The sequence below is a fragment of the Heloderma suspectum genome, chromosome 6 (genome assembly GCF_057233095.1).
Source record: "Heloderma suspectum isolate Gila_16-S chromosome 6, 16-S_ref, whole genome shotgun sequence".
Lineage (NCBI taxonomy): Eukaryota > Metazoa > Chordata > Lepidosauria > Squamata > Helodermatidae > Heloderma > Heloderma suspectum.
The window spans coordinates 97,859,556-97,984,215 of record NC_139463.1 but is presented as its reverse complement, the minus strand read 5'-3'; the positions used below and the strand labels follow the sequence as shown (position 1 = coordinate 97,984,215).

General features: G+C 46.1%; 4 protein-coding genes across 15 annotated transcripts; 2 read left to right on the top strand and 2 right to left on the bottom strand.

The window, feature by feature from the left end:
* Positions 1–17,377: 17,377 nt before the first annotated feature.
* Positions 17,378–56,820, top strand: FLT3LG (fms related receptor tyrosine kinase 3 ligand). 12 transcript variants are annotated; one of them, XM_084805460.1, is made up of 9 exons: positions 17,378–17,543; positions 31,725–31,822; positions 34,982–35,092; positions 41,917–41,970; positions 48,220–48,363; positions 51,512–51,665; positions 53,181–53,335; positions 55,584–55,652; positions 56,480–56,819. In XM_084805460.1, the coding sequence occupies exons 2-8, from the start codon at positions 31,787–31,789 to the stop codon at positions 55,632–55,634; spliced, it is 705 nt and encodes a 234-aa protein (XP_084661586.1). In that variant the 5' UTR covers positions 17,378–17,543; positions 31,725–31,786; the 3' UTR covers positions 55,635–55,652; positions 56,480–56,819. The 12 variants fall into 12 exon arrangements, with proteins under 12 accessions (XP_084661586.1, XP_084661592.1, XP_084661585.1 ...); XM_084805466.1 differs by having other exon boundaries at positions 41,917–42,184; positions 55,584–55,657; XM_084805459.1 differs by lacking the exon at positions 17,378–17,543 and adding an exon at positions 17,759–17,887 and having other exon boundaries at positions 56,480–56,820.
* A 7,927-nt stretch (positions 56,821–64,747) lies between these two features.
* On the top strand, positions 64,748–90,564 carry LOC146342005 (excitatory amino acid transporter 2-like). Its single transcript, XM_084808449.1, has 10 exons — positions 64,748–64,877; positions 76,067–76,219; positions 79,885–80,135; positions 80,256–80,433; positions 80,729–80,855; positions 82,203–82,436; positions 84,189–84,383; positions 84,653–84,787; positions 88,216–88,438; positions 90,460–90,564. The coding sequence occupies exons 1-10, from the start codon at positions 64,748–64,750 to the stop codon at positions 90,562–90,564; spliced, it is 1,731 nt and encodes a 576-aa protein (XP_084664575.1).
* Positions 90,565–101,984: 11,420 nt separating this feature from the next.
* Positions 101,985–106,349, bottom strand: GFY (golgi associated olfactory signaling regulator). The gene is made up of 3 exons (XM_084808448.1): positions 106,214–106,349; positions 105,207–105,383; positions 101,985–103,013 (listed from the first exon to the last, which is right to left on the bottom strand). Exons 2-3 carry the CDS (start codon positions 105,337–105,339, stop codon positions 102,748–102,750), a joined length of 399 nt encoding a protein of 132 aa, XP_084664574.1. The 5' UTR covers positions 105,340–105,383; positions 106,214–106,349; the 3' UTR covers positions 101,985–102,747.
* Positions 106,350–118,034: 11,685 nt separating this feature from the next.
* Positions 118,035–124,042, bottom strand: LOC146342003 (uncharacterized). The gene is made up of 5 exons (XM_084807758.1): positions 123,970–124,042; positions 122,732–122,890; positions 120,883–121,048; positions 119,319–119,428; positions 118,035–118,189 (listed from the first exon to the last, which is right to left on the bottom strand). The coding sequence occupies exons 1-5, from the start codon at positions 124,040–124,042 to the stop codon at positions 118,035–118,037; spliced, it is 663 nt and encodes a 220-aa protein (XP_084663884.1).
* Between the last annotated feature and the right edge of the window lie 618 nt (positions 124,043–124,660).

Below are 124,660 nucleotides of genomic sequence, written 5' to 3'. Positions count from 1 at the left end.
CTCCTTCCCAGTCATGCAGACTGAAAATGCGCACAAACCTCATTTTCCGCAATTATGCTTCCTGCATTTCTGGTGGTGGTGGTGAAATGCGCACAAACCTCATTTTCCGCAATTATGCTTCCTGCATTTCTGTCAGTGGTGGTGAAATGCGCACAAACCTCATTTTCTGCATATGCTTCCTGCATTTCTGTCAGTGGTGGTGAAATGCGCACAAACCTCATTTTCCGTATTTCTGCTTCTTGCATTTCTGTGTGTCTGTCGCAGTGTGGAAGCCATCAGAACCCCACCCACCCCCCAAAACAAGGGCTCTAATGTCTCATAGGAAATAGCTGGAAGACCTTTATAAGTAGGGAGAATTGCTGGGCATGGCTGGAGCTTCTTGTGGCCCACTGAATGTGCAGTGCATTTTTTAGAAGCTCTCCTTTTTTTCTCATTTTGTTGTTATGGTTTAACTGTAGCTGTACTTATCGGAGTACCGTTGTGTGAGGAATTTAACCAGCAACACATCCCAGTATTGATAGGAGAAGACAGAAATGTGCCTTTTCTGCACAGCAAGAATTACTCCACTCCAACCCTCCTACCTATATGTTCTGAAAAGTGTTCTCCTCGCCAATAACAAATACTCAGATTGCTGCTGGAATGTGTATTTGGGTACCATGGCATCTCACAAACATACAATGCACTCCTGAAAGAAGGAAGAGTATAGACTGTTGGAGAGAGGTTGCCAGATCACAGTGGCACATTTTCTGAGGTTTAGAAAGACCTGGGGGAATTAGCAAATGTAGCCTGAAGCCTGCCTACACACATACACACACAGAAGGAAAAGTAGGGGTGGAGAGGAAGCTACAATTTGTAAGAGCAGCATCCTCCAAACAAAAGCATAAAGCAATAAGCCCTCTTCTGCAGACAGAACAGGAGCTCCTAATCTGTGATGGCAGCACTGAAGTAACCAACCAGACCCCAGCATGTTCTCAGACAACAAAAGACTCAAGTGCCCAGCATTAGCAAAACAAAGGAGAGGAGAGTAGGAGCAGGCAGAATCAATGCGTGAGTCATCATGCTAATGGATTACAGAATGAAAAATGGTCGGATTCATTCACTACAGGGAAAATCATTGCTCAGTTGGGAAAGGGGGGGGGCTGCTCAACACACATCATCAGCTTACTCTTTTTGCTTGGGGGATGGGGTTTCTCTGTCAGCAGCAGGGCGGATCTCAATACTGTTATGTTGCGCAGATGTAGCTGAATGTGCGTATTTCAGAGATTTAAAAGTGCGCGAATTTGAGGCTCTGTGTGCGAACGTGCCCTTTTTTGCACAAAAGGGTTCCCAAGTTTTAAAAAAACAACCGGTGAAGCAGCAAACGGTTTGTGGGACGAGCTTTGTAGGGTGGCCAGCTGCCCTACTTTATAGAGGGCAGTCCTGTATTTTAAGGCATTCTTTATTTGATGGACTATCCAGTCCATGTCCGATTCAAAGATAAGAATCATAAGAAGGGAGAGGCAGGGGCCTTCAAGCTTCCCATCAAGAGTTCGCACCTGGACAGCAGACTAAGCAGGCACACAGGTCACCTGGTCAGTCTTCCTCACTATGGTGAGATGCACTGTATTTACATTATAGTTGTTATTTCTAGATTTGCATTTATACATACATTAGCATATGCAAACGTTATGAAAATTGGTGTCCTCTTTTGTTGTTGATGAATTTCCTCTTTTGTAGTGATGCGTAAGTGGCGACCCTGTGAGCTTGAAGTGTGGGCCTATGGCAGAAAGAAGGAGAGGGGGGGATGTTGCCAAGAATATAGCAAGAGCTCCCTTCAAATAGTTCCCATCACCATTTCTGCTCAGAGAGGAAGATCAGATACTCTAGATATGAATTTACAGGTGAAGGCAGGAGACATTACGGTGTCTGCAATAAAATTAAGGCAGTAAAGTTTAATATTAACAAGTTATTTCAATAACAAAATTCAATATTGACAATTTATTTCAGTATCAACATATTACACTGAAGTTATGCAGCTGAGTGGAAGGAGGGTGTTTGTCTGTGTGCATGCACGCACGTAAGCTAGTGGCTGTATCTTGTTTCCAATGCACATGTGTATATAAATGTGCCAGCACATGAACACTAAGCCACCATGCAGAGCACAACCTACCATTTTACACACTACAGCTACTGAGGTATAATTTGACTTGTTGACTATCTATTCTAGGACAAGTATGCTTTTCTAGTGTATCTTTAACCAAGAGAACCATCACTTCCTTGGTTTTTAAGGGTGCTTTCAGTTGAAGTTTTTATTGTGTGATTGCCCTGCGTCAAACATAAATGTCTCTTGTTTGTAACCCTCCTGTGTTTTCCCACCACTTCTTCTGTCTTTTTTCTTACCACAAAAACTCCATTGAGGAAGGAAAGATTGAATAGCTGCACAATGTATTTTGACTGCAAGGAGCTGTTTTTCTGGTTTTTCTGTTTTCTAAATCAGTGGAGGTCAGATTATTGCAGAGTAGACATATATGTCATACAACAGGGTTGAATAGAGCCCAGAATTTTTATTATTTATTTTATTTATTATTCATTTTACCGTTTTCCACGGAGTTATCGAAGTGGTTTACATACAATGTTATTACCATCAAATAACAATAAAACTACACAATAATAAATATATGCTAATCAACAGTAAAACTACACGCTCTACTGTGTGCTACAGCCCATAGCTGGCTGGGCCACACTTCAGGGAAAGCCTGTGTGAAGAGATGGGTCTTAAGAAGATGTCTGAACATCAGAACTGGGGTGAAGTTCGCAAAGTCATCGTGAGGCTGAAATTGGTGGCTGGTTCCCAATTCCTTATTCCCACAAAAGTTTGAAACAGAGCTGAACAAACCTCCTCAAAAAGGAAATGAAGTTTATATGCTCCTGCACCCCAAAATAAGCTTTGGGCTACCCCAAATCACTTATCTCCATGACTAGGGGGCTGACCCCACAAGAATTCTCGCCAATCAAACCCCAGGAAGGTTTGTGCAGCGCTCTTTAATGTTTGATGACCCTTGCAACTTCTTCTTTCGAACAACTTTAATGGGTTTAAGGAATAGAGAACTGGGAACTAGCAGCCAACTTTTTAATTATTATTATTACTCAAATTTATATACCACTTTCTATGGAGGAATCAAAGCAGTGAACATAAATAGCGCCCTGCAGCACCCTGTAGTGCAAGTGCCAGGGGGTCGAGGTGCACTCCCCCAACACCACTCTCTGAGACCGACCCCATATGTAGGAACGGAGCCACTGACGTACAGTACCCTCAATACCTATCCCATGGAGGCAGTCGATGATATCAAAAGCAACACAGAGATTTAGTAAGATGAGCGAAGTTGCACTCCCTCTATCCCTCTCAATAGAGGTAATCCAACAGGGCCGATTCGGTCCCAAAACTAGGCCTGAACCTAGACTGGAATGGGTCTAGATAATTGGTTTTATCCAAGAATGCCTGCAGTTGCCCCACCAAAACCCTCTCAATCACCTTCCCTAATTTCTGTCTCACAAGTAAGAGAGTAGGAAGGTATTACAAGGATGTCCACAGTTCATCGGTGAAATGTCAGAGAGTATGCTCTTCCTGGATTAGTGTCACCACCATCACCCCTGTCTGCGTGTATAAACAGTGGGGGTGGGATTAATAGCTGGCACAAGGGCTATCAAAGAACGTAAAGGGTCAATTACTTTCACCCACACAGGCAGGGATAGGCAGGTTACACCCATCTGATTCTAGGGGATTCCCCAGGCAAACCTTTTTCTCCCCATCCGGAAAACTTTTCCCTCTCTCCTGCCACCCACGCAGAGCAAATATTGGTGTTCCAGTTTCCCACGTTGCTGATGTCAGCCTAATCTTAACTTCCCATCTGCCCCCAAACTAGGCTTATATTACATAATTATCTGGCCAAACCCCACACACCTTCACATTATCTCGAGCATAATGGCTCAGAGGTACCAAACCTCATTAACCTATTATGCCACCACCCCAGGCCTGTAAGGGGCTGGGGCGGGGGCTGCCCCCTAGATTTTCTCTGTCCCCTAAATATTTTTACAAACAAATAATTTAAAAAACAGCTTACAATTTTGTCTTTAAAAGGCTTGCAGACCAGATGAACTGCCCCTCCTATTTTTTTGACAGCCACCCCAAAACTTTTAGGCTGGCTACAGGCCCACCCCACCCTCCAGCAGTCCACCTGAACTTCTGCTCACTCCTTCCACCTCAATTCCAAATAGCTGTGGGGGTCATTTTCTGTACAGGAAGTAAAGGACACATTGGGAAACGTGTGCGTGCACATGCACAATCTGTCCTAAAACATCCTCCTGACCCAGAAATCCTGTCCCTTAATCCCCATTGTGGGTGGGGGCTGATTATAGTTACTTTGTGGTGAGAGAAACATACTCCAATTGTCTCTATTTAACAGAAAGGGTCTTGATTTTGGGGGGTGGCTCTCCCTGGTAAACCTTTGTCCCTATTTTGTCCCAGTTTTTCCCTTCATTATTGATTTAATTTATTAGCTGCACCTTCAGCCCACAAGTCTTCCCAGAGCAGTTTTTAATGAAAAGAAAAAAGATTTAAAAAAAAATCCCAAATCACATAAAATCAATAAAACAGCAAAGTAAACAGAAGCTTAAACATAATAAATTAAGGCGCAGCAGACAGAAAATGTGTACACAGTGGCTTTAAAAGGTTTAGGGGGTTAGGTTATCTTGCTGCAGTCTTTACAACAATCCTGTAAGGTAGGTCAATATTGCAGAAAGAGGAGCAGAGGCTGAACGTGTGTGCCTTGCCTATGAGTTTATGGCAAATTCGAACTGGGGACTTCCTTTTAGGAATACCCCTTCAAACTTCATCAGTATGAATTATTAGAGTTGCTATTCTTCAGGACACAGACCCCTGCCAGGGTCCATACAAGTAAAAGCTCTGAGTGGTGAATGGATCCATCTTGGCTCCAGTGCACAACCATACATAAAGGAAAGGCTGCAATCCTATGCACACTTATTTGAGAGTAAGCCCCACTGAATACAACAGGGCTTGCTTCTGAATAAATACACATAAGGATCACCCTGCATGGCCACACGAAATGCACGGCTGCCAAAGTATGACTAAACATGGTAGGACAATTAGTTCTTGACAAATACATCTTTAAGCAAAATTTATTTATTTATTACATTTATATCCCGCCTTTTTTCCTCCAAGGAACTCAAGGCTGCGTACATCCTCCTCCTCCTCCTCCTCATCCATTTTATCCTCACAACAACAACCCTGTGAGGTGGGTTGGGCTGAGAGTCTGTGACTGGCCCAAAGTCACCCAGTGAGCTTCCATGGCCGAGTGGGGACTAGAACCCGGACCTCCTGACTCTCAGTCCAGCACTCTAGCCACTACACCACACTGGCTCTGTGTGGTGTACACAAAAACACCAACAAAACCCCAAGCACTTCCTTGGCCTTGAAATCTGTGGAAAACAGACGGAAGGAGAGCAAATGGAGATTGGCCTGGTTCGCCACAACAACCCGGGGGGGAGGGGGCCGGTAATTTACCCTCGAGGAGCTGTGGCATGTGCCACCCACCATTATGAATATGCAACCTGCCATGGCTTGACATGTCACCTGAACCCAGCCAGCGGGGGTTATTTGAGAGTTAAACAACTGTCGCATAACCCACAGTTTGTTTTAAGGTTACACGAGAGTTTTTTAAACCTCAAATATCCCTCACTGGCCGGGTTCACACAACACAACAAGCCACAGCAACCCCTGGCTGGGGGTTGCATATTCATAATGGTGGCCTGCATGCAGCCCTTGCAGGTAAATTGACCCACTATGGGCAGGCAGGCAGGTAGGCTGAGAACAGTTTTCAGGAATGCATAATGGGAGGGGACTCAGGACAGCAATCTTTGGTATGAGAATAGGGATGTCACAAGTAGGGTGCCCACTTATGAATCACCAAAGAAGAGGAAATACACCACCCAAAAAGAGGATAAAATAGGACAGTAATTTGCATAACATTTGCATGTGCTAATTCATACATATAGATACAAAATTAGAAATTATTATTATAATTTAAATAGAGATTTTGTATATCTCATCATAGTGTGGAAGATCAGTCTGCTCTCCAGAAGCCATTGATAGGCAACTTCAAGGCCTAGCTCTTCCTTCTCATGGTGTTTTATCTCTAAGCTGGACTTGGCCTGGACAGCCCTTCAGACAGAGCAATGCTATGTGCTGGACGTGGTAGAAGCCGTCCAATGTAACTTATATTATTTTCTGTAAACTACCTTGAGGAGCTTTCTCAGTCGGAAGATGGGATGGAGAAAAAATAAATACAATAAAATATTGTCATTTTACAGATAAAAGAACTGGGATTTGAGGTGATTCCAGCTGAGGCTTTTAGTGTGCAATTGCCCTGCTTCATTCACAGAATTTTAGTGGGGAAAGGGTTTCCAGGCGACATTGTCATTATTGTTGTTGTTGTTGTTGTTATTGTTATTAACATTTTTATATTGCTCCATAGCTGAAGCTCTCTGGGCAGTTTACAAAGATTAAAAACATTAAAAATACAATATGCAGAATTAAAAACATAAAAAAAATACAACAGACAGTATACATAGAGACAACATATATCTAAAAACAACTTTGAGCAATCAGCAATCAACCAAACCATAAAATGAATCCAGGATAGATTAAAAACTCATCACATGCTGCCAAATACCTGCAAAAAGATAAAAGTGGTGACTGGGCGCCAAAAAGATAGCAACATTAGTGCCAGGCAGCCCTTGTCCTGGAGGTCATTCCACACTTGGGGAGCCACCACTGAGAAGGCCCTCCCCCTTGTCGCTCTCTTGCCATCCATTTATAACCCTCTTGTGTTTTCTCACTGCCTTCTTCTGTCTTTTTCTTTCCACTGGAAATCTGTTATGGAGGGAAAGACATTCAATTGATAGTGCTAGGAGCCATCCATCTGGGGGGATCCCTGAAAAACAGGTAAGCTTTATCAATGCAAACTGCAGATTTGGGGGTGTGTGTTTTTGAGCCTCATGGCTGAGTGGGAGTTTGACCTTATTTATTTATTTATTTATTTATTTATTTATTTCATTTATATCCTGCCTTTTTTCCTCCTTAAGGAACCCAAGGCGGCTTACACAACGATCCTCCTCCTCCATTTTATCCTCACAACAACAACCCTGTGAGGTGGGTTGGGCTGAGAGTCTGTGACTGGCCCAAAGTCACCCAGTGGGCTTCCATGGCCGAGTGGGTCAAGGTTAGACCTTGGGTCTAAGGCTGCAGTCCTATATGCACATGTTCCTGAGAGTAAGCCCCAGTGAACATAGTGGGGCTAACCTCTGAGTAAACATGCATCGGATTGTGCTGTAAGTCTAATAATTAGACTTACTTCGAGGGTTCCCAACAGTCTTTGTGGAAGGGCTGTAAGCTCTGTTCATTTCTGGTACCTAAAACAAATTCCTGGTATCAGAATTATTTAATTCTAAGTATATGTCTTTTGCACCAGACTCAGATTTGTGGATCTTATTTATTTATTACATTCCCCACCTTTTCCTCCAATGAGCCCAAGGCAGCATACACGATCATCCTCCTCTCCATTTTATCCTCACAACAACCCTGTAGGGGGGGGGTTAGGCTGAGAGTCTGTGACTGGCCCAAAGTCACCCAGTGAGTTTCATCGCCAAGAGGGGACTTAAACCCGGATCTCCCAAGTCCCAGGCCAACATTCTAACCACTACACCACACTGGCTTTTGAGGTCCTAGTAAAAAACAAAGTAGATCCACCTCTGGCATGTGCCTATGGCCAGATATATTCAAAGGCAGTGAGAGCAGCAAGGAAAAAATATTTCACTGCCTCTATTCAATCGTCCATATGCCATCCAGCGGAGATTTTTAGGGTTGTCCAGGGCCTTTTACATTCTGGCCCTAGGGACACTATGGAACCATTTGAGGCCTGCTGTAATGCATTGGCTAGGCACTTCCAAGATAAAATCTCTTGCATCTGCCATAACTTAGACTCCAGTTTTACTGCTGGTGAATCAGGTGAGGTCTCCAGAGCACAGCCTGGTCCAGTTTTCTTGGATGAGTTTCAGTTGGTACAACTCAAGGACATGGACAAGGTGGTTAGACAGGTTCATGCAACCACTTCCATATTGGATCCTTGCCCCTCTTGGCTTATAAAAACCAGCAGGGAGGGAACAGCTGGCTGTGCCAGGGAGGTGATTAATACCTCCTTGCAAGAGGGAGTGGTCCTGGGATGCCTGAAAGAGGCAGTGGTGAGCCCACTCCTGAAGAAATCCTCCCTAGACCCAGAAAATCTTAATAATTATAGGCCAGATGCAAATGTTCCATTCCTGGGCAAGGTCCTTGATCAGGTGGTTGCCAACCAGCTCCAGACAATCTTGGATGAGACCAATTATCCAGATCCATTTCAGTTGGGGTTCAGGCCAGGTTTTGGCACAGAAACAGCCTTGGTTGCCCTGTATGATGACCTACGTTGGGAGAAAGATGGGGAATGTGACCTTGATCTCTCAGCAGCTCGATACCATCGACCATGGTATCCTTCTGGGACGGCTCTCTGAGTTGGGAGTGGGAGGCACTGTATTGCAGTGGTTCCGCTCCTAGTTGGAGGGTCGGCTCCAGAAGGTGGTGCTTGAGGAACATTGCTCAGCCCCGTCCCATAGATTCTCCAATATGGGGTTCCACAGGGGTCAGTTTTGTCCCCCATGCTATTCAACATCTACATGAAACGACTGAGTATGGTCATCTGGAGTTTTGGAGTGCGCTGTCATCAGTATGCTGATGACATGCATATCTATTTCTCCTTTTCACCTTCTTCAGGTGAGGCTGTGGATGTGCTGAATCAATGCCTGGCTGCGACAATGGACTGGATGAGGCCTAATAAACTGAAGCTCAATCCAGACAAGACTGAGATGCTGTTGGTGGGTGGTTCTGCTGAGCAGATGGAGGGTGTTCAAGCTGTTCAGGATGGGGTTGCACTCCCCATGAAGGAGCAGGCCCATAGCTTGGGAGTCCTCCTGGAACCATCTTTGTCACTTGAGGCTCAGGTGGCCTCAGTGGCATGGAGTGCCTTCTACCAACTTTGGTTGGTGGCACAGCTATGCCCTTATCTGGACAGGGATAACCTGGCTTCAGTTGTCTATGCTCTAGTAACCTCCAAGTTAGTTTACCACGATGCGTTCTACATGGGGCTGTCTTTGAAGACGGTTCGGAAGCTGCAGCTCGTGAAAAATGCAGTGGCCAGATTGATAACTGGGACTAGAAGGTCCGCACATATAAGATTGACTCTGGCCCGTTTGCACAGCTGCCTATTTGCTTCTGAGCTCAATTTAAGGTACTGGTTTTAACTTATATAGCCCTACACGGCTTGGGACTGCCATACCTGATGGCATGCCTCTCCCGAAATGAACCTACCCATACTCTATGTTCAGATCTAAGGTCCTCCTCCTAGTGCCTCCTCCAAGGGAAGACAGCAACAAGGGAGAGGGCCTTCCCAGTGGTGGCCCCCCATCTGTGGAACAAGCTCCCCAATGAGGTCTGCCTGGCGCCAACATTGTTATCTATACCTGTCTCTTTTCCCAGGCATTTGGCAGCACACGATGAGTTTTAATCAGTCCTGGATGTGTCTTTAGTTATGACTGTTCAAAGTTGTTTTTAGTTACATGTTGTTTGTGTATATTGTCTGTGTGCTTTTATGTAAATGGCTTTTAAACTTTTTATATTGTATTTTAATGTTTTAACTTCTATAAACTGCCCAGAGAGCTTCGGCTATGGGGTGGTATAGAAATATAATAATAATAATAATAACAACAACAACAACAACAACAGCAGCAGCAGCAGCAACGACAAGCCTGAGGTCTGTCCACCTCTGCTTGATCCTACACTAGCTCTCCAGTCAGCCAAAGCTTTAACTGCAGATTAATATTTCTGGAAGGGTAGAGAGCCAGTGTAGTGCAGTGGTGAGAGTGACGGACTGGGAGCTGGGAGATCCGGGTTCTAGTCCCCACTTGGCCATGGAAGCTCACTGGGTGACTTTGTGCCAGTCACAGACTTTCAGCCCAACCTACCTCACAGGGTTGTTGTTGTGAGGATACAACGGAGAGGAGGAGGATAATATAAGCTGCCTTGGGTTCCCTGCAAGAGGAAAAAAGGCAGGATATAAATGCAATAATAAATAAATAAATAAATAAATAGACATATTACTCTGCCTCAGCAAACACACATACACACATGCACAATCTTGTGGACCCTCAAAGACTAACAGATTTGTTGTGCTATAAGCTTTGATTTGTTGTGCTAGAGCAGGGCTGTTGAACCTCTTTCAGCCCGAGGGCTGAATACAATTTTAGAGGTGCTCTTGGGGGCTGCATTCCAGAGATGGGCCAGACTGTATTTCGCCCATGGGCCTGAGGTTCAACACCCCTACCTAGGGCCTGGTTCAACATACTGTGCCCAAGTCCATAAAAAGTTATGCTGCGATGTATCTGTGTTAGTCTTTAAACTGTCACAAGACCAGTTTGTTGTTAAATTAAAATCTGCCATTCATTTCATTATTTAACAACACAAGCAGAAGGCCACACATGCACACAGATGATCCATTTATATCCTCCCTGTACCAAATTCTCTGAGAAGTAAACTTGTAAATGGATTTCCTCTCAGTTCTTATCCAGAATTATTTGGCAGATTTTTTGCCTCTCAGGGTGCAACCAGTGTTGTGGCTTTTCTTGGAACAATGACAACCACAAGCAACGAAAGCAGATGGTGCCCAGCTGAATTTGATGTCGATGATTTTTGAACTTGTTCATTTTTGTTTAGGTCATTTGTGGCTCTGGCGTGCTACAGTAATAGAGAACATTCTGTATTTCAGATTTCTACTTGGATGACCAAAGAATATGTGAAAGATAGCCTTGCTTTCTAACAATGAGTGGAAGCGTTTGGTTATTCTTTCTCATACTTAAGATAAATTATGTCATTAATATCCTCAAAAAAGGTATACTCCTCATCCTGGGTTCATCATCTGCATGTGTGCAAGGACCAGTCACAAAAATAATATCCCAGATAGAACTTGCAGTTGATGTCAGACAGTCATCGAGTTTACAGCAATGTAAGCCCTTTTCACACCATGCCCACCGAACATTAAATACATAGAGAAAGAAAAGGCTTAGTTTCATGCTTAACACTTTCAAGGTGCAAAATATTTTTATTGTGGCACAAAAATTAAACAAAAACAAACTGGCATTTTTTGGTTGCATACATTTTCACCCCTCCGACTCAATAGAATCACCTTTGGCAGCAATTACAGCTGTGAGTCTTTGGTGGTAAGTCTCTACCAGCTTTGCACATCTGCTTCCTGCAGTGTTTGCCCATTCTTGGCAAAACTGCTCAAGCTCTGCTGATGAAAAGCATCCCCACAACATGATGCTGCCACCACCATGCTTCACCATGGGGATGGTGTTCTCAGGGTGATGAGCACTGTTGGCTTTGCACCACACATAGCACTTTGAGGTAAGGCCAAAAAGTTCAGTTTTGATCTCATCAGACCAGAGAACCTTTTCCATATGTTTGCTGTGTCTCCCACATGTGTTTTAGCGAAATCCAACCAGGATTTGATATGGTTTTTTTTCAACAATAGCTTTCTTCTTGCCACTCTTCCATAAAGCCTAGTTTTGTGGACAATCCGGGTGATAGTTTCCCATGGACAGTTTCTCCCACCTCAGCTGTGGATCTCTCCAGCTCCTTCAGAGTTACCATTGGCCTCTTGGTTGTTTCTCTGACTAATGCCCTCCTGACCCAGTCATTGAATTTTGGTGGGTCACGGTTGTGCCATACTCTTTCCATTTTGTAATAATGGATTTAATGGTGCTCCTGGTGATGTTTATTTTTTATAACTCAACCCTTCTTGGTGCTTCTACAGAACTTTATCCTGGACTTGTTTTGATAGCTCCTTAGTCTTCATGATGCTGTTTGTTTAGATATGCTCTCCAACAAACTCTGGGGCCTTCTACCAGAAACAGGTGTATTTAATCTGAGATCATGTGACACTTGTTGCACACAGGTGGAATCCATTTGACTAATTATGTGACTTCTGAAGGCAGTTGGTTACACCAGAGCTTATTTGGGAAGATGATATTGGAATAACAATAGAGCAAAAGGTGTGAGATAAAGTATGGGCAATACAATTAAAGAAAACTGTATCAACAATCCTCAGTGATAATGCCCTGAAATTGTTACATCGATGGTATATCACGCAAAAATAGCCAACACAAACAATACAAAATGTTGGAGAAACTGTAATCAATGTGGTTTATATATTCATATATGGTGGGTGTTATGTATCCGGGGGGAGGATAGCTTAGCACAGCACTAACCCTGTAAGAACCTCATCAGTAGTAAGGATTAGTGGGGTATTTTTCATCATAATGTACAAGCATAGAATTTGAACTCAACACGTGTTTGGCATTCTCATGCTGGCTGGTCCATTTCCATGGAACTCCTTTTCTCAGCAAGCAATGCGGTGGCTCAGCAATGGTAGCCTTTTGTGGAAGAAACACATGGTAGAAACTGAGAAGTCCCAAGAAGGCTTGAAGTTCCTGCTTTGTTGTTGGAGCAGGAGCATCGTGAATTGCACGTATTTTTTTGTCAGTGGGGTGAATGCCAGAAGCATCAATACAACAGCCCCAAAATGTTACACTGGAGGTTCCAATTTCACATTTCCCCTTTTTTACATGAATGCCAGATGTGTCAAAATGATGTAGGACTCCTTGAAGTCATTCAGCAAGCTCTTCCTCTGTTGATCCCTTGAGCAGGACATCAGCAAAATATAGTACAACACCTGGAATTCCAGAAGGTAGGGTTTCCATGAATTGTTGGAACAGTCTAGAGGCCGCAGAAATTTCAAATTGCAGACGCTTTACTCAGAATGCCTCTCAATGAGTGATTATTGTTTGGGCATCTGCTGTAGAATCATCGACAACCAACTGTTGATATGCTTGGGCCAGATCAAGTTTTGCAAAGACTTTCCCTCCACCAAGAACAGCAAGGAGTTGATTGACAGCAGGCACTGGGTATGGATGCTGCTTAAGTGCCTTATTCACAGTGCACTTGTAATCCCCACACAGTCTCACCTTCCCATTAGGCTTTAATACTGGCACAATGGGCGTAGCCCACTGGGTCTGTGTAACTGGTTCTAGCATACCTTTCTTGATGAGATGCTCAAACTGTTCTTCAATTTTTTCCTGCAATGCAAAAGGCACATTCTTGGCTTTTATGAAAATTGGTGCAATGGATGGATCCAGATGGAGTGACACTGGCTTCCCTTTGTATTCTCCCAGTTCTTCAGAAAATACCCTTAGAAATTTATTAATAATTTTTGCAAGCCAACCTGTAGTGAGGGCATGAATTCCTTGAACGTTAATCCCTATTGATGAGAACCAGTTTCTCCCCAAGAGGTTTTTCCTCTGCCCCTCCACAATTATAAGTGGAAGTTTCCCTTGGAAGGAGCCATACTGTACATTTACAGTACAGCATCCAATGATACCAACCTTCTTTGCATTGTAATCATGCAGAATGCATGATGGACTTGACAACTTTGGAGCAAGGGTCCTAGAAAATATATGCTTAAAGGTGTCTTTGTTAATTATGGATACCACAGACCCTGAATCTGCTTCCACTTTGCATTTCCGGCCATCGATTAATACCATTGAATACAACACAGAATCATGATGTTCCTTGCCACAGACCTTCTGAATGTGATAGACCTGTTGAGTTTCATCACCCTGTGGATAATCAACCCCATGACTGATTGGAGTGACTCTTGGAGTGGAGTGTTGTGGAGTGACTCTTTGTTATACTTCTTTGGTGGCCTTGTGCTGACAGATTTAGAATGGCAGACTTGCTCAAGGTGACCCTTCTTCCAAAACCTGCACTCAACATCACAGAGAGGGCTGAGCAAGAATAGGTAAGCCAGGGTCTATCTGCAGATTTTATGGAGGGTGCATTTCTTGTCTTATGTTGACCTTGCTGCTCAAAGTCCTCAGCCTGCTTGCTCCAGATGGCATTTACATCATCTGCATCTCTCTTGAGTTCTGTGACATATAGTGATGCAGTCTCACTGGCCAATGCCTTTTCTTGAGCCATTGCAAATGTCAAGCTTGGCTCAGACAGGAGGCACCGTTGTAATGCTTCATCATAAACCCCACAGACAAGGCGATCCTTCAACATATCCTCTAGAAAATCCCCAAGCTGCAGTGTTGAGAAAGATGACGCAGTTGTGTAATATAAGTGGCAATGCCCTCTCCAGGTTGCTGCATTCGTTTGTGAAATTTAAATCTCTGAACAATAACTGAAGGATTTGGCGAGAAATGTATCTTCATTAATCCTAGAAGTTCATCAAATGTCATAGTTTGGGGTGAGGCAGTAGCAGTGAGGGATCTTATTATGGCAAATGTCTGTGGCCCACAAACAGTTAAGAGCGCAGCTCAGTTTTGTTCCGCATTGGCTATCTTAATTGCTTCCAGATGGAATGAAAGCCCTTCCGCATAAGCATCCCTCCCACGAAGCAGGTTGACTAACATCAAACTCTTCAATATGTCCAAAAGCAGCCATTTTGATTTTAATTCTCTTTAAAAAACACACACACACACAGAGGAGTTGCTCAAGTTCTTAAGTGAGTCTAGCTGACTGCTTACCAGTTAGCTGTGTAAATGGATTCACAGTCCACAGTCCTTGCTGCCTGTATGGCTCTCAGGATCCCACCTTTGTCACCACAAAATGTTGTATAGGTGGAAGGAATGACTGCAGAATTAGCAGGCCACCAACACAACTGTTCTTTAATTCAGCACACACAGAAGTGACAACTTAGCAGAAGCTCCACCCGCTGTTGCTACTCCCAGCTCTACAGGAGCTGCTAAGGTGCAAAACAATTAACTCAGCCAAAGTACACACACGCCTGGCCCCCATACGTAACAGTGGGCATGTCCTGTTGTGTCACAGTTTTGGAACATCATATTCTCAAAAATGGCAAATATCACACATCAGACCATACATGCTACATCAGCACTGGCCCTATGAACAAGATGGGAAGAACAAAATGCAAAAGTGACATCTAAGGACTTAATTGCGTTTATGCGGATGGGAGCCTGAAGAGTCATAACTAAAAGCTGGAAAACTGCAGAACTCCTAACATTTAAGTCTTGGTATATGGAACTGTGGCAAGTAGCCATGGCAGAAAAATTGATGTACCAACTAAAATTAGTCAAGAGCAAATTCAAAACACCTGACTTCTATGAAATATGGCAGGATTTTATTTTATATCCTAGTCAGGGACATACACCGCAGTATTTGTCAAAGCCTTTCCTCAGACTATGAAAAAGAGACGAAGGGCACAATGCTATCCAGATAGGCGACCCCCTCCAAACTGAGAGACAACCGCCTATCCAAAGCAGGGCAGGAGAAGCACGGAGGGGATCATTCCCTCCACGCTTCTCCTGCCCTGCATTTTCTGCTAGACTCCTAATTGCAGCTGTCTAGCCACGGGAGGGTGGAGCGGGGGAGGAGGCTGCTGTACGACAGGTTGGATGTGTTATACCAGCATTTCCACCCGCCCTGGAATGCCCCCAGACTGGCCCCTTTTCAGCCACTCCGCGCTCCTCTTGCGAGCATGGAGGATGGGGCTGTTCTGCACTGCCTCCAAGGCAGCACGGAAGTGGGGGGAGGTCGGTTCCCAGAAAACAACATATCCTGTGGCTGTCTAGCCACTGTCTAGCGGCCATAGGATTGCTCCCTCAATATAATTTGTTATGGTGAAGAATTTTGAAGAAAACCTCCAAGCAGTGTAAGGATTCCACCTATTTCTTGATTTGTAAGGTAAATGAAATATATGTTAAATACATTACCCGCTGTCAATAATTATATTTAAATCCAATATGTATTTTGTGTGTTTAAATTTTTTTTTACTGTTGGTTTGTTTAATTTTGTTTTGGAAAATTAATAAAATCTTAAAAGAAAAAAAGTGCATGGAGAAAGTGGGAGTGAGCTTCTGGCCTTCCTCCTGACATTGCATGGAAGCATTAAAGTCCAGAGTCTAAAATTACCGAACTGGAAGTAATTAGGGCATGAGTGACTGAGGCCAGGTCCGATTTCAGAAGGAAAAGCCTTTCAGCAGGACTCTAGCTGAAGCTGCTAAGAAGAGCCTCTGGCCACCTCTTCCACCTGAGCATCCAGGAACAGCGCTGGGTTCAAAAGCACCACCAAGCTCCACCCTAATTCACCTTGAGGGAGAGTGCAACTCTGTCCAGAACAGGTTGCCCACCTATTCCCATATCAGCAGAACCCAGAGCTAATAGTACATCCACCTTGCCTGGATTATGTTTCTGCTTGTGCTGTCATTGCCTCCGTACACTGGAACCCATGTGTATGTGAACCAGGTCTGTGTTGAATGCTGGCCAGGCTAGACTGGCGCCAGTCCCCTGCAATCTCTCTACCACTCCCTTCTGCCAATATCGCTCCATCCCGACTGTATGGCCTCATCTTTCTCCCAGATGCCCTGACATTCCAGATGCCTTTCTTAAACCCAGATTCCATGGGGGCCCTGTGGTGAGACCAGAAAGGGGGGGGGGGTCAACTTTGCAACATTGTCTGCTGATGGCATCGAGTTAAATGATGTGTTGAAGTTGGTTGCTTTCTTGAAAAATGCAAAAAGTATGTGTTGTTGGGGTGGGAGGAGGAAATGAGGAGAGGTTTTAATGCTGTTGTAGAAGAGTGCCCTACATCCTGAATCTCTTGTGTCTTGGTAAATTCTTTGGTGTGTAGAGAAATAAAGGGAAGAGGCAGAGGGGCTGAGACCACTAGAGAGAAAATTGCTACACATGCCTGATGGGGAAGAGTTTGGAAATCTAGAGGGCTAAAAAGAGGGGCGGGGGAGAGAGAAATCATAGGTTATGTGAGGGGAGAAATCATAGGTTATGAGGGGATGTAGTTTGGAAGAGCCAGGACATCTGGGTCCCTTTTCCAAGGAGAATTGGATCAATGGGGTCAGAGCATAGGAGATGGAAAGAAAGGATACCTAAGTTAAGAGCATAGTAAATTTGGGTAGGTGTAAAAAAGAGTCAATGGAAGCTACTGAATTTCCTAGAATTTGGTGGTGGCAGGGAGTGGGGAGAGCTGGAAACCAGGATACCCCGGTTCCCTGGAATTTTGCGGGAGACGTGGGACAATTGGGAGCCAGGACTCTGGAGTTCCATGGGAGGGGAAAGTGGATGACAGCAGAGAAGATTGTAGTGCCTAATCTCTCTCTCTCTCTCTGTGTGTGTCTCTGTCTTCACACACTTTTTTTTAAAGTCCCTCCCGGGTATCAAGCCAGCCTGTGACCCGGCTTCCAGTCGTGCCCTCAAACCCAGATGCTCTGGAACTGGCTGAGAGGAGGGGGAGAGAGAATCACTCTCCCTGCACATGTTCAGCGGTACTCTTAAACTTTCCATGACATGATGACCCAGGAGCGGAGCAGGTACTTGTGGGGGGGGGGGCAGGGGAGTGGAGTTGAGATGTGCGTAAAGGACGATAGCGCGCAAATGTTGGGGGGGTGGAGAAAAGAGGGGCGTCAGCTCTAATCAAGCAGGGAGCCCCGCTCCTAAGCACCCATGCCCTTAGCCCCTCCTCTCCCCTTGCAAACAGTTTCACTTTCGGCTCTCCAACAAAACAGGCGGCCTGGCGTGTTCACCCGCTCTTTCTCGGTGAATCTGATATCTAGCATTGGGGGAGAAGAGTAGGGGAGACGGATCCCCCCACCTAACCCTCACTCCTTGCCACCACCTTCTCCTGCTCCAGAGAGCCAAGCAACGATCCTTACAGGTGAGAGAACCACCTGATCGGATGAATCCTGTTTTTTCGCCGGTGTGCAATACAGGGGAAAGGCGCGGGAGCGAGAGGTGCCAGGTTGAGCTTGTGGCTGCTCTGGGCACGGGAAGGGGGTTGGTAGTGGTGGCTGGGAGCCCAAATGACAGTATGTACTATAGGCAGCCTTGGGGTTCTTAACCCGATTTAGCCCAGATTCATTCCTTCTTAATCCTCCTTTAGCCACGGGCGCCTCATTCTGTTACTAGTGAAACGCCCATCCTTGTCTCAGGGAGGACCGTACAGGATCAGCGATGGGAAGAGCGGAAAAGTAGGAGATGACCATAAGAATATCGGTGGGAGCTGCCATTGGCAGCGGTTCTCCAGGGCTTTTGTTTATTTATTTACAGCATTGTTTCCCCGGTCTTCAACCAAAAACAAAAACTCTTCCAGAGCTGCTTACAAAGATTACTAATAAGACAGTCTCTGGCCCTCAAGCTTGCAAATATAAAAGATATGACACAGATTGGGAAGGGGGGGGGGGCAAAGAAGAGACTAAACTCAGGCACCAGTTCTTTGTTTCAAAGTTCTGTAAGGTTGTTTTAGGCAGGACTTTTCCCCCAACCCAACCAGGGATTGAAGCTGGGACCTCCTGCATTCATACCACTGAGCTATGGTCCCTCCCCATGAACTGAATAGGACCCGTGGCCCATCCTGCATAAGCAGGCTGAAGTTATTATGGTTCCCCAGTTTATTATTCCACAGAGAGGTGCAGAAGTAGCCCAGATAAGGAACTGAGGTCTACATATTGCTGCCTCCCCAAAATAAGCTTTTAAGATACCCCTGCCCCCAATCATGCACTCTTGCCACTGGGAAACTGTCCTCTGCAACATGTCTCTGCATCATTGGCATCGCTGTAGTGCTGTTCCAGATTCAGCCTTGCTCTAGGGTCAGTGCCCTGACACAGCAGCACTCCAGGGTCTTCCAGCAAAGGGAAAGCTTTCCCAGCCCTGCTACTTGAACCTTTCTTAAATGAGATGCCAGTTAAAAATTGGCATGTAAAGTAAGTACTCTAACAACTAGCCTTGCATCTCTGTGCCTATCTTTTGTTCCCACCCACTGTTGACTCTCGCCTCAACATTGCCCCAGGTGCACCACTTACCTTTGCCATTCACTCTATGGGAGAAACTAAAAGGCATTCACCTGGAGACACTTATTTATGTTTTTTTATTTTAGTTCACCATAATTATGTCCTGCTGTTCAGTAGAATTGTATATTCTGATAGGAAACTCATTTCAGAATATGTATCCTTAATGTAGCCAAAGCAACACCATCCATACCCAAGGGGAGGTATCAACTGCCTTGGGAGAACCAAGATTTGCAGAAATACAAAAAAGGGCTGGGGCACAAAAACAGCTCACTGAAGGCTGAGTATGATCAGTGGCAATGGAATGCTGACTGACTATGGTGGGGGGGGGGACAGAAAACGGGAGATGAAATGGAGTGTCTTGGAGAAGGGCATGGCTTGCTGGAATCCTGAACAGGAGCACTCCACACTGCAGTATTTTGTTGCAGGTCCCACTTGTTATAAATATAAACCATTGGGTTGGGAGCTCCCTGCCATTAAGAATCATGTCTGCTCTTAACTATGCAGTCCCATCCTGAATTCTGTTGCTTGGTTACACTATGGGGTGATAGAATGGTGGAATGGTGGACAGAGTGTTGGCTGATATACATAAGTGGGATCCAGTCTTTTCGGTGCATGGATATGGGTGAAGTATTAACAGTAAACTGTGTTAGTGATCGCTGCTTCAGTCAGAGTGGTATCCCTACTCAAGCCCATGTGATTGAACTGAATCCTGCTGGTAGCTTTTTCAGGTGGAGTCACCTATTGTGCAATGTGTGCAGATTCACCTATTGTGCGAGGAGGTGGCAGGGATTCAGAAAAAGATGGCAGGATGGAGAGAGTCATAATTTCATTAAATGAATATTTTGGCAGCAACTAAGTGGGAGGACTCTTTTCCCTATAGGCCAGGTGTGGTGGACTTTTTTTTTGGCCAAAGACCTCATTCCCATGGTTGGTTGGTTGGTTTATTTACACCCCACCTTTCTTCCCCCAAGGAACCCAAGGCAGGGAAAAGTCAGTTTTAGGTTTGTCCATTTGTTTATTTAATTTATTTATTACATTTATTTCCTGCCTTTTTCCCTTTTGCAAGAAACCCAGCATGGCTTACATGGTTCTCATCATCTCCATTTATCCTCACAACAACCCTGTGAGGTAGGTTAGGAGGAGAGTCAGTGACTGGCCCAAAGTTACCCAATGAGCTTGATGGCTGGGTGATGACTAGAACCCAGGTCTCCCGAGTCCCAGTCCAACTTTCTAACCACTACACCACACTGGCTTTCATTAATCTGTCAGGAGCTGCATGCCAACACGGTGTGAAACTGGAGCCAAAACTTTTTGCACTCTCTTTCTGCCACCTCATTTCTTTTCTCTCTTTATTCCACCCCTTCTCTCTCTCTCCCTCCTCTCTCTCTCTCTCTCTCTCTTCCTCCTTCTTCTCCTTCTTCTCCTTCTCCTTCTCCCTTCCCACCCAGTGGGCAGCCAGGTGAGGGACAGATCACTCTTGCTGAAGGCTTTTGAAATTAGATGGAAGGCCACAGGTTGCTGATCTCAGCTATAGGCTGATCTTGCCTGGTTGATGGGCTGGCCATATTCTTGGTTGATTTCTGTCTGCGAAGATGTGAATAGCCCTGAGTTATAGTACTGTGTGCCAGGAAGAAAAAAATAATCCTTGTTCCACTCAGTCGGTCATGCCATCTTTCATGATACTCTGCTCCATTACACATTTCCCCCCACAACAGTCAGTCAGCTTTTCATGGTAACTGAGCATGCACAATCCTCATTGGCTGGTTTTTGTGATTCCCCCACCCCTTAGGATTTCTTTTCCTTAATATTGTTTTGTACTTCTGCAAAACACCGGGTTCCCCCAAGCTTGCTAATACTTCCCCCTTGTGTGTGAGTGCTGACGTTTTGGCTGCCTAAGCAACAACGTTCATGCCTGAACATCAGAAATGGAGGGAATGATAGCTCCATAGAACCTCCTTGTCTGGGAATGCTGGTTGCCTGGGGTCAAGCAGAAGCCTGTTGCTTTCATGGCCTCCTTGTGGGTTTCCTGGGCTGCTTCCACACTAAGCATTGCTGAGGCATCCACACCACTCTTCCACTTTCAGCTGTGAGTGGAAATAAAATGGTGATTCCACAGTGCAAGATTGTGCTTCCTCTCCACCAACACTCAGTGATGCCCATCCACATGGCCAAGGGGGATGAAAGAGGGCTGTGTGTGTGTGTGTGTGTGTGTGTGTGCGAGAGAGAGAGAGAGAGAGAGAGAGAGAGATTAGATGGGACATCTGAGAAGGGGGGCAGGAAGGGTTAATCCTCCTCGCCCCCACTTCCTTGTCATGCTGACAGTTTGCACAGTGGTGCAAAGTCTCAGTTTTGCAAAGCTCTCTCAGGCTTAGTGCAAGTGATGGGGATTTCCCTTCCCCTCACCTACAGGGAGCCAAGCAGGAGCTTTGAAAGCTGCTTTCCAAGCCGGACCAACAAGTTAAAGCAGGCAGGGGGGAATTCCTCCCCACTCCATGCCAAATGACACCTGACTTAAATGACCTGTGTGTTGCTCCCAAGCTCTGGAACGCACTCCCTCTGGAGTTGTGACCCCCTCTGGAGTCCCCCTCTCTCTGCATTCAGGAAATGGGGTCAAGACACGTCTTTTAAATTTGGCATTTTAAATTGTTACCATTTTAAATTTGCTTTTCATGTTTATTATGTGTGTATTTTTTAATCATTCTTGTTCTTTTTTAAATTGTTGTAAACCACCTTGGTTGGTTCCAGAAGGGCAGTATAGAAATGCAATAAATTAAGAAATGTGCAGGAAGGGAGGGGCTTGCATTGCATCAGCTGGGGATGGGGGGGGCTGATAATAAATGGGATCAGGGCAGGTATGGAGACAGGTTATTTAACCCTCTCCTCCCATGTTGTGGTCCTGAGGAATATCCCTCTTCTGAAGCTAGTATTTCTGTTGCCGGGGTCGGGAGGGTGTCCCCATTTACTTGCACTGAGCCTGAGAAAGTTTGGTATTACTTTGCAGAAGCCTCCTGCTCAATGCAACACACAGCTCTCATGCCCCCTCTTCCACCTAGATCCTAAGGAAATAAAGAAAATAAAAGGCATGGATGACAGGGCCTGCATTGCAGTACCACAAGGAAGTGTGGGCTGAGGATTCCAGAGCTGCAGAAATCATGGAGGAAGGGGCAGGACTGTAGCTCTAAGGCAGAGGTGAGGAACTTGTGGTCCTCCAGATGTTGTTGGACTGCAATCCCATCATTCCTACTATTGGCCATGCTTGCTGGGGCTGATGGAAATTGGAGTCCATCAACACGCGGAGGGTCCCAGTTTCCCCAGTCTTGCTACAGCAGCCAGGGCTGTGCTGTTCTTCCATTTTGTTGGCATTGTGCAGCTATCCCATTTTTTTTTTCCTCAACGGATTTTATGGGGTAAGTATAAAAGACAGAAAACTCAGGAAGGTTACAAGTGGACGTCGTCATCTGAACCCCACGTAACGTTCTGAGAATGTGGCAGGGCAATGGCATGATAAAAGCCTGGCCTGGAAGCACCCCTAGTGCGGAAGCCACCCTGGTTGGCCCGTGTGGGAAACAAGACTCTCGACTAGATGGACCTTTGGTCTGAGCCAAGCAAGATGCGGCAGGGTTTCTCCAGGACCCTGGCTTATAATTTATGAGCAGTGTTCTCATAAATGCTGCCTGATTGCTCCCACTGCAAGCAGGAGCAACTAAACAAACCACAAACATTTGCTCCGTGGTTTGTTTAGCATGATGTGCAAACCCAGACCTCTGGCTTGTCTCTCCACACTGACAAGCCAGAGAAGTAGCCCAACAGGAAACCATAGGTTATTTCCTGGCATGCTGTAGGAGAGACAAGCTAGAGGGCCAAAAGGCAGTGGTTTATTCAGCTGCTGCCACATCGAGCAGCATGCATGCAACTAGGGCCAGCACTAAGAGTAGGCATTGTTGGACACTTGCTGACAGTCCACACTCCAGCAGGGGCCCACTGACAAGAGCCCCCTGGACCTGCTCCTCCTCCTCACCATTGCTACTGTCAAGGGCTCCTTGACGGCCTCTCTCAGTCTAATCCAGTAGCCAAGTCCAGACACAGACAAAGGGATTCTTTCCAAAGCTTTATTCCTCTTTTACAACTTAACAACTCTACTGTTAGCAACTAGCTATGAGCAGCAGAGTACCTATGCCCTAAGTTGGAACAGTTGGTCCCCGTTTGAAGGAGAAGCACTGGCAGACCCTGAACTTATGGGCTACGGAGAGTTCCTCCCCTTTCCCCTTGGATCCTCTGGGTGCAACCGTTGTTTGCGCGCCAACCGGGCACTATGCCTCCTTTCCGTGCCCTCCATTTGGCGCTGCTCCCTGCGTCGGCGTCGCACGTCCAGCAAGTCTTCTTTCCGCGCTCTCTCATTCCCGGGACTGCTATCTATGCCAGGAATGCCAGTGGGAGGAATCTCAGCCAGCTGTTGGCCCTGGGAAGGATGAGCGCACTCCTCTCCCAGGAGCGACTCCTCTTCCTCAGAATCAGAACTACTCTGGGATTCTATAGGCTCAGTGACCACCCTGACAGCTACCTGCTTGTTCACCTGCCTCTTGCTCTGGCCCAGACAACGGTGGTGGTGAGGAGAAGCAGTAGATGCCACTTCCTGCTTTCTCAGTGGCTCTCCGCCTTATCCAGCAAGTAGGTGGTAGCAATGATGGGGAAAAGGATAAGGAGAAATAACAGTCAGTGATAATGGTGGTGTGAAGGTGGACTCACTGAAGGAGAGGGCACATTGAGGGTGCCTCGCCCAAGGGCCCTCAAAAGCCTGAAGCTGGCACTGCATACACAACATACGAACTGAGTTTATGAACTTTTCTACATGAGGCTGTTAATCCCCTCTTTTTACTTTCAGTTTCAGTACCGAATTGAGATCGGAGCACAATACAAGGAGCTTTTCTTTTCCAGCTTTTCTGCTACATAACCTCTAGGTGGCACTGTGGTATAGTGGAATAGGGCAAATATAAAAGAGGAAATGACACTTTCTTTGCTTCCCAATTAAGTGCCGCTTCCCTGCTCTAAAAAAACCTGCCAAAAGAGCTGGTTAGACAGAGAAGTAAAATTGGAGGTTCACGATGTCATCTAAAGAACCCGTAAACAACTGTGAGTAGGAAATGATGAGCACACAGTAAATGCCTCATGTAGAAAAGCCCTATGTCTCTTTTCTGGGTAAAAAGGTAAAGGTAAAGGTGTCCCCAACCAGTCGTGTCCGACTCTAGGGTGCGGTGCTCATCCCCGTTTCTAAGCCAAAGAGCCAGCGCTGTCCAAAGACGCTTCCGTGGTCATGTGGCCGGCATGACTGAACACCGAGGTGCACGGAATGCTGTTACCTTTCCCGCCGAGGCGGTACCTATTTATCTACTTGCAATTTCTTGCTTTCGAACTGCTAGGTTGGCAGAAGCTGGGACTGAAGATGGGAGCTACCTCCGTCATGCAGTACTCAGGTCTCGAACTGCTGACCTACCGACCTTCCAGTCTGCAGTTCAGCGTCTTAACCACTAAGCCACCATGGCCCCTATGTCTCTTTTCTGGGTAGTAACAACTAATTTAGATCGCATCAGAATACATGTGGAAACTTAGCCCAATTCGCATCCCTTTGCTTGAACTAACACTAAATCTAAACTGCCATTCTGTTGTCAATTCAGCCCAGTTTGGAGAGAGATTTGCCAGGTCGTTTATTTATTGCCCTTGGGCAAGGCACAGTTTAACCTAAACATACCCAGTTCACTCAACCTTTCCAGACCCTTTTTCATCTTTATTTCTCTTCCCCCCGCTCCCCAAATCCTCTCTGGTTTGTTAAGCTCCTTATTAAATTGGGTTGCTTCCTAATAGCTTAGTGTGGAACTGCCACCCTTTGTATGCTGACTTTTGGGGTGGAGAGAATCCAGACAATGTTGTCGCTAGCCCATTGCATTCCAGCATTTCCTGTGGAGCCCTTGTTCCCCCCTCCCCGACCCTGGGACCTGATTTATGGCGATTTAAACAAATATAATAGCTTGTCCATTGTGTGGTGGGAATGCAGTATACTAATAACACTTTTCAGGGGAGGAGCCATAGTGAAGTGGTGGATCAATCACATGTTTTGCATGCAGTAGGTCTTGGGTTCAACCCCTGGCATCTGCAGTTTATAAAGGTCACAACTGATGGGAAAGACCCCCACCTAAGGCCTTGGAGACTCATTGTCAGTTGGAGTACACAATACTGGACTAGATGGGCTAATGGTATGACTCAGCATAGCGCAGCTTCATATGCTCTGGGGTATTATATCCTCCCTAAAAGCTTCCTCCCTGAAATTAAAAGCTTCCTGCAATTTTTTAAAAGAGATAAGACCCATGAACTGATGCGAACGTTTCAGAGTTCATTACATGGCTCCAAATCTCAACATCACAGATAAAGAATTGCCACCAGAGGTGCATATTTATTTATTTATTTATTTATGTATTTCATTTCTATACCGCCCAATAGCCGAAGTTCTTATTAGCATCTATAGCAATCACAACCAGTCCAATCATATTAGTTTGATTTTAAAAAGTGTGCAGATGGACAAATTCCATGATAAAGGTTCAGAAACAAGTAATTAAACAGTTCATGATATTCAAAAATGTGGCTGATGCATTTCAGTCAGCTGTATTCATTTATACATAAAGTATCTAGATGATAACATATTTACATTGTACAATATCTACCACTTTAAAATGTCTTATGTCCAGCTGAATACTGTGGGATGTGTAATGTGATATTCTCACTGTTCCTATACTGTTTAATGAACCCAGTGTGGCAATTTTATAGGTTTAAAAACCTGCATAAGTATGAGTATGATACAAGTTCAGGAGGAATCACCTAGGCAAAGTATTTAAAGGGAACTGTAGGAGTTGGATCCAGAGAAGTTAGTCACACTTGGTTCCCTTTGCAATCAGTGACTTAACTATATATGTTGAGTTCAGTGAGACCTAAGAGTTCACACCTGGATGCAACCTGATATGCATCAGATAGCATTTTAACCTCTTAAAAACTTTAAAAACCTCTTAAAAACTTTAAAAACCTCTTAAAAACTTCCAAGACACAGGAACTGTCTTGGAAGAAACCTTAAAGTGCTTCCAGATGAGACTTTTATTGTGCAATTGCCCTGCCTTATTCATGGAATTTTACAGGGGGACCAGCTGCTGCTGTCTTCCATTCCCAATCCCCCACCCACCCCCAGTTTTCCCACTGCTGCTTCTGTCTTTTTTCTTACTGCAAAGAATCTGTTAAGGAGGAAAAGCCAGGATAGCTGCATAGTGTCTGTCTGGAAGCACCCTTACTTAGATGAACACTGTAGAGCAGGGGTCGACACCTCATCGCCTGTGGGCTGCATGCAGGGCCCCTGGCCGTTTTTCCAGGCCCCACAGCTCCCCCCGCCCCCAAATTGCTGCTGCCACCACAGCAAAAAAAAAGTTTCACTTTAAAACAGGCAGGCAACATGTTTAAAAAATGACATCCATAGTGGCTACAGAGTGGCCAAATGTAGCTTGTCTGCAAGCTAAATGTGGGCCTTCGGAGCCACTACAGAGCACCCAAAGGGTAAAATATAGCTTGAAAATTTGTCCATTTAACCATTACAGCGCTCCGTAGTGGAGAGGTTTGCCACCAACACATTTATTTTTGTTGCTGGGGTGGGGATGGGGGCTGTACATAAAAGGGCTCTGGACCTCCAGAAATTGGCCACCCCTGCTTTAAAACAAGGTACGTGGGGAGCACACAGCTTGTTTTAGTGCAAGTTTGCACTCCACTTGGGCTTCTTGGAGCACATTTTTTAATTAAAACAAGGCACAGCTTCCCAGCTATACATGAAATATGTGTATGAATTGTCTTTGTTTCTCTGTCCTCCTGATTCATCTACCAATCAGTTTCTTGGGATGACCCCCTTCTTCCCCCCACCCCCAGCTCTAGTATTATGAGGGCCCCAGCGGGGAAGGGCATTTCTCCACACCATGCATGTGATGAAACACCAAAAAAGACCTTTTGGATCTGTGGCATATCCTGGGGTCTTTCAGAGAATCCTTACTGGAGAAGGGGGGGTTAACAGCCTTGTGTAGAAAAGCCTTTAGTCTGTTGCAGCAAAAATAACGAGCCTTGTGGCACCTTAAGGACTAGCCAATTTATTCTGGCATAAGCTTTCATGGACACTGTCCATTTCATCAGATGCATGAAATGTTAACCTCAAATTCGCAGATTTAAATACATGCACATGTTGGAGTGAGGGCGGATGGGAAATGTGAACGGTCTTGTAAGAGGGAAGTGAAATGCAAAAAAGACAATGTTATCACACTACACTACATGTCACACTATAAACTACACACTGTCTACACACTGCATATGTTAGTTGGTGTCAAGGGTGGACACTGAGCCCATAGAATCCCAGAGTAGTTCTGATTCTGAGGAAGAGGAGTCGCTCCTGGGAGAGGAGCGTGCTCCTCTTTCCCAGGGCCAACAGCTGACAGAGATTCCTCCCACCGGCATTCCTAGCTTAGATAGCAGTCCTGGGAGTGACAGAGTGCGGGAAGCAGACTTGATGGACGCGTGACGCCGACGCAGAGAACGGCGCCAAATGGAGGGCGCAGAAAGGAGGCGTAGTGCCCGGTTGGTGCGCAAACAACGGCTGCGCCCAGAGGATCCAAGGGAAAAGGGGAGGGACTCTCCCTAGTCCTTAAGTTCAGGGGTCTGCCAGTAATTCCCTTTCAAACGGGGACCAACTGTTCCAACGTAGGGCATAGGTACTCTGCTGCTCATACCTAGTTGCTAACAGTAGAGTTGTTAAGTTGTAAAAGAGGAATAAAGCTTTGAAAAGAATCCCTTTGTCTGTGTCTCGACTTGGCTACTGGATTAGACTGAGAGAGGCCTCCAAGGAGCCCTTGACAGTTGGCTCACTTGCATAATGTCTGTGTTATCATCCAACAACCATTTCTGAATGGCGACCATTAAGATAAGCATCACTGTTTGTACAACACTGCCCCCATTTCCCACCCAACCCAGCATGTGTGTGTAGATAAATCTGTCACTATTTGAGGTTAATACTTCATACATCTGATAAAGTGGATAGGGTCCATGAAAATTTAGGCCAGAATAAATACTTTAGTCTTTTATAGAATCATAGAATAGTAGGGTTGGAAGGGGCCTAAAAGGCCATCGAGTCCAACCCCCTGCTCAATGCAGGAATCCAAGTCAGAGCATCCCTGACAAATGGCTGTCCAGCCTCGTCTTGAACGCCTCCAGCGTGGGAGAGCCCACCACCTCCCTAGGGAATCGGCTCCATTGTCATATTGCTCTAACAGTCAGGAAGTTTTTGCTGATGTTCAGCCGGAATCTGGCTTCCTGTAACTTGAGCCCATTATTCCGTGTCCTGCATTCTGGGATGATCGAGAAGAGATCCTGGCCTTCCTCTCTGTGGCAACCTTTCAAGTACTTGAAGAGTGCTATCCTATCTCCCCCCAGTCTTCTCTTCTCAAGGCTAAACATGCCCGGTTCTTTCAGTCTCTCTTCATAGGACTTTGTTTCCAGTCCCCTGATCATCCTCATCGCTCTCCTCTGAACCATCTCCAATTTGTCTGCATCCTTCTTAAAGTGTGGTGCTGAGAACTGGACACAGTACTCCAGATGAGGCCTAACCAGTGCTGAGTAGAGGGGAACTAGTAGTTCCTGGGATTTGGAAGCGATGCTTCCAAATAGCATTGGCCTTTTTTGCAGACACATCACGTTGTTGGCTCATCTTCAGCTTGTGATCTATAGCCATTCCAAGATCCTTCTCGCTTGTCGTGTTGTTGAGCCACGTATCCCCCATCTTGTAACTGTGCCTTTGGTTTCTTTTTCCTAGGTGCAGAACTTGGCATTTATCCCTATTAAATGTCATTCTGTTGTTTTCTGCCAGCGCTCCAGTCTATCAAGATCACTTAGAATTTTGTTTTTGTCTTCTATCCCACCCAATTTTGTGTCATCTGCAAATTTGATCAGCATTCCCTGCACCTCCTCCTCCAAGTCATCAATAAAAATGTTGAAGAGCACTGGGCCCAGGACTGAGCCCTGTGGTACCCCACTCATTACCTCTCCCCAGTTTGAGAAGATCCCATCGATAAACACTCTTTGAGTCCGATTCTGTAGCCAACTGTGGATCCACCGGATCGTTGTTTCATGTAGCCCACTTTGAGCTAGTTTGCTCATCAGGGTATCATGGGGCATTTTTTCGAAAGCTTTGCTGAAGTCGAGGTATATTATCTCTACAGCATTCCCACAGACCACAAGGGAGGCTACTTGATCAAAAAATGAGATCAGATTCATCTGGCAGGGTTTGTTCTTGACAAATCCATGTTGGCTTCGAGTAATCACTGCATTGTTTTCAAAGTGCTTACAGATGGATTGCTTTATCATCTGCTCCAGAATTTTCCCAGAGATGGATGTCAGACTGGCTGGTCTGTAGTTCCCAGGTTCCTCCTTTTTACCCTTTTTGAAGATAGGGACAACATTAGCCCTCCTCCAGTCATCTGGCGCTTCACCCGTCCTCCATGATTGCTCAAAGATAATAGACAGTGGTTCTGAGAGTTCTTCTGCCAGTTGCTTTATTACTCTAGGATGCAGTTCATCTGGCCCTGGAGATTTGAACTCATTCAAAGTAATTAGGTGTTCCTTGACCATATTCCTATTGATCTCAAGCTGCAATTTTACCCCTTCAGCCTGTACTTCGCCTTTGCCGGGGGGGGGGGTCATAGACCCTCTTTTGGGAGAAGACTGAGGGAGCCAAAGTAGGAATTGAGCACCTCTGCCTTTTCTTTGTCATCTGTTATCATTTTGCTGTCTTTATTTAATAGCTGAGCCACCATTTCTTTCCTCTGTCTTTTACTATGCATGTATCTGAAGAAAGCCTTTTTGTTGCTTTTAGCATCCCTCGCTAACCTCAGCTCGTTCTCAGCTTTAGCCTTCCTGACGCCACCCCTGCAATTCTGTGCTGCCTGCCTGTACTCTTCCTTTGTTGCTTGGCCTTCTTTCCACTTCCTATATTTGTCCTTTTTTGTTTTCAGGTCATCCCTAAGCTTTTTGTGAAGCCACATTGGCTTCTTCTGTTGTCTTCCACCTTTTCTTTTTGTTGGAATTGTTTGTAATTGTGCCTTGAGATTTCCTTTTTTAAAAACTCCCACCCATCTTGGACTCCTTTTCTCGTTAGAGTCGCTTGCCATGGGACCTTATAATTGTTCTGAGTTTATTAAAATCAGCTTTCCTAAAATCCAGAGTACGCGTTTGACTACACTCGGCTTTTGCTTCCCTTAGAACCAAGAACTCAAGTATAACATGGTCACTTTCCCCCAGAGTTCCTGTAACTGCTACTTGATCCACTAAGTCATCTCTGTTGGTTAGGATCAAGTCAAGGACAGCCGATCCTCTAGTTCCTTCCTCTACTTTCTATAGGAGGAAGTAATCCGCCACACAAGTCAGGAATTTCCTGGAGGGGCATGTTTTGCAGAATTTGTCTCCCAACAAATATCAGGGAAATTGAAGTCCCCCATTACTACTACATCATGCTTCCTTGAAACATTGGCTGTTTGCTTTTCAAAAGTTTCATCCTTGTCTTCTCCTTGATTGGGTGGCCGGTAATAGACTCCGACCACCAGGTTCCTTTTATTCTTTGCTCCATTTATTTTGATCCAGATGCTCTCGATGGGGCTACCAAGCTCATCCTCCTGTATTTCTGTGCAGAGATATGTATTTTTCACATACAGTGCAACCCCACCACCCTTTGTGTTCCTCCTGTTCTTTTTAGGTGCCATATTGCTTTTAATATGTCCGTCAACAATTAGAACTATTAGTCTGTGGGAATAAAATGTAACCCTTTAAATGTCTGTTGTGTTAATCTGGTCTTTTGAATGTACATATTAACTCCTCTCAGTAAATTACTCCTAGGTCAAGTGACTTTGTCTTTAATCTCTGAAAACCTTGTAGCCCTTAAGGTGCCAATCTTTCAGACACTCAGTGCCCAACATTGAAAAGGACCCTTCAAGTGTCAGGGTTGTATGTCTGAAGGTGCACGTTCAGGCATATATCCATGAAAAAGAGCACTTGAAAACTCTTCCTAGTCTGGAGCACATGGCTAGCTAGCTTCAACTGAGGACTGGAATCTGGAGATTAGAAAACTGGAGAGTGAAGAGACTGGATAACTTGAGAATGGAGGTGACTCTCTTAACTAAAAGATATGGGGTGGCTCCAGACAGGGGGCCCTAATGCAAGTAGTCAAAAGACATGTGTTGCTGTTCCATTTTTTTCTTCCTTAATAGATTTTTTTCTGGAAAGCAAAAGAAGGAAGAAGCAGTAGAAAAAGATGGGAGGGTTACAAATCGAAGATGATGTCTGGACCCCCTGTAAAATTCTGTGGATGAGGCATGATAAAAGCCTCCAATGGAAGTATATTAGGGGTCAAAGTAGAGGTCTTCTTGATACATAACATGCAGCTATATATCTCCCTCCTTTAATTCATTACAGGGGGGTGGGATCCTACTAGGAACTCAATGCACAGGATGGGCAGATGTATTTCTTCCCATCCCAGTGAGATCTTAGTGACCCCCCTGATGGCTAGATGGTCTCCATAAAAAATCCCCATTGGCACCTCATGTCCTTTGCTTCTTAATGACCTTACTGTGCTTTCTTTTCCCCCCTCAGCACCCCCCTCTTTCTAGAGGGGTAATCCTCAGCATGCTGGCCACCCACCAAGCCATGTGGAGATGACTTGGCATCATGGCATCCCAGATTCTTCTGTGGTAAGTCAAAAAAGAATAGCCTGAATCAAGGAAAGGGCTCCTACCCTCTTTGGTTCCAGTCCAGGACTAGCTGCCTTAGGGATACAGGTTGCTTAGATTTCTCCTTGTAACACCACCACCACATCGCCAACACCAGATGATGTGCATGCTACAGTTGCACTGATGCTGGGTATCGGTGGACCTATAACACTATGGTCCACCGATGGAATCAAGACTAGCATAACCAGTGGCAGAGCTTGGGCATTTGCTGGGGCCCAGAAACAGGGCAGAGGCCCACCATGGATCCCTGCCATCTTCTTTTCTTATGCACACATCTACATGGGAGGCTAAAGCCCGCACTAGCAGCAGGAATCTCTGGTGTGATCTGTAGACCTAGGTGACATAAATATGTGAAATGTAGAGATGCTGCCTGGAAATAGCCGCCTTGCTCAGCACGACACTTCCCCTAGCCTGTGATGTTTTGTGGTTATGCAGTGGTGAAGGAAAGTGCTTTTGACTAGAGGAGTCAGCGAAGCTCATTTGGCTCAAGTTAGATACGAGCTTTGGGGCTCGTAATACTCACCTCAAAGTAGTTTATAAACTACTGTGTCCCCCACATGAGCGGACAAATAAGCTACTGTGCATAGCTTATTTTCCCCACCCTCGCCCCTCCCCCCTCTACAGTCCTCCCACTAGGCCGGGATGGTATCCCAGATTCCTTTGCATTGAAAATCAAATCCCGGTGTCCCCTATGCCACCGCTGCGTCACCTGCATTTCTCCAATTGGCCTGTCCCATTCCTGCAAACTTCCAAGGCTTTTCAGCTGCCACCCCCTTTTCGAGGGAAACCTGTGTATGAAGTTGGTGGAAAGTGGGCTTCACAGGGCCTTGGCATGGCTTGATTTTAAGAGCTTGCGCTTTCCCTTGAAGTGATGCACCCAAGGCACAAGCCAACCCCTGGGCGACCTCAAGCAGGTGAGCAAAGCCTGCTTTGCACCAAAAAGGGGGTGGCAGCTGTAACTTCTTGATAGTTTGCTGGAATGGGGTGAAATTTCATCCGCAGTGTCTTCTCATGGGGAGCCATCAAATGCTGTACTGGATAACTGCACGACTTTCCTTTTTCAGGAAAAGTGAACAGTTTCCCCCCCTATTCCCCTTTTTTCCCCTATTCACTATTCCGCAGTTGCCTCTTTCCCTCTTCACTTGTTATTTCTCCTTGGCACTATTGTGCAGTTGCACTGTTTCACAGTGGCGGGATAGTGCAATTAGGGAAGGTTGTGCTTGTGTAACTTCATAGTAGCATGATAAAGGAAGGCTGCAGTTGTGTACATTGTGTAATTTTCATGGAAAAGTGACCGGAAACTAACTGCTTGCTACCCTTTCATTCCCTCTGCTGCTAGGCAGATCTCAGAAACAGAGGTCCGCTGGCTGGATTGGGTGACCCTCTGGAACTGATTTTGGGGGCATGTGTGAGCAGAAGTCCACTCACATAATGTTGAGTTTAGCCCTTATAACCAACACTCCTGTACATGAGGAGTGTGTGTGAAGAGCACAGAGGTAACTAAGGCAAGTCTTCTTGAAGAAACACTACAGCAGAACCTTAACAACTTTTGCCTTTGCTTGTGAGAATACAGCCTGAGGAATTTTCAAGTAGGCAGAATGTAGACTGAGGTTGATCAGTGTCACGTAAGACACTCAAGCCTGGAAACAGAAGTTATGGGGAAACTTCTCTTGCTATAGAGGAAATCACTGGCATCCCTGCCCCCCACAAATTCTGTGAAGCCCCACCTGGAAATGGTGACCCCTCCACCCTAAGACTGCAGCCCTGGTTTATGTCCTGCTTTTGGGAGAAAGTATAAGAGTGAAAACAGTTTAAGGGTTTGTTAAATTCATGTTGCTATTTGTGTGAACATGTCTAAGAGGTTTTTTTTGGGGGGGGTCTTCATTTCCTATACGCCAGGGGCAAGGAACTTGTGGCCCTCTGGACATAGCTGTACTCCAACTCCTATCAGCCCCAGCCAGCATGGCAATGCTCTGGAATGATGGGAGCCAAGGAACATCTGGAAGTTTCCCATTTCTGCTATACACCTTGGGTCCAAGTTACCTGAAGGATTGCCTCCTTCCACGCAAACCTGTCCAAGAATTAAGATCTGGATCTGAAGGCCTTCTCTAAGTGTCCACATCTTTGGTGGTTAGGCAGGTGGCAACCAGAGAAAAGGCCTTTTCAGTGGTTGCACCTGATTTATGACATGCCCTCCCTGGAACCCTCACTGTTAAGCTTTAGGTGTCAGGTTAATAATTTGGTTACCATATGTATTTTAGTAATAACTTTTATTGAACAGTGATTGATACTTATTTTATCACTGCATGGTTTCAATCCTCTGTTTTACCTGCTGTTGGTTTTTATGCTGTATTTGCAGTTTTTCATCTCCTTGATGTTTCATCTTGCCCTGTCTATGATTTTATGACCTTACGATTTTTAATATACTCCTATATTATTTATATAATAGCTCACTCCGTCACGCGGCACTCGGGTCTCAAACTGCTGACCTGCCGACCTTCCGGTCTGCAGTTCAGCGTCTTAACCACTAAGCCACCTCGGCCCTTCCTTTTTTACCTTTTTATATTATTTTCTTACTTGTTACCTGATTTGGGTATTTTTCAAATTCCTTAAATAAAATAAATACATTTCTAGCCATGACTTGTCCTTCCCCAGTGACCTCAGTCCCAAGTTCCTAGCTCCTGCCACCAATATTCCCTAGCATCCTTTTCCTCTTTCCCCATTCCAATTATTCTGCAAAACAGCACAATTAATGTGTTGCTGTTAGGGTGCAACACCTAATTCAGCATACCTAATTCAGCAGAGGTAGTAATGTTGTATTATTTGCATAAGAGGAGAGGGTATAATCCATTAAATCGGACTGATTCATAAGACCAAGCAGACTGATTCATAAGACCACGCAGCTTTTGCATTTCATGCTGTCAGTTTGCAGAAGTCGGTGGCATGGAAGTTTTCATTTAGATTTGTAGCAAACTAAGGGCACAAACTATACATATTTAGATGGAAAACGTCAGCCTAATTTTTCATCTGGGTGGCTCGGGAATGTGGGAGTTGTAGGACATTTTTCCATCTAAACATGCATAGGATTGCACCTTAAATAACTTGCCTGTGTCCTCCTAGGTCTTCTTCCTGCTGCTGTTGTTTTCTGTCCCATCTGAACCAAACAAAGATTGCATCTTCAGGTACTCTCCTTTCCAGACCACGAGCTTTTCAGATGACTTCGAAGATCTGGTGAGTATATTGCAGAACTGCAAGCAGACTAGCATGTCTGCTCTGTGCCGGCAGCAGACAGGCAGTATATCGGGATCTGCAATTAGGAGCATTTCTATACCATGCTAAAATCCCGCAACTTTACTGGGGCTTTCTGCTTCTGTTTTAAATGCAGGATCACGATGGGCTCCCTTTACATGCATTTCCTTCCCCCCGTTTCCCCCCTTATCTGCATTCTTCTATATGTTTCATTATAATTAGCATCGTAATTATCTATTTTAAATTGTCAAGTTATTCTTTTATGTACAGTGCTGTGTAAAAAAGCGCTTTATAAATTATTATTATTATTATTATTATTGTGCAGCCACTAGATGGCACTGTGGTCTAGCTCCTCTTATTTGAGGGATTTCCCCTTTTCACAGGGAACTCAACAAGCTATAATTTGATAGCTCGTTATCTCCAATCTTTTAAAAAATGGGATAATTATAATTTAGTATGGGAGACGCCCTGGAGGTTGATGACGTCATGTAAAGGACCCACAAACTTCCGTGAGTAAGCAATCTCAATAGCAGGATAAAAGCCCCGTGTAGAGAAGCCCGAAATCTCTGAATGACTTGCAATAGACTGGCAAAGGTTTCTGACTCACAATAGTTTAACAAGTAAGAAATAAATCAATTTTGCCTTGGCTCCCCTCATATAAATTGCTTCTTGGTTAGCCTCCAATTTCTCACCTGTAAAAGATTGATATTAATTGGTTACCCTTTGGTTAGGTTTTTGTGCAGCTCTGCTAGCCAGTTTTACAGTTTTGCATTGGAATCTGTTCTGTATTAAGTCAGATTGATTATTGTTTATTTATTGCACCTATTGATATCCTGCCTTTCAGGATACAAATGCTTCCAAGGTGGCTATCTTTGTCTATCACAAAGAAGAAAAATAGGTTCTCAGGATGCACGATAGAGTTTATTATAAGAAGCCCAATGCATTTCAGCCTTTTTTGTTATTTTAGGGGGCTGTAACATAAATGATAATAAAATTTACAAATAGGACAGCACATAGTTAAAACATTACTGCAATACAAATTGCCACAGAGGCTAATACATGCATAGCATTATTTTAAAAACTATATAAAGCCTACTTTATTCCTAAAAATAACATATAAATAAATAAATAAAGGTAAAGGTGTCCCCAACCAGTCGTGCCCGACTCTAGGGTGTGGTGCTCATCCCCGTTTCTAAGCCGAAGAGCCAGCGCTGTCCGAAGACGCTTCCGTGGTCATGTGGCTGGCATGACTGAACACTGAGGTGCACGGAATGCTGTTACCTTTCCCGCTGAGGCGGTACCTATTTATCTACTTGCAATTTCTTGCTTTCAAACTGCTAGGTTGGCAGAAGCTGGGACTGAAGACAGGAGCTCACTCCGTCACGCAGCACTTGGGTCTCGAACTGCTGACCTGCCAACCTTTCAGTCTGCAGTTCAGCGTCTTAACCACTAAGCCACCGCGGCTCCTATATAAATAAATACATACTTACTAAAGAAAAAAAGTCTGCAGAATTTTTTCAGCAAAAGATTGTCTCCTGTGTCGTTCTACTGGTGACTGGGAAAAACTATTTCTCAAATCTTATCTTATACTCTTTTAGTCCATTGTTTTCCTACTCTGTCAGGTGTTTCCATGTTAATGTAATCTGGCCAAGGTCTCAAAGCTGCACTATGCTGTCTTAGCTAGGGAGTGTATGTAAATCACCTACAGGTCATAAGAGTGGTAAGAATTCAAGGTTTTCATTTAGACCACATGGAGAGAGTCTCAAAATCCACTCAGCTTCTCTCCCCAACAGATATTTCTCCTTGATGTGGAGCTTATCCAGTGCCCCAAATTTTAGATCTGTGGGAGAATGCTGATGTTCTGCATAGTGGCTTACAAGTGGGGCATATATTGTTAGGGTTAGGCATGTAATACATGTTATGCATATATTAGCCTCTGGGCAATTTGTATTGCAGAAATGTTTTAACTATGTGTTGTCCTATTTGTAAATTTTATTATCATTTATGTTACAGCCCCCTGAAAAAGGCGTAAAATAAGAAAAAAGGCCGAAACATGTTTTGGGCTTCTTATAATAAATTCTATCTTGCATCCTGAGAATCCATTTCTCTTCTTTGTGATCTACGTCGGATGCTCACCTCCTTCTGTTTTCTGGGCTTCTTTCTGTGCCTCCTTCTCCCCACTGTACAAATGTATACTTGTATAGGCAAGTTACCCCAGTATATGGATCACTGTCTTGCACCTGGTTTCACCATCTAAGCTGCCGTCTTGTACCTAGCTCCGGGTGGTCAATTTCAGGGTTCAAGTAAAAGGCAAAAATGAAAGTGGATCCCACAAACCGAATGTTTGCCCAGCCCTGTCCTAGGACTGGTTCTCAGAGCCAAACTAGGCAGTGATAGACACTTTCTCCTCCATCTAAAGCAGGATGTGGGTGAGGGTGTGACATTAACAGCCAAAGGAGCACGTAGGAGAGGGCTCCTGAACCCACCTATCCTTGCTTACCTTAATTCCCCTTGCTCCATTGTTTCAGCCACTTTCCTCTCTTCATGGCTCACTTTTGGTGTCAGAATCCAGGCTGGAATCAGAGCAGATTTGTGTGTCAATGTAGAAATAAGGAATGGAAATGAAAGAGGAAGCCACCTTCCCATTTCTCCCTGCTGGAGTACACAAGATAAGGGAAGAGGAAGGAGAGAGGTCTCGGTGTCCCTTGAAGGACCTTGTGCTCGGAGCTGTCCTCCATTTACACCAATCCCCGCTCACATGGGCAGAGTTGAACAGCATGGAGAAAACAGAAGTGTGTGCCATAAGAGTTTTTGCCCTCTCTTTTCAGACAGGCCTGGTTAATCTCTGTGTCACAATCTCCTGTGACACTTATAGATCATTAGGGCTGTGCAGGGACCTTCCCCCCCTATCCACTTTGGAGGCTGTTTCGGAACTTCCAAATCAGCCCCGACCCACCTCAGCCCTATCCAGAGCCAGGCTGACCCACTTTGGCCTCTGGGTCCGAAGCGAGATCTGGACAGACGAATCACCCCCACTGCATAAGCCCTGTGCCCCCCACCCAGCCATGCGAGTCCCCCCGCCCAGCTGTGTGAGACCCGCACCCAGCTGCACAAGCCCCCTGTTCCTTATTTTATTTTTATTTATTTTTATTATTTATTTATTTCATTTCTATACCACCCAGTAGCCGAAGCTCTCTGGGTAGTTCACAGAAATTAATCCTCTCTGGGCAGTTCCCAAAAATTAATCCAGGTCCTTACCTGGACCCCTGGGGAACACCTGCAGCCTTCAGCCTCTTTGAAGATGTCAGCATTTTCTTTTAAAATGGCGACTCGTCTTCCGTAAATTAAATCTTATGCCAACGGCAGACATAAGGCCGTCATGTACACAGTATTACAGGTGTAAATTGCCCATTTACTCCTGTAATATTGTGTACGTGACAGCTTTATGGCTGCCATTTGTGTAAGGTTTAATTTACGGAAGAAGAAGAGATGAACATGGAGACTCCCTTGAAGGGGCCAACAGCTACAGGCGCTCCCCATGGGTCCAGGTAAGGAGCAGAGAGCTCGGGCAGCTGGGTGGGTGGCTATCTGGATTGGGCTGAAGCACCCCAAAGCACTTTGAATCGATCCAACCTGCTTCAGAGTGCTTTGGCCTGATCCTGATCTGCCTTGGATTCAGGCCGAAGCGCTCCAAAGCTCCCCGCTTCGGTTCAGGATTCAGATCCGGAACCGAAGCGGTGCACAGTCCTATTTATTATTAACCGCATTTCTATGTTGCCCTGTAACAGTATTCTCTGGGTGGCTTACCAACAATAAAACATTAATATATTACAACAATCACAAAACAAAAACAATAAACATATTCCAGCTTAAAAGTCCACCCTAAAAATGTCAGCAGCAGAGAGTAAAATGCCATAGAGAAAAACACAGCATCACAAAAAGCATACAGTAGGTATGCTTTGTATTCAATAATACAAAATTCAGTGGATCAAAAGTTTACAATTTAAAAGCCTGGGAAAATAAAAATGTCCTTGCCTGGTGCTGAGAAGACCTAAGGTGCCAAGTCTGCCTCTACAGAAGGCTGTCATAAAGAAAAGGAATGTCTGCTCTTTAATTGGGCAGGGTTTCTCCCCCTATCTGTAGTTTATTAAGATTTTTCATTTTCATTAACAATTACAGTTAAAAATAGTAGAACTGAAGAATGATAACTAGAATTAAAGCCAAAAGAAATGTTTTGAAATACACATATTTAATCCCTTTGGGTGGTACAAAATTACTGAGAAGAAAAGAGGTTTCTGATAGCTAGATTATGCCCCTGTTGTTATAGCCTTGGGCCAGAATTACTGAAAATCTAGCCTTACCTTTTCAATCAGATAAGTAGGTTAAGGAACAAGGTAGAAAAAGATACAATGGAAACAAGAGGCAGGAAAGAAGGCTTGAGTGAGTACATCTGTGTGCCAGGTGGCCTATGAGAGTATAAAGTCACAGCGGTTGCTGGTCTGATGCATTGTTGTTGTCATCAAAGCTCTCCAGAAAGGCATCCCATATGCCATTAAATCTGTGCAACGTCTTCCTAAGTGTGTCACTCGCTCTCAAGATGCCAATTAAAGGAGTTTTGCTATCCAGTCAGCAACGCCAGGTTGAGAGCAAGATAGGTCCATAAAACCAACTTCAATTTCAGGCCCATACAGCCAACTTGTTAGCAACAGGCAAAAAAAAAGGACACGGAGTGATTCTTTGAAGCAGGAAGAAAGCAGCTCTTGGCTTGACATTCTAAACTGCTTGCTAGGTAGAAAAACAGTTGTGCATTTATGTGCTGCCTCCCACTAGAGAGTTTTAAATAGCAGGAGATCTCTTGTTGACCATTCTGAGCATCCAGTAGCCCAGTGATTCCTAATCTGAGTCCCCAGATGTTGGGCTATCACTCCAGTCATCCCCACCCAGTATGGCCAATGGTCAGGGGTGATGGGAGTTGCTGTCCAACAACATCTGGGGACCTACGGTTGGAAACCATTGCACTAGCCTAGCTCCATTGTGTCCATAAATACATCCACCTGCTTCAGCATTCTGTTTCCAGTGGTAGCCCACGAGGGGCTTTTTGGTAGCTCACAAGCAGGGCAGGAAAGCAATGCCCTTCCCCTGTTGCCTGTTTCTAGCATCTGGCATCTAGAGGTATATTACTTCTGGCCTTGGAAGTTCCATTTCGCTATCATGACTAGTAGATAGACCCAGTGATTTACAAAATCCTTTTAAATAACCCTTTAAGCTAGTGATCTTTGCAACATTTCACCTTTGTAGTGAAACATAATGGAGAATTTGGCATTCCAAGAGGCCGGGCATTTTTTGTTGTTGTTGAAAAATCAAGACTCTAGCTCTCATGACAAGTGAATACATTTTCAGCACCATCCATGTGAGGGCTCATGGTCACTTCCAATGTGTGACAATTTTCACTGTGGAATCTCTTCTCAGGCCAAACCTCATGTTATGTTAAATGCATGATCACATTTAACTCGTCTTGTTATTTTTTAATAATAGCTGTGTGCATGTGTGCAATCAGTATCAGTCCTGCAGCAAGCAGGGAGGTGAATTAACCCTTTCCCCCTACACCATGATCCCAACTCCCAAATACCCCCCCCCAACTCCCAAATACCCCCAAGCTGCTATTTACCCAGGGAGGGAAGCAGTTATTAGTGCTAACTGCACCATGTAAGAGAAGGTAGGTGACTGTCTGTCAGGGCTGGTTTCAAATGTACTCCATCCCATTGAACTAGATGAACCTTGAGGGACCTTTAAACGCTAATTTGAAATACAAACATGCCGCGTTTGCACAGTATGATAAGCAGGAATTCTTCAGCTGATTGTGAGCAAGCCAGTAGGCTGGTGCATGCTGCTTGATCACTCCTGCAGCAAGCTGGAGCAGCTAAACAAACCGCAGACCGTTCATCCGTGATTTGTTTATCATGACTTGTGAACCGGGAGCTCTGGCTTGTCTGGGGAGAGACAAGCCAGAGTTCCCAGTTCGGTTCGTGTATCGCAATAAACAAACTACAGATGGATAAGCAAACTAGAGTTTAGCCACTCCCACTCACAGGAGGAGCCAAGTGGGTGCAATTAAGCTGCATGCATCAGCTCGCTGCCTCATTCACAATAAGCCAGGGTTCTTTAGTCTTTCCCCAGGCAAGCCAGGATTATTTAGTGTTCTGGTTTATTATGTTGTACAAACGTAACCATTAAGGTGGATCCAGACTTTGTCACCCTTAGAGCAGACCTATTGAAATCAATTATCTCTGTGATTCCAGTGGGTCTGCTCTAAGTAAGTCTGAATCCAACCCAGTCTAGGGACATCTCGATGCCAGCCTAAAATCCCACATTTAAAACAGGGCTTTCTGCTTCCGTTTTAAATGCAGGATCACAACGGACTCCCTTTACATGTGCTTCCTTCCCCCTTTTCCCCCTTCTCTGAGTCTTCAATATGTTTCATTATACAGCCACTAGATGGCACTGTGGTCTAGCTCTTATTATGAGTTTTCCTCTTTTCACAGGGAACTCAAGCAGAACTCAAGCACTGTAATTTGATAGCACATTATCTCAGACCTTTTAAAAATGGTATAATGGTCATTTAGTGCAGGAGATGCCCTGGGGGTTGACAACATCATCTAAAGGACCGTAAACTTCTGTGAGTAACCAATCTCAATAGCAGGATAATATCTCTATGTGGAGAAGCCCTAGGAATGCATTCCATGCTCGTCAGTCCTTCCTTTTCCCATGTTCAACCCAGGCCTGTTTCTATCCTTCTGTTTTTTCAGAAGCAGTACCTACTCTTTGATTACCCAGTATTCGTGCCATCCAACCTGAAACCGGTAAAGTCTTTAAAACAACCTGTTTATTAATGGGATAACTGGACATATATTATAGCCAGGATCTGCAGGAGAAGCCGCCATGCAGGGAAGAGGGAGTGCCTGCTGCTGCTGCTTGCTGCTGCTTGCTTGCTGCTGGTGCCACCACCACCACCACTGCTCTCCCTGTGGACTTCTGCCTGGCAGACTGCCATTCCCTGCAGGACCAGGCCCCCAGGTACTGAGCCAGCTGTTCTGACTACTTCCACCTGTCCCTTCTTGGAAGGGCTATATAAGCTGGCTGGCTGGCTGAAGTGGCCTGGGAGGGCAAGTATCTGCAGGAGAAGCCACCACCCAGGGAAGAGGGAGCGCCTGCTGTTCCTGCTCCCACCACCACTCCCTCTGTGGACTTCTGCCTGGCAGTATTTGTAAAGGGGATGTCTTTTTTATTTTTGTTTAATTGTTGGTGGGGGGTGGGTTTTGGAGGGATTCTGTTGTGTTTCAGGTGGGTAGCCTGCCTGATAGGTGTCCACCTGATGGAGGCAGTGGGGGGAGCATTGGGGGCCAGAATATACAGAGGTTGGGCAGCAGGCGCTGGCAGAGCGCTAGGGGCAGGCCACGCCAGGTAAGGGGAACAAGGGAGAGATGTGTAATATCTCTCCCCTGTTCCGGGCCTGTCCAGAGCCAAAGGATGACTGGGGGAGGCCTGACCCCATCTTCTGGCCTTTCTTTGCTGCTCTGCAATGCCAGGTCTGTTACCCAGGAAACATCTGTCATCCATGACATGATCCGGGATGAGGGTGCAGACCTGGCATGTATTACAGAGACCTGGCTGGCTGAGGCCGCTGCTCCAACTCTTGCGGCCATGCGCCCAGCCGGATTTTCATACGCATAGCAGCCGAGGGCTGGGGATCAGGGAGGGGGAGTGGCTATTATCTACGGGGAGTCTTTGGTTTTCACCAGACCCCCTCTCTGGGAGGCCAAGGTTGCTGAGTGCATGTACTGGAGGTTGGGCCCGAAGGGCATCCTGGGGATTCTGCTTGTGTACCACCCACCCTGCTGTACAACTGACTCCCTGGCTGAGGTACTTGAGGTGGTCTCTGATGTGCATGTACGGTCCCCTAATTTATTGGTATTGGGGGACTTCAATGTACATTCAGAGGCTATCCTCACTGGGGCACCTCAGGACTTCTTGGAGACCATGGCTTCCTGGGAACTGCACCCTATTCCAACTGGGCCCACCCATATAGCTGGTCATGCGCTAGATGTTGTGTTTGTTTCTGGAGAAGCAGGGAGTGATCTGGAAGCCAGGGGTATATTCACCACCCCCTTGTCATGGTCAGATCACTATCTGGTGACATTGGACTTCTCGGTTCCACAACCCCTCCGCAGGGGTGGAGGACCCATTAAAATGGTCCGCCCCAGGCATCTTATGGATCTGAATGGATTCCTGAACACGCTTGGGGATTCTCTGGAGCATGCAGACGGCCACTCAATCGAGACCCTGGTGGGTGGGTGGGTGGGTGGGTGGGTGGGATGCCGCAATCGCTGTGGCATTAGTTCGGGTGGCTCTGAAACGCCCTCTCCGCCTGAACAGGGTTTGAACTGCACCATGGTTCAGTCCGTGGTTACGAGCCCTGAAACAGGAGGCGAGACGGCTAGAGCACCGGTGGTGGAAGTCTCACTCTGAAGACGATCAGACACGGGCTAGAGCTGTATCTTCAGCCTATCACGTGGCAGTGAAGGCAGCAAAAAAGGAATATTATGCTGCCTCTATCGCGTCCGCAGAGTGCTGTCCCAGGCGGCCGTTCCAAGTGTTCCGGAGCCTGGTCAGTCCAGTTGCTCCGGAATCGCTGGAGCATTCTATGGCCTCCTTTGGGGCCTTGGCAAGGCACTTTGCGGATAAAATTGATCGGATCAGGAGTGTTATTCCGTGCGCCATGGAGACAGTTAGTGAGCGAGAGGCAGTCTGTGGCAAACCAGTTTTGTGGGATCGGTTCCAGCTTCTTCCTTCTGATGAAGTGGACAAGGTGCTTTCATCTGTAAGGCCGTCCACCTGCTTACTTGATCCTTGCCCACCTTGGCTCATTGTGAGCTGCAGAGAGAGGCTGGGTGAGGGGATCAGGGCGGTGGTGAACACCTCCCTTGAGGAGGGAGTGATGCCATCAGTCCTCAAGGAGGCAGTTATAAGACCGCTCTTAAAAAAGCCCTCCTTGGATCCCCAAGTCCTGAACAACTTTCACCCCGTTTCAAATCTGCCATTTCTGGGCAAAGTGATTAAGTGGATGGTGGCGATGCAGTTGAAGGCACACTTGGAAGAAGTCAGTTATCTAGACCCATTTCAGTCAGGCTTCAGGCCTGGGCATGGGACAGAAACGGCCTTGGTCGCCTTGGTGGATGATATGAGGAGGGCTCTGGATAGGGGTGAATGCTCTTTCCTTGTTCTCCTTGACCTCTCAGTGGCTTTTGATACTGTTGACCATGGTATCCTCCTGGACCGCCTGGAGGGGTTGGGCACTGGAAACACCATATTACGGTGGTTCCGGTCCTTCCTCTCCGGCAGGTACCAGGGGATAGCACTGGGAGAGGAAGTTTCGGACCCGTGGCACACTTGTGAGGTGCCACAGGGTTCCATCTTCTCCCCGATGCTATTTAACATCTATGTGAAGCCGCTGGAGGCTATCATCAGGAGGTTTGGGGTGCAGTGTCATCAATATGCGGATGACACGCAGCTCTTTCTCTCGTTCAAATCTTCACCGGGTTTGGCCGTAGAATCCCTGTCCAAATGTCTGGAGACACTGAGTGGCTGGATGGGGAGGAATAAGCTGAAGCTGAACCCTGACAAGACCAAGGTAGTTTTGGTGGGAGACAAGAGGAGGCTGGGGATGTTGACCTGGTGTTGAATGGGGTACGGTTACCCTTGAAAGACCAGGTCCGCAGCCTGGGGGACATTTTAGACTCCCAGCTGTCCATGGAGGCTTAGGTGTTAGCTGTGAGCCAGACAGCGCTGTGACCAACTTCATCTGATACGGCAGCTGCGCCCCTACCTTCCTGACCATCTGCTCCCATCGGCACTACATGCCTTGGTCTCCTCTTGTCTAGACTACTCTAATGCGCTCTATGTGGGGTTACCCTTGAAGACGGTTCAGAAGCTGCAGCTGGTACAGAACGTGGCAGCTCGCCTGATTTAAGGCAGCTGCTGGTGTGATCACATAACTCCGATGCTGAAGGAGTCACACTGGCTACCAGTTGTTTTCCAGGCCAAATTCAAGGTGTTGGTTTTGACCTTTAAAACCCTATATGGTTCGGGCCCAGCCTATCTCAAGGAGCGCCTCCAGCAACACCAGACAGGCTGCTCAACAAGATCAGCCTCAGATGGCCTTCTGTCTGTCCCATCAGCCAGGACAGCTTAGGCTGGTGAGGATGAGGGAGAGGGCCTTTTCTGTGGTGGCCCCCACTCTTTGGAACTCCCTCTCTAGGGAACTCCGCCTTGCCCCCTCTTTAATGAGCTTCTGCCATGCATTGAAAACTTGGTTGTTCAGGCAGGCATTTGGGGTGGGCTAGGGAAATTTTACAAAATGATGTTTTAATGTGTAATTTTATTGTTTTAAAACTGTTTGTATTATTGTACATGGCCCAGAGTAGCCGGGTGACTGGCCAGATGGGCGATTAAGAAATGTAATAAATAAAATAAAATAAATTACCCTTGGATGAAAAAGACAACAACAGCAACAACAAGTAGTGTTACATTATTTGAAAGGGATTATCAGTAGCAGTTATTTTGACTGAGGAGTGAATTTTTGTACAAAAATGGCAGATTGCCTCTTCTTTTACAAAAAGCAGTCATTCTGCCAATAGTGGAATGGTTTGAAAGATAATTGCACTTATGTAGGGATGTTGGAGAATTTCACCACGGATTCCAGGGAGGCCAAATGCCAGTGTATTCGGCCCTCTGGAATCCATGGCAGAACGAAGCCACCCGCCCCACCACCCCGCGAAATGGGCCCGGAACGGAGCCTACCTTTGTCGGCCGTTCCTGTGCTCCTCGAATGGTGGCTGCATCTGTGGCCGCCATTCGCCTCCTTTCGAATGGCCGTGATAGGCTATGTAAGTATTTACGTGGCCTATCACGGCTAATGCAGGGACACCATAATAAGCTACGTAAATATATACGTAGCCTATCACGGCAATAGGCAGGAATGCAAATGGCAACCGCAAATGACAGGGGTGCAAATGGCGGCGGCTACAGCGGCCGCCATTTGCGTCCCTGCCTATTGCTGTAATAGGGTACGTATATATTTACGTAGCCTATCACAGCAAAAGATAGGGATCAAATGGCGGCGGCTATGGCGGCTGCCATTTGTGTCCCTGTGCAGCCCAGCGGCTGGATGTCTGGCAGCTCCGCGGAGTCGCCACAGAGCCGGCCAGGGAGAATTTCAGGAGAAGGAATGGAACGCCTCCCCCCCACCATGAATGACCCTGGACGAAATGGTGAGTCAGTTTTGTACATCCCTACGTTAGGCTTGCCTTCTTCTCGAGAAATGGTCCCAGTTCAAAACAAACAGATCAGGGATGCTGCCGAAATGCGTGCCTCTTTGCTTGAAAATGCACATCTACTCAGGTTTGTAGCCCTTGCCTTATTATGAGGCAAGCGTTACAGCCCTGAAAGTTTTCCAGTTTGGGCCGCAAGCCCTCCCTCCCAGATGCCCTGTGACTCACCAACCCACCACCTCCAAGTCCCCTCCACCCTCCCTTCAGCCACTCTGCCACTTACTTTTATTGCTGCTCCAGTAGCAGTGGAAAGAAGGGCGGTCCCCCTCTCTGCTACCCTCTGCTAACACCTGGAATGTAGCAACATGCCCAGCATCACAGAGGGTGAGTCTCTCTCCTTTCTTCTCTTCCACTGCTGCTGCCAGAACTTCACCAAAGATAGAGGACTGGGAAGGAAGGGGCTTGAAGGGATGGGGAGGAAGACGGGTGGATGAAGGAAGGGAGGTTGATGGCTCACTGAGAGGGGTTGGGGGGGATCAAATCCTGTTATGCTCCCAGCAATATCATCTAGGGCTCGGGATGCTCTGAATTGGGATCAAAATTAGGCTGGGGCTAAACCGAGCAATTTCCTGAGTTTTCTAAAATAGTTCGTTTGCTTTCTAAGCCCAATTCCAAGCCTGCTTGTCATTTGGGGGGAGGGAGATGGGGGAAATTACTATCTTTCTGCCTTCTCCTCTCAGCTGGAGAGATGCCATCTTCTCCAAGCTCAGATGGATATCTCATTCAAAACACTTGAGTGATAGAGGGAGATCCCCAGCCATCGGGAGACCATTTCCTCTCCCACTGATTGAAACATCAACCAGAAATGTGTCTAACAGTGGAACACCATTTGTCCCGTACAGCATGCCATTTTGAAATGCGCTGCCTACTCCTAGTGTTTTGCTGCTGCTTATATGCTTTAGATTTGGTAGGATCCTGCCATTTGTATGGTATTTTGATCATTTGGTATGATTTTATTGTTGGTTTTTCCTGGTTGTTAGCTGTGTTGGGTGTCTTGGTGATAGGAAGGCAGGACAGAAGTTTGAGAAACAGGGAGGTATGCAGGTGGCCTTATGTCAGGGTTCCCCTTATGACCTGGAACCCGCCGAGCAACTCCTTAAGGATCTCTTGCCACCTTAAGAGTCCCCCCTTCCCCAAAACCAGAAGTACTGTTTCAGACCTGGAGAAATGAAACCTAACTCAGGAAAATGAAACCAACCAGGGGAATGAAACTACTCTTCTTAAGGATTACCCCTCCCAACACTGCCGCCCCCCACCCCCCCGGCATCTAGGCCTGACCCTTTTCTTTTTCTTGCCTCTGTAGGCCTCAAACCTTCACACCTTAGCTCAGCGGTTGAACATATCCTTTGCATGTAGAAGGTTCCTGGTTCATTCTCCAGCATCTCCATGGGGGGCTGGGAAAGGCCCACGTGGGAAACCCTAGAGCGCTACCGCCACTCGGTATAGACCAGCCTTCCCGAACCTACATTTGACTACAACTCCCACCATCCCCATCCAGCAGGCCTTTTGGCTAGCAGTGATGGGAGTTGTAGTTTGACACATCTGGAGGGCACCATGCTGGGGAAGGCTGGTGCAGTCAAGACCGAGCTGGAGGGACCAGTGTTCTGAACCAGTATAAGGCAGCTCATGGTTCCGAGTAATTTATAATGAGAGTACAGCCTGTCTTCTTCCCACTTACACATTCCTCCCTAATACTTCCCCCTCACCACCAATTTTCCCCAGGATGAATTCTGCCTGGGGTTATGGAAACTTCATCTCATCAACAGAAATCTGAAGAGCATGCTCGAAGTGTCTGGGAGTAGCCTGAAGGGACTGATAGAGAAGATAAAGCTTCACACAAAATTTATTGAAGTCTGCAAAATTGATGTAAGTCACAGAGGTATAATTCTTTTTTCCCAGGGGACTGCTTTGAAACACAGCACAAGCCATTTCTCCTCCTATTTATTTACGTAGTTCTGTATTTAATCTGCCCCATCCTAACTGCTTAGAGCAGAGAGCAATGCATTTTTTAAAATACCATTACAATTAATGTAATTTCTTTAGATCTAAATTAATGCAACCCTCCCGCCAGATTAATTCAGGTCCTTGCCTGTGCCAACCCAAAGAGATCCATCATACAGTACTCCAGGAAGATGGTCAAGGTGGAATGTTAATGTGTCTCTCTGTAGTTGAATAAACCCAGAAGAAGGTTCATATTGTCTCAGCATTCTTCCTCCATCCTGTTTTCCTTCCCCTTCCCTTCCCTTCCCTTCCCTTCCCTTCCCTTCCCTCTCTGAAGCTTTCCTTCAAGTGGGCAGTCTTAGAATTTGCAAATGCTCTTTTGAATCAGGTGATTCCAAAGATAAGCCATACCCACAATGGAGAATAGCTTGTCTGTTGTTGTGCTGTGGTGGCTAACCATTCCCTCTGTTTCCAGTGGTCAGTCTGTGAGTGCCATTGCTTTTGTAGCCAAAATGGCTGGTGGCTCCAATGTCAGTGGAGCGTTGAATCCACTTCGGGTTTCAGTCAGAACCAGTCAGAATTCTAAAGGAGCTACCCAAGGTACAGAATGTGTTCTGATTGCAGACGCACCTTGCATAGCTTCGTTAGAGTTCTGACTGAAACCCAGAGTGGATTCACTGCCTCACTGTCATCAGAGCCACCAGCCTCCACTGATCCACACGTAAGAGGAAAGGAGGCACTAGCAGGCTTGGGGAAAGTACAAAATAATTCTTAGGGGGAAAGCCCTAAGTAGGGGGAGGAAAAAACCCCAAACAGCCCAGTGAGGACTGAGTGTACTTATAGAAAACTGGCTGGCTGTTGGCAGGGGCAGGGGGGACATAAAAAACCAGGGAGTGGGGAATGGAGAGGCTGGAATTCTGAACAGCAGCACTTCACACTGGAACATTTGGTTTCAGGTCCTGAAAGTTTTGACTGAATTGTCGTTTTTCTCCACTTCGGCAAAGAGTTTATTACTTTTCATTTTAAATGGATCAAGTCTGTGAGGACCTGTGTGAGTGCCTGCAGGTTGTGACCACACAGGCCTGGCATTTTCAGAAACAGGATATTGACAAGCCAGGACTTGTGATAATTTCCCTGGGAAGATTGAGCTCCGAGGCTGCACATCCATCAAACCCAATCCTCCCACCCCACCCCAAGATCACTGCAGCAGCAAAAGGAGGCTGCCCCACACCATTAAAGCAGCCTCCTCCAACCTGGCACCTTCCTGTCGTGTTGGATTACAACTCCCATCATCCCTAGCCACATGGCCAGTGACATGGTGCCAAGTTGGGGAAGTCTGCATCAAAAGGATCATGAAGGAAACGGGTTCGGGGGGAACACACCAGCAAATCTGCAGCCTCCAGGCCCAATTCCCCACACCATACATGAAGACACCTCCACAGTAGCATCCCTGACCTGTGTACACTGGTGGGTACTCCCGCCAGGGATATTTTCCCAGCTGCATGACAGAAACAGGCATGCGCAATCCTTGTCCTCTGTTTTTGGGGGGAGATGGGGGTTGGCAGGGATCTGGGGTTCATACCAATCCTCCACTATTTTCCCACAGGGGTGGGATGTCTCTACCGTTGGTAAAGAGCCTCTTCCCTTCCCCCAGTTTTGCAACTACACTTGCACACCCTGACCGGGCTCGCACAAGCACGGAAGAAAAACCACAGCGGCTCCCCCATGTGCCATGAGCTGCCTAACTGCCGGGTGCAGGTTGTCATGGCATCTGAACCCGAGGGAGGTGGGTGGCTGGGATGGTTTTCAAACTACTGTGAAATCCATGTCTAGTACTAGGGTTGCTGGGTGTTTTGTAAACCACCCCAGCCACATACATACCCTAATTACACTAATTAGGTGGCTCGTGACCCTCTCCCGCGGGGAGGGAAAATAAGCCACAGTGGCTTATTTTCCCTCCACGATGGTGCAAACCTGCCCGCAGATTTCAAAAATGGGTATAAAAATGAGTGTTTGTTAATATTCAATGTATCGCCTGTCTGAAGGCCAAAGTGCACGTGAAGTTATTCACACCTTTGTAACAGCATGCTTAAAACGGCCTCTTTTATTCCTTCCCTGCCCCTATAGCTGCTGTTTGCCCCCAAAGGTGCTGTTTGCAGTAAATGGCATTGCTGATGATAAATAGCCCGGCCCGGGGTGGGGGTGGGGGGTGGGGTTTCAGCAGGAAACTCCTGCAGCCTCTACCCCTGCCCCCCACCTGAATGAGGGCTGGTTGGCTACTTTTTCTAATAAAAGTAGCCTGTTTGAGCAACCTGTTGTAAAAATATGAATAATGCCGTCTGTACTTCAGCCCTGATTTCTAAGAGGTGGGGTTAGTTGCAGCAGGAGTAGGCAGAAAGTAGATCGGGCTGATTTGCAGTTGATTAGCAAAAGTTTCCAATTCCCAATCATTTCACAATATCAGCAACAAGAAAATGACTTTTCGCATCTAAATTATACTGCTGAAATGGGGAACCAGGACTCTGAGCTCAGTTCAGTTTTGGTATTCAGAACAAATTCCTGGGTTCAGAATGTGCTCAGAGGCACACTGTTCTTTAATTCTAAGCGGATGCCTTGTCCAGCTGGTTCTGGTTGGTGGATTTTGGGGTTCTTGTAATACAACAAAAGTATTCATTATTTATTCATTTACAGTATTTTTACCCCACTTTTCAGCCAAAAGAGGCTCCGCAAGCAACTTACAAAGATTAATCATGAGCCAATCCCTGTCCTCAGGCTTACAAGCCAAAAGTCACAACACACCAAAGGAGAAGGGATTGGGAGGGAGGCAAAAAAACCCAAAACTCAGGCACCAGTTCTTCGTTTCAAATTCTTATAGGTGTTATTTTTGGCAGGAAAGGGCAAAAGCAAGCTCCCTGAAGCTGCTCCTTCTCTGGCCAATATATGGGGCCAGGTTGGTCTCCCCTTGCCATGATCCAACAAGCCTGATGCCAGCTCATCTAGGAGGTTACAGGGCCATTATATCTGAATGAACCTGCTGGATTTGATGCCTTGTTTCTCTCTTGCACCTTACCAGGATAGCTGTGTCAATTTTGAGAGGGCAAACATCTCTCATTTCTTAGAGCCTATTCCCTCCTTTCTTAAATTGATGGCAAACTGGATGGAGAATGTCACGTCGAATAGGCTCAGTGGTGACTTTCATAACTGCACCATTATTCAGTGCCTACCAGGTAACATTCACAGTTGAAGGGGGGAAGGGGGGAACAGAGGATCTTTTTGACGAGTGGTGATTTGTCATGATGTTCATGAAGCTATGTCATAGGTTGATCCTGCGAGGACAAGTTTACCCCATATCAGAAATTTGGGGGGAGCGGGAACGGAGTGGGGGACAATGACACCAGAAAGTTGCTCACCAGTTTGGCAGGAGATTGATTTCTGGGCTTGTTTCCACCAAGAATAATACAGTGCTTTGGAGGATTCAAAGATCCAGACCTGGTCATACTTACAATAGGCCCGTTGAAATCAATGGGACTTAAGTTAGCCATGACTACTTTAACTCCCATTGATTCCAACGGGTCTGCTCTGAGTATGTCTACATCTGGATTCAACCCACTGCGCGTCATATAAAGTTAGGAGCTCTTATGACCAGACCCAGCATCAGCACCCCTCCCTCAATGGCTGGGGCAGCTACCGGGGCCCCAGGGATCCAGAAGGGCCCACCGGCATTGATCCCAACTCTGCCCCCACCGTGTGCTGGGTCAGTGTGTGAGCTGCCATTTTTAATTCCTCACAATGCCCCTGATGTAGTGTTGCTCTGGAGCATTGTGGGAAATTTAAATGTTTTCCCCAGCCCATTTGCCCCACTGTGGCTGTCGCAATTTTCCACAATGTCCCGGAGCAACACTACATTAGGGGCATGCAAAATAGTGGCTCACAGGTGCCGTTAGTTAAACCCAAAGGCAGGGGCCCACTAGAGGCCATTTTGCCAAGGGGCCCCTTAACCCCGGAGCCAGGCCTGCTCACAACAGGCCTGGCTCTGGCCTGGCTCAGGCCTGGCTCCATGTTGCAAATAAGGGAGTAGAGGCAAAGAGAATAGTGGCTTCCCTAATTCCACTTACTTAATATGTGGCTGGGGTCTAAGCTGAAGTCAGGACTTCCCAGCTTATGGCTCACAGCCAGTGGCCATCAATCTTCTCAGTCCAAAGCCTGCATTTAACCCCAAAGACCACCATGATGGGACCCATTTTACTCTCTCCCCCCTCCTCCCTCCCCATTTCTCTTCTGTCTTTCTCAGAGCATATCTCCAGTGAGGACACAGGGTTGAATCCAGATTTAGTCACGCATAGAGTAGACCCACTGATGTCAATGGGATTTAAATTAGGACAGCTGAAGTCCCTTTGATTTCCGTATGGCTAATCTGTATTCAGCGTGCAGAAGTGAATTACACCACTATGGCAGGGGTGGGCAACTTGCAGCCCTCCAGATGATTTGGCCTACAACTCCCATCAGCCCTAGGCAGCCTAGCCAATGATGAGAGATAATGAGAGCTGTAGGCCAAAACATCTGGAGGGCCACAAGTTGCCCACCCCTGCCATAGTGATGTAATTCACTTCTACCTGGGGAGTTTCTCAAATTCCCAAGTGTGCCAAAAAGGTTGGGGACCCCTGGTCTACTCTATCCCCCCCCCCCTTGCTACTAGAAGGCATTTGATCTGCCCCATAGGTCAGTCTCTCTCTGTTCTGCAGACTCTTATACTACGCCAGCTACCAATAACGATGTACAGAAGCATGAAATGAACCACTCATCTCAACCAATCTCCCCTGGAAGATCTTACTGGGGGCTGCTTATACTTCCGGTTCTCTTGCTCTGCCTTCTCTTTATTCCATGCAGGAGATTCCAGGTAAGCAAAAAAAAAAGCAAAAAAGACATTTCAAAGGGCGCTGGACTGTGTTCTGGGCAACAGCTTAGTAGAAGAGCACATATTTTGCATGCAAACGTTTCCTCAGACCCTAACATCTCCAACTGAAGCAAGGGTGGGCAACCGTTTTGCCCTTGAGGGCCACATGCAGAGATGGGCGGTGAGTCGGGGGCCACACACAGTTCTTATAAATACAGATCATATAAACGCAGGACATGTGCGCCTGTCTTATGAACACAGGTGTGCACACATTCACATTCAATCTCATGCACTCATCTTTATACATGCACACAGACCCAAGCATGCACACGCTTTTCTTTCCCTCCCCCCATCTCAATGCTCAGGGATGGGGAGGGTTAAGCCTCCCCTGCTGGCCCACTGAGATCAATTCGTGCCTCCCCATTTAAATGGAGACCCATTTAAATTTAACCCATTTAAATGGATTATTTTCCCTGTGCACTCTCTTCCCCATATAAATCGTGCTTGATGTGCTGTCAGGAGCGTGATTGTGCTGGGAGAGAGGACGCGCGGGGGTGACTCCCTTTGCACACCCTCTTTCCCAGCACAATTGCACTCCTGGCAGCCCACCAAACAGCTGTTTAGTAGCTGTCAGACCCAGTTGTGCTGGCAAAGAGGCCATGCAAGACGAGTCATCCCCGCATACCCTTCTCTGCAGCACAATCATGGCAGGACTGGCAACATAGGGGGGCAGTTTGGGGGAGCGGCAACACAGGTGCACGCATGGCAGGCCACATAGGCCTTCAGGTGCTGCATGCAGCCCACAAGTTGTCCATGTGTAAGTTAAAGCAGAGGTGGGGAGAAAGTAGATCTCACAACGTTTTGTTCTTCAACTCCCAGCATTCCTTCCTGCAAGGGGCTTCTGAGAGTTGAAAGCCCAAATTTCTGGAGATCACCCTTCTGCCCACTCCTGAGTTAAAGGATCTCAACACTTCCAACAGGGAAAGACTTTTCCCTGACACCCTCGAGAGCCTCTGCCAATCAGTGTCAATCACACCTCTGAACTAGATGGACTGTTGGTTTTACTCTCTCTATGGAAGCTTCCAATATCTCCACATGAAAATGTTAGCGGTTCGTTATGCCAGGACTGGAGAAAATATTAAAATGGTGCCCATCTCATCGTATCCTGGAGGTCCCAGGCCTGCCATTTCATACTGACAGCCTGGCCTCCTCAGTCTCTCTGCCTTCTGCGTAGAGCCTGCTGTCCCTAAGCATGGCGTATTCCATCCACACACCCACTCTGCATCTAAATCAAGCTTTTATTTCCTTCGCAGTAGCTGCTCGATTTCCGTGCTTCAATTGGCTCAGTTGGAAAGGTGTATACATTGGCTCAGTGGAAAGGTGTATACATTTAATAAATAATAAATGACCTTTCCTCTCTGCTTCCAGAAGGGTGGCTGCATTAGTTTGTTGCAGCAAAACAAACAAACAAAACCTCACCATCTCATGGCACCTTGAAGACTAACAGATTGGCATTAGCTTTCATGAGATGCATGACGTCTTATCCTCAGTCAGCAGGTAGATAGAAATATGGGTGCTGGGGTAGGCGGCAGGTGACAGGGGAGAGATGGTAAACAGGTGTCAAATGGCAATTCAGCCTGTGACAATTCAATTAACGTTCAATGTATGCAAAATAAGCACATTGCAAGTTAATTAACACTCGGTGGGACAGAAAACCATTGATTCTATTCATGCTCAAATGGAGAGAATCAAACTACTGGTAAATTCTAATTCAGCAGTTTCACGCTGGAGTCTCATCTTTAAAAGTCCTTTTGGAGGATGGCATCTTCCAGGTCAGTATGATTTTGGGTTTCAGCTTTCTGCATTGTGTTGAATTGAGGCACAAGGGTCACACATTTGTCCTTGCAGGGTGGAGTATGAAAATAAGACCTGCCAATGAATCATCAGGCCATCTGTCAGACTTTGTCAACCTAGTGCCCTCCAGATATGTTGGACTACAAGCCCCATCATGGCTGGCTGGGGATGGTGGGAGTATGGCATTTATCTCTGAACATTTTACGGCACCATCGCATGGATCTCCTGTCGGTCACCCCCCAGCATCCAACATTAAATGGTTTGGGGAAATGCACTGAATTGCCTCCCTGTCACCATTGTGACCAATAGTTATTGTTCCATTAATCTCCCTCTGCCACCTCCTTTGCCCCACAATACCTTCGAGAAAATAATCCTGGCTCTGTATTTCATCCCCCAGAGAACCCTGCGGGTTCAGAAAGCTGAAATTGAGCTCATGGAGGACCTTTAGGAAATCAAATGGCAAAGGGTACGGTAAGACATTGCTGCGTTTCTCTGAGTTATACCTGAGGAGAAAGGGAGGGGAAGGCCTGTCCTGGTCCTGTGCCCTTCAGCTTGAGCTGCGGATGTTAGCAGGCATTGGCAATAATGATTACCTGCATGGTTTGAAAAGAGTCGCTCAGTGGCGGAGCACATGCTTCGCATGAAGAGAAGGGGGTAGGCTAGACTGCAGGTGAGAACTCAGGGCTGAACACTCCTCTGTAAAAAAAATAAAAAAATAAAAAAAGTTAAAATCCTTGCAGATGGAAAGCATGTTAGGGAGGAAGTTAAACTGCAGGTAGGGGCTCATGGCTGACACACATACAATCCCTGCACTTAGAAAACGAGTGTGTCAGGGAGAGGGCTAGACTGCAGGTGGAGGCTCAAATGGCTGTCTGCTCCTCTGTGCAAAAAATCCCTGCAGATAGGAAACTAGCATGTCAGGGAAAAGGATAGACTGCAGGTAGAAGCACACATGCTCCTCCATATTAAAAAAAAATCCCTGCTTATAGAAATCTATGCATGTCACAGAGAGGGCTAGGCTCCAGTTCTTCTCCCTAACATGCTAGTTTTCTATGTGCAGGGATTTTTTTTTGTATAGAGGAGCAGTCAGCCACCTGCAGTCTAAAGTGGTGGGTCTACTGCCTGAGTGAGTATTGCACCTCAATACAGGTTCTAGGATCTTGCCTGATGGGAAATATTGCAGAAACCCACAGTAACATATTTTTTGCAAAACCTTCACTTCCATGTTCTCCTTCTATCACAACCAACCTTATCTTGTTTCTCTCCCCCCACCCCCCTGAATCTCATCTTCAGGTGCGAGTGTTGTGAAAACTGCACTGAATGGGATAGTGACGTTTTGCTCATGCGCTGTCAGAAGCAGCACATTCCCTGCTCCCAGTTTTCTCCCTGGAGGGCTGAACATGCAGAATACAAAGGCCACCTTTGGAACAGGGGAGTGGGGAGAGAGAGGCTGCAAAATAGCCAGAAAGAAGTCGTTAGCTGCGGTTCTGAATTCTTCCACTGGGTGATGCTGCGCCATCATTTTGTGTGTGTGTGTGTGTGTGTGTGTGTGTGTTTGTGAGAGAGAGAGAGGGGGGGGGTGTATATGTATATATATTATTTTGTATAAATAAAAAGCAAATGTTTAATAACCATCTGAATGTTTCATTTAAGTGGCATTACACAAAAGGGCGCAGTACCCAGCATCATTGGGCAGCTGTCGGAGGCCACGCATCAACCAAGGGGGTGTTTCCACCAGCGATTTACTCCAAGCCTGCTATGTGTTGAGGTTGTTAGGAATACTGTTAGAAATACATGACGTTGTGGCCATCCAGCAGCCATTCTGGAGCTTATCAGGGAAAAACCAGATTTCCTGAGACTGCTTAAAGTACAATTCATAGAATAGTAGGGTTGGAAGGGGCCTACAAGGCCACCGAGTCCAACCCCCTGCTCAATTCTTTTCCTCAAGTTGGGTTCTCCCTGGTATAGTTGCTGTGTGCCCCAGCCCCTACACTGACCTCGGTCTGTTAGCCCTGCCCGGGGTGTGCCTTTCACTGTGACCCTGGTCAAGGAGTATTTCCTGTGCGCTTCCCATCCCTGCACAATCCAATTAGTGTCTCCTCAGAAGTAACTCCCAGTGAGGCTTGCCCTCTGAATGCCCACATCAGTACTTACAGAGATCCCCCTCGATTGAAATGGCACAGTTTAAAGCCCAATTCCACAAGTGCAGTTAAGCACGATCTCAGGGCTCCAGTTCTCCATTGCTTGCTTTATTGCCTTAGGAAGCAACTAATTCACAGCTTCATTATAGAGATCCTGCGCAGCATCGGTTTGGTTAGAAAGGGGGCTGGTTTCCCATCCCTGTGTTCTCCCATGCCCCTCTTTCCCAAGCATACGTGTGTCTTCTGAGAAGTAACACCCATTGTGTTCAATGAGGCATGAGGCTTGTTGGGAGGCTTGTTTTACAAATGCATACAAGGGGAAGTAACTAGTTCGCACTTTCCTTGTGGAGCCTTGGGGGGGGGAGCCTCTCTTATTGGTTGAGCAGCCCCTGCCACTCAGGTGACGTTCACCCCACCACCACCACCCCACCCTACCCGGAAGTAAGTTATGCGAAGGCACTTAGAATGGTGTGATGTACACCCTCATGGAGCCTGCCTGGACCAAAAGCAGCTTCTATAAAAATGCGGGTGAGCCACTCCTCCCTTCTTCCATTGTCATGGAAACAGGGCCCAAGAGTCTTGCTGCCCCTCAAAGACTCAGAGATTCATTGTGGCTACAGGGCTGGCCCTACCATTAGGCAAAGTGAGGCAGTCATCTCAGGCAGCAGATGCTGGGTGATGTGGAGTGGGTGGCAGCAGCAGCAGCAGCCCCTTGGCTGTTCCCCTCTGTTGGAGGACAGAGCTGTGTGTTCCAGGCAACCTGCCCTGCACCCCCTAAGCCAGCCTGCTGCCCTCAGGTGAGGTGGAGGATGCTCTCCCATCACCACTGTTGAAGTAAGATCCAACTGCCAGTCCAGTTGACTTCTGTAGGTGGAATTGGCGGGGGGACACCATCTTGTCCTTCACCTCAGGTAGCAAAATGGCTTGGGATGGCCTTTTGGCATAAACTTTTGTGGACTGTGTCCTGCTTCAGGAAACACATGGAGTATTATCCTCCAATGAAGTGAGCTCTAGTTCATAAAAGTATCTGCTGCAATAAATCCGTTAAGTCCTTGAAGGGCCACAGACAAGCTTCCATTTTGGTTTTGCTGTAAGATTTTCATGGCCGCCCCTCCGGACTTTCTGGTGCAAACAGATCATTTGGTATAGCAGACTCCTGTTACATGGCCCATAACAGAGAACCACCTTGCCAGATATCTGCACCAGATTGTGGTAAAACTTCCCTTTACCATTTGGGAGGATGATACAGATGCTGAAACTACCTGTGGGTGAGAGGGCCACAGAGAGGGCTCCCCAATGTAGGACCAGTAGTTTGTTGAATGTGACTAGTCCTGAATCGGCCATACAAGTATGCACCACAGGGAGCACCTGATGGGTTACAGTTTTCTGTGGCATGCAATCATACCAGGGAATCCCAGAATATCAGTCTTGGACAGTGGAGATCCAGGTTCAAATCCCTACTTACTAGGTGACCTTGGGCCAGTCGCGCTCTCTCTGGCTGTTGTGAGGATGATGTGGAGTGGGGAGAATCAAGTATGCCTTCCTGAATTCCTTGGAGAAAGGGTGGAATAAAAACACCATTAATAATAATTTACATTGCTTCCTAGAGCATCTTAAAAACAAACAAACCCCTTTTGCAGTTACCCAGTGTGGTATTGCCAGTATAACAATTCTACCACATTCTCTCTCTAACTGGAAATTAATTACCTTTCCATTCTGCATGGCGTCCTGTGTAAATCTAAAGCTTACCCATTTTTTATGCTGCTCATATACACCAGCTTAATCTTGCTTAGTCTGAGTGGAAGCATTATCTGTCTACAGGAAACAACTGTCAGACTTTAAAGAGATAAGGACACCTGTGTTTTTTTATTTTTATTTTTATTTATTTTACTGATGCAGCATTTAGGGGTAAGACAGTGAATGTCAGTGATTTGAATGAGAGTAAATCTCTCGGGACAGATGGCCTTCATGGAAAGATTTTCCACAAAATGGCACATATGAAACCCCAGAAAGACCAAGTCTGTTTCTCATGTATTTCCTGAACAGATCCTTCATCATGGGTGCCCCCTCCACCCTGCCCCCTCCGATGTCTTCCCCCCTGCCCCCCTACTTCCTAGATTAATTTAGGTATCTCACCCTGTGCCCCCTTGTTTTAAAGCCACTGATTAAACATAACTGTCTGCTCTCCACCCCCAGTTAGGGGTATTATCTTCATGTTCATTTATTCTGTATGTTGCATGCCTCTGCGCCTTCTCCTGGTTTGTAATCTTTTTTTGCCTCTCCCCCCCCCCCCGCCCCAACCCCTACTACACTGTGATGTCATTGAGTGACGGGGACGCTAAGCTTCCAGAGTCTCCCCCTTTGCTGCTTGCCGTCTTCAGATCCCCCTTCGCCTCCCGCCGAGACACACTGTCCCCCCTCCCTACCTGGGGTAAGGAATAATGGAGATGGAGGGGAAACAAGGATGGGAGGAAGAAGAGGGGGCAGAGAGGCCGGCGTTAGGGGCTGTGTCAGTCACACCACATTGGCCTGCCTCCTCAAGGTCTGATCCCTTTCAGACGGGGTGGGTGCGTGGGAGATGTGGCAAGGGGTTATTATGGAGAAATTCCACTCTAGGGGGTGCTGCTGCCCCTACGGGGTAAACCCCGTTCAAGGAGAGGATTGGGAAACGCGTGGTCTTTCTGTGGCTCCTATACAGACTGTGTTTTTCGGTGTGGGTGGTGCTGGAGAATTGGGGTATGGAATTGTCATGCACTTTTTATACTCTGTGTGTGTATTCCCCAAAAGCAGTGTCTCCTAGCAGAGTTGCCACCTTCTTAAACTGCTTCTGCGTTTTCACACAGAAATGTAGTATGTGACGTTTTCTGTCTCATAGAGATAAAGCTTTGTCTGCATGTTAAAGGTTGCGGTTAAAGGCACAGGAGCAGGGGAAGTAAGAAAAAAGTAAAAAGTGGCAAACCTAGTCCAATCTAGAAACAGAAGCTTTGAGAAATGTCAGAGTGCATCAGGAAATGGGGAATACCACCACAGCCTTCTAGAGAGTGTTGAGTCCAAATCTAGGACTGGTTGCTAAGAGAGGAATTGAATATGAGGCCCCGGTGTATATCCTGTATGGAATGGAAGGGATAAGACAGTGCTCTTTCCTGTTTAGAGGTTGCTGCATTTGTAAGCCTCTCTGGTATATGATGATGGCAATGTTGGTCTCAAATGTTAGGAGGCAGAAAGCAGATGAAATGACTTAAAAAAAAAACCCTGGCCCAGCTTAATACGCCATCCAATTATGCAAGCTTTTGAGTTCCATGGGACACTTTGTCAAACTGCCTGATGAAGAATCCTGTGAGACACAGCAGCTTGCAGATGCTTGCCCCAGCGAAAGATGGTCAAAGGCAAGACATTGGTTTCATCTGCCTTCAATCTTCAACTCAAGATTCACCAGGTTTTGCCAGAATTGGTGGATGAGGAAGGGCATACAGGTGTTTCACCTCTACAAAGTCCTGCCTCAGATCCTAAATTAGCTTGCTGAATGGGAATGTAGACTGTCTTGTCTTTTCCGGTTTTCATCCAAATCTGATTGTATCCTTTACCCAAAAAATCAACAAATCCATTTTTTAAATGGCTCTGGCTGTCTCCTTGTTGGAAAGGAGTCTGTGACTTAACTGGGAACCTATGACAAGACAGATGAATATTTCTTTTTTTTGTCCCTTTTCTATATTTATCCTCCTAGCTGAAATCATCAAACCGTCCAGAGGTTCCAAATCCTGCAAGTTAATATGGATTAGGAGATGCAACGTATGGAGCCAGCTGCTGGTCAATAACGTGGGGGGGGGGCAGGGATCCGGGAGAACTCTGGGCATAGTGACAGAGGAGAAATGTATGCGGACCTACAATTTTCTTGTCCATATAATCCCCTTTCATTGCATGAGTTGTTTTGATCCTTACTCTAGTCATTTCTTCTTGCCCCATCAAACTGGCTGGATTTGTCTTTTTGACACAGATATATATCCCCAGCCAGGACCACAAGTCGTTATGCTCAGCCAGAGCTGGATTTGAGCCTATCTCAGACTTTTGCAACCTGGTACCCCCCAGATGTGTTGGACTACAATTCCCATAATCCCCAGCCAGTGTGACCATCGGGGGCCTTCCCAAAAGCATGACTGTTGGCCATGCTGGCTGTGGGTTGATGGGACTTGTAGTCCAACACAGCTGGAGGGCACCAGGTTGCAGAAGGCTCGCCTATATCTATATCTGGGTGTAAGGTGGTACAGCTTGCTATGAAGGGCAGGGACAAGATTCACCTGCTCAGATTCCTACTTCTACACCACTGGGTATATTACATGACAAATTTATACTGGTTTCATAGCAGTTTAAGTATCATGGCATGCCATCCCAACAAAGAATTTTGGGAATTGTAGTTTGCTCACATACACACACACACACACACACACACACCAGACATTAATTGTGTGTCTAGCAGCTATGTCTTTTTTCCGGATTGGAACCCTTGCATGAGGGGTAGGGGGGCTTTTAAGATTTGGATTGGGCCCCTCAGCCTATTCTAGAGTAAAAATGAAGACATAGGGGCTAGACACACAACTAAAGTAATGTCTGTTTTGGCCTACAGAACTGCCAGAAATTCTTGGGAAGGTTTTCCAAGACAAAGTTCACTCAGCAAATAGTCATTTGAGTAGGATGAGGGGAAGAGGGAACTGTGTTTTGAAGAAGGAAAGTTTCTCCTGAAAAAAGAAGGCTGCTGCCATGTTTTGCCTGTTTCAACACAGCTGTGCTTTCTGTTTTCTGCATCGCCAGAGATATATTTTAAGATGCATCCATCTCTCCCAGTCACAAGGCATTACATTGCTCTTCTCAGCTCAGATGCATGTTACAAGGGTGAACAGGTGTGCAGGGCTGGCTCCAGAAGGTGGCAAGCTCAGGCCTTTGCATATGGTCCGGCACACCTTTCCCCAACCTGGTACCCATCAGATGTGTTGGACTACAACTCCCAGCATCCCTCAGCCAGCATAGGGGGATGCTGGGCCCCTAACTCCTGGAACTGACCACCGTATGTTCCAAGTTTAGCACATCACAACCTGTTCAGATAACTTCACCGTTAAGTCTGGAAGGAGATTTTGCTCCAGAAATACTTGTGAGCATAGTGGGAGATTTGATGGGGGGGTGGGATTATAGACACTGCCTGGGAAGAGGGAGTGACTCGTGTGTGTGTGTGTGTGTGTGTGTGTGTGTGCGCGCGCACGCGCATCAGTAACTAATAACCACCAATTAAACAATTAAATCAGTTTAAATCTGTAGTAGGGCAGATAGCACCCACTAGCTCAATAGGACAAGGTTTCTGGTCAGATGTAGCGTTACCCAAATCCAATACATTCATTTGATTATCCTTTAGCTGATTAACATGTTCCTTAGGAAGGCTCATCAGCCAGAGCCTAGACTGGGAAGGATGACCTATGTATCCCCTTTCCTGTTAGTTCTTTGCTCTGGTTCCCAGCCAGCCAGTACCCTTGAATGAAAAAGTCCTACTCTCAAAGTCAGGATGTTCTCAAAGAGCAGCCCTTCCCCAACCAACCAACCAATATCTCACAATTTTCTATTCTGTTTAGAAGGAGAATCGGTGCTGTAAGTAACACAGTTGTGGGCAGGGGGGCATTTGATGAGGCAATGGAGGGTGGGTGGACCAAATCTCTCCTCCCATTCTCTCACAAGTGGCCTGCCTGTAAGGAGGGTGCTGTTGCACTCATGTCTTGCTTGTGGGTTTCCTGGTGACAGCTGGTTGGCCACTGTGTGAACAGAATGCTGGACTAGATGGACCCTTGGTCTGACCCAGCAGAGCTCTTCTTCCGTTCTTATGATTGCAAGAGATTCCTCCCCAATGTGTAGTATGCCTTCCCCAACCTGGTACCACTCCCCCCCCAGATGTGTTAGAACTACAACTCCCATCATCTCCAGCTGGCATGATGGAGAAGATGATGAGAGTGTAGTCCAACACATCTGCGGATTGCTGGGTTGTGGTAGTCAAGTGATGGCTACCGAGACAGGCTCCAGGGAGATGATGCTAACCGGAAGGGCTCCACATAGGCCTGAAGCAGGGTTTCTTTCCAGGGAAGAGAGGGGGATCTGGACATTTGAAGGGGACAGTGCACAGTTAATTCATTGCACTTAACACATGCATTATCCAAAGAACTCAGCATGGCTTTTGCTCCAGTCTTGCTTCCTGTCTCTGCTTTTTTCTTCCCTGCTGACTGAACTGTCTCTTTCTGGCAACGGGTGGAAGAACAGAAGTGGAAAAGGCATGAGGTCATATTTGGCTTGGGGGCTACTAGGAGCTGGTCCCCATTCATTGTCTGAGTCAACGTATGTGACGTGTTCCGAACTCATGAAATGCACACAGTGTAAAAGATAGTTGTTATTGTTAGTCTTCCCTAACCAGACACCCTCCAAATGTTTTGGACTACAACTTCCATCACCCCAGCCAGCATGGCCATTGGGTGATGGGAGTTGTAGTCCAACACTTCTGGAGGGCACAAGGTTGGGGAAATCTGATTATTAGTACCCACTTAAATAAACATTAGTCAGTTAGTCATACTAGTTGATTAACCAGTTTGCCTGTCAATTAAATTCACAAGCATTTGCATCTGGGGAAAAACAGTATTTATGAAGCAAAAAGCACATGCATTGTAGCAGGCCTCCCTGTTTTTTGTACCACCTGGCCTGATTAAGAGTTCTGGAGAACCCGAAACCTTGCACAATCTTTTGTCCAAAATCCAGGGGTGGTGGGAGGAGGAATCCCAAATCCACACTTAGGCAATGCCTGTATTAGGGCCAACCAAAATGCCACAAACAATTGCGCAAGCTTTTGAGTTCTCCAGAACTCTTCATCTGCCTAGGTGGTGTAAGAGGCAGCAAATGAGGGAAGAAATCTTCTGTGGCTTTTTGGTTGGTCCTAAGAAAGGTATTGCCCAACTGAGGATGTTGTTGTTTTTTTCTCATGGACCAGCACAGCTATCTTTGTTTTTTATGCATCTTAGAAGAGGCATTCACTCCTGCATGTGCTTATACAAGCGCTTATATTAAAAATAATAACTTAAAAAAAAAAATCTTAGAGCATAATCCCATGCAAGTTTAGACAGAGCCCTATAACACCCAGCATGCCCCTTTTTCTGTCAAAACATGCATGGGATTGCACCCTAAATTGATTAATCAATTAAATGTTGCTGTTGTTGCTGTTGTTGTTGCTGTTATGTGCCTTCCAGACCTCTCTGTTTTGAAATAAAAAACTGGGTCTTGTTGCCATCCAAATTAACTTTTTCTTTTTTTTTTTCTCCCCTCCCCTCCCCTTCCCACCCCCGCCCCCGCCCCCGCTCTCTCCTTGAGACAAAACACAGGCCTGTTGGGAGTGACCCTGGAAATGACTAACCATGTAGAAGTGCCCATGGCAGATGGCCCCCGCATCAGCTTGGAAGACTTGCCGAAACCTTGCCTGGATAAGCACTGTGGGTGGCTTATGCGAAACCTGCTGCTCACTCTCACCATAATTGGTAAGCTGGAGTGGGATCATGAGCACGTGTAAACAACCTGCTTGGTCTCCATTTCCCCTTTCTGTCTCTCTGCTGTCACTGCTATGGCTAAAAGTAGCTTTCCTTCTTTAAATTAATCTGCACAGGGTTGGCATCACTTCTATGCTCTGTGCAGCATCTTGCACATTGTTTTTAGGGTGTAAATAAATGGCAAACAGTAGTAAACTATGCAACAGGCAGATTGATAAAGCAGTGGTTAGCAATATGCAGCCCATGAGTCAAATCTGCCCCACAGATGTCTTCCAATTGTCTCATCACTTCTGGTTGATAAAAGCAACCTTCTTAACTCTAGCCATTTTCTTCACAACTAGGGCGTTCCTCAACAGGGGAAGTTTCCAAAACATACATTGTGTTGTGCAGTCCGGTCCCACAGCCTTCATCCCTGCAGTCTACCTTTTCCCCACCTCTGATCAGGAATTTTGCCAAGCTGGGTTTTCAGCAGGCTTTTAGCCCAACACATTTCACTGCCTGAGGCTGAGAGGAATGAAGAGTGCCCTTCCCCAAGCCAAGGTGCACCATACCCAAAGCCAGCCAAGTTATGGCACCTGAGACAGAAAATCCCACAAGCATCTCTCAACCTCCCTGGCAGTAAATAAAATAACAAGCGTAATAAATTAAGTATCGGTTGCTGCCTTTTCATGACACCCGAAATCAGCCACCTAACTTTGGCCCTACAGAATGGCAGTGACAAAGTGGAGGAGGGGAGGGGACCCCGTTAGCCTCTGTCTACATTTTACCCATCAGCCAATGTAGTTGTCAACCACTGCTATAGGGTGTCCCGTTGCCCAGAAAATGGAACAACTGGTCCAGCTTCTCCTCCCCCCTGCTCTCTTTCCCCTACTCCAGGGGTGCAGAACCTCTTTCAGCCAGAGGGCCAAATTCCATTTTGGAGACACTCTTGGGGGCCACATTCCAGCAGTGGGCAGGCCTGAAAACAAAAGGGGCAAGACCAAGTTACCAGCCTATTTTAGCTTAAAGTTCTTACTGTCAAATGCCAGTAAATAAGCCTTAGGAGAGGCATTTCAGCCTTTTAGAATAGGGGAAAAAACCCAGCACAAAAGCTGGGGAAACGATCAGCGGTTGGGGGAAAGGATGTGGGGCCAGGGAAAGGATGCATGGCCCTCTGGGGAACCCCGTAACCTGGATTTGGCCCCCAGGCTTGATCCTGTTCTACTCCTAAATTCTCTTCTACTCCCACTCAGAGTTTCCAACAGTGGAGGCTGGTGGCTCCGATGTCAGTGGGGTGGTGAATCTGCTCCAGGTGTCAGTCAGAACTCTGAAGGAGCTGTCCAAGGTGCTTCTGCACCTTGGATAGTCCTCTAGAGTTCTGACCATTCTGACTGAAACCCAGGGCGGATTTGTCACCCCACTGACATCGGAACCACCAGCCTCCACTGGCTTCCAATAACACAGTCTCCCGTCCTATGCTACAGGAAATGAGTTGAACCCTTTCTTATTATGGATACGGCTATAGAAAGGGACAGTGTGATGTAGTGATTCAAGCAGCCTCCCCCAACCTGATGCCCTCCAGATGTGTTGGATCGCAACTCCCATCATGCTGGAGGGCATGAGGTTGGGGAAGGCTGCATTAGAGTACTAGACAAATATTGGGAAATGTGGGTTCAAATCCCAAGTCATTCATGAAGCTCACTGTGTACACTTGAGCCAATCATATTCTCTCTCTCTCTTTTAGCCTAACTTATCTCAGAGTTGTGAGATTAAAATGGGGAGGGGGAGAAAAAATAACCATCTATATGCCTTGAGCGCCTTAGAGCTTTTCTAGGCGAGGGTGTTAACCCACTCAATGTACTTCCAGTTTCATCACAAAATGAAGCTCAGATCTCTACACAAAGAGCTTTTCCTTTCCTGACTTTCTGTACTTTCTGCTGTAGTTTGACATTGTCTGAGGGCTTTTCTACATGATGCATTTATCATGCACTTATCATTCCCTACTCATGGTTGTTTACAGGTTCTTTAGATGACAACATGACCCTCCAGTTTTGCTTCTGTGTCTAATGAACACTTTTGGCAAGTTTTTTTAGAGCAGTGAAAATGCTGCATTTAATTGTGGAAGTGAAAGAAACGGCTTTTTTCACTTGTGTTTTTGTGCTATTCTGCTATACCATAGTGCCATCTAGAGGTTATGTAGCAGAAAAGCAGAAAAGAAAACACTCATGCAGTACTCGGATCTCAATTCTGTAATGAAATCTGAAATAGATGCAGTGGATTAACAGCTGATTAACAGCCTCAGGTAGAAAACCTCTAAAGCATCCATAACAAACTGTGAGCGAGGAATGATGAGCGCACAATAAAAGCCTGGTGTACAAAAGCCTTTTGAGGAGGGGTGGGATGCAAATTAAGTAAATAAAGACCCTTCATAATGTTTACCCTCACAACAACCCGGTGAGATTGGTCAGTATTATTCCCAGTGGGGAACTGAGTTTGTGTGATAGGAGACACTCTTTCCACCGTGAGTCAACTCACTGAGGCAGCTCTGACAATCTTTAACTCAATGGAAACAAAACTTCCCCCCCTGATTCCAAGTTTGACGTTTTCAGAATTAGGGGTTGGCACCTTAAATTTCAAATAATATAGCCTTTGAAATTTGTTTTTGAGGAATTATTTACAAATAAATGGTAGATTTAAATAACAAGGGTATAAAGTGGTTCAATTCAATATTTTTAAGCCTTATGATGAGGAATATTAGAAATTACAAATTAGGAGAATATAAATTTTAATTTTTGTAAACAGATTTTAATTAGAAGTAGATTAAGAATCCTCCCCCCCCCCATTTTGTCAGATAAATTTTTTACCATGTTTACTTTGTAAGTAAGTTCCAATACAATTTACTTCCAAGTAGTTAAGTTTTGCAGAATTGCAGCGCTATCTGATGGACCAGACTGTTGGTCTTCAGTTAGTGCAGGGGTGGGGAACCAGCTGCTTTCCAGATGTCGGTGGTCTCCACCTCCCATCACCCCTGACCATTGGCCACATTGGAGTGCAACATCTTCGAGTCCAACATCTGGAGGGCCCCATATTCCCCACTCCTGAACTAGTGGGTCAAAACGATTTGCTATGAAGAGAGAGATGAAAGAAGGAATATGAGAATAAGGCGGAGAGAAGGAGAAAATTATCACATTTATACATTTACAAGTGACCTGCAACAAAATGTTGCAGTCTGGAGTGATGCTGCCCAGGATTCCAGCCACTCCACTCCATTTCATTCCCCCTTTCCCATCCCTGGTTTTCCGCACACCCCTCCTCACAACAGTCAGTGCCAATTCTGTGGCCACTGAGCATGCCCAGTCCCCATTAGGCTGTTTGGGAGGGTCTTCCTCTTTTGGAGTAAGGTTTCTCTTTCCCCCTGAAGATTTTTTGTACTTCTGCAAACCTTGGGATTTCCCCAAGCCTGCTGATACCTCCAATTTGTGTGCATGTTCATTGACATTTTGGCTTCCTAGGCCAGGGGTCCCCAACCTTTTTGGACATTTGGGGATTTGAGTAGCTGCTGTGGGCACCACCACATCATGGCTCCCATGGGGGATGTTGTTGGTCACATAGTAGTTGCCGTGGGGGCCTGGCTAGTCAAAAGTGAGCTAAAGTGGCGTGTGTGTGGGGGGGGGAATAGCGAGGCTAGAGGCTGGGAGGGAGGGGGAAATAAGGCAAAGGGGACTAGGGAGGGAGAGAAAGACGGCTGCCTCAACATTTCCAGAGGTTTAAAACAATTGTTTTTAAGAGAGCAGGAAGGGGAGAGCTTCGTGGGCACCACTGGGGAGTCCTCATGGGTATCATAGAATCATAGAATAGCAGGGTTGGAAGGGGCCTACAAGGCCATCGAGTCCAGCCCCCTGCTCAATGCAGGAATCCAACTCAGAGCATCCCTGACAGGTGGCTGTCCAGCCTCATCTTGAATGCCTTCAGTGTGGGAGGGCCCACCACCTCCCTAGGTCCTCAATGCAGGCGCTGCATTGAGGACCCCTGAATTAAGCAATGGCACTCACGCCTGAACTTCGGAAACAGAGTTCCAAACTTGTTTAATTGCCATGCCTCCCCCGCCCCCTGGAATTGTAGCTTGGTAAGGGAACTAAGACATCTCTCTTAGAGACTGAGGCACCCCCTCAGACTTCCCAGAATTCCCTAGGGCACCCTTCCCCAACGTGGTGCCCTCCAGATGCATTGGACTACAACTCCCATAATCGCACAGCCAGCCATGGTATACTGGCTATAGGGGTATGGAGCCTGTAGTCCAACGCATCTGGAGAGCACCGGTTTGGGGAAGGCTGCCCTCAGGAGAAGGAATATATATTGAATCTGCAGTGAGAAAAACGAGAGAGAGGAGAAAGAGAGACATATGCATTTTTTAAAAAACTGAGTCCCATAGTTGTAGGTTATGTTAAAGATGAGTTTAACCTGAAAAGGGTTGATGGCTGCTGTGTTGTATCCCTCTACACATCAGTTTCTATAACTGTCATGGTCCCAGAAGAGAGAGAAATTATATGACACATTTTCTATCAACGAGACATTTTTTTAAAGTAGTAAAACCTGGGCAGTAACCTTCTATAGCCCCTCATCTAATCTCCCATCTCTGGGCAATGTGCCATATCTTGCAGCCGTACACACTCACACACACTTTCACTGCCCTGCAAACATGGCTGGGTTCTTAGCCTCCCGTGACCTCTTTGGGAACAGCCTGACAGCAGAATACTAAAGGAAGAGCATCAATTTCTTAGATGTGGAGGAGGAAGAGACCGGGGTTGAGGGCAAAACCAGTATGGCAGGAAAGGAACTTTTTGAAGTATGCACCATCTATGACTACCTATCCCCTATTGCCACTTACATACTTTTTAAATACAGCTAAGGTGGTATTGAATCAACTTCTTTGGGGTATAGCAGCATGCAGGCACCCACAGAACTCTTCATCTTGCCTTAGCTGCGTAAAACACAAAGCTTGCACACTTTTAACAGTAACTGAAGTTGGCTTTTTTAAAATATACAGTTACCTTCCTCATTTCCTTCCTTCTTCCCTTGATGCCTTCATAAATGAATCACACATAATATTTCTGTCTGTGTTGATTACCATAGTCTTATCATTCTCTTAATGAGTTATGCAGATTCAAATATGCTCCCCTCTTAGCCACACACACACACACACACAAGCCATCCAGTCTCACAGGGACTGGCAGAACCACAGATTGATAGGGTAAAGGGCCAGGATTTCATTAGTCTCTCATTGTTTCTCTTACGTCATTGCCCAGGAGAAAGAAAATTAAACATGGTCTAATCCCTGTAACTTCCCCAGCACACACACCCTGGCCCCGTGCCCACTGCCAGCTCCTAATCAGCTTGAACAAGAAGACCAAAGGGTCTAGAGCAGCGGTCCCCAACCTTTTTGGCACCAGGGACCGGTTTCGTGGAAGACCACTTTTCCACAGACCGAGGAGGTCCATTTGCGTCCGTGTTCTTTGCAGTAATAGGCTACGTAAAGATTTACGTAGCCTATTACTGCAAAGAACAGGGATGCAAATGACATCCGCTATGCGGACTCCATTTGTGCCCCAACGGCTGGAAGTCTGCCAGCAGCCACAGCCAGCCGGCAACTCTGCGGCCACGGAGTGGAGCTGGCCGCGGCCGGCGAGGATTCCAGGGGGGAGGGACGGATCGCCTCCCCCCCTAGACCCAAGGTAAGGGGGTTTCGCACACCCCTATGCTCACCTCCTGCTGTATGGCAGGCCAGCGACTAACAGGCCACGGACCGGGACTGGTCCGTGGCCCGGGGATTGGGGACCCCTGGTCTAGAGGACACTAGTATTTCATGTGTTGAAAGGGGAAGAGAATTTTGTTCCAGGGAGGAGAATATGAGCAGGGTTTACAGTATGTGTGTGTGTGTGTGTGTGTGTGTGTGTGGAAGGGAGTGGGAGTGGGGGCACAGATCTCATCTTGAGTTACTATTATGATAGTGTCTCCAAACAGAAACCAAAGTATTCTAGGAGTGGTTGTACAGAGGGATGTTGGGCTTTTCTACATGAGGCGTTTATAATGTGCTCATCATTCCCTACTCACAATTGTTTACGAGTTCTTTAGACAATGAGCTTTTCTACACAAAGCTGTTAATCCACTGTATCTACTTTTGGTTTCAGCGCAGAATTGAGATCCAAGCACTGCAAGAGGAACGTTCCCTTTCCTGCTTTTGCACTACATAACCTCTAGGTGGCACTGTGGTATAGCGTAATACTGCAAATACACAAGAGGAAATCTCATTTACACATTCTTTCAGTTTCACAATTAAATGCTGCATTTTTGCTGCTCTAAAAAAACTTGCTGAAAGTGCTGGTTAGACACAGAAGCAAAACTAGAGGGTCACGTCATAGTCTAAAGAACTCGTAAACAACCGTGAGTAGGGAATAGTGAGTGTACAAGAAATGGCTCATGTAGAGAAGCCTGACGTCATGACCCTCCAGTTTCACTTATGTGATGTATAAGACTTGCCACAGCAAATATTATATATATTGGAATATCAAAGAGCAGGGAAAGAACATCCCGAGTTGGGTAGGTCTCATAAAAAGTAGCTATAAGATGGCCTCTAATATCAAGGAATCTAATGGGAACTTTTTCCCATTGGTGTCAGTGGGAACTTAGTTTCTAAATCGTGTAGCTGCATAGTGTGTGTGTGTGTGTGTGTGTGTGTGGATTGCAGGGAAAGGAAGGGATAAACCTCTGCTTCTTGCATGCTGCAGTCCTGATAATAATCATACCCTCATGCCTATAATTAATTAAATACAGAGACATAGCTGCTTGCTACACATTCAGGGTAGACTGAAGGTAATTAAACTGGCGAAAATCCATCACATTCGTCAAAGACACGTTTTCAGAGGCGAGTCCATTGAGGCTGCAACCCTATACCCACTTGACTGAGAGTAAGCCCCACTGAAATTAATGGGACATACTTCTGAGTAGACATGTATAGCATTGCACTTACAGTCCTATACCTCTCTAATGGGAAGTAAGCCCCTTTGTGTTCAATGGAGGCTTACTCCCAGGTATAGGGTTTAGGACTGCAGCCTGAATTATTAATTCATACGTACAAAACAACCTGGAGATTAAACCGCAATGAAAAGTCAGAGGGTTTAAAAATGCTGATGGGTGTTGTTTTTTTAATGCCTGGGTGAATTAAAAACAAAAGTTTTGCCTGGCACTTAAAACACAGCAAAATTGGCACCAGGTTATTCTCCTGAGGAGGGCTTTCCATAGCTGAGAAATCATTACCAAAAGAAGCCCTCTTCCTTGTTGTAACATATCTCACCTCTGCTAGTGGTATTTGGAGAAGGGCATTGACCAATGACTATTTTTGCAAATTTATTTCCAGGGATGGGGCGGATACTGAAGTATGAAACCTGCCGGTTTGCACTCTAAAGTGATACACCCTGGAAAAAACGTTGCCACTTGATTCTACTAATTGTATACACTGGCCTTCCTTAATATTCTGCCAGGAAGTCTGCATGCTCTTAATTACACTCCACATCGTGTCCGATATCTGGCTCAAAATCCAGACTCTTAGGAATCTCAGTTTCTGTTGTCATTGTTGTCTTCATTTTACCAGGTTTCTAGCTCTGAGTGTTGCTGACAATAGTTTTTGAGGGAAATGCCTGTAATGTCTAGAATAGTCAGCAGGGTTCCCTTGTGGCCCCTCATCTTTCCTAATCCTTGCAAAAACTGTGGCCAGAATTACCCAAATTGTGCACACAGCCATCCCAAGCATTTGATGTTCAGAATTAAAACCAACAGATGTCCTTGATTCATACGGATCATTTTCAGTGCAGAACTTGAGTTACCTTGGCAGAGAATCCAGAGATTTCAGTGCAAAGAAAGAAAGGGGGGGGGGCAGAGAACAAACCTTCCATAAGTTTAATATGGGAGTCTCTATGGCACTGAATGTAAGTAGGATCAGGAGTGGGTTGCTTTTCACCATTCTTTGTCCCCTCCCTTCCGCGGATGGTATTTGCTCTGGTTGCATCCAGCCATTTCTATCCTGGATCCTTTCCCAGTGAGGATTTGGGGGCGTGAACCCCTGTAGCCTGGCTTTACTCCCAGTAGGACACTGCCTGTTTGAACCGATCGCATGAAAAAGAGCCTGTTTCCACAAAATGGTTTAGAAATCAGTAATATCATGATCCTGTCTCGAAGGGTTGAACACAGCACTCCCACACAGCGTCTGGAGCAGCGGTTTGGTCTTGCACAGGGCACATCATTCCCAGTGTTCAAGTTGTAAATGCTTACAGCTTACAACGTGTTCAAGTTGCGTACATAGCCGAAATGGTGCCGCCCACATATAAGAGGGCAGTGATGCAACTAGGGACCACAGTGCAGGGCCCTGTGGCCCAAGGGGCCCCAAATGACAATCTGGAGGTTGGCAGGTGATGGCAGCTGATGCAAACTCCATCTTATTCCTGTAGACATGATGGTGCTATGGTTTAAGTGAGTTTAAAATGCAAAACTGCACATGCTCCACATTTTTTTAAAAAGGGTTGGCAAACAATTTAATTGTTGTTTTAACATGTAGATAATGTGGAAGCAGTTGTAGAGCATGAAATGGTGGTTGTGGGGTATGTGTGTGAGATGTGCGCTTCACAGCTAATACTCATGGCTATCTACAGGGGGAGCATAAGACTATCAAATCTGGGTTCTAAAATTACCTGGCTGCACCACTGCAAGAAGGGAGGTAGCAACAAACTTTGGGGAGCCCAATGCAGAAGTACAACAAATCTTATTGCGGGGGGGCAAACCAGGGGAGGAATGGAATGACTGGAATCCTGAATGCAAATAATCCACACTGCAACACTTTGTTGCAGGTCCCACTTGTTTATATAGTGCAATTGCAAAAACAATACAAAACAAAGATAACTGTGCTGGTCCTTGAAAGGGAAAACAAACCACAATTCACAGTTGGGCAATAACTTTATTGGGACCAACAAAAATCCCAGTGAAATGTGCAAGTTTTCGAGTTCTCCAGAACGCTTCATCAGGCTATGTGGTACAAAAAGCAGGGGATAGGGGGAGAAATAGAAAAGTCCAGAATTGGTCTTCGGTTTACACAAACCCAGTCTCAACATGAAGATTTGTAGTCTGAACGTTGCAGGTATCAGATTACACCTTAGCCCTCCAATCCAGGGGATGGGACTCCCCTGGGGGAGCGGCAACTGTGCAGTTGTCTGACACTTGCAGGAGCCCCTGCAAGCACCGGATGGATGGGCTTCACTCATCCTTCCCCATATGGGAGAAGGCACTGAGCCGGTGAAGTGGCTTTGTGGGCCTTCTCCTCCAATAGGAGACACCCCTTATTGCAGCCATGGACTGAAAGTGAGAGATATCCCTCGTATGAATTTTTCTTTTTTAAAATCTCCCTGCAGATAGAAAAGTAGCACATCAGGAACAAAAGGGTCTAGTCCAGCACTCTAACCAACTATGCTGGTTTTCTATATACAGAGAGGGGTTTCCTCTTTTTTTGTTTGTTTTTTTAACACAGGCAAATATTCAGAACTATGGTTCCCCAACCAGTAGTCTGACATGATGCACTGCATTCTGCCACCTAGCATTGTAGTATTAAATCTATGAAAACCTTGTAAAAAGGCCCACAAAAGTTACTAGCCTACTCTCTCACTCTCCCCTTTATTAGTCATCCAATAGCTAATAATAGCTCTCAGAGTGATGTACAATAACACAGCTAAAACTCGAAAGCCAGTACAATAACACAGCTAAAACCCGAAAGCCACGAAAGCAGAACCAGCATAATAAAACAATTAATTAAAAGCAGCAGAAGAGGTTAAAAGAGGCATCAGAAGGAGGGCTAAAAATATCAGAGATAAAACTACTTAAAAACACAGCCTGCTAAGAAGCTAGTTAACACAGCAGGCTGGCAGAGAAGGGACAAGTTGCTCTGTTCCCTCCTCCACCAGCCTGCTTGATAGAAGGCTTTTTTTTTTTTTACTAGCTTTCTGAGAGCCTGTATTTTCATGCTAGCCATGGGGGAGAAGAAGTCCCTCCATGAACAGCATGGAAATGCAGCCTACTAGCCTCTTAGGAGGTTAGTAAAAACAAGGGCCGCGGTGGCTTAGTGGTTAAGACGCTGAACTGCAGACTGGAACCCGAGTGCTGCGTGACGGAGTGAGCTCCCGTCTTCAGTTCCAGTTTCTGCCAACCTAGCAGTTCGAAAGCAAGAAATTGCAAGTAGATAAATAGGTACCGCCTCGGCGGGAAAGGTGACAGCGTTCCGTGCACCTCGGTGTTCAGTCATGCCGGCCACATGACCACGGAAGCGTCTTCAGACAGCGCTGGCTCTTCGGCTTAGAAACGGGGATGAGCACCGCACCCTAGAGTCAGACACGACTGGTTGGGGACACCTTTTACCTTTAAAAACAATTGCCTTCTACAAACCGGACCATTGGAGAAGGGATGGGGCGATCTGTCCCCGTCCACCTGACTGCTGTATTTCTGTGCTGGTTGTGGAGGAAGAGACTTTCCTTTGACTGCAGCTAGCATGGAAACCAAGCAGACTGGGAGAGGAGGAATGGAGCCTTTTCCATTCCTTATCCCAGAGACCAGGCCCAGCCCAAAATATTTTGCCGCCTGAGGTGAAGGGCAAAATGATGGTGCCCTTCCCCCATTCCAGAAACTGTCCAGACTGGCAGATGAATTTTACTTCAACACTGGTGACAGGATTGTTTTCTAGGGTTGGCCTAAGACATTTTGCAGCCTGAAGCAATGGGCAAGATGGCGCCCTCCTTCCCATTCAATATATGAAAACCAGCCAGACTGGCAACTGAATCTTACTTCAACACTCACAACTGGATATTATCCTCCAGGCTAGCTTAGGGGGCCTAGGGCAGACTGTGTGGCGCTGCTACACTCTGCCTAATGGTAGGGCTGGCCCTGATTTCCTTCACCAAACTTGAGGACAGCAGATGAGCTTAGGCGTGCAGGTCAGGCCACTTGGCACACACAGTTCTTTTCTCCAATTCCACGCCAACAATCCCTGGTTTCTCGGCATCTGCTGACTGAGGTGGCCACCTCACTCTGCCTAACAGTTGCGCCAGTCCTGCTGAGGGCAACTCCTTCTGAAGTAAATGAAGACCTTGCCTTTGTCCTCTTCATTTCAGGAGTGATTTTGGGATCTCTGCTTGGAAGTCTGTTGAGGTTGCTCCCAGCGCTTGACAGTGACCTGGTCATGCTGATTTCCTTTCCTGGGGACATCCTTATGCGCATGCTGAAAATGTTGATCCTGCCTCTGGTGATATCCAGTCTTATTTCAGGTGAGAAGGTCACACTGGTGGCAGTAGCTGCCTCCACATCCCAGGCTGTAACATTGCTTAGTTAGTCGCAGTAGGTAGGGCGGCCACCTGAAGAGCTCCAAAATAAGGAGATTATAAGACCGTAAGAAAATTATATATTAAGTGTATTAGAAGCCAGCTGACAATCACTGGCCACATTCACACACCACTTTAGGCCAAAATCTATGGCTTAATAAAGCAGGATGTGAATGAAGCAGTAGGCAGCCCTTGCTCCTGCTTCACTCTTCCTTGGCAGGAGTGGGTAAACTAACCAGGAAAGGTGTAACTTCTTGTGATGTCCAAATCTGGGATTATGGTTAAGGTCCCCCAAACAAGCCAGGATCACAAGCCAGCTTTAGATGGGATTTGTTTTTGGTTTACAAATCCTGACTTATTTAGGGTACGCTTAACCATAATTAAGCTTACCCTAAATAAACCAGGATTTGTAAACCAAAAACAAATCCCATCCGCAGTGGCTTAGTGGTTAAGACGCTGAATTGCAGACCGGAAGGTCGGCAGGACAGCAGTTCGAGACCTGAGTGCCGCGTGACAGAGTGAGCTCCTGTCTTCAGTCCCAGCTCCTGCCAACCTAGCAGTTCGAAAGCAAGAAATTGCAAGTAGCTGAATAGGTGCTGCTTCGGCGGGAAAGGTAACAGCATTCCGTGCACCCGGTGTTCAGTCATGCCGGCCACATGACCACGGAAGCGTCTTCGGATGGCGCTGGCTCTTCGGCTTAGAAACGGAGATGAGCACCACCCCCTAGAGTCGGACACAGCTGGCTGGGGACACCTTTACCTTTTTTTACCTTTTAACCATAATACCAGCTTTGGATGTCACAAGAAGCTATAGCCTTCCCATTTAGTTTACCCACCTGCACCAAGGGAACGGCAAAGTAGGAGCAAACGGGCTGCATGCACAACAACACAGCTTGTTCACATGGTGGTTTAATAAACCAGGGCTCCTGGTGTGTCATTATGTGTGAACACAGCCTGTGCCTGCTGTACCCTGTAGTGAGTGGACAATGCAAAAAAAAAGGAACACTCTCCAGTCCTTATTAACTTGAAAAGAAACACAACATTTTAATACTAAATAAGGAACCATTCTGGTGACAGGCCTAGCAGTAGTGAATATTCTGGGATTATGGGACAGAGGTCTGTTCCTAGATAAGTAGATTGTGGCCACCTCAGGCTGGCTGGAGAGTTCCCTCAGGTACCTTGAAAAGCTTGTCTGTGGTGCTTGCATGGTGCATATTGTCTAGGTAGTGCAGGTTGGATGGTTACCTGATGTTCTTATTATATATAAAGGTTTAGATTCAGATTTAGTCATACTTGGAGCAGACACGCTGAAATCAATGGAACTTAATTAGTCATGACTAAATTAAATCCTGTTGATTTCAGTGGGTCTACTCGAAGTATGACTAAATCTAGATCCAGCCTTAATATGCAAATATCTAATATTCTATATGTCAGCAGTCCCCAACCTTTTTGGTGCCAGGGACTGGTCCAATTTTTCCATGGACTGGGGGTGGGGGGGGTTCACTGTCGGACTTCCGGCCACGTAAAGATTTACGTAGCCTATTACTTGTAGAACAGGGATGCAAATGGCGTCCGCATAGCAGACACCATTTGCATCCTAGTGGCCAGAAGTCCGCCAGTGGCCAGAGCCGGCCGGCAGCTCTGCGGACTCACCATGGAGCGGAGCCGGCCAGGGCCGGCGAGGATTCCGGGGGGGGGGCGGATCGCCTCCCCCCCCATGGACCCCCCGCGAACCCAAGGTGAGGAGGTTTCGCACACCCCTGCAGCCCGGTTGCTGACAGGCCACAGACTGGTACCGGTCCGCAGCCCGGGGGTTGGGGACCCCTGCTATATGTTATTTATATTTGCATTTTAGGCCACTTTTACACCCAGAGGCCTTCAAAGCGGCTTTGAGATAAAAAGAGATAAAAACCAAAAGCTTAACAGTAAAATGAAATAGCTATAAAAATCGCAAATGCAAAGAAGCAGCAAAGCAACCTTCAAGCACAAAATACAACAGGAAAGAGATAGTTTATTTAAAACGAAATGCCTAATGAAATGAAGCAATCTTTAGAGAGCATCGAAAGGTTTGTAGTGTGGGGACCATTAGCCACCCTGCCTTGTCCTGTGTCATCGCTATGCCAGACACAACCTCTGAGGGTGGTGCGACATGAAGCAAGGCCTCTACTGAAGATCTCAACAAATGGACAGGTTTGTATGGGAGAAAGCAGACCTTAGGATACCTCAGGCCCAACCCCTATAGAGCTTTAAAGGCCTTCAAGGTAATGACTAGCACTTTTTAAACTGTGCTCAGAAATGAATCGGGAGCCAATATTAGAATTTGAATGACTACGGGTCTGCCTTCTCCCATCAATCCAGTACTTTCAGATTTTCCTCAGAGGTGTTGCTCTGTTTGACATATGGGGGGCAAGGGGGGGCTACCTGAAGCATTGCCGCTAACTAGATTAGTGTTTGCTTGCTTGGTTTTTGGGAGTGTTTATTGTGTTTGTTCTTCATTTCTTGTTTTGTACGAATATATATTTTGTTTTTCACGTGGTTGTTAGCCACCTCATAGATCCTTAGGACTCAAAAGGGCAGGATTGAAATAGTAAAATAAAGAAGTAAATAGAGAATTGCGGGGGGGGGGGTGTCACTCAATGAAGCTGAGCTGAGGCAGGTCCAGATCGGACAAAAGGAAAGTGTTTTTTGATGCAACATATGAATTAACTTGTGAAACTCACCGCTGCGCAATGTGGAGATGGCCCCTGTCGTAGACGGCTTTCAAAGAAGATTAGACATGTCAGTGGAGGAAAGAGCTACGCCTGTTTAGGCACCGTAGCTAAGTGGAACCTTTGTGCACCAAGGGACAAACAAGAAGGGAGGCTGCTGCCTTCATACCAGGGCCGGCTCCAGGTTTGAGGCGGCCCTCAGCAACGTGCCCTGTGGTGGACCCCTTCCTCCACTGGTATTTTGACCCAGCAGCAGTGGGGAGGGTGATGGGTGGCCGTCTGATGTGAAGCAATTCAGATGTAAATTTGTACTTCCGTGTGCAGGTTAACCCAGCGTATGGCTGGATGCTAGAGCAGGGGAGGGCAACACGCAGCCCATGGGCCACATGCCCCCCTTCAACACCACCCCCAATTTTAAAAAAATTATTTTCAGAAACAAAATGGCACTTCATAGTGGCTACTGAGCACGAAAAGGGCTAACTTTAGCTTGCTATCAAGTTTGTCCATTTTAGCGCTCCATAGCCACAACCGAGTGCTGAAAGGGTCAAATTTAGCTTGATAGCAAGCTAAAGTTACTCCTTTTAGCACTATTGAGCATTATGCAGCAAATCAGCAATTTTTTAAAAAATCTCCCCCTCCTAATCCAGTGGGGGGGGGAATAGCCCCCAAACCTCCTGCAGTTGCCAACTCCTGCACTAGAGCCACCATCTTGCATCTGCTTCCGCCCTCCCCAGCCACTATTTTGTGTATGGCTCCAGTTGGTGGGCCTCAGGATGATAGTAAAAAAGAAAAAAAAGCAGCCAGTTGGTTATGAAGAACGGGGAGGACTGGTTTGGACAAGGTGGCCTCTCTGTTCCTTTCCATTCTATGCTCCTGTAACTTCTGTGATGTGTTTTGTGGGCAGGTCTGGCTGGCCTGGATGCCAAATCCAGTGGGCGCATGGGCACTCGTGCCATGGTCTATTATATGTCCACCACACTGGTGGCGGCCATATTGGGTGTCATTCTGGTCCTGTCCATCCACCCTGGCAACCCAAAACTCAAGAAATCACTCATGGTGGTGACCAAAAATGAGGAAGTCTCCAGCCTGGATGCTTTTCTGGACTTGATCAGGAACCTGTTCCCTGAGAACCTGGTGCAGGCCTGTTTCCAGCAGGTAATGCAATGAGCTGCCGGCCACACATGCGCCAGGGAGGAAGCCAGGGAGGGCTTAGCCGTGGGTGCTTCCATCCAAAATACCCTCTCCACGCAACCCTCCTGCCTCTTTCGCACACAGATCCAAACTGTCTCCACGAAGGTGCCTGTACCGCCAGTGGTGGTTCATAAAGAAAACATCAGTCAGATAGTTCACGCCAATGGGTCACTGCTCAACGCGACCATCACGGAACTCAACGTGGGCCCTAGCACCATGACACAGAAACAGCTGGAGTTCAAGGCTGGAATGAACGTTTTGGGTGAGACTTCTCATTGCACCCTGCAACCTTGGACAGGAAGCAAACAAAGAGTTTGGCAGTGACAGTGGGGAAATCCCCGGCCTGCGTGCACAAACAACTTGCAATGCAGTCACAACCACCACACGTGGAGTCATTTTAAAGCATATATATATATATATATATATATATATATAGTGTGTGTGTGTGTGTTTGTGTATATATATATATATATATATATATATATATATATGTAATTTTGCAGGGCTAGAGGCACCCTTCTGTCTCTGAGTCCCCTTTCCCACCTCACCCCCAACAGGTTTGATCGGGTTCTTCATCGCCTTCGGCATTGCCATGGGGAAGATGGGGGACCAGGCCAAGCCCGTGGCCGATTTCTTCAACATCCTCAATGAGATCATCATGAAACTCGTCTCTATGATCATGTGGTGAGAGGGACACAGATATGCAACCTAGAGATTCATTTCTAAAATTCCCCAGTAGACCAGTGAATTTTTATGCAAAATATTTACTTAGAGATAATAACTCAGAAGTTTCTTTGGCAGTTGCCAGGTTTTTAGTAGAGAGGACTAGAGCAGGGGTGGGCAGAAGGTCGAGCTGGGTCTGCTGGTAGATCTCTGGGTGATTTGCGGTAAGGATTTCTAACTCCCAATTGTATAACAATAGCAGTAACCAAATTACTTTCCTCCCCCTACATTATACTGTTGAAATGAAGAAGGCTTGGGGTAACTGAGAATAGGTTTTTCTGTGGAAGGACTGTGAGCTCTGTTCAGTTCTGGTACTCAAAACAAATTCCTGGGTTCAGAATTCTTATTTGAATTGTAAAACTTTTGCACCAGGCTCCAGTTCGTGGATCTTGGGTTTCTACTAAAAAACAAAGTAGATCCCACAGGCCTGAAGTCTGTCCTCTCCTGGACTAGAGAACAGTTGGCGGGCTGAAGGATTTTCTCCTTGCTTGTCATCTAATGGCAAATTAGGGGTGTGTGATTTTTTAAATATTTTACTTTTTTTTTAGATTTATAAACCATGTTTCATCCACATGATCCAGTGTACACAACATTAAAACAAACAGGAAATCCAAAAAAACCCATACAATTACACAATAATAAATTCAGATTAAAAATAAATTGAATTTAAAATTTTATATCATGTATTTTAATTTGATATCATTATTTTAAATGCTGGAGAGATTGGTTTTTATTTTTATTTTTGTATGTTTCAATTATTTATTTCCATACACACACACACATATATGCCCTTTTTCTTCCCCCTTTGTTTCAGTTCTATTGACCATGATGATGATGATAATGAACCTACAAATTAAGGGTGCAGTCCTGTGGTTCCTGGGGCGAGGTCCCAGGCACCATAGGATACTGTGGACCTCCCCATCCTTGGGCAGAGAGGGAGTGATAATCTCCACTGGCTCCCAGTTGATGGCTGAGCTCTGACACCAGCATCAGTTCCTCCTGAAGCAAACTGGGAACCTTATCTCCACCTTATCTCCACCACGCCAAGAGGCTGCTTGTTCTAGCCATCTCCCAAACTTCTGCCTCCTTCACGGGTTACGTTCCAGCTTTCAATTCTCTCCTTCCACACATATAGTAGCCGCCAGTCATCAAAAGCCATTGAGCAAGCATCTTTCAGCTATTTTTAGTGCCCAGGAAAGAAACTTTAGCTGTTAAGTGTGCAACAAACTAGGGGAAAGAAAGGTCATCAGTTCTCTTGACAGCTGTAATAAAATGTATAGTCTCTTCCCTTTACCTTCCTTTCTGTAGGTATTCCCCCTTCGGCATTGCTTCACTCATTTGTGGCAAGATTGCAGATATCAAAGACCTGGAGGTGGTGGCCCGGCAGCTGGGCATGTACATGGTGACTGTCATTGTGGGCTTGGCCATCCATGGTGCTATGATACTGCCTCTTATCTTCTTCTTCATCACCCGCCAGAACCCTTTCATCTTCTATGCGGGCATATTCCAAGCCTGGATTACTGCCCTTGGCACTGCCTCTAGGTGTGGGCAACTTTTTCCCTTTTATTTTCACTGAAACTGTTGACGTGACTGTCATTTTTACATGGGACTGGGGAGAGATGCTGTTAAATGAACACTTAGAATCATAGAATAGAAGGGTTGGAAAGGGCCTATAAGACCATCGAGCCGAACCCCCTGCTCAGTGCAGGAATCTAAGTCAAAACTTCCCACGTAGAACATTTAAGTGCCACCATTCTCTTGTGCAAACTCCCAGCACCTCCTTATGTAGAGAGCTTCGGCTATTGGGCGGCATAGAAACGAAATAAATAAATAAATAAATAAATAAATAAATAAATAAATAAATAAATAAAAATGTAGATTTGAATCAGTACAGTGAAGAAAAAAAGATATGTCTACTGCACTAGGGGTGGTCAGAAAATAGATCTCCAGGTGTTTTGGACTTCAACTCCCAATATTCCTGACCATTGGCCATGCTGGCACAGTCATCTGGAAGTTGAAGTTCAAAAGTCTGGAGATCTGTCTTCTGCCCACCCCTGTACGACACCACAAATGTGTCTTTTTTGGTGCCAGTTGAACTGTCATGGCTTTCTCCCCCGAAAGAATTCTGAGAATTATAGTTTGGTGAAGGTGCTGTGTGTGTGTGTGTGTGTGTGTGTGTGAGAGAGAGAGAGAGAGAGAGAGAGAGATCTAGTCTACCTCCTAGAAAGTCCAGGATTCTCTGGAAAGAGAGAACGACTGTTAATCCAGTCTGTAGTCTAATTCTGTATGTGTCTACTCAGAAGCAAGCCTGATTTCGCTCAATGGGACTTACTCCCAGGTACATGCATACTGGATTGCATCCTTAGTCTGTAGTGAAAGTATAAAAGCGAAACTAGGCAAAACATCAATAGTCTGATTGCATTTAACATGTCTAGTTTTTTTCTTTTAAATATCAACCATGGAGGAGGTGGAGGGGAGCGATCAGGATCGGGACCGTGGTGTGCAGGAAAGGGGGTGTAACCCTCCCACCCCCCATGCCCCCAACAAAACTCAACCCTCTGAAACTATTTATTGGCTGCTGTTGCCGCCAATGGCAGCTTCCCTCCTCCACTGAATAACAACTCTGGGGAGGGTTTTTTGTCAGGACCATTGCAGGGAATGAATTAACCTTCCCTTTCCCACACATCACAGGCCTGATCTTTATCAGCTCACCAAGCATACTGTCATTATTTGAAAGAGGGGGAAACCACCTAGGCATGCATTTCAGGTATCATCCAGTTTGGCCCGTTGACAGCTGCCGCGTTAAGACCAGCTTAAATGTTATTCTGAGCTGCATGGCTGCTGCAGTGTTCCATTCCAGCGATGTTTAAAAGAAGAGAAAACATGGCGCTGCATGGTTACACCCCATATAGGAAGCCGCCCATCCAGTATGTCACACCCCAAGATCTTTTTAAACCCACCCCCACGCACCCTCCTCTCCTGCAGTTCCGGCTTTGACCCTTTTTAACTCAATCCTCACTGGAGGGAGGGTGGAGAAAAAGTAAGTAAGAAAGAAGAGCCTCAGACAGACATTACACATGAATCAAAGGAGTAGGGGAGCAGTCAGTCATGTCGCTCAGGTAAGACTGGGCCTATAGGCCGCTCAGTTCAAAGATGTACAAATGATGCAATTCCATGTTGCGTCCAGATAGGGGCACATGAAGGAGAGGGAAAATGTTCCTTGGACATTTGGAGAAATGTTGTATGGATATACATAGCTTTTTAACTTCTTTCTCTTGCTGCCCCTCACACCAGTGCTGGGACGCTGCCGGTCACTTTCCGCTGCCTTGAAGAGAACCTTAAAATTGACAAACGGGTGACACGCTTTGTACTGCCCATTGGCGCCACCATCAACATGGATGGCACTGCCCTGTATGAGGCTGTGGCGGCCATCTTCATTGCACAGATGAACAGCATAAGTTTGGATGGGGGACAGATCGTCACAGTCAGGTGAGGCCTGGCATTTCCCGGTAGGCCTGGCGCTCTACAACCAGCTGTTTTTTGGTATTTTGACTCCACCCCGTTCGCATTCAGCCTCACCCACCACTGGAATGTGGGCCTAATGGCTTCTCTGAAATGGAATTCAGCCTTCGGGCTGAAAGAAAATGAACACACCTGGCCTACGGGATGGAAAAACAGCCTGTTCAAACTAATGTAAATATAAATGAATGAATAAATATCACATCTCTCTCTCTCTCTCTTTCTACCTCTTCACACAGCCTGACAGCCACATTGGCTAGTGTAGGGGCAGCCAGTATACCCAGTGCGGGGTTAGTCACCATGCTTCTAATCCTGACGGCTGTAGGACTCCCCACCCAGGACATCAGCCTCCTCATTGCCGTGGACTGGCTACTGTGAGTGTCACCAGGGGCAGGAATCGAGGGGCCTGGTTGGAGAAGGGGGAAGGGGAACATGGCAGAAACCGGACATTAATGCTTACCTATATCTTACCAATTTGCAGGGAGTGGAGTGGGGGGTAATTTTTACCTCTGGTTTTTTTTTTCTAATGTCTCCTAAGAACATAAGAGGAGCCCTGCTGGATCAGACCAAGGTCCATCTAGTCCCGCGTTCTGTTTACACAGTGGCCAAGCAGCTGCCTGTGGGAAGCCCACATGCAGGGCATGAGTGGAATAGCATCCCTCAGCTTATATTCCCTGGCAACTGGTGTACGTTGGCATACTGCCTCTGACACTGGAGGTAGCATATAGCCATCAGGACAAGTAACCATTGATAGCCTCAAAACAGCTTGCAAAATAATTGAAAATACATATAAACCAAAAGGATAAAACAGATATCTTTCATGTTCCTAGTTAACAGATTCACTAAAGACCTAATTTTGTTATTTTAAAAAAAGTTATTCCATGAAGTGTTTTCTAGGATTTTCCAAAGGCAGCTAGCAATGGCCTTTGCACTTCCCTTAAGGTGCTGTTCTGTACCAAAGAGACCAGCACTGAAAAGGCCCTGCTCTGTATCTAGCTTAATTGCACTTATCTGAAAGATGGGGTCAGGAGCAAGGCGGCCTCTGGAGATCATCAGGCACAAGAGGATGATCCACAATACAGGAGTATGATAACAATTTTATTTTGCTAGCTGGCCATGATTTCTGGTGTTCTTTTGGGGAGTAGTGTAGACATAATTTTTTTGCCATTTTACTACTGCATTTTTACGGTTTGATCCAGATTTACACTGGATCCGTATTGCTGATGGAAGTCAACTTCCCTGCCCCCTCCTTCCCACAACAGTCCTTCCGGTTCCCTGGAAATGCTACACAGTGAGTCAGGAGAACCTGCAGAATGGGGTGTGCTGTGGCGTGTGGGGGAGATGGGGGATCCACCAAAATGGGGCAGGGGGTCCTCCTGTGAGCAGAGCCCTTCCTCCAGATCCTGGATCCAACCTTTAATGTGTGGATTGTGTCTTTGTGTAATTTTATAGTGCAGGGCAGAGCAACCCCACTGCTGGCAGTGTATTGCTCTGAAGGTGGATGAACCACCTCATCTAGCACTCTGCCAGGCTCATGCTGACAGAGAGGGAGAAGCAGCATTTTCCTTCCTTCCTGTCCCAGGGAGTTTTGTTCTTGTTTTTTGTTTTTTTAAAACAACTATTTCCCTCCTATAGCAACTAGTGGGAAGGAAATTATGTATCCCAGCTCCAGAGCTGGTGTACGTTTCCCTCTGGGTTGAAAGCATGTCTGGACTTTGGGAAGGATTTGCATGCTGAGGATACAAAGCTCCCAGATCTGCCCCCTAAACACCCCCCACCAGCACGCCCCAGTTTGCTTCTTCCAGCATCCGAAGGGTAAGAGCCCAGAGGCTGGGAGAGGACATCTGAAGTCAGATCTCCCCCTCTGAAGACAGATCCCTCCCTTCACCCTTGAAGCCGGAGACTAGAACTATCCTGTGCCCCCAAAATGCCCTCCCAGAGAGACCATAGGATTGCAGCCCTACTCTTTAGTATGTCATCATTTTATAAAACCCCATGTCAATTTCTTAAATTGAAAGGCAGGGTATAAATCCCCTAAAAAATAAACAAATAAAATTAATTAAAATGACAGTATTCTTACAGGGATACATATGCATCTACTTCATTGCTTAAACGCACACACCTAGCTGGCCAAGCCATCCAGGGTTTTTCCATGTCTGCAGTCTTTACAGGAGGCATTTATCGTGGGCTCGTGATTGGTCACTCACAGAAGTTTGCTGGTCATTTACATGATGCTGTCAACCTCCAGGGCACATCCAGCTGTAATTGATTTTTATCCTGCTAAAAAAAACCCTGGGCTAATCCACTAGAGAGCCAGTGTGGTGTAGTGGCAAAAGTGTTGGACTGGGAGTCAGGAGATTCTGGTTCTAGTCCCCACTCAGCCATGGAAGCTCACTGGGTGACTTAGGGCCAGTCACAGACTCTCAGCCCAACCCACCTCACAGGGTTGTTATTGTGAGGATAAAATGAAGAGGAGGAGGAGGGTAATGTAAGCCACCTTGGGTTCCTTGCAAGAGGAAAAAAGGCGGGATATAAATGCAAATAATAATTTTAAAAAATGTAAATTCACTTTAATGGCTGTGTGTAACTGTGTGGTTCTGCTACAACCACAGCCTGGGAAGAGGAAGCCATTGAGGAGAGCAGGAAAATCACAGTTGCTTTCCCCATCCCCTCCTCCAGCATGTCTGCCTGTTGACGTGGGCTGGGAGGAAAGCTTTCTTGGCCGGGCTGGGAGAAGCTCAAAGCGAGTGCGCTGCTTTGCAGAGAGGAGAGAGAGAGATACTTGAATCCCTCGGGAGAGTCACTGATTCACTGCTCACTCTCTGCCCCAAGCTGCGGAGAACTTGTCTGTGTAAAGAGCTGATCTTTATCTCGCTTAGAATGCGGAAAGAGAAGCCCCAGTAAATTGTGAAATAAACAGCCTTGTGTGATGAACCCCAAAGTGTGCAGAAAAGAAATGGTCACGTGCTTGTCCTTTTCACTCCTGAGATGGTTACAAATTTGGCCACTCAGCTTCCAAATAAGCATTGCAGGACTGAAATACTTCATCCATCGTAATACATTGCATGTAGGATGGGTGTATGTAAAACAAGATAGACAGCAGCCTTTTTGCGGTCTTGCCAACTTGACGGGAAAGAAAAGCCTTATGCTTAGAGCTCTTGCAAAGTCTGTTACCATTAAGAATGAGCTTGATCAGCCTTTCCCAACCTGGTGCCGTCCAGATATATTGGATTCAACTCCCATCCTCCACCAGCTAGTTGGGGAAAGCTGAGCTAGAACAAAAATTTATTTATTCGTTCGTTCGTTCATTTCATTTCATTTCTATACCCCCCAAGAAGAAAAACTTCCCCACTGGAGATGGTTATTTGGATGCTCTGTAAGCCATCAACCCAGGTTTCAAATTGGTACTGGGCATAGAGACATTTTTAAGGGTAACTCCATGCATGTATATTACTAGAATTCTAGTTTCCTGAATGTGGCGCTGTCTCCACTGGAAAGCATTGTGCCCGAGGAGATGTAAGATGAGGTGAAGGTTCTTTCTGTGGTGCTTGATGGCACATCCAAGTCACCCCTTGGTGGCACAGTAATGAAATGTACCAGTGTGAAGCAGCTCTATCAGCAGCAGTTTTCTTTTCTTAGAGAGATCTGTCAAAATGGCAGGCTACAGAGGGCTCCTGTGACAAGAAATGAATAACAACCGCAAAGACAAGCAGGGAAGTTGGAGAGTGAGGGTGCAGAGAGGCCTCTACCACATTACTCTTAATAATACCCTCTCCCCTGTTTTCCTCCTTCCCTCTTGCAGGGACCGGATGAGGACCTCCATCAATGTGGTGGGTGATTCCTTTGGCGCCGGCATCATCCATTACCTCTCACAGAAAGAGTTGGAAATCATTGATGCTGGGGTTGAGGGGCATGAGCTGGACCCCTCCGCCCTTAAACTGCAGGCTCTGGGCAACCACCAGGGCCCCCTGGAGGGCTCCATTGGGTCAGGGTGCACCGTTCTGCCCAGCCAGGAGGAGGAGGAGGTGAGGAGGAGAATGTTTCCGATGAACATTCAGAAAATATTGTGGAGCCAGACCAGTCTCTTAGTCACTAGGGCATAAGGTCCTGTGGACACAAGGGGAAATCACACTGAGTCAATCTCACTCAATATATTATTTCTTCTTAGGGTCTGCCCTGCTCATGTTAAAGTGAGGCGGGAGGACAGGTCCTGTTTTAACTGCAAAAGGGGCGTGCAAGAGAGCATGCAGTGGTGCAGACAGATAATTTTAGGCTCTGGACCTAATGGTCTCCTTTAAATGGCCATGTGTATTGCTTCAGCTGTGAAGAACGCAATGAACGTTTCTCTTCTCCACACACACAGCACCATTCCATGCTTCACAACTGCTTCGCCCTTCGCAGCTGAATGTGCGAACCAAGCAACTCCACTAGAAAGCACAGAGCTCGAACGGCGGCAAAACGTGCTGTCTGTGCTTTCTTTTTAAACTTGTGATGTGATGAGCACACAAGTGTGTGCCTGCCCAATGAGTCATGCTGGCCAGTTACGTATCGTGTGAAGCAATGCTTCCTTTTGCTTTCAAAAGCTATTGCCTTGATTACAATGATAACCCCTGAATACTTCTAGCCTTTTGAGGAGGAGCAAGTAATTTCCCCTCATTTATTTATTCATTAGATTCATAGCCCACTTTTTTCCTCTTGCACAGAACCCCAGGAGGCTTACGTGGTCCTCCTCGTCTCCTTTTTATTCTCACAACAACCCTGTGAGGTAGGTTAAGCTGAGAGTCAGTGACTGGCCCAAAGTCACCCAAGTGGGGACTAGAACCCAGATCTCCTGACTCCCAATCCAACACTCTAACCATTGTACCATTCACTGGCTCAACATAAACACGATCTTCTAACCCTTTGTTGTTGTCAAGGGTTCCTTGGAGGGCTCTCTCAGTCTAATCCAGTAGCCAAGTCCAGATGCAGACAAAGGGATTCTTTTCAAAGCTTTATTCTTCTTTTACAACTTACAACTCTACAGGTAGCAACTAGATCTGAGCAGCAGCATCCCTATGCCCTAAGTTGGAACAGTTGGTCCCCGTTTGAAAGGCAATTACTGGCAGACCCCTGAATATAAGGACTAGGGAGAATCCCTCCCCTTTTCCCTTGGATCCTCTGGGCGCAACCGTTCTTTGAGCGCCAACCAGGCGCTACGCCTCCTTTCCGCGCTCTCCATTTGCCGCCGCTCTCTGTGTCTGTGCCGCGCATCCAACCAGTCTGCTATCCGCGCTCTGTCACTCCCTGGACTGCTATCTAAGCTAGGAATGCTGGTGGGAGGAATCTCCGTCAGCTGTTGGCCCTGGGAAAGAGGAGCGCACTCCTCTCCCAGGAGCGACTGCTCTTCCTCCGAATCAGAACTACTCTGGGATTCTATGGGCTCAGTGTCCACCCTGACAGTTGTTCTTTCTGTCTTTTTCTTTCTTCTCTAAGCTAAGGTGTTTTCTTTAAGCCTTTCTCAATAACCAAGATCTTGTTTCAGCCCTCCTCACTTGCAGTAATTCTCAGGCAATCTCCATACCTCTGAGTCAGGACTTAATTGGAGTGAAGGATCAGGGGTATTGCCAAGATTTAGCACTGGGACATGGGAAGCAATAAACTGGCTAAGTCCCATTCTTCTTTGTGCAAGGCATTCTGCATACGAATATGCAATGCTGGTGTATGCAAATGAATTGAATTAGGAAACTATTTCCTGAATTTGATCTTGCTGCCTTTAGGGTTGCTAGCTCCTTTCGTGGCAGAGGCTTCTGTGTCTTTTAACAAGTACAAGCCAGGATTGGGGAGAATACAATAGATAGAGCTTTTCCCCAATCACTGTGCTTGCAGTTTCACAGCATTTCTCCCTATTGAGCAGATGTTTAAAGGCACAGGAGCCTCTACCACAAAAAGCATTTGGAATCCTTCTTTTCTGATCACAGGTTTTAGAGAGATTTTAAGCCCAGAGGTCTAGACATAAAACACATACACGTGCTTGAATAACAACAACAAATACTGTTTTTGCTTCTAGCCCCCTGAGAAAATGGATGCAGCATCGCAATACAGTGAGAACAATGAAGAGGGACCTGCTAATGATGAAGAGAAAGGAGAAGAGAAGGAAGACAAGGCGGAATAGATACTCTTTCCCCCTCGTTCTTCCCACCACCCCACACACACGCTGGGCAGACATGGGGCGGGGAAGAAGGGACAATAATGATTTGATTACCTCCTCTGTGCATTTCATACCTAAACCCAGCTATCGCAACAACCAAAGTACTGGGTGCAAGATCCCTGGATAAATCCAACAGCCTTCCTCCCAGGGCAGCTGTAGTAACATGCTGCTCCTGTACATGTGTCTATGTGCGTGTGAGTGTGCGCACGCAAACACACACACACACACACACACACACACAGAATTGTAGCATATAGATTGCTCAGGAAAGGAAGAGGGATGGTGTGTGTATGTGTGTGCTTTTTTTTTTACACATGCCTGTTCTCCTCTTGGGACTCTCATAGGACAAAGGAAGCGGCCTTATACCAGGCCAGACCATTGGTCGGTCTAGTCCAGTGTTGTCTACTGTGACTGGTAGAGGCTCCCCAGGGTCTCAGGGGTCTTTTCCATCCTTTGCTAGCTAATCCTTTTCATTCAGGGGTGCAGATGTTCAGGCCAGGGGGCCAAGTCTGGCCCTTCGGACTTACCCAAATGGCCATGCACCCTTTCTTTTTACCACCAATCATTTGGTGGTTTCCCAGCTTTTGTGCAGTTTTTCCCCCACATTCTGAATGGTTGAAATGCCTCTCCTAAGGCTTAGTGACTGGCAGTAAGAACTTTAAGCTATAATGTGCTGGTATGTTTGGCCCCACCCCTTTTGCCTTTGGCCCCGCCCACCACCAGAATGTGTCCCCTGAGAGCTTCTCTGAAATGGAATTCAGCCCTTGGCCTGTAAGAGGTTCAACCCTCCCTACCTCTGCTTTAATTGGAGATACCAATTGCTCAAGTCACCATATTTCCTGTTGGGTAGAAGAAAGAAGGGGAGAAAATTCTTATTTTAACTTTTCTGCCTCTCTTGTTGCAGAGCATAACTAGTGACTGGGTTAATCAACTAATTCTGTTGATTAACCCAGAGCCTCAGCATCTCCCTAGCACAGATAGCTGCTGCTTGCTTTGGGCAAACACGGACAATATTTGCCAAGGAGGAACTTACCACTGGGTGTGCATGTAATCACATTATAAAGCGGCACACATATTTTGCACCCCATCAGAAACCCAGGGAAACATTCTCTTTGCCTCTTGGCACAATGTTACAGCTAGGGATGGGGGAGAAAATCATTCCGTTCATTTTAATGCAAATTTAATCTAATTCCACTCTTTAGAACCACTATGCAAATCGAAATACAGTTATCCTTTGAAATTTGCACCTCTCCAAATGTTGTAATGGAGTTCTCCAATAAAAAAAAAATGTATCATCGGGGAAATAATGTTCCAAAATGCATTATATTGGGGTAATTGCTTGCACAAAATGTGTATATTAGACAAAATGCATAGGAGAACCATGCACAAAAATGCTGATGAATTTTCATGAAACCTTTAAAATATTCTCAAAGTTCCAGGTGAACTGAACTTACTATTGGAAAAATGAGAAACTGAGAGAAACCAAAATGGACAGATTCATCCATTCCTAGTTACAGCCAAGTTGTTGCATGCATCATATGGTAACCTACATGCCTTTGTAAATAGTTGTCTGTGTTCTGCTTCTCTCTCACTCTCTTTGTCTAGCAGTCACACTGACTACATAGAGGTGAGGTGGGAAGACTTCAGACTTGCAGGATGATCTTTGCTTTTGACTAGAACCAATCAACCAGAGCAAGGGGGAAACAGTGGCTCAGTCAGGCGAACATAATGCCCAGAATTAAGGGACAGGATGAATTTGTTATCAGTACCAGCTCACAAGTCCTTCCACTCCTGGTTTCCCCCCCAGCCATTCTCTTTCAGCAACCTAGGGTTGGAAGGGGCCTATAAGACCATCGAGGCCAACCCCCTGCTCAATGCAGGAATCCAATTCAAAGCTTCCCTGACAAGAGGCTGTCCAGCTTCATCTTGAATGCCTCCAGTGCGGGGGAGCCCACTACCTCCCTAGGGAATTGGTTCCATTGTCGTATTGCTGTAACAGTCAGGGTGTTTTTCCTGATATTCAGCTGGAATCTGGCTTCCTCTAACTTGAGCCCATTCATCCATGTCCTGCACTCTGGGATGATCAAGAAGACATCCTGGCCTTCCTCTCTGTGACAACCTTTCAAGGACTTGAAGAGTGCTATCCTATATCCCCTCAGTCTTCTTTTCCCAAGGCTAAACGTGCCCAGTTCTTTCAGTCTCTCCTCATAGGGCTTTGTTTCCAGTCCCCTGATCATCCTTGTCGCCCTCCTCTGAACCATCTCCAGTTTGTCTGCATCCTTCTTAAAGTGTGGGACCCAGAACTGGACACAGTACTCCAGATGGGGCCTAACCAGTGCTAAGTAGAAGGGAACTAGTACTTCCCGGGATTTGGAAGCGATGCTTCTATTAATGCAGCCCAAAATAGCATTGGCCTTTTTTGCAGCCACATCACATTGTTGGCTCATATTCAGTTTGTGATCTACAACAATTTCAAGATCCCTCTCACGTGTATGGTTGAGCCAACTATCCCCCACCTTGTAACTGTGCCTTTGTCTTCTTAGGTGCAGAACTTGGCATTTATCCCTGTTAAATGCCATTCTGTTGTTTTCTGTCCAGCACTCCAGCCTATCAAGATCACTTTGAATTTTGTTTCTGTCATCCAGGGTATTGGCTATCCTGCCCAGTTTTGTGTCATCTGCAAATTTGATCAGCATTCCCTGCACCTCCTCCTCCAAGTCATTAATACAAATGTTGAAGAGCACTGGGCCCAGGACTGAGCCCTGCAGTACCCCGCTCGTTACTTCTCCCCAGTTTGAGAAGATCTCATTGATAAGCACTCTTTGGGTCTGATTCTGTAGCCAACTGTGGATCCACCTGAGAGTTGTTTCATCTGGCCCACCTTTAGCTAGTTTGCTAATCAGGATATCATGGGGCACTTTGTTGAAAGCTTTGCTGAAGTCAAGGTATATTATGTCCACAGCATTCCCACAGTCCACAAGGGAGGTTACCTGATCAAAAAATGAGATCAGATTCATCTGGCAGGATTTGTTCTTGACAAATCCATGTTGACTTTGCGTAATCACTGCATTGTTTTCAAGGTGCTTACAGATGGATTGCTTTATCATCTGCTCCAGAATTTTCCCAGAGATGGATGTCAGACTGGCTGGTCTATAGTTCCCAGGTTCCTCCTTTTTCCCATTTTGAAGATAGGGACAACATTAGCTCTCCTCCAGTCATCTGGCACTTCACCCGTCCTCCATGGTTTCTCAAAGATAATAGACAGTGGCTTCTGCCAGTTCCTTTATTACTCTAGGATGCAGTTCATCTGGCCCTAGAGATTTGAACTCATTCAAAGTAATTAGGTGTTCTTTGACCATATGCCTATTGATCTCAAGCTGCACTCCTGCCCCTTCAACCTGTACTTCGCCTTTGCCAGGGGTCTCATAGACCCTCTTTTGGGAGAAGACTGAGCCAAAGTAGGAATTGAGCACTTCTGCCTTTTCTTTGTCATCTGTTATCATTTTGCCATCCTTATTTAATAGCTGAACCACCATTTCTTTCCTCTGTCTTTTACTCTGCACATAGCTGAAGAAAGCTTTTTTCTTGCTTTTAGCATCCCTCACTAACCTTAGCTCGTTCTCGGCTTTAGCCTTCCTGACGCCATCCCTGCAATTCTGTGCTACCTTGCCTGTACTCTTCCTTTGTAGCTTGGCCTTCCTTCCACTTCCTATATGTGTCCTTTTTTTGTTTTCAGGTCATCTGTAAGCTTTTTTGAAGCCACATTGGCTTCTTTTGTTGTCTTCCACCTTTTGTTGGAATTGTTTGTAATTGTGCCTTGAGAATTTCCTTTTTTTTAAACTCTCACCCATATTGGACTCCTTTTCTCGTTAGAGTCACTTGCCATGGGACCTTACTCATCATTGTTCTGAGTTTTTAAAAATCAGCTTTCCTAAAATCCAGGGTATGCGTTTGACTACACTCGGCTTTTGCTTCCCTTAGAACCAAGAACTCAACTATAACATGGTTGCTTTCCCTGTAACTACTACTTTATCCACTCAGTCATCTCTGTTGGTTAGGATCAAGTCAAGGATAGCTGGTCCTCTAGTTCCTTCCCCCACTTTCTGTAGGAGGAAGTTAGCAGCAACACAAGTCAGGAAGGTAGGGGCAGCAGGGAGCTTTTTGCCTGCTGCTATTGTTAGGCATGGATCACTGCCTTGTTGTGGCGAAGGGGCTTGCGTAACTCAGTGAAGCCATAAGCTATGCCGTGCAGGGCCACCCAAGATGGACAGGTCATGGCAGAGAGTTCTGACAAAATGTGGTCCACTGGAGAAGGAAATGGCAACCCACTCCAGTATTCTTGCCAAGAAAACCCCATGGAATGTATCACAAGGCTAAAAGAGATGATGCCGGAAGATGAGCCCCTCAGGTCGGAAGGTGTCCAATATACTACTGGGGAAGAGCAGAGGGTATTTCCAAGTAGCGCCAGAAAGAGTGAAGCGGCTGGGCCAAAGCCGAAAGGACACTCAGCTGTGGATGTGTCTGGTGGTGAAAAGAAAATCCGATGCTGTAAAGAACAATATTGTTTAGGAACCTGGAATGTAAGATCAATGAATCAAGGTAAGCTGGAGATGGTCAAACATGAGATGGCAAGACTGAACATCGACATCTTGGGAATCAGCGAACTCAAATGGACAGGCATGGGTGAATTTAATTCAGGTGACCATCATATCTACTACTGTGGGCAAGAATCCCTTAGAAGAAATGGAGTAGCACTCAGTCAACAAAAGGGTGGGAAAAGCAGTACTGGGGTACAATCTTAAAAACGATAGAATGATCTCAGTACGAATCCAAGGCAAACCATTCAACATCACAGTAATTCAAGTCTATGCCCCAACCACTGAGGCCGAAGAAGCTGAGGTTGATCGGTTCTATGAAGACCTACAACATCTTCTAGAACTAACACCAAAAAAAGATGTCCTCTTCATCATAGGGGATTGGAATGCTAAAGTAGGAAGTCAAGAAATCACCGGGATAACAGGCAGGCATGGCCTTGGTGTACAAAATGAAGCAGGACAAAAGCTAATAGAGTTTTGCCAAGAGAACACGCTGATCATAGCAAACACTCTTTTCCAACAGCACAAGAGGCGTCTCTACACATGGACATCACCAGATGGTCAATATCGAAATCAGATTGATTATGTCCTTTGCAGCCAAAGATGGAAAAGCTCTATACAGTCAGTAAAAACAAGACCTGGAGCTGACTGTGGCTCAGATCATGAGCTGCTTCTTGCAAAATTTCGGCTTAAATTGAAGAACGTAGGGAAAGCCACTAAACCATTCAGGTATGACCTAAATCATATCCCCTATGAATATACAGTGGAGGTGAGGAGTAGATTTCAGGGATTAGACCTGATAGACAGAGTACCTGAGGAACTATGGACGGAGGTCCATAACATTGTTCAGGAGGCAGCAACTCAATCCATCCCAAAGAAAAAGAAATGCAAGAAAGCCAAGTGGCTGTCTGATGAGGCTTTACAAGTAGCTGAGGAAAGAAGGGAAGTGAAAAGCAAGGGAGAAAGGGGAAGATATATCCAACTGAATGCAGAGTTCCAGGAGAGACAAGAAGGCCTTCTTAAATGAACAATGCAAAGAAATCGAGGAAAACAACAGAATGGGAAAGACTAGAGATCTCTTCAAGAAAATCAGAGATCTCAAGGGAACGTTTTGTGCAAAGACGGGCATGATAAAGGACAAAGAAGGCAGGGACCTAACAGAAGCAGATGAGATTAAGAAGAGGTGGGAAGAATACACAGAAGAACTATACAGGAAAGATCTTAATGTCCCTGATAGCCATGAGAGTGCGGTCACTGAACTTGAGCTGGACATCCTCAAGAGTGAAGTCAAGTGGGCCTTAGGAAGCATTACTAACAACAACGCTAGCGGAGATGACAGTATTCCAGCTGGGCTATTTAAAATCCTAGAAGATGATGCTGTTAAAGTGCTGCACTCAATATGCCAACAAATTTGGAACAATCAACAATGGCCACAAGACTGGAAAAGGTCAGTTTACATTCCAATTCCAAAGAAGGGCAACGCCAAAGAGTGTTCAAACTACCGCACCATTGCGCTCATTTCACATGCCAGCAAGGTGATGCTCAAAATCCTACAAGCAAGGCTTCAGCAGTATGCGAACCAAGAACTACCAGAAGTACAAGCTGGGTTTCAAAGAGGCAGAGGAACTAGAGATCAAATCGCCAACATTCGCTGGATCATGGAGAAAGCAAGAGAATTCCAGAAAAAGGTCTATTTCTGCTTCATTGACTACGCTAAAGCCTTTGATTGTGTGGATCACAACAAACTGTGGCAAATTCTGAAAGTGATGGGAGTACCAGACCACCTTACCTGTCTCCTGAGAAATCTGTACAAGGGACAAGAAGCAACAGTAAGAACCAGACATGGAATAACTGATTGGTTCAAAATTGGGAAAGGAGTACGACAAGGTTGCATATTGTCGCCCTGCTTATTTAACTTATATGCAGAGTACATCATGAGAAACGCCGGGTTGGATGAATCACAGGTCAGAATTAAGATTGCCGGGAGAATTATCAACAACCTCAGATACGCAGACGATACCACCCTAATGGCAGAAAGCGAAGAGGATCTCAAGAGCCTCTTGTTGAGGGTGAAAGAGGAGAGTGCAAAAGCTGGTTTGAAACTCAACATTAAAAAAACAAAGATCATGGCATCTGGCCCCATCACTTCCTGGCATATAGAAGGGGAAGAAATGGAAGCAGCGACAGATTTTACTTTCTTGGGCTCCAAGATCACCGCAGACGGTGACTGTAGCCATGAAATTAAAAGACGCTTGCTCCTTGGGAGGAAAGCTATGGCAAACCTAGACAGCATAGTCAGAAGCAGAGACATCACCTTGCCGACAAAGGTCCGTCTAATCAAAGCTATGGTTTTCCCAGTAGTAATGTATGGCTGTGAGAGCTGGACTATAAGGAAGGCTGAGCGCCAAAGAATTGATGCTTTCGAACTGTGGTGCTGGAGAAGACTCTTACGAGTGCCCTGGACTGCAAGGAGGTCAAATCAGTCAATCCTAAAGGAAATCGACCCTGCCTGCTCATTGGAAGGACAGATACTGAAGCTGAAGCTCAAATATTTTGGCCACCTAATGCGAAGAGAAAACTCTCTGGAAAAGACCCTGATGCTGGGAAAGACTGAAGGCAAAAGGAGAAGGGGACGGCAGAGGATGAGATGGCTAGATAGCCTCACCGATGCAATGAATATGAACTTGAGCACACTCCGGGAGAGAGCGCAGGACAGGAAGGCCTGGCATGCTATGGTCCATGGGGTCACAAAGAGTCGGACACGACTGAACGACTGAACAACAACAATTGTTAGGCAACTGGAGGTCAGAAACAGTTGCTGATCTATTGCAAATCACCCAGTGATCTGCTAGTAGCTCCTGGTTTACATTTCTGCCCATCCCTGCCCTAGAGTTCTCCCTGTGCTGGGATATATGGAAAATGAATGTTAGCGCAGTAACCACTGGCATGCATCAGTTCTTTCTGAATGTCTGTAGGAATGCAACGAATTTCCAAATAGCCATCTGAAAGGAAACAATGAATTCCAGTGGTAATTTTGTTTCATTCTTTTTAGGGTTCCCCTCCATCTAATCAACAACTAACGTCATTATCCTTTCCTCTGCTCCATCCATCTCACACTCATGTTCTAAGAAATCTAATCTATTTTGTTAATCTAATAATGTCTTCACCCATCCATCTACCCCATCATCCATTGTTTCCTCTTCAGGGTGTGCTGTGAGCCACTCCACTCTGCCGTGAAGCAGGGAAGCCTCTTTCTTTCCCCCTCTCCCATCTGTAACATGAAACAGTAATTATGGCCCATTTTCAAGGTTATTTTGTTAGTGTTAAGGAGAGAAATTGGGTGAGAAATTACTATATAATACTAAGTATTATTACTATTATTGTTGTTGTTGCTCAGTCATTCAGTCGCGTCTGACTCTTCGTGACCCCATGGACCATAGCACGCCAGGCCTTCCTGTCCTCCGCTCTCTCCTGGAGTGTGATCTAACAAACGTCCTGTCTCTGGAAAATGCCCAGTTCCAAATGTGTTCTGTTGATGACCTGTTGTTTTATTACATTCACAGGTGTTACTAGGCCTGGGCTGATGGAGCCCCAACATCAGTATCTTTCGCAGGGCCCCAGATTTATTCTGCAAAGCCCCGAGTGTCTATTGGAGCCAACTGAAGTCCCCCCCCCCCAAGCTTCATTGCCATGCAGTGGGCAATTATCAAGGGGGATTACAGCTGGGGAGGAAAGGGTTAATTCTCCCCTTCTCACATACTGCAACACCCCTTACACCTCCCCCTCAAATATTTCCCTGAATGGCAATTGAACTTAGGGGAAATAAACTTTTTCTACTGGTTTGGGATGATCTGGGTCATGGGGCAAGTTAATTGAAAGATTTATCTGCGATTATTTGGATGAGATATTGATGGACTGGCTTTGCCTCCTATGAAATTTAAATAAATCCTAGTAATATAAATAAAAATTAGCATATGCAAATTTGTGTCCTACAGACCTGGGCCCCAAATCTTTCAAGTGCCTAGCATATATTATATTCAATGAGCATATTCTAATCTAGGCATCGTCTGCTTGTTTGCTTTGTTAGGGAACTCACTGGGAATTTACTAAAGAATTTTGCTAAACCCAGCCAGCTAGATGGTTCAGGTCTAAGGTATGGCAAGCAGATCTTGCAAGGCCTTAGATAGATCTGAGCTATCAAACAGCTCAGATTTAGTCAAAGTTACTTTAAATAACTTGCTGAAGAGCTGAACCGTGTTCCAAAGGGCTTCGCTTTGAACTCAGCTCTCCGGGGTGTATACCTGAATCAAACCATAATGACACTGATCAGAGCAACAGTGATGTCAGGAGATCGGACTTCTCAGTGGGTGGGAGGGTGGTCAACTTACGCCTACCTTCCTCAACCTAGTGCCCTCCGGATGTGTTGGAAAGGCTGCGCTAGCTGGGGGATGTTAGGAGTTGTTGTCCAACCCCTCTCAAGGGCACATAGAGCAATGTCATCTCAGTGGGTTTCTGTCTGTCAGCTAGGCCCTGTCCCCGCTTCAGTTCCCATGACAACTGGTTTAGAGTTCTGTCTACAAACTGTAAGCGATCAATGTCCATCCTAACTAGTTTCCCCCTTTCAGCCTTTCACACAGTGAACGACGATGCCTATTTCAAAGAGAGTATAACAACTGCTGCATCCGATAAAACCTATCTAAGCAACCATTGCTGTCTAGGTCCTAGACTCTAGGAGGACGCACACAGTTATCCTGAATTGCTTTACTGCCCATAACGGCACCTTTAACTAGGGATGTATGAGGTTTCCTTTTTCCTCAGAAAACACACAAGCATGCCCTGTTCGAAGCTCCAAGCACGAGCACATGTCCGCCAAAAATATTAGCAAATTGTCAAACACGTGCTTCTGTTCGTTTTGTTCCCGAGTCCCAGTTTGATTTGCACAAATTTCTTCAGTAGGCTGAATCAGCCCCACGTTAGTCTATGGAGGAAATGTGTGCACATTTGGGGAAATTTGAGCAAATCTCCCATTCGTTCTCAGCTCGATTTGCACAAGTTTCCCATTTGCACAGAACAAGCAGCCATCACAAACTGGAACAGGACACAAAACAAGCAGTGAGGTGATATTAGGAGAATCCTGGCGAACTGGAACATCACTCGTTTGCTCATCCCTACCTTTGCCATTAGTTCTTTTGCAATTCTTCTAGATCTTATGAAGCTTTAAACCAATTTCGTTTAACTCTGGTGAAATACAAGCCCTACAGCAGTAGGGGAATTTTGGTAAAAGGAGACAATGGCACACTGCAAATGAAACTTTGGGTTGGGATTTGCACCTCCTTGTTCCTATCTCTACTTCGCAGCAACTGAATCTGCATTTGGAAAGAGTCTGGCACAACATTTGCACATCTCACTACAGCACAGTGGCCTGCCTATGGGGACTGTTGAGGGCAGGGATCAGGAACAGCCAACTTGGTTGCAATCCAGGGTGGAGGAAGGATGTTGAACCCATCTCTGGAGAAGTGGAAGAGAGAGACAGAAGAGACTGAAGGGAGAGGGGGAGAGAAGAGCAGACACCGTCTGTCGGGCTTAAGAAGCAGAAAGCCAGGAATTTAATCAATGTCTGGGGACACGCAGGAGGCAATGACGCAAAGAAGAGCTTCACCAGTATGGATTCAACTTATCAGTGTAATCCAGCACAATGGCTAGTTGGTGCTAGGCTCTCTCCCTGCTAGTGCTCTGGGGAAAGAGGAATCTGGCTCTGTGCGTGTGTTCGTTCCTACACAACTGAGCAAGAAGTATATTTTGCGTGTGTGTTTCATTACATCTGACTGAGGTTATGCGAGGCCATGCAATCCTTCAGCAATAATAAAGAAACCAACGCTCTTTCAAGTTGCTTACTTAGCCAACAGTAAAGGTTAGGAGTTTTCGAACGCCACACTTCTTCCTGTTCAACTCCCACACCTGCATCTTGTCCAGACAGTAGAGCTCAGATTTCCCTAAGGAGCTTATTTAGGATGGTATCTTTGACCCCATGTTGCCATCTGGTGTTCGAGTAGAGAATTACACTCCTGCCACAAATGTAGAGATATTTTAATTTTGGCAAAACTACATTGCACACCATAAATTGTTGTTTTAGGATAGGTTTACCAAACAACGAGAAGACACGCTAGCCAAGTCTGCTTTTGTGCCTTTCTTCTAAGGTGCAGAAATCAGCAGGTGAGGCTTTTTACATCATGGAGATAAGCATGGTCACACCTCTACAGCTATCTACAGATCAAGCTAATTGAGTGGTAAACGTGTCAAGTGGTTGTTGCAAACACACACACACACACACACACACACACAGAGTCTTCTGACACCTTAAATAATGTGTTGGCCTTTATAATCAAGTTCATGTGAAAGGCACAGCTAAAAGCTGGTGGAAAATCTGGCAGACCTATTACTTAAAATTAGGATGATTCCCCCTTCTCCATGGATTGATGTAGGAGGCTAGAATATCTCTAAGCATGTGCAGAGTTCCCTTCCCCAAGTCCCTAAGGCCAACCCCTGTGCTTCTAAGGGGTTGACAGGGATTCTACATTAGGAAATGCAGCTTCCTGATAGGGTCGCCTTGGATCTTTTCCTTTATTTGAAATAATTTTATCCAGCCTTTCAAATCATATTTCTCAGGACAGCTTACAACAGCACATTAAAAACATATATTCTCCCACTAGAAAGAAGATACATTTTCTACACCTAGCAAGTGAAAGGAAAGGGGCATGGTGATTTACAAAAAAATAAGTCCTATAGCATGAGCTGTATCTTCTGTATTTAATTAAAAAAAAACTTTGATCAGGAAAAATAAATCATACAGTAACAACAACAAAATCCATTGCAATTAATAAAACATACTCAGCAGCATTAAAATCAGTCATGCTAACAACCATTTAAAAATCCAAAACCATGAAAAGCCCAGGAAAAAAGCAGTTTTTACCTGATACCTAAAAAAACCCACATTCAGCACCAAAGGACAACATACGGAACAAGACTACCACAGAAGAGGCACCACTACTGAGAAGGCCCTACGTCTGGCAGCTGCCCATATCACTTCCAAAGGTGGGGACACCTGGAGACAGGCTTGCAATTAACATACTCTAAACCAGGGATGGGCAGGCTTCAGGATTGCAAAATCTACTTTGTTTTTTACTAGAACCGTGAGATCAACCAACCAGAGCCAGGTAGAAAATGGTGGCCTGGGGGCAGAGCCAGGTACAAAATGGTGGCTTAGGGGGCGGAGCCAATTATCTACTGCTCCACATGAGCCATGCAGTGGGATGACAAATCTAGTTTCTACAGATCAGATCTTCTAAACACCTAATTTGGGGTGGGTGGGCGTCTTTTAATCGTTGCTATTTTGGGGAGCCAGAAAACCTTGCTGGTCTACTGTAAATCATCCAACAAATCGGTTACCAGTAGACCCTGATCTACCTTCTGCCTACACCTGGCCTAGAGATTCCAGACAGGGATATGTGCACATAGCCCAGATTGCTGGGGTCTGCTGGAGAGGACCGCGGCCTCAGATGACATTCCCAGGGCGTAGATTGGCTGGGGACAAGCACTCCAGCTTCACGGCATTTGTCTGTGGCGGCTTGGAGTCTTGAGCTGCCTTCGAAGCTGCAAGTTTCTCCGGTGACATTTCGAGACCAGGGGGAGGTTGCTTGAGAGCTGGGATCGAGAGGGTCTGGATTGGTTTAGGGTGGGTTTGAGAGGGCGCTGGGTAGACATAACCATCGGTCTCGTAGAAGAACCAGTCATAATCCTTTGGGCTGTCCAGGAAGAGGGCTGGGAAGAAAGTGAGAGAAAAAACTAAAAGATCTTGTGGATCATTCCATCACGTTACTACACACTAGGTGCCATGTGTGATCGATGGCACATGAAGCCACTCCACATTCAGGTCATACAGCCTGGCACGTGATGATTGGCAACGCCTTTCCATGGGCTCAGACGAGGGTTGTTTTTAGCACCTGCTACTCAAGATCCTTTTTGTAAAAGAAGATGGAGAGGACAGAACCTGGGCCCTTCTGTGTGAAAAGCGTGTGTTCTACTGCCAAGCCAGTAGGGGCTGGTGGCGCTGGTGTCAGAGGGGCTGTAAATCCACTCTGGGTTCCAGTCAGAACTCTAAAGGAGCTATCCAAGGTGCTGAACCCATTTTGGGAATAACGTTCAGCATCTGGATAGCTCCTTTAGTCTTCTGGCTTGTTCTGGCTGAAACCCAGAGTGGATTCACAGCCTCCAGCCTCCACTGCCCCAAGTTATGGTCTGTCCCAGCAGATCCAGTGCTACATACTCCATGTGAACCTAACTGGGAATAACTCCATCCTGTTTCCATATTCTTTCATGGTGAATGAGCAAAATCTTGCAAAGCTGCTCTTTACCACCTCAGACCACTGGTCCATCAAGCTCAATCTTGCCTATGTTGTCTGACAGCAGCTATCCAGGGTTTCAGAAGGGATGGATGAATCTGTCCGTTTCGGTTCCTCTCATTTTTCCAACCATCAGTTCATCTCGAATTTCTCCAGTCTTAAATTCATCTTGTCCCAAACTGCAAAGTTTTTTTTTATAAGCTTACATACAATTCATAACTCTTTTTCTGCACATTTCTCCTAATGCATGCATTTTTGCCTAATGTGCACATTTTTTGCAAGCAACTTTCCTAATTTTACATGTTATTTCCCTGAATATATGCATTTTTGCATGCATTTTTGGAGTGCAGAACCTCTGATCCGGGCTCAAATCCAGCCTGCCTAGGGTCCCAATCCAGTCCGCTGGGGTTCTCCAGAAGGCCACACCTTCTTCACCTGGCCTCTGGTCATTTGGTGGCTTTCAAGCTTTTGTGCAGTTTTTTCCCCATCCTAATTCTTATTTATTTATTTAAAACATTTCTTGGTCGCCTTTTAGGGCAGAAGCCCTCCCAAGGTGGCTTACAGCAATAAAATACATAAAATAGTTATAATATTAAAAGTAATAAAAACAACAATAAAAGCCAACAATAAAACCAGCAACAATTATAATGGCAGTAACAGCAACATTAGCAGTCATATCAAGAGAAGGCCACGGTAAACTATTAAGTTTTCAAGGCCTTCTTAAAAGCCTGCAATGAGAGAGCATGGCAGACCTCCAATGGCAACTTGTTCCAAAGGTGTGGAGCCACTGCAGAGAAGGCCCTCTCATGTGCAATCACCCACCTGAATGCTCTCATGGGTGGGCAAATGAGAAGGGCCTCTCTTTCTGATCTTGGGCAGGCTGAAATGGGTGAAGGCAGTCCTTCAAGTAACTTGGTCCCAAACCGTTTATGGCTTTAAAGGAAAAAAACTAGCACTAAAAGGTTTTGAAATGCCTCTCTTAAGGCTTACTGACTGGCAGGAAGAGATTAAGCTAAAATATGCTGGTCTTTTTTGGTCCTGCCCCTTTTGCCTTTGGCCCGCCCACCACTGGAATGCAGGGGACCCAGGGCTTCTTCACAATGGAATTTGGCCCTTGGATCGAAAGAGGTTCAACACCCCTGACATATATGCATAAATGCAAATTTAGAAAGAACAAATTTCATGTAAGGCACAAATATATGCGTGTTTAGACAGAAAAAAAGTCCTATCATACCCAGGATGCCTCTGGCCAGCCATGCTGACTGGGGCACACTGGGAATTGTAGGACTTTCTTTCTATTTAAACACGCGTAGGATTGCAACCTTAAAAAGGAATACCGTAAACCTCACCACAGTAAGGAATTCTAACCAGGTGACCTATGTGCCTGCTCCGTCCACTGTCCAGGTATCAACTCTCAATGGGCAACTTTAAGGCCCCTGCTGCTCTCCTGACTTACGGTTCTTTGACTTTAAACCAGACTTGGGTTCGGTGGCCCATGAAATAGAGGACACCTAGAACAGTCCTCTGACAGTTCTTTAAACAGAGGACTGCCCTCTGTGAAATAGGACACCTGGGCACCCTACTTCCCAAAGGCCCAGGTGACCACACTTACCTGGGTCATCAAATCCATCCTCATATAGGCGGTGGTGGGAAAATGGCTCCTTCTTGGACCCCCGGCTGTAGGCACAATAGACCCCAATGAAGAGGCATAGCAGTAGCCCGCAGACCCCCAGGAACAGCCCCATGGCATGGCTGGCTGCCCCATGAGGTTCCCCCACTCCCAGTTGCCCTGTGTAGGGAAGGAAAAAGAATGATGTTACACAGAGAGCATAATGAGTCCTGGCTCCCAATTTCCACTTACTATAACCTGTTAGGCCCAAATCCAGAGAAGCCAGGAATCACACACCTCACCTAACGTACCAATCTCATTAATCCTAGCCTGCCTCTCTGGCCAATCCAACCCTACTGATTTCACTTTTTCTGTGGGTGCTTCCAGACGAGGCTTTTATCCTGCAATCGCCCTGCCTCATTAACAGTTTTACAGTGTGTCAGGGCCAGCGTAAGGGTAGGCGTGGTTGGGCACCTGCTGAGGGCCTACCCCCCAGCAGGGGCCCACTGACAAGACCCACCTCCAAAGAGAGTCCAAAAATTTAGGCAGCTGTAGTGATCCTTATCAACAACCCCCTTCTGGCAATTTTCACTTCCATCAGGAACAGGTCTTTTGTGAAGCAAACGGGTCTTAAATGCCCATTCAAGACCAAGCAAAATACTTTGCATGACAACATGGAACAATATACTGTTGCTAGGAAAATACATTCTGCCTCCCCCCTGCCCCCACAGCTACTGTGAAGATTGCAGCTAAACCCAGAGGGAACAAGGAAGCCTGAGTGGGGTGGCAGGTGAGATCAGCATCCCTGCTAGTAGAAAAAACAGGCTCTGCACTGCATCCCTGCGAACCCTGGCTCCATTACGCCCCTGCAAAGGAACAGGAGGCGTGGTCTCCAGACCACCAACGGTTTGATTATCAACCTTTTCTGATAACTGAATCCTTGCTGCATTATTTAGGGCTGCCTCTCTGGCTTTTGTCAGATACCTTGCTTATATTTAAATAATACGTACAGATTGCAAAATCAGAATTAACTGGTCGATTTTACTGAAGATCCTAAAAGAAAGTGAAGTCCCTGTTCCATAGGAAACCAAGGTTGCCTTTACATTAAAGTAACAACCCACAGTCCTCCCGTTGTGAAGCCTTTCTGAGTTTACAGCAGGCTCCTAGAAAGAGACCACGTGATTGCTGAGAGGGGGAGCTTTTAATTTTCAAGGTTCCATAGAACTCAATGAAACTGCGCCATCTAGTGGCTGTTTAATCATGTAACATTCTGACTTTTAAAAGATTGTTCATTAGTTCTGGATCTTTTTGAGATGGAATAAGCAGGAAATACCTCTGGATGTGCCCTGGAGGTTAACGATGTCATGAAAAGGACCTGCAAACATCCGTGAGTAAGCAATCTCAATAGCAGGATAAAAGCTCCATGTGAAGGAACCCCAAAACGACTACTAATCATTAGAATAAAAGGTCTTCCTGAATGTTCATCTCTGTTACCGTAACACACTAGGCTGGGCCAAAATGGCTTCTAAAAATCAACAAGTTCAAGAGCCATCAGTATTGTGAATGATCCAGATTGAGAAGACATACTGACATTGATTTTAGCTGATTTTGGCTCTATGCTGTTAGAAGGAAAACTGCATAAGCGGTCACTCAGAAAAGGCATACAAGCTTTTCCTTTCCATTTGTAAAAAAAGCCTTAAGGAAGGAGCTGGTATATGCAGCTTGTATTCCAAGTGGGCCCTTAAAGAGTCCTAAATTCCCAAGCTTTCACTTGCTTTCAGCCCCAGATATCCAATTAGCTGGGACCATGTTTTAATGAATAATTAAAGCTTTAGGATTAATTGCACCAATTAATTAATTCTAGCCTGCAGTGGAGGCTGGTGCCTCCAATGTCAGTGGGGCGGTGAATCTGCTCTGGGTTTCAGCCAGAACCAGTCAGCACTCTCAAGGAGCTATCCAAGGTGCTCTGATGTCAGTGGGGTGGTGAACCCACTCCGGGTTTCAGCCAGAGCTCTCAAGGAGCTACCAAGCTGCTCCAATGTTAGTGGGGCAGTGAATCCACTCCAGGTTTCAGTCAGAATTCTCAAAGAGTTATCACCTTGGATAGCTCCTTGAGAGTTCTGACTGGTTCTGACTGAAACTTGGAGCAGATCCACTGCCCCACTGACATCGAAGGCACCAGCCTCCATTGCTAGCCTACACATCTTGTTATGATCTTTCTCTGGCTCATGTTGACAGTAGACTTCGGAGAATGGTCTACTGCAATCCCACTTTACAGGTACGGCAACTGGGGCTGATAGAGGCCAGACTCCCAAGCCTACCCAACAGCCTCATGGTTGACCTTGGATGTCTGTTTCCCAAGTCCAGGTTCCATTGCCTGCAACCCATCCGACCCCAAGGATCCCAGCTTCAAACACACCATCAGTGGCTTGTCACAAACCCAACCGTCCCTCCACGAGACACCAAGAGACCTGGCTTCCATCTTGCCTTCACCTTTTGGTTTGATCAGCACAATTGCCACGCCCCCAGAGGCAGCTTCCCACTGCTGATGCCTGCCGTAATCCTCTGTATCCAGGCCAGGAAATTTGAAAGGAGCAGCATCTTGGGGCAGCCTTTGCGAGTGTGTGGTGGAGACCGCGGTTTCAGTCTGGTTCTGCTGAGGCAGGGAAGGTTCAGATGGAGCTGTAGTGCCTGACCTGGGATCTAGAAGAGACTCGGGGTCTCGTGTGGATTCGGGGAACGTTGGTGGGGTGGAAGACCAGCTGGTGGGGGAAGACGATGGAGAGGAAGGAACGGATGTGCTGATAGATGCCGGGTCAGCAATACTGGAGCTTGTATGCAGGAGTAACAGTGGCCAGACTAGAAGGTGGCCTGGATTCATTTTCAGATGGACAGTCCCAGCAGGGAATTTCTGCAAAGGCAAACAAAATGCTTACAAAGAGAGCAACACCAGTGGAGGAACTGTGCCTCTCCCATCATGCTCTACTGCACACAAACCCACAGAGAGACTTTTCACACATGATGCAGCAGCAAATCCAGATTTGCCCCCACAAAATGTGTAGGAACTGAGGTCTGCGTGTCAACAGGAAAAAGGTCAGAGCAGCAGTTTTTTGTGGGGAGACAGATGCAAACTGAAAGAGACAGGGCCAAGTTGCCCTCAGCAAGCATCTGAAAGTGATTCCCACCCCAACCCCCTAGAAATCTGATGGGGGAGCAGTAAACTTTGGAGTGTTACGCGCTGAACCTCCACTAATGCTCAAGTTGTGTTCAGGACTCCAGCCAACCGTCCCCTCTTCTCCCTACCCCGTTTTCTGCATTTTTTCCCAACTGTCACTCAACTTTCCATGACTGCTGGGCATGCTTTGTCCTCATAAGGCAGTTGGGTGGGTGTGTTTGTGTGTGTGGCAGATCAAGCAAATATTTCATATTTGCATGATCTTAGCCCTGCTGCTCGATTAGGAAATTCTATAATTAAATGCCTCCAAGACAATTCTGGAATTAAAAATGGGATCCCAATGCCTAATATCACCCAGTATGGGCTTCTGACCCAAGAGTAATTACATTGTCTTAGCTCTGAGGTTTGCCAGATGCACCAGGCAATTAGAAATAGATCCTTTTATTGTTTACATAGGAATCCAGATAAGGAGATCTCAATGTTAACTTTAGGTTTACAACTTTCAATTAGTAGAGCCTCCTAAAGTCATTAGGTCAGATGGGCCATCAGATAAGTGACCAAGAGGCCTCACTGGAGACTCCAAATATGTAAGAAAAACAAGCTCACAAGACAGGATGATATCAAGTGAATAAGTTTGTGTCAAAAACATACCTGAAACATGTCAAAGAAAGTTAAGATGTTTGGATAAGTATGTTGGTATGCACATTAATCTTGATAAGAAACTTCAGAATTTGATACTCTTATTTAGACATATGAAGATTTAGAGTAGAAAGGTTATCTTTGGAATTCTTGGGTAGGAAATAGAAGTTATAGTAAAAAATAGTTTAGACATATTTTATAGCATCCAAAAAGTATATTAAGGAGACTCAGAACATGCAACAGAGGAAGCTATCCTTTAGGGTCAGCATTACTACAACGTGTTGCCTGTAGAATCAGTCTGGTAAGCTTGGTATTATCGTTAAGAACTAGCAAATGTACTTGACTCTGCTTAGAAGCCTTGTTTAAGAATGATGTTAGATGTTTTCATGTGTTTGAATCTATGCATGCATAAGCTCTTGTATTTAGTACTGTTACACTAATGCTTCGGAGTAGAAGACAAAATCTTGTCTGAGAGTGTTTCTTAAGAACTAGAAATCTGTATTACCCATATCAGAGTGAAGTATTGAATTGGCTCTAGATGGTATCTGGTTGTGAGGGGAATTTGACTGCATACAAAGTAGACAGGTGATCAATGGTCAACAACATACTGACAATATAGTTTGGGAGAACCGCTGAACCAGGGCATATGCCACATGTGAGCCCCCTTAGGTTTTTAAAAAAGTTTTGTTTGTGCTTCTGCAAACCCCAGGGTTCAGCTGAGCATGCTGATACCTCCCCCAACCCTTGTTTCTCAATGGCCCTGTTTTGGCTAAATAGCCAGCACTTACCACTTGAGTTGACTATTAGAGGGAGCTATGGTATGATACGATGATGAAGGCACAGAAAAGGGTTGCAGGTGCAATCCAGACTCTTTCCCCCTGTGTGGTCATTCACCCTCCATTGTCATCTGTGCAGGGCTAAATTTTATTTTCAGGCTTCCAAAAGAAAGAAAAAAAGAGATTTCCGAATTTGGCCTTCTTCCCAGTACCAGAAAAGTTCATGGACTCTGGACTATAAAACAGGAGTGTATTATACCTCTGTCATCCAATATACACATTGTAAGTGTTTACTTACATTTACTTGACGTAAGACATTTGCAATTCATCGGCTATTTCATGTGAAGGAGTAATATTTTATTGGATATAAGCAGCAAGTCTCTGTGGGCCAAAGCAGATATGTGTAACAGTTGCCTTGTTTGTTTGTTTTTAATGAAAGCAGCCATAGAAGGCTGCAGACTTGACTGGAAGAGCAGAAGAGGCGGATGGGGTGCTTATCCCCTTCCCCACATACTTTCCTGTTAAAAAGAATCACCCCCCCTAAGATGCTTTCCGCAAGAGAAAAAAAGGTACAGATGCGAGAAGAGCAATTCTGACTGGGTAGAGAGGGGACACGTTTCAGCACCTTATCTAATGAAAAGTAGCCATGGGAGGCTGCAAATATCATTTTAAAAAATTAAAAAGCCACTGAGACACTTACACGGGCCTGCCATAGAGCATGTAGTTTGATAGTTGTACGTACAGGAGGTGAACATGAAACCAGGCAGGACACTAAGCCTCTCACCACTTCTACCAGAACCCCTAATCTTTGCTACTCTAGTAGACGCAACCTATGTCACTGCAAAACTACTTCTCAACTCCATGAGGACTAGAAGCTTGCTTCTTCTTTTTTGAACCTGGGAATCTCAGCAAGCCATATTCTGTGCTCCAAATATACAACATATGCAAATGTGCTCCAAATTCCAACTGTTGTCACTGCACAAGGATGCCGCTAGTATGCAAAATATGCCTGGCGCGTGTGCGTGCGCATACACTATCTGAAGTAACAGAGAAAGGGGGACTGAGCAGTTTACAGGTCCACCGCAGTCCTGTCATTCATGTAGCAGTCCCACAAACAGAATCTATAAATGACCATGTAAGCCACCTTGAGTTCCTTGCAAGAGGAAAAAAAGCAGGATATAAATGTAATAACTAAATATAAATGACAAAACTGCTGGGGTCTCAGACAGCCTGGATAGCCTTGTGCTCTAGCCCCAATTTGCAAGGCCCAGCAGGGAACAAAGAAAATGCCACTCTGCTCATGCTCAGAGGCTCTCTTCACTCTTTACCATGCTCCATAGCCTACCATTCCATCAAAACAAGTTCCTGCTACTGGCCCTCAAAGATAGCTCTGATTATGGAAGATTGTTTTCCACAGGCCCTTCTGACAAAGGAGTGGCACAACCCTGGATACAAAGCAGTGGGCAAACTCTCCTGTGTCTCAACGGAGGCCCCGGGGGCACCTGTTTACAGTTTTCGTCTACTGTCACCTCCCTGCCATTAGCGAGAGAGAGCCATTGTACTTCTCAGAGCAATTCTACAAAGCAAAGCAGCTTTGGAGAACTAGCGTTTAGGGAATGCTGTTCTGAAGGGCGAGAGCTATCCCAGAACTGAGAGCAAAAACGTACCTCCCCGGATGCTACTTCCAGGTCATTTGTCCAGTGAAACTTCCTTCCAGCCTTGACCCAACCTGGCACCCTCCGGATGTGTTGGACTACAACCTCCATCACCCCCAGCCAGGGGATGGTGGAAGTGGGAGTCCAACCTGTATGAAAGACTGCTTATTGTAGCGGTGCATGTTCCAAACGTCTCTATTTGCTGGTCCCTGGTCAATGGTGCCCCTTTTGTCTTCGTTGAAATCTGGACTAAGATCAGGTCAGTGGGGATTAAAAGGCGCCCAGAATGAATGACATGTCATAAGCCTAACAGAAAATACCAGAGAGTTCTGTGGGAACACAGAGCTGTGTTTACTGAAAAGGTTGATTTGATTAGGATTTACCCAATTGGCTGACCGGAGCCTGCGTTTTGTGATGAGTTGAGTTTAATGATATGGCAGGCCATTCAGAAAATTGACTGGGTAGCCTAGAGATCACTCACTCTCAGCCTGCCTCACGGGGTTGTTGTGAGGATAAAGGCAATCCCACTGATGCCACCCAGAGCTCCTGGGAGAAGGGCAGGACAAGAAGGTGATACACTCACCCCTCTTAGGGAATCAAGCCACCACAAACTTTCACATCTGTCCACAAGAACAGTTAAGACTATGTCTTGGCTCCCTCTCTTTTAAACTTCGGCGAGCTGCTGAGACATGGGTGGGCCACTTTTTTGTTTTGTTTTGGCCTACAAGTCCCATCATCCCTAACCGCTAGCTGGCTAAAGCTAATGGGAGTTGTAGACCAAAATGTCTGGAGGGCCCCAAGTTGCCCACCCCTGTGCTAAGACCTTCTTATTTAGCCCAGCTTTTAGTGGATGGTTCCCTGACATCTGACCTCCCTGAACTGTTGCTATGCTGAATTGTTGCTATGCTGAATTGTTTTATTCTGCTCTTAATTTTGTTATATGTAATTTATTTCAGTAGTTTATGAACATTTCTGCAAGCCGTTCAGAGTTTATTTTATAAAGAAAAAGTAGAATATAGATTTCTAAGCAAATTAATTAATGAAAAATTCATTTTAAGCTCAATGCAGGGCACTCATTTAAACCTAGAATGTATAGATGCAGGGTAGAAAGCATGGGAGACACCGCCCATTTTAAAGTCCTATGTGTATTCTAATCCAAGGATGGGCAGGCTGAAGGTAGATCTGGATACTGGTCGATCTCCGAGTGATTTGCAGTCGATTGGCAAGGATTTCTGACCCCCAATTGTTTTAACAACAGCCACAATAAAAGGACCCTGTCCCACTCAAAACTATACTGTTGAAATGAAGAAAGGTTGGTGTAAAGAGGAGTAGATTTTTGTGTGCAAGGACTGTGAGATCCATTCAGTTCTGGTACTCAAAAGAAATTCCTGGGCTCAGAATTTGCCAAGTCTAATAGTGCAATCCTATACATGTCTACTCAGATGTAAGCACCACTGTGGGACTTGCTTCCAGGTAAGAGTGTTTCAGATTGCAGTTTTAGCGTACACGTTTTGCGTCAGGTTCTGTTAGGTGAATCTTGGGGCTCTAGTAAAAACAAAACAAAACAGAACCCACAAAACTGAAGTCTTCAAAACTTTGTTCTAAACACTGTAGGTTTTTATACTATGCTTTACAGACAAGGAAGTGCTACTTTGTAAAAACAGCTCCTGGGACTCAGTGGTTTCCTAAAATTGACCTGCTCTTGGTGTTAACTGGTTTGTGGAACCAGGCTGCTGGATAACTTCTTTAAGCACACAGCTCATGTGTATAGAAATGGGTTTCACACAGGGACATTCGCTAATTTCATATGCACTTCTGAAGAGAGTTCAAGCAGGGTGCTTATGGTGCCTTGTAATTAAACAGGAGATGATGACTATCTTAATAAAATTAATTTAATAAAAAGTCAAACACTAACTCACAAAGATGAAGAGACATAAAAGTTCCCAATTGAAAATTACATTTAATCTCTCTACGTCAAGCTTCCCCAAACTGGAGCTCCCCAGATGTGGTAGAGTGCAATTCCCATCATCCCCAACAAGGCCATGCTGGCTGTGGATGATGGGAGTTGCACTCCAACATATCTCAAGGACACCAGGTTGGAGGAGGTTCCTCTAACCACTACTAAAGGGTTTCTAGATACCTGGATGGTCTCCGCTAGGTTGTTTTGAATGGCATAAACAAAGAGAAAAGCTTAAAGAATAAAGTACATACATACCGCCCAGTACAAGACAGAGTCTCTTCTCTTCATTGAACAATTGCCTAAGGAATAGGGGTAGAGCCTGGTGATGCTAAAAGAAACAGCTTGCAGCCAAATGTAATAGTATAGGAATACAGTGAATGGCCCCACCCCAAACATCCTAGCCGCCCTGCCCCTGGGAAAAGAAGAAGCTAACAAAACATATGCCCTGGGAGAGATCAGCTTAGCAACACAACATGGCATGGTTTTATTTCATGTACAAATCGGTCACATATGCAGCAGCATCTATCCAAGCCTTTCCTCAGATTATGGAAAAGAGACTAAATATCATTTGCTTTTATGAAGAACCACAAAGAAAAACTCCAAGCAGCCAATGGATCTCACCTATATAGTTGCATGTAAAGAGGAAAAAAAGTTAAATGTACTATCCTCTCTGAATAACTAGACTTAAACTTAAGGTATTTTTGTTTGCATTTCATTCATATCAGTTAATTTATTATATTTCTATACTGCCCCTTAGCTGAAGCTCTCTGGGTGGTTCACAGAAATTAAAAACCATTAAAAATACATTATACAAAGTGTAAAACCATTTACATAAAACCATATAAACAGACAGCACACACACAGGCAACATACAGTCAGGGCCAAAAATATTGGAACAAGGATAACTATTTTGGCAGTTGACCTCTGTACACCACCACATTGAAGTTGAAAGGAAACACACCCAGATGGGAGCGAAGTCAGGACTTTCAGCTGTAATTCAAGGGGCTTGACAAAAGTGGGGCACTAGCCATTCAGGAAGTACAGCCAGTGGCATACCCCCCCCATCGTTGGTGGCTCATAAGTAATGGAACGAATGGCCAGCAAGCAGCTGCATGGCCAGGTGTGGCCTGTTTCCTGGGTGCCCCATGACCAATCAAGCAGATAACAGGCCTGGAGGTGGTTCTGAGTGTTACATTTGCATTTGGTAGCTGTTCCCTGGAACTCCCAACATGAGGTCCAAAGAGGTGTCCATGCGAGTGAAGGAGGCCATAATTAGGCCGAGGAAACAAAATAAACCCATCAGAGATATAGCAAAAACAGTGGGAGTGGCCAACACAACAGTCTGGAACTTCCTGAAAAATAAGGAATTAACTGGCAAGCTGAGCAACAGCAAAAGGCCTGGAAGACCACAGAAGACAACTCAAGTGGATGACCGCAGAATTCTGCTCATGGTGAAGAGGAACCCTTTCACAACATCTAGCCAGGTCAAGAACGCTCTTGAGGAGGTAGGCATGTCATTGTCAGCATCTACAGTCAAGAGACAGCTTTATGAATGTAAATACAGAGGCTTCACAACAAGGTGCAAACCACTGGTAACGCTCAAGGACAGGCCAGATTAGCCTTTGCCAGCAAACACCTAAAAAAGCCTGCCCAGTTCTGGAATAAGATTCTTTGGACTGATGAAACCAAGATTAACTTGTGCCAGAATGATGGGAAAAGTATGGAGAAGGAAAGGAACAGCTCATGATCCAAAGCATACCATATCATCTGTCAAACATGGTGGAGGCAGTGTTATGGCATGGGCATGTATGGCTGCCAATGGAACTGGGTCCCTGGTGTTTATTGATGACCTGAATGCTGATAAAAGCAGCAGGATGAATTCTGAATTGTATAGGGTTATACTTTCTGCTCAGATTCAGCCAAATGCTGCCAAACTGAAAGGACACTGCTTCATATTGCAGATGGATAATGACCCAAAACATACAGCAAAAGCTACCCAAGAGTTTCTCAAGGCAAAGAAGTGGGATGTTCTTCAATGGCCAAGTCAGTCACCTAATCTCAACCCAATAGAGCATGCTTTTCACTTACTGAAGACAAGACTGAAGGCAGAAAGACCCACAAACAAGCAGCAGCTGCAGTAAAGGCCTGGCAAAGCATCTCGAGGGAGGAAACTCAGCATTTGGTCATGTCCATGGGTTCCAGACTTCTGGCAGTCATTGACTGCAAAGGATTTTCATCCACGTATTAAAGGTGATCCTTAAGTTTGAGATGATGTTGGTTTGTTCCATTACTTATGAGCCACCAGCGATGGGTGTGTGTGTATGCCACCCGCTGTACTTCCTGAATGGTTAGTGCCCCATTTTTGTCACACCCCTTGAATTACAGCTGAAAGTCCTGACTTTGCTCCCATCTGGGTGTATTTCCTTTCAACTTCAATGTGGTGGTGTACAGAGGCCAACTGCCAAACAGTTATCCTTGTTCCAATATTTCTGGTCCTGACTGTATATCTAAAAACAATCTTGTAAACAACAAAAGACAATCCTGAACTTGATTAAAAACCCATTATATGCTGCCAAATGCTTTGTATGTATATATGTTTGTCAGTTTTTGTATTTAGAAAATTAACTTAGGGTGCAATCCTATGCACGTTTAGACAGAAAAAAGTCCTACAGTTCCGAATGCTGGGAGCTGTAGGCCTTTTTTCTGTCTGAACAGGCCTTTAAAGGCATGATTGTGCCTTTAAAGGCTTAACAGCACAGTTGTGTTAATATTCTACCCCCTTTTTACGGATGGCTGTAAGTAGCAACTGCCAAAGTTCAGTTTGGGTTTCAAAGGAAAGGAATAAACTTGCTTCGTTTATTCAGAAAAGATTTAAATATATAGAGTTTTGGTTTAGAGGGGGAAAGGAAATAACTATTTAAAAACACACACACAAAACCCAATCAGCATTCTTAGAGATCATAGTTACTCCCCTCAGACCATAGACAGACACACAAATACAGACACACACACATACACTAAGCAGAGTATAGACAGCTACTCAAGCAGCAGGCACTGAGGGATAAGGGGACAGTGGTGGTAAAGTGTGAGAAAAAATAACTGTGTGTGTCATGCAGTTTGCCATGCAACCCCTGAGCTACCCTGCTGCTTAGGGAGCAGCATGTTAATCCCCTGCATTTACCCTGTAGATCTGATGTGGACCAGCGAATCTGATGCTCAACCTTTACATTTGTAAATAAACTCAAATGTCACAAAATGCTCATAGGCCTCCAGTGACCTCCTTCAAGAGGAAGTCAAATCAACACTGCTTAGAGAAGTGAGGTGCAAATAACAATACGCAGGAGTTGGTTTACACACAGTCAGACCACTGGCCCAGTGCTGCCCACTCGGGCCGGCTGCACTCTCTAGTTCTGCAGGCCAGGGTTGTTCCCAATCCTGATGGCCACGACACTTTAGCTGGAGATGTGGGAGACTGAACCCGGGACTTGCCACACGTAAAGCTGGTGTGCTGCTACTCAACTGTGGTCCCTCCCTGGACATGGGTGGGCACTCAGTTTCCGGGAGGCTAAATGGAATCCAGACATTTCATGCAATGAAACACTGTATGAAATGAAATGTTCTTTTTAAATATATGTTGCCTTTGTGTGTGCTGTCTGTTTATATATAAATGGGTTTGCACTTTATATAATGTATTTTTAATGGTTTTTAATCTTTGTGAACCACCCAGAGAGCTTCGGCTATGGGGTGGTATAGAAATATAATAAATGAAATAAAATGAAACAAAAGAAACTGAGCAAATGACAGAAAGAATGCAATCAAGAGAGGGAGAACACTGTCCTATTGTGCCAATACTGAAGGAAGATTCAAGAAAAGCAGAAGGCCAAAAACTGGGCTGTAGCCAGGAGGCCCAGAATGTTGTTTTTGAAATGATGATTTCAAGAACCACACTCTGTTTTAAATGAAAGCCATGGTCTCCAAGGACCCAAGTTATATATACCTGCCCAAGTACTAAGATTGTCTTCAGCAGTCTTTCCGCGGGAACCCCTGCCAAATCAGGTGAGACAGATGGCTACTAAGAAGAGGGCCTTTTCTGTTGTGGCACCCTGGTTGTGGAGTGAGCTTCCCAGAGAGGTTTGCCTGGTGCCTAAGTTGTGGTATTTTTGGCACCAGGTGAAGACCTTATTTGCTCAGGCATTTTAGTCTTTCAGTTTCTGTTTTAAATCAGTTACTGTATTTTAAATCATTGCACTGCTGCTAGGTTTTATTTTGGTACTTTTAAACTTTTATATTACGTTTTATCGTGTTGCATTTTATGGTTTTAATTGTTGTGAACCACCCAGAGAGCTTCAGCTACTTGGCAGTATAGAAATGTAATAAATACATTAAAAAGTTGGCTAGCATGAATTCCTGCAAAGGGGAGGATCTTCCAAACAGCCACAGTTTAGATATACCTCTCAGTGCAAGAGGCTGTGAATTGTCAAAGTACCCCTCAAACATTCAATCCAGAGAAGCGATAACAGATGCAAGGAATGTTTATTTGGATACACAGTAACAATAATGACAATAGTGGAGTGGGGTTGGGGGGAGGATTTAGCTATCCGGAAGGATTCCATCGCACGCTTCCAGTTAGTGAAGCTGGAAAGGACGACTGCTGCTGCCCAGAGCTGACCATGCAGCCCCCAGAAGGAGGAACACTGTAATGCTTAGTAGGACTATAACAGCCATCAGCCCTCCCGAGAGACGTCCGGAGACATCTATGGATCGGAAGCTTTGGGGAAGATCTAATATGGAGGGCAGGGAGGGGGGAGGGGAAAATGACAAGAAATGAAAGGACACGATTGTTTAGCAGTTATCTAGAGAGAACAGCCTCTTTAACATGCTTCACACTCCAAGAAAGGGGTTAAACAGACGTTAAAATGACTTAAACAGAGGTTAGTTCCTGAATAGTCAGGGGCTCCTGATTCTACTGGAAATTAAATGGGAAAAACAATCATATGAACACAGGTTTTAAAGCAGACTCAGATCAATGCGTGTTATGCTTGTGATTCCAGCATCATCTAAGAAGGATATCTAAGAAGGAACTCTTAAATCTAAGAAGGAAAAACAATAGATTTTGCTTTCAATTTAAACAAAGGTTCATCCAGCAGTAGCAGGCAGACCTGCCAGTGTGATTAGGTATAATTAGGTTTGAGTAGACCCTAGCCCAACTTGCTCCCAGAGGGAACAATACCCCATTGCAGAGCAACTCATTTGGAAAAGTGAAAACCTCTTTTTCACCTGGATCAAGCTAGCGGTGACATTGGAGTTCTCTGGTCAGGAATTTCCTCTTTTTAAAAAATGGTTCTTTACTCAGTAGTGCCCCCATGCAGTTGCTCTGAAGATAGAGAAATGGTACAGAGTGAAAGGATATTTTAATCTTTGCCACCCAACCCCCAAACTAACCCCTACTTCTTCAAGCTGCTATTAGCTCTGTGGGAGAAGGAGTGGCGGGGGGGGGGGGGGATCCCCTTCTAAAGCCATTCAAGTTGATGGCCACCACTGCATCTTGTGGTAACGAATTCCATAGTTTAACTATGCATGGTGTAAAGAAATGCATCCTTTTATCTGTCCTGAACTTCCCACCATTCAGCTTCATTGTATGTCTAGTATTATGAGAGAAGGATTCTGTTTCATTTTCTTCCCACTATGCATAATTTTATACACCTCTATCATGTCCTTCTTTCCCCCCAATCTGAAAAGGCCCAAATGTTGTAACTGCCAGCAGGCTAGTAAACTGGGGGGGTGGGGGGGACAGGCTAGTAACTTTTGTGGGCTAATTTACAAGGCTGCCATGTTAAGGATGATCAGAAGTGGTGCTCATTAAAGGACGGAGGATGTCATCTATTCCCTACTTCCGGACAATGTCCCTGCCCCTGCCCCAGCCCCAGCCACTGTTCCTCTCACCTCGCGTGTGGAAAGGCCAGGACCAGTTCGTTGCAGCAAGAAGAGTCTGGTCTTTATTGTAGAGAACGTAGCGGACACTGTCCAAGTGGAGAGATAAAAGGGACAGATTTGGGGATGAAGGACTCCACTCTCCTCCCAGAGGCCAACCTATCAGGGGCTAGATCCAGGATCTGCCTTCCTCAAGAGAAAGGGGCCCACTCGTGGAAAGGCCCTCTGCGATTTTGGGGATCCCCCCTCCCCCACACACATCACAGTTCACCCCATTCAGCAGGGTCTTCTGACTCTCTGTGAACTATTTTCAGGGGGCTGGAGAGGCTGTTGTGGGAAGGAGGGGGAGATCCACTTCCACCCAAGAAGGTGACCCAGTGGAAATCTGGATCTAACCACAGATGTTTCCCCTGCCCATCCTCCAAGCAGTTTAGAGCTGCATACATCATATATTATATTATTATTATTATTACATTTATATCCTGCCTTTTGTCTTCTTGCAGGGAGCCCAAGGTGGCGTACATAATCTTCCACCTCTCCATTTCATCCTCACAACAACCCTGGGAGATAGCCTCTCCCTTCTACCTCACAGGGTTGTTCTGTGAGCATAAGCCAGGCTGGAAGCTAGTGACTCGCCCAAGGTCATCAGCTAGGCTTTGTGGTTAAGCAGAGATTTGAACCCAGGCCTCCCCAGTCTAAGCTGGACACCTTTTGCCACTATAGCACATGGGCTGTCTTTGACCTTTGGCATCTCAGCCTCCTAATCTTAAAAAAACCTGGTCATCCAAACCCATGCCTCCTCTGCATCTCCTGCTGCAAAGCCATTCGTCCTGTTCCCACAGTGAACCTTGCCAATGCGGTAAGGCACCACGCGCCCAGTGCCCTGTCCTATCAGAGCCTGCACAAGCAGCTACTGGTCTGTTCCCCATCTGGTGCTGTCCAACGGCCATGCTGGCTGGGACGGGCATTGCAGTCCAACACACCTAACAGGCACCAGGTTTGGGAAGGCTGTCCTATCTATCACCTGGAAATGAGAATCTGATGTGGGGAAGGCATTCGGCTACCTCTATTTGCCTACGATAATGCTCTCCTTGTCTATTTGAAGGTAAAGCAGCTCCTCTATTCCAAGGGTGTTAAACATCTTTCAACCTGAGGGCCACATTCCAAGGGCCACATTCCAGTATGGAGCCAAAGGCAAAAGGGGAGGAGCCCAAAAACAGTGGGTACAGAACGTTGACTATAAGGAACAGGGGAATGGAATGGAATCTCTTGAAAGAAGGCCTGGCTAGCTGGCAAGCACCCTGAACAGGGACACTCCACCCTGCAACATTCTGTTGCAATTCCTACTTGTATTACAGAAACACCGTAAGTCTCCAGTGCCATCCCCTTGAAAGGAAAGCAAACCCAGGTGAAACGCTGCCCCCTTCCCACTTCAGGGTGATGGCAGCATGAGACAGGACTGACAGCCAGGTGACACCATATCCCCTCATGCATAAGACGTCTGCCATAGGAGACAAGCTTAGCTATTCAAAATCTCTTTCACCTGTACCCCTGGCCAGGAAGGACTGTTTTGATGCAGCTGTCATTAAGGCAAACTAAGTTGGGTCCCATCTCATAAGCGAGCTCTCCTGCGATCAAGGGCTCCTTCATCATTGGAACACAACGGGGAACAGGGAACCTCCGGCCAATCTTGTAAATGCCATTATCCCCTAGAAGGAGAAAAAAGAGAGCACTCCACTTGCTCTACTGTTCCTTAGAGAATCTAGGAGTGATGGGAGATCCCTTTAAACTAGCCTTTTGCAACCCAGTACCCTCCAGAGGAGTTGGACTACAATCCCTATCATCCCCAGCTGGCACAGAAAGAAAAAAAAGATGCATTTCCCTCTCACACCTGAGTTATCTGGAATGGGTTACAACAGTTTCCATAAACAACAGGGATGCTACATTTTCAAGAATAGCACCGACAGGAGAATTTTTGACGATGCAACTCCTCCCACTGTGGCAAATGCAGCAGAGAAAACAGCTTACCTTGTCTACACCATTTTGAAACTAGAACAGTCCCGGCCTGTACAGAACCAGCGGGGACCCTGGGACCCTCCATGTGTTGCTGGATTCCAACTCCCCTTATCCATGACAGCCACACTGACCAGGGCTTGATAGGAGCTGGAATCCAACAACCTCTTGAGGCCCCCAGGTTTCCCAGCTCTGCCATCCAGGATACGGCGAGTGGAGGCTGGTGGCTCCCATGCCAGCAGGGCGATGAATGCGCTCCGGGTTAACCAGTCAGAACCCTAGAGGAGCGACAGCGCTGAAACCCAGAGCACATTCATCACCCCGCTGGCATGGGAGCCACCAGCCTCCGCTGGATACAGCTACAGCCCTACTGGTCATTCCCTGGAAGAGTCTCGTCCCCAGAGTGAGCAAAACTGAAACGAGGCACAGAGAAAGCCCTTTATTATTTTCTTTTATTTATTTCATTTCTCTAGACAAGAGGAGGCTAGGGGATGTTGACCTGGTGTTGAATGGGGTACGGCTACCCTTGAAAGACCAGGTCCGCAGCCTGGGGGTCATTTTGGACTCCCAGCTGTCCATGGAGGCTCAGGTGTCAGCTGTGAGCCGGACAGCGCTGTATCAACTCCATCTGATATGGCGGCTGCACCCCTTCCTTCCCGACCATCTGCTCCCATCGGTAGTACATGCCCTGGTCTCCTCTCGTTTAGACTACTGTAATGTGCTCTACGTGGGGTTACCCTTGAAGACGGTTCAGAAGCTGCAGCTGGTACAGAATGCGGCGGCTCGCCTGATTAAAGGCAGCCGCCGGTGAGATCACATCACTCCAGTGCTGAAGGAGTTGCACTGGTTACCAGTTGTTTTCCGGGCCAAATTCAAGGTGATGGTTTTGACCTTTAAAACCCTATATGGTTCCGGCCCAGCCTGTCTTAAGGAGCGCCTCCAGCAGCACCAGACAGGCCGCTTAACAAGATTAGCCTCGGATGGCCTTCTCTCTGTCCCATCAGCCAGGGCAGCTAGACTGGTGGGGACGAGGGAGAGGGCCTTTTCTGTATTGGCCCCCACTCTGTGGAACTCCCTCCCTAGGGAACTCCGTCATGCCCCCTCTTTAATGAGCTTCCGTCGTGCATTAAAAACGTGGCTGTTCAGGCAGGCATTTGGGGTGGGTTAGGGTATTTTAGAAAATGTTTTTATTGTAGAATTTTGTTTTATTGTATGTTGTACATCGCCCAGAGTGGCTGGGTGACCAGCCAGATGGGCGATTAATAAATTAAATAATAATAATAATAATCTACCACTCAATAGCCAAAGCTCTCTACGCGGTCCACAAGAATTAAGCCCTTGGCAACGTTCTGCTTTATCCTACCCACCCCTTCCAGTACCTGCTGGTTTCACCTCCACCTCTATGGCAGCCGTCCATCGGGAGGCCTGGCTGGGATCCAAGGTGGCTCTGGTCCATTGTTCATACAGGCAGTAGGCTGGGCGGAGCCAAAGGAGGGTGGAAAGCCGGGAATCCCCATAGTACAAGGATATGGGATAATCTAATGGGTAGGAGAGAAGAGGGGGAAAATGCAGGTAGATGGGGAAATCGCTCAGAACGAGGGGGAAGAGATGTGTAGGAACAGTGCTGGCTCCAGGTTTTGTTGGGCCCTTGGGCAAGACACCGTCAGTGGGCCCCTCCCTCCTTCTCACCACCATTGTCACCAGCTCCTATTCTTCCTCCTCCTCGCTACCACTTGCTTGTTTGACAGGTAGAGAGCCAACAGGTAAATAGGCTGAAGCATCTGCTGCTGCTCCTTCTCACCACCACCGTTGACTGGGCTAGAGTGAGAGGCACGGGAACAAGCAGGCTGCCAAGCTGAAGAGGAGGAGCAAGTCCTGGGGGCTCTTGTTAGCGGCCCCTGCTGGTATGGGCCCTCGGCAGGAGCCCAACCATGCCGACCCTTGACACCGGCCCTGTGTAGGAATTATGGTCTCCCTAGAACCTTGTTCTCCCCAACCTGAACGACCTCCCTACCCCGCACATACATTTCCCACAAAGCCCGGTTCCCAGCATACTTCATTCCAATGCATACACCCCTACTGACTTTCCAGAATCCAGCAGTCTAAAAAAAAAAAACAATTTAAAAAACAAACTTTTTTTTTTTTAAAGCCATGTGCTGCCTAATTAGTCAGGGACAACTTTTTATAGTCACTTTGAGAGTTCTTAAGGTTGCAAGCCTAACCCACTTACCTGGGAGTAACCACTTACTCTAGTACAATGCACTCTAAACCAACCGTTGCAGCCCTGGTGGTGCAAAAAGAGTAAGGCAGGGATGGGCAGACAGCAGATGAGGATCTATTGGTAGATCTCTGGGTGATTTGCAGAAGATCAGCAAGGGTTTCTGACTCGCAATTGTCTAACACTAGCAACAACTAAAAAGCTTCCCCCTCCCCCCATAAATTAGTGTATGACCACTGAGACCACTGTTGCATCTGGCTCCAGAGAGTGAGCCTCAGAGTCGTAGTAAAAAAAGAAGTTGATCCTGGAAGCCTAAAGTGCCCCACCCCTGTAGTAAGGTAAACAAAGAGTAACTATTTCCTATGAAACAACCCCAAGAATGCGCCTTAAGTCACTCACCTAGGACCAACAGGGAAGCTGACCCAAAATATAACAAAGGGGCTATGCCAAACAACAGTTTTATCCGCTGCATCTTTGAAACAGAATAGGCAAACCCCAAGATACGTTCAGGGTCTCCTTGTTATATAGACCAGTCTCCCAATAACACCACAGCTACAATAGATAGGGAGGGGAGAAAGGAGGCAGGGGCAGCTGGGGGCGTTTAAAGGAAAAGAGAATCTGAAATGAGGTGTGCTTATTCTGAAGGAAGTTCCATTGAATTCAGTGGCTCTTAATTTCCAAATAAAGGTGCTTGAGGTTACAGCAGTGCGGTTGAACGGTGTGCTTATACTTTGAAATTAAGGCTGCAATTCTATACTCATTTACCTGAGAGTAAACCCCATTGAAGTCAATGGGACTTACATCTGAGTAGACAGGGATAAGATTGCACTTTAAGTCGTAGGCAAGTTCCCCTTCATGGATCACTGCCTTGTTGTGGCGAAGGGGCTTGCGTAACTCAGTGAAGCCATAAGCTATGCCGTGCAGGGCCACCCAAGACGGACAGGTCATGGCAGAGAGTTCTGACAAAATGTGGTCCACTGGAGAAGGAAATGGCAACCCACTCCAGTATTCTTGCCAAGAAAACCCCATGGAACGTATCACAAGGCTAAAAGATATGACGCTGGAAGATGAGCCCCTCAGGTCGGAAGGT

Bases quoted from the DNA above. Each gene is read 5' to 3' on its own strand.
- LOC146342003 (XM_084807758.1), bottom strand. From the start codon at position 124,042: ATGCAGCGGATAAAACTGTTGTTTGGCATAGCCCCTTTGTTATATTTT. The intron at 121,049-122,731 runs GTACTGGAAGGG...TTCTCCTTCTAG, and splicing joins GGTGGAGGTGAAACCAGCAG to GGGATAATGGCATTTACAAG. The intron at 118,190-119,318 runs GCAGGGACATTG...CCTCCATATTAG, and splicing joins TGGCTGGGGCTGGGGCAGGG to ATCTTCCCCAAAGCTTCCGA.
- FLT3LG (XM_084805454.1), top strand. From the start codon at position 31,787: ATGACTTGGCATCATGGCATCCCAGATTCTTCTGTG. The intron at 35,093-42,025 runs GTGAGTATATTG...CATATATTATAG, and splicing joins CAGATGACTTCGAAGATCTG to CCAGGATCTGCAGGAGAAGC. The intron at 53,336-55,583 runs GTAAGCAAAAAA...TTCATCCCCCAG, and splicing joins TTCCATGCAGGAGATTCCAG to AGAACCCTGCGGGTTCAGAA.
- LOC146342005 (XM_084808449.1), top strand. From the start codon at position 64,748: ATGACTAACCATGTAGAAGTGCCCATGGCAGATGGCCCCCGCATCAGC. The intron at 64,878-76,066 runs GTAAGCTGGAGT...TCTTCATTTCAG, and splicing joins GCTCACTCTCACCATAATTG to GAGTGATTTTGGGATCTCTG. The intron at 80,136-80,255 runs GTAATGCAATGA...TTTCGCACACAG, and splicing joins TGCAGGCCTGTTTCCAGCAG to ATCCAAACTGTCTCCACGAA.
- GFY (XM_084808448.1), bottom strand. From the start codon at position 105,339: ATGGGGCTGTTCCTGGGGGTCTGCGGGCTACTGCTATGCCTCTTCATT. The intron at 103,014-105,206 runs GTAAGTGTGGTC...CTTTCTTCCCAG, and splicing joins GGATGGATTTGATGACCCAG to CCCTCTTCCTGGACAGCCCA.